Below are 144,179 nucleotides of genomic sequence, written 5' to 3' on the forward strand. Positions count from 1 at the left end.
TCTGCTTATTTCATTATTTCTCTTTTTAGTTTCTGTCTTGATGACCTTTCCATTTGTGAGAGTGGGGAGTTGACGTCTCCTATTTATTAATGTGTGGGGTTCATTGTGTGATTTTTAGCTTTAGTAATCTTTCTTTTATGAATATAAGTGCCCTTGCATTTGGGGCATACATGCTCAGAATTGAGATGTCCTCTTAGTGGATTTTTCCTGTGATGAGTATGAAGTATTCTTCCCATCTCTTTTGATTACTTTTGGTTGAAATTCTATATTTTTAAAAGATATTAGAATGACTACTCCAGTTTCCTTCTTGGGCCTATTTGCTTATAAAACATTTTTCCAGCCCTTTGCTCTGAGGTAATTCCTATATTTGTTGCTGAGGTGTGTTTCATGGATGCAGCAGAATGATGGATTCTGTTTTCATGTTCATTGTGTGTTTTTTTAAATTAGGGAATTGGGTCTATCGATGTTGAGAGATATTGACCAATGGTTACAATCATTATTAATCCTGTTGATAGTGGTGGTGGTACTGTGTGTGTGTGTGTGTGTGTGTGTGTGTGTGTGTGTTTACTGGTGTAGAGTTACTTATTTCCTGTGTTTTCTTGGGTGTACTTAACCTCCTTTGGTTAGAATTTTCCTTTTAGTACCCTCTGTAGGACTGGATTTGTGGGTAGATAATTTAAATTTGATTTTGTCATAGAATATCTTGGTTTCTCCATCTATGGTAATTAAAAGTTTTGCTGTGGATAGCAGTCTGGGCTGACATCTGCCCAGGCCCTTCTGGCTTTTAGAGTCTCTGTTGAGAAATCAAGTATAATTCTCATAGGTCTGCATTTATATGTTACTTAGCCTTTATTCCTTGCAGCTTTTGTATTTATTCTTTCATTGTTTTGTCAGTTTAGTGTTTTGATTATTATGTGGCAGGAGGATTTTCTTTTTGGCTAAATCTACTTGGTGTTTTTGTAGGTAAACCTTCTTGTGTGTTTATAGGCATGTATTTCTTCAGGTTAGGGAAATTTTCTCCTATGATTTTGTTTAAAATATTCTCTGAGTTTTAGAACTGGGAGTCTTCTCCTTCTTCTGTTCCTATCATTCTTAGGTTTGGTCTTTTCAGTGTCCCAGATTTCTTGGATGTTTTGTGTCAGGAACTTTGTAGATTTAGTATTTTCTTTGACTAATGTATCAATTTCTCCTATGGTATCTTCTATATCTGAGATTCTCTCGTCTGCCTCTAGTATTCTGTTGGTGATGCTTACATCTGTAGTTCCTATTCTCTTCCCTAGGTTTTCCATCTCCAGGATTCACTTAGTTTTTGTTTTCTTTATTGTATCTATTTCCATTTTCAGATCTGGAACAGTTTTATTCATTTCCTTCACCTGTTTGATTGTATTCTCCTGTATTTCTTTAAGGTGTTTATTTATTTCCTCTTTAAAGACCTCTATCATCTTTATAAGACTGGACTTAAGGTCATCTTCTTGTGCTTTGGCTGTGTTAGGATATCCAGGATATGTGGTAGGGTAGCTGGGCTCTGATGGTGCCCTGCCTCTTGTTGATTGTGTTCTTAAGCTGCCCTTTAGCCATCTGTTTGCCCCTGTTGTTAGCTGGATGTTTCTGATGCAGGCAGGACTGCCTGAAGAACCAGGGAGAATTGTGCACCTGACAGTGGAGCTCAGGGAATACCATGCTGTTCACTTCTGCTGGCTGTGCTCCAGGAGGACCTGAATGTTCCTGAGCCCCGCATGCCTCCCCAGGGAAGGCAGGCATAGGCAGGGGCCTGAGAATGGATCTCAGAGGAGAGCATTCAGCTCACCTTTGCTCCTATAAGGATTTTAAACAGCAAATTCAATGTGTTTAATATAGCATTGCTTAGGTATTTTTCTTATTTTTTCCAAATTTGGAAATTTTTGTTTTTTAAAGAATATATATAGTTTACCACACACATAATCAATATATTGGTTTAAAATTGTTCCTTTAAAATATTTTTATTAGATTTACACATTTTGTATGTTTTCCATGCATGTCTGTATGTGTACCATATGAATGCTTGCTGTCCTAAGAGGTTAGCAGAGGGCATCAGAGCCCCCGTAGCTGGAGTTAGGATGGTTGTAAACACCTTGTGGGGACTGGGAATCAACCCTGCAAGAGCAATTAGTGTTCTGAACCACTGAGCCATCTCTCCAACCTTAAAGCAGTTCTTAACATTTTTTTTATTTGATGTCTGTAAGATCTATAATAGCTCTTCTCTCACCTCTGATATTAGCAATTACTATATCTCACCCTTTGATCCTAAAATTCTACACTTTATTAATCTCTTCATTAATTAGACTTTTAGAGAACTTATTTTAAGCTTTACATCCTCCCTAAAATAAGCATCTTGATATAAATTTCCATTAAGATTGTTATATTTTTCTTTGCTTCATGTGTTATTTTAATGAGTCCTGATTGATTCCAAATATATGGGACTTTTCTATTACTGATTTCTAGTAGAATTTCATTTTGGTCCAAAACACATCCTCCTTAATTCAATCTTTATCCAAAGTTTACTGACACATATTTAATAATGTAGCATTAAGTCTTAATATGTGGACATTCTACTTGTCCTCAAAAAGATTGAATTTTCCAGTTATGAAAGTATCCAAAAAATATTATTAGGTTAATTTTATTAATGATATCTATAAAGGTTTACTTAGCTATGATCCTACTAGTTACTGAGAAACGTTAAAATCTTCATTATTCTGTATTTATTTTGGCTTGCTTTCTGATGGTATTCCTGCTTATATTTTGAGGTTTCCAGGTCGGTAACATGCAGTCCTTTATAATTGCTTGGTCTTCCTAGTGTATTTTCACTCATTGTCATCACAAAATATCTCTTCCCCTGCTAATGCTCCTTCTCTTCAGTTCAATATTGTTATATACTTACTCTACACTTTTTTACAAAAAGATTTGTTTACTTATTACACACAAGTACACCGTAGCTATCTTTAGACACACTAGAAGAGGGCATCAGATCTCATTACAGATGGTTGTGAGACACCATGTGGTTTCTGGGATTTGAACTCAGGACCTCTGGAAGAGCAGGCAGTGCTTTTAACCGCTGAGCCATCTCTCCAGCCCCTACTCTACACTCTTTGTGCTTTTGCTCTTCATGGTGAATCTTTTTCCACTTCCTGCTCTCAATTATTGGTACTTTTGAACTTATATTATGAAGATGTGATTCTTGTGGAGAGTGCGTCGCTAAGTCATGCTTTTTAATACTGACAATTTCCACCGTTTAATTGGGGTTTTTAGTTAATGTTCATTTAATATGATTATTTGTAAGGTTGGTTTGGTTATATGTTTTGCTATTTGTTTTGGCTCACCCGATTTCACTTTTTCTTTCTTTCTTGCCTTCTTTTAGATTTTTAAAAACTATTTTGTAAGTATGTTTAATTCTCTAGTGGCTGTGTAGCTATCTGGCCTTGCAGTATAATGACTGTGTTGTGATGGTGTGTGTGGTGTCTGTATATGTAGGCAAATGCGGGCATGAACACATGAGTTCAAAATCACGTGCCTTTCTCAACCTCTCTCCATCTTTTTCCCTGACAGAGTCTCTCATTGAACTAGGTTAGGTGCTCACAGATTGGTTTGACTGTCATTGAACTAGGTTAGGTGTTCACTGATTGGTTAGACTGACTGTCATGAACTAGGTTAGGTGCTCACTGATTGGTTAGACTGACTAAGTTTGCTCGGGAGAGTCTGATGCTATTACTCAAATGTTTTTCTTTAACAATTCATTTCTCTCTTTCTGGGAAGTCCAATTACATACTCTGTATTTTGTATTGCATATTACCATTTTCTGAGGATTTTTCATATTTATTTTCCCCTTTCCTTGAATGTAAATAATTCTCAATATACTTTTATATTATGTTTATGTGTTCTATAATCCAGTAAAATTTTCATTTTGACTAGAGTATTTTCATGTAAATTTTTGCTCTTTTTATTTACTGCAACTTATTTCCACATATTATATTTTCCAATATTTTTTTTGAAGAACTAGACCTATACTGACTAGAGTCTCTGTTGCTAAGTATTACCTGATGTTTGGTGCCCATCATTTTTGTTGTTGCTGTCCCATGAGTCCATTTTACCGTTTCTTTGCATGATTGACCATTTTCTTATTATAGACCTCAGAAATGGCTTAGTATAGAGAGTTTGGATCTGCCATATTGCTTAGCTTTATCATGGTTAAACACAATTCCTGAGGAGGTCCCCACCACCCAACATTTTCGAACAATAGTTGAAATCTCCGATGAGTTTGTTCACTTTCTTAGTTTTTCTGATGCTGCCTATTCCAAATGCAGACAGGAATATGAGTGTTTAAATGTGTAATTTAGAACTCTTTACCCGCTATGCTGTCCCTGCTTTTAGGACTCCTATCTCCCCAGCTGCTCTTCAGTCCTCAATACTGTACTCACGCATGGCAATCCACTGTGCGTGGGACATCATGCTGAGCTGCTAGTAGGTATCTATGGTCACAGAGTCAAGCCCAGAAGTCACACTGATGGAGCATTAGTCTTTCAAAAGCACGCTCCTCTCTAGGTTTTGCTTACTCACAATTTCTTTCTGGAGTCTTCAAATTGTCTGTTTTTATATTTTGAGATGTTACAATTGTTACCTGTAGAACCAATTAATTTATTCTACATATACCAGAAGCCAAATTTCCTAAGATTACTGTTGTGCCACTAGAATCACACCTCAATCCAAACATCTCTGTCAGTTAATAGTAAAAGCCTTCTCTTGCTACATTTGAATGCTAATTAGTCTGTGAGTTATAACTCATTATCATACATCAAAGATGTGAGTAGGAAGAGCTATATATCAGGAAAACAGAAATTACTCTGTGTAGTCTAAATATAAAGGGTATGGGTATGAAGACGTGATCACTGCCTCCACAGAGGAAAAACAGACATACAAAGCAACTAACAGAAAATCTACCACAAACCCCCAACCTGAAGCACCCTACCAGATGATTCTCAAAACCCATCTAGAAGATTCCAGGAGCCTTGCAACCATTCATATTCTGACTCCAGCTGATCAAAGAATGAGTCTTCTATCACAGATGGACTTAGGGGTTCCTTTTGTGGACAGACTACATAGCATCGGCACAAGGTAGCAAAACAGACCTCAGTAAGTAGGCATGGATTTTCCTCTTTAGAGGAGAATTGAGAGGAGGTTTGTGGTTATGCTGGATAGACAAGAGGTGATCCAGCACAAATGTCCCAAAGTAACTGAAGGGTAATGAAGAGAGGAAAGCTAGAGAACTTCAAGAAAGTTAGCCAAAAAAACTAAATGAAAAAGACTCAGGAACAATCACTTTCCATATTTGTTATTTTCATATGACTCTTGAAACTGAAGCATAACCTTGTGAGCAGGAGAAAAGCTGCCAAACCCAGTTTCTGTCCAAGCCGTAGCTCTTCCACAAGAACATCCATTCATTTTCAATGGGGTTTCCTCCTATCTATTTCACATTGAATAATTATTCATTAGTTTTGTTACAGAAATATTGATGTTATACCAGGGAGTGAGTCTTCACTGATGGTATATGATGTAGAGACCACACACTTATTGTTCCTTTCCCAAAAAACTCTGTGATAGTCTTCAGCCCATATATTCTTCCAGAATTTTCACACCTCATCAATTAGTGAGGTTTCTTTCCTTTCTTTCTTGAAGCTAAGAGTGACATTTAATGACTCCTTGATGAATAAAAACAGAATGACAGTATTTGACTTCCAAGACTGAGTTATGACAGGTCCTATAGATTCTGCCTATTTTCTTTCAAGCTGCTTGCCTTAGGAACCTAGCTATAAAGTTGTGAGGAATCTTGGACTTTATTAATGTCATGTGGAGATGTTCAAATCCACAGTCCCTGCTAAGGTCTCAACTCTCATCTAGCGTCAACCATCTGACACATCAGAGGATATAACTCATAACTCATATCATATAACTCAGGGAACACTCTCCTTGGTTTTCTAGTATCCCATATGTTGGCCCAGTGGAGTAAAGAGAGACCGGTTTGATCCAAGGATCTCTAACTTAACAAGAGAATGTTTGGGTTTTAAAGCCACTACTACATTTGGGGGGTAACCGTTATGTAGCCATAGTAACTAGAATACCATCATATTGCCTTGTTTAGATGTGAAAGTTCCAAATTCAAAACCCAACCAAGAACCAGGCAGTGGTGGCACACGCCTTTAATCCCAGCACTTGGGAGGCAGAGGCAGGCAGATTTCTGAGTTCCAGGCCAGCCTGGTCTACAGGATGAGTTCCAGGATAGCCTGGGCTATACAGAGAAACCCTGTCTCGAAAAAAAAACAAAAGCAAAACAAACAAAAAAAAAAAAAACTAAAACCCAACCAAGGTTTCAGATACGATATAGGTGCAATAATCTTGTAATACATGGTTTTGGTGAAATCAGAGATCCTTTGTGGATAAGAAGTCAGTCTGTTTGTCTGTGCAGACACTCTCAGGAACAGCATCTAAGATCTGTTAGGTCCTAAAGACATGGCTGCTAATGTTCCGCGAATGAAAAGACAAATATGTTTCTAAGCAGGTCATTATTTAGAAAGTTTTTAGAGGTGGTTGACTATACTTTTCCTCAACAAAATTTGCTGCCTAGAAATAATTTTGGATGCCTTGTTATAATTATTTTCAGTTTATGAGCTACAAAACTCATTAATTTTTCTCTCTTGCTCATATAAAAATGTGTCACAATTACATGTATTACCTATCAAACTGCACCCCAAATCATCCTTCACTGATTTCAAAACTCAGTGTATCTTTAAGGATGAAGATTTATTTTTCCATTACTGAGGATAACCAAATTAATTTAACAGAAGAAAATTTCAAAACAAGAGATTCCTGTGTTTTTAAACAATACAGTCTTCAAAAGCAATGGAATGCAATGGTTCAGACACCTTTAGCATCCATGGTAATATCTCTGAACAAGGAAAGTTCTTACCAAATTTGGAGTCTATGTTCTTATTCTACAGGACAAAAATATAAGTTTATTTTTTTCGCGGCCACACCTCATGTCACACATACATTTAACTATATGAAGAGAAAGAAAAGAGAGCTCGGCCAGGCGGTGGTGGCACACGCCTGTAATCCCAGCACTCTGGGAGGCAGAGGCAGGCGGATTTCTGAGTTCGAGGCCAGCCTGGTCTACAGAGTGAGTTCCCGGACAGCCAGGGCTACACAGAGAAACCCTGTCTCGAAAAAACAAAAACAAAAAAAACAAGAAAAGAGAGCTCCCCAATGTCATAAAGGCATGAGCAGATAATGCCTATTTATTTATTTATTTATTTATTTATTTATTTATTTATTTTAGTGTTCCTACTGGGAATAAGTATTTTCATTCTTCCCAGGGAACACTATAAAGAGGGGATGGATGAGGCACTAGCTTTATGCCTTCACTGCCCAACATTTGTTTGTTTGATCAGAATTTAATAGGTCCTCGCCACCTTGGCCTCCTCTAGCCTCATTTCATGTCAGCTCCATAACGCTGAGTTGCATATAGAAGAATCTCAGTATAACTCAAGCTCAGAGGAAATGTCAGTGTGGCAGCAGAGTCCTCGAACAAACATAAATCCTAACACAGTCGACAAATTCAAGTGGGGACAACTGACAGCCACGGCAAAACTTTCCTTCTCTTCCTATATATGTCTCAGAGCCCAGTGGGAGCTCTACTCCAGACCACTTCCTTTCTGCTCTCCATAATTGTCCTCATCTATGTCTCCTCTACACATCCACTGTGTGCACAAACACACATCGCAATGTTCTGCTTTCTACCTCAGTTCATAGAATCTAGTCTTCCTTGGCTTCCCTCGTGGGTGTTATCTTGACACTTCTTGATAACTAGCCTGGCCTGGGACCCATTCATGTATTTACTTCTTTAACTTGGTTCTATAATGGAATTCTCTCTGTCCCTATCTCCGTCTCCGTCTCCCTCCCCGCCCTCTCTCCTCTCTCTCTCTCTCTCTCTCTCTGCAAAGGGAGAAGAAGCTATGAGTCACAAGTATTGTCATACCAACATCCGCCATCTGGTTTTGGATTTGCTCAAGTGATAGTAGAATATAGGTAACCTCATTATAAATGTATACAGTTGGAACATTGAAGTATAAAAGACCCGGCTAAAGATTCAGATGAATAGGTCAGGGGATAGACATATATACTTATGTATGATTTCAGCTCTGCTGAGGTCTGGGTACATTTTAGTAATGATTTAAATGCATGAGTAGTCTGAGGCAGAGCTACCCCACTCCTGAGGCCACCCCAATTTTACCTGATATCTCAACATCACATTTTTTAGGTCAAGGTAGGAGTTTAGAGCCTTAGAAACTGCCAAGAGCCTGGCAGTCGGGCAGAGTCAAGTACCAAGTACGCTCTCATATCTTTCCATCTTGCCCCACCTCTGCACCTAGAGTGTGCTTATTAGGTTTTCTCTCTAGTTATCTGGTAGCCCTAGTAAGAGGCTTATCAATCAAGGTTAGTATCTTAAGAATGGAAATTCTTACGTATATACTGCATAGAGAAACACACACATACACACACACACACACACACACACAGAGAGAGAGAGAGAGAGAGAGAGAGACAGACAGACAGACAGACAGAAAGACAGACAGACACAGAGACAGACAGAGAGAGAGACAGAGAGAGACAAAGACAGAAGCAGAGAGAGACAGAAGCAGAGAAAGCACACAAATAAATGTGATAAAACATCAACTTTTTCTTAGGTATATGACAACAGCAGGATCAGACGAGGCAGTGTAGACCATGAAGGCATATAAGTAGCTGAAAATGTTTTATTGGTACAGCGCAGACAGAAACCACGTCAGCTTGTCCTTACAAAGCGTATCTGAGGCCAGACCCATGTAAAAACTTACTTGTCAGCAAACATACTAATAAGTTCAATTCCAAAGCAAAGTCCTTGTAAGAATGCCTGAAAATCGGGAGAGAATCTACACTGCCAAACTGAGAAAACAAGTAGATTAAACTTACAACAAAATGTCCACTAGCCAGGAGAACAAACAGGGCTGGGTAGGGCTTCAGAGGGGAGAGAAATGCTCTCTTTAAGCTGAATAACACCAGAGGCTGAGCTGAAGAGTGAGCATCAGAAGTGAGAAGCCGGAAGCACTTGTGGGCATCCACAATAGTGTCTGGGTTTTGTAGCTGTATATGGGATGGATCATTAGGTGAGGTAGTCTCTGGATTGTCTTCCCTGTCTCTGCTCCACACTTTGTCTCTGTATCTCCTTCTATGGGTATTTTGTTCCCCCTTCTGTGAAGGACCAGAGAGCACTTGCTGACCAGAGCCAGATATAGCTGTCACCTGGGAGGCTCTGCTAGTGCATGACAAATACAGAGAGGGACACTCTCAGCCAGCCATTGAACTGAGCACAGGGTCCCCAATGGGGGAGCCAGAGAAAGGACTCAAGGAGCTGAAGGGGTTTGCAGTGCCACAGGAGGAACAACAATATGAGCCACCCAGTACTTTCAGAGCTCCCAGGGACAAAACATCAACCAGATAGTACACATGGTGTTACCCATGGCTCCAGACGCATAGGCAGCAGAGGATGGCCTTGTTGGACATCAAAGGAAGGAGAGGCCCCTGGTCCTGGAAAGGCTCGATGCAGCAGTGTAGGGGAATGCCAGGACAGGGAAGCGGGAGGGGATTGACTGGGCAACAGGGGGAGGGGAGATGGCTTATGGGACTTTGAGGAGGGGAAGAAAGGGGAAATCATTTGAAATGTAAATAAAGAATATATCTAATAAAAAATAAGGGGGAAAAAAGGAAGTGAGAAACAGGGCCTAATTGTTCTTGAGTCCCAATTCTCAATCTGGATGGTCTTCATGAGGAAAACAAAAGGTGGCTCATCTCAATTCTCTGCAAAGATGGCCACTATGACGGAATCACTTTGGGTGCCTTCGTCATCAATTAAAATACCAATATGAAATATATTTCTACGTTACTTGCTCTAAAATTACAAATAGAAACTAAACAGGTAAAATTACAAGAGTTATATATCCATGCGGATGATTGCTTTTGGACCATCAAATAATGAAATCAGAAAAATCATGCCATATTTCCTATTTGTGTTGCTTCCCTGTTTTTAAAAACTAAATTAACCACACAAGATTTAGATCTCACCCAAGTGTTTCTGAGCAGATTCAACTGTAAGTAGTTCTGTGGATGAAAGAATCATCTCTGCTCTCTGAAGCAAGGATACCAAAGGATAGCTAGCTTCCCCAATGTGGACTGAGTGTTGAACTTATTCTGTGCCTACAGGAGCCTTTTCTAGAACTTTGGTCCATTTCTAATAGACTTTCTCGGGTGGTGATGGTACACACCTTTAATCCCAGCACTTGGGAGGCAGAGGCAAGTGGATCTCTGAGTCTGAGGCCAGCCTGGTCTACAGAGTAAGTTCCAGGATAGCCAGGGCTACACAGAAAAACCCTGTCTCACCAAAAAAAAAAAAAAAAAAAAAAAAAAAAAAAAAAATCTCTAATAGAATTTCTCTGGGTGTTCTAAAGTCCTTCCTGGAGAGCTTTCTCTAGTAAGGCACATCTTGGATATCTGATAGTTTTCCAGACACTCTGACCCATTTGTCACATTCAAATCTTGCCCCTTGTCTCTTACAGCCTGCTGCACTGGGGTACTGTGGAAGTGTGAGCCAATGGTAAGATCTGTGGGAGTGAAGGCAGAGCATCCCTAAGGACAGAGCAGGGAGTGGGAGAGGCTCTCAGATAAGGAAGGCAGTGGAAAAGAGCTCAAGTGGGAGCAGATGAGGTTGTCGTCCTTCACCACTGCTCTGAAGACCTCCAAAAATCCATTCACATCTTCCTCCCTTTCAATGGAGTGCTCTTTTTGCTTACATAAAATGCAGAGTCAATCAAACCACAAAGCCTAAGAGAAGAAATTAGCCTGTGCTTACCTGATCTCTTCTCCTTGGCAACCCCCCTGCTACTCCCTGTGCAGCTGCAATCACTGACCTGCATGAACCCAGCCATGAGCCCTGCAGGAACACCAGGCCTCCTGCATGCTGGGCTCTGCTACTGAGATACACCCCCCAGCCTTTTCCTCAGATTAGCTTGCTAAAGAACCTACTGCCCGGGGGCAGCTGTCCCTCCAGCTCAGTTCTGTCCTTTGGGACCCAAAACAAACCGCTTTGCACACAGATTAAGGGATTAAGTGAGTTAATAAATTACACTCTCCAAATTGCTAACATTTAAAAAATACTAACAAGCCCTTTATTGTTAGTCTCACAGAAACAAAACAAAATAGAACAATAACACAAAGATCACCACGCTTTGACAGTTCTCACACAGACACCATTAAAATGAGACTGGCGGGCAAAGGTAGGGAAGCAAGTGATAGACTTTAGCCTCCTCAGATAGCAGTGTGATGCCCTTCCCCAGCATTAAATTTACCAGTAAAAAGTGAAAGTCCAGTCAGCCCATCTCTTCATTGAGGGAAAGAGCAAAATGAAATCATATTGACAGGTTAGGACTCAGTTCTCTAGAGGACTGTTCACTCGCTCTTCATGTGAAAACTTAGTTGGCATTATTAACCAAAAGCTGAAAACTGAAGGCATGAGACATGAAAGGCTATTTGATTGTTTAGACCACCGGTACAACTACACATTCCCAAAAGTTTTTTTCCCCTAGATGAAATGAAGCTTCTAAAAGTTTCTTTGGAAAGGCAGTTGTGTCAAATGATGTTTTGCTGAGGCACACAGGTGAGAGGATGTTTTGCCGGAGCAGACACAGGATAGAATGCTTTCCCGAAGTAGACACAGGTGAAAGGATGTTTTTATCTAGCAAACACATGAAAGGACCCATGATGAAGGACCATAAATGACCCCACAGTGAGAGACAAGCACTGAGCATTGGTTTGATTTGCTTCACCTCACTATTCTTTGCTAACAACAGGCATGTATTGGTTCGCCTTACAGAGCGTTGTTGATCCCCACTAGTGGTGATGCCAGAGAGAAACTCATCAAAGAACTGCTCACAAGGGTCTGAATTGCTTGTGAGGTTCCTGTAGCAGCTTGCAGTTTCTTCAGGATTGAACTACAGCTGTTTTATGCCTGGTGTCTGCCTGCTGAAAGAACTGCTCTGTAGGTGCCAGTTCACATGTGGTGTCTGCCTGCCTAGAGGACTGGTGTGCAACTGCTGAGTCATCTTTGGTGTTTTCTATGGGACTGAATTGCTGAGAAAGAATATGGAACTCGCCCCCAAAGAACTATGGCTGAGCAGGTCCACTTCCCCTACATCCTAATAACTTTTCTCTTCTACTACCTCTGCTGGGTGGTGGGCTAGAGGAGAGGTTGCAAAAGTACGTTGCAAAAAGTTTATGCCTGTACCTAGAACTTTGTCTGATCCGTTTCTACTAGGTTCTAACATTGTGGCCTTTGGGGAGGAGTTTGTTATAGTCATTTCTCATGTACTTAACAGTCTTTCTGAAACTTTTATTCCAATTTGCTTCACTTAAAATTTGCCTCATTATGTTGTCAGACCCTCTTCCCCAGACCATCTCATAGATGGTTTTCATATTCCCTTTTGGGAATAGTTTAACCACACTTCTCACACGGCAACTGGGGTAGAGAATATCTGGTATAAATTGCAGAACACTGCGATGTGTGAAGACATTCTGTAGTGAATAAATTAAAGCAATAATTTCATATGTATCAAACTAACACTTTTTATATTTGTGGTTCCTGTAGTTTTCAGGCCTGGTTCTGAAGTCTCTGGTATGGGGAAATTAAATGGAAGAGATTAGTCTCAGACTGTATTTCAAAGGCTGGAGATCAGTTAGCCACTCCTAGGAAAAGTCCAAAGTAGAAGAACCTTCAGAAGCAAGCTTAACATGAAGGCCCTGCTAAAATTTAGGAAGAAGTTTGTATTCCAACAGATGAAAAAGACCGAGTTTAGCACCTCGTCAGATACAATCAGCTATGGTCTAGTATAGTAATTAAGGGGAAATGAAGGTACCAACTGGAAGAGGATGTTAGCACCTTCTCTATATGTGCAAATAGAATCTCTGAATCAGAAGGGACTGAGGAACCCAATATATACTTATAATATGAAGATATTCTAGCTGGTTTATGTCAATTTGACACAAGCTGGAGTTATCACAGAGAAAGGAGCTTCAGGTGAGGAAATGCCTCCATCAAATCCAGCTATAAGGTATTTTCTCAATTAGTGATCAAGGTGGGAAGGCCCCTTGTGGGTGGTGCCATCCCTGGGCTGGTAGTCTTGGGTTCTATAGGAAATCAAGCTGAGCAAGCCAGGGGAAGCAAGTTAGTAAGTAACATCCCTCCATGGCCCCTGCATCAGCTCCTGCTTCCTAACCAGCTTGAGTTCCAGTCCTGACTCCCTTTGGTGATGAACAGCAATGTGGAAGTGTAAAGCTGAATAAACCCTTTCCTCCTCAACTTGCTTTTGGTCATGGTATTTGTGCAGGAATAGAAACCCTAGTCGGGCGGTGGTGGCCAGCACTCTGGAAGGCAGAAGCAGGTGGATTTCTGAGTTCAAGGCCAGCCTGGTCTACAGAGTGAGCTCCAGGACAGCCAGGGCTATACAGAGAAACCCTGTCTCAAAAAATCCAAAACAACAACAACAACAACAACAAAAAGGAATAGAAACCCTGACTAAGACAGAAGGGAAACTCAAATTTAATTAAAATCTCTATGTTCAGAGGGAACAATTTCTGATCTCTATGACTGATGCAGAATGTGTGAATTACCATGAAATTGCTCTCTAGTGTAAACACACATACACATGCACACACACCACGTAAACACACACACCACACACATGCACACACGCACACATACATAGAGAAATAGGCCTGTTTAAGACAAAGTCTCTGGAGAACAGGCTAGTTTCAAATTTAGTTATCCTCCTGCCTCAATCTCATTTGTGTCGGGATTAAAAGTGTATATACACATGGCTTTTTTAATTAGTAAGATTTACGAATCAAGTTTTAAGTCTTTGTCATTTTTCAAAAATATATTTTTCTTCTTCTCGGTACTTATCACTGAACCTACAATTCCCCTTGATTTGTTTATTTATCTATCTCCTTCAGTCTATGGAAGCCTAAACTGTAAGCTCTTTGAGGATGGAAAGTTTAATTTTCTAATTTACTTTTGTATACTCAAGCTTTAGAACATTGTCCCAACCAAAGTAGGTGTGCTGGTTAGTTTTATGTCAATAGACACAAACTGAAATCATTTTGGGAGAAGGAACTTCAACTGAGAAAATATTGTCATCAAATCCCTGTGGCAATCCCGTGCCTATTATTGTTATTGCTGTTGCTGTTGTTGTTGCTATTACTGATTGATTGATTGACTGATGTAGAAGGTCCCAGCTCACTGTAGGCAGTACCACCCTGAGCTGATGGTTCAGGGTACTGTAAGAAAGTAGGCTAAGCCAAGAGTGTACAAATAATCTCTTGTGCACTGTGTAAAAGCAGCACCTGTCAATAAAAATCTGATGGCCAATAAGCCATGGCAGGATTAGAAGGTGGGGCATCCAGCAGGGAGAGAGAGGATCTCTGGGAAATAGTCAGGGGGGAGATTCTCCACTGAGATGCTGGGGGGGGGGGAGGAGTCAGACATGAAACTGAGGAGAGGTAGCCAGCCACTCGGCAGACATAGTGGTATGCATGGGTAATACAGGTTAAGAGCTAGTTAGAGAGTACACCTAAGCTAAGGCCATAAGCATGTGTAAATAAATGAGCCTCCGCGTCATTGTTCAACCAGGGTGGACCCAGAACCAGGGTGGACCCAGAAAAACCCAAGAGGTTATACAGGAAGAGCGACCAGTCAGCAGCAGGCTTCAGTGGCTTCTGAGCTGGTCCCAGCCTCCAGGTACCTGCCTAACTTCCTTCCATGACGAACTAGGATTAACCCTTTCCTACCCAAGTTGCTTTGGTCATGGTGTTTTATCACAGCAATAGAAACTATAACTAAAATAGTAGTGAATCGACAAATATTTTTAAAGGCACAAATTCACTTATTTGACACTTATTCCCCCATTATAAGACATCAAGCTTAAAGATGTAATGCACATTGTCTGCCAAAATAGCTAGAGAATAAAAACCCATGATTCATTACTACAGAAAGAAGTTCCTTAAACTCTCAAGGGTTAGCTTTGAGATGGCATGAATCCTTAAAATATAAACCAGGAAGCACATAAGTGGGACTATCTTATTAATAGTACTAAGGATGAGGTCTACAAGCCATTTTTAATCACTTCTCCTTTCATATAAACTTGTAACATCAGTTTGGATAGGGTACTAAGAGTCAAATGGAAGAGCAGACAGACACAAGCCAGCCAGTAGACTAACCTGCTGCATTTATTAAATTATGTATTCCTCACACCGATTCTATGCAGGAAGCACAATTATTGTCCCTAGATTTCAGGTTATGAAATTATGGAAGAAGAGCATGGATTATGACCAGTGCTCAACCATGGTCTTCTAGTTCTAAACCCACTCTTTGCTGTCCTGGAGCTGCAGCACGCTTAGCAGCCAACAGAGGGCAGTAGAGAGATGCCCACAAGGCCATCTCTTCAGGAAGACCCTTAAACTGCACTCACCCCCTGCTCTACCACTCCTGGGAGCCCGGTGGCCATCTTGGAAGGGTTCAAACATAAGTGCAGAATCTCCAACTTGGAGTGGAATTAGACATCATTTCTTCTCCTTTGTTCCTTGATTGTCTCCTTCTTATTAGTCAAAAAGTAATGAGCATTTTGTTTAGCTTTTTTTTTTTTTAATCTGCTATTGGTACCACTTCACTTACCCAGTTTTATTTTTAAATCATTTCAGACAAGGTCTCACTAATAAGACTTAGGGTCTCTGTGCTCCCCGTCCCAGCCACCATGCCTGGGTTTTTGTTGTTCTTTTGTTTTGTTTTTATCCCGCTTAGAAACTAAGTGCTATTTAGGAGTTGTCAATTTACATTTTTTTAATATTTGCAATATACAAAAATCTACATTAATTTTCCCTAGATGTAGTATTGCTAGGCTACTAGATCACATTGGATCCTTATCTGCCAATATTGTGCCACTGGGAAGCAATAAATAAATCTGAGTTTCAAATCCAGGTAGTCTGATATCAGAAACTACCCTTCAAACCACTGTGCAACGTTGCCTGGCCTCTAGCATGTAATTGCAATGCATTCACATCGACATTCATTACAGCCTGAACACCTTCTATGTGGTAGGACCCAGGGCTTTTGCTCTACAGCTAAACTGAGAACTGTAAACTGTAATTAATGGGGTAAATAAATTACTTCATCTCGTCTCCTCATATATGCTATAAACAAACACTAAACAATCTTCAATTTTTATTTTTACTAATTACTTTATTATGCAGAGTTCATCTCAAAGAAGTCTGTAGCATTGGTGTTGTATAAGTAATTGATTTTTACAGCAAAATCAGGGCCACAAACAGCAAAACATCCCACACACCTGTTGTACGCAGGTCACACGAGTCCTGTTGGGAATTCTGGGAAGGCCATCATTCCTTTGCCTTAAAAGTTTGTTTGTTCCAGAGACAACATACTTGAGAGGCTGGAAACGCAGATCACGGGACATCACCTTCCCATGCAATCCAACCAGAGACGTTGTAAAGGGGAGGTTACTGAGTTAAATGTGACCTAAATGTGATCCTTATAAAAGACAGCATTTGTCTTTTTTTTTTTTTTAAATCACAAACTGGACCCAGTGGGTTTTTAAAAAAAGTGGGCTAGGGGGTTGGGAGAGTGGTGGAGGATCCAGGAGGGGCTGAGGTAAATATGATCAAAATAAACTGTATGCATGCACAAAATTCTCAATTAGTGAAACGTATTTTAGAAGTTTGGCAGGCGGAAACTCACAATAAACATGCTGAAGATAGAGACAGAGAGATTCGGGTTCATACCACCATAATGCAAGGAAAACTAGCAGCTCCCAAAAGCTGGAAATTTCTCTGGAAACTCTTGATGGAGCTCACCCTGGTAGAAACCTTAATTTCAGCCTAGTTTAGATCAGTACCGAGTTAGATCACTAGCCTCTAGAAATGTGTAAGAAGAGGAGAGTTTTGAGATGTCAAGTTATAGTGATATGTTACAGGAGGTGAAGGAAACCAGTAAACTGAGAAATTTAAGTTTAAATGAAAAGATTATGCAATAGAAGATAATATCTTAATATGCCATAAGATTTAAAAACTCAATATCATTAAAGGTAAGACTGGTCAGAATAAGAATATAAGATATGTATTTGGTGAGACCATTTGTAATATAGGCATTCTGTCAGATTCCTATCCAAAGTATAGAAAACCCCTAGATGCTTGCATGACCAATAGGCATATGGAAGTGTGTTCAATATCACTAGCTTATTATTGGGGATTGTAAATGACCATCCCAACAAGACAATACACCTCTAGTTCCACACAACTGAAATAAAGAGTTCCAATAGTGCTAAGTGTTGACAGAGACACAGAATAACTAGAACTCTCACACCTTGTTAATGAAAGTGCAAGCTGAAAACACTACTTAGAAGAACTGCAATTTACTAAATCTTAAAACATATACCATGTAGTTCATCAACTGTACTCATACAAACGCTAAGGTATGTTTTTATGGACCAGAAGATGGAGCAGCATGAGCACTAGCCGTCAGTCGTAGAATGGGGTGTTTGTTTCTTTTTAAAGTGCTATAGTCCTCTAATGCTACTATGCACAACAAAGCAAAGAGCTACCTATGCCAGCCAAGAAGAGGAGTGAATCCCGGGGCACGTTAAGCAGAAGCAACAAGGTACAGAATGGTATGTAGTACACGATTCCACTAACATTTAGTTCATCCACAGGCACATCCAAGCTGTGGTGACAAAAGTTAGAACTGTAGTTTTCTGTGGAGGGTGAGTGTACTGGGGAGGTCACAGGGGAGTGCGTTGGGTACACGGACATTTGTATTAGTAAAATAAAACAAAGTGTATTTTACTAATACGATAAGTATAAGATTTGTATTCTTTACTGTATTTAATTTAGATCTGAAGAAAAAAATAGAAAACTTTAAAGAAATGGGACAATGACCGGCTACCCAACACTTGTTAAGAGTCTGGAAACTGGACTGTCATCCTCATATCACGGAGAAAAGCAATGATCATATGAGAACAAACATTAATGTACACTAAACTTGGAGAGTGATTAAGGGAATTACATCTTATACAAACACACTGAGAGCTCCTACTGGAACATAAACATAAGGTAACACTTTCAACTAAAATTCCAAAAAAAAAATCCCATTTCACTGATATCTTATACTTTCTTCATTATTTTAAATTACTCTCACTAAAAGTAAACTAGAATGTGAACCTATAGGAAGCTGAAGGATAAACTAAGAGATAAGGCCACTGTTTAGTTATCTATACTGTCTCTGAGCCTCAGGACGAGTGACTGTCATCACACTGAAAGCTAAGGTGACTACTGCTAAAGATTGATGATGTTGTTTGACCTCTTTGTTTGAGGGTCAATGGAATCATTGAAAGGTAACATGTTGTAGTCACAATTATACACAGCTGGCTCAAGTCTTGACGTTTCTCTAATGACAAGCTGTCCGATATGGTAGCTATGGAGCACCTGAAATCTAGGTAGCTTGAATGGATTTGTTCTCCATTCTGTAAAATACACCTCACACGCCAGTTTCAAAACTTTGTACAAAAGGAATATGAAACTCAAGAACATTCTGTTACATATCCAGATGACAATCATTTAATAGTTTCAGTTAAATAAATGTATTAATTAGATGAATTTAGCTTGATTGCTCTTTAATGTTAATACAAAAATCCATTTTATACACATGCCTCATGTTACATTTCCTTTGGGAAACAGGAGCTCTAAATAAAGATGGGAATTTTCATAATACTATTTATTTCTCTTACGACAGAGTTTCCAGAGAATTTTTAAGATTTATGTTACGGTTATTTAATGTTTTCTGGCCAAATTACCTGTCTTTGTCAAAGATTAAAACTTATGCTTCATCTTTATAACCAACCTGGTTTTGGAATGGTCATATAATAAGATGTTTGGCTTGCATGATGTCATGGAATATGTTGCCCAGACTTACCCCAAGCTCCAGAACATGTAAACCTGTGGTTCTGAAGTTTCTGGGAACATGTAAGTACTGAGCAGAGCTAGATCTAAAGAGTTTGCCAGGACATCTCAACCCAGACACTATATCCAAACAAACCAGCACTCCTGGACCTCAACAGCACTGTGCTGAAGCCCCAGCCTCTAATACGACTGGATATGGAGATGGGGTCCTTAATTGGCGATAATGAAGGTTAAAAGAAGTGAAGAAGGCGGGCTCTTGGCCATAAACTGTGTAGCTTTATAAGAGGACTTGGAGGTCGGGGTGCAGGGGAACCAGCTCAGCACATGAGAGCACTTGTTGCTCCTGCAGAGGACCCGAGTTTGATTCCCAGCACCCACAAGGAGGCTCTCAGCCATCTGTAGATCCAGTTCTGATCCAATGCCCTCTTCTGACCTCTGTGAGCACCAGGCACACACACGGTGCTCATACACACATTCGGGCAAAACACATAAACATAAGCAGACTAATAAAATAATAAATCTAAAGCATTTTTAAATAAAAGGGAGGACTGTATACCAATTGTGAATATTCAGCCAAAAGACAGCAGTTTACAAACAAGGAAAAGAACCCTCCCCAGGAAACAGACTGTATCAGACCTTGATCTTGAATTCCGACAGATACATACCCAGTCAAGGCAATCCCAGCTTGATATTACTTAATGCTAACCCTATATCTATACATTTGTTGGATAAAGCCACAGTGGTGTGTGCCAAGTGTAAAGTAAATAAAACTAGTTGATTTTCCCTAAAATGTAATCGCGAAGGCTGTTTCATATTCTTTGCACACCAATCTACTCATGGAACACCTTTGGAGAGTTCGGTCAAAGGGGCAAAGAAATGGTTGCTATTATTTTTAGATGATTCCTTAAAATATCCCCTTAACTATATAAAGGCTATTCCCCTTCGGTAGGTGGAATTCACATTCCTACTTGAACTTAAAGTGATAATTTGTTAATATCCTTCCTACACGCCTGTGTCTTTCCTGTTTGTCTATTCTAGGGATTTGCTTCTTGGGATGATACCTTCAATGATTTCATCATAGTTTAAGCCCAATAAAATCTTACTTTAAGCTCCAAGGCATGAATACTCTGTATTATTCAATCGCATAGTACTCAGCCTGTGACTACTGGAATAAAATTTGACAAGGGGTCACATGCGCGCGCGCGCGCGCGCGCGCGCGCACACACACACACACACACACACAGACACACACACACACACGGCCTCTGAATGGGGGGGCGTGTAGAATGTTTTCTTACTTTAGAAACATCCCAGACATCTTCAGGTTTTTAAAATTCTGCTTTTAAAGGGAGGTGGGGGGAGAAATAAGTGGGCTTATTGCCCACACCGCGATCATATTGAACCCTCATTGCCCTTTATAACTCTAAAGAGATCTAAGAACTTCACCAAATACAATTTTTATTTCTTCCATACACCTTTCTGGGAAAATGACCCAGCCTCTAACATAATCTCAAAGGAAGTAGGAAAACAAGATGACTCCTCTCTTCAAGGGATTTGCTTTACTGAGCTGAATGAAAGCTCTTGGTCTCGCTGAGGCCAGCCAGGTGAAAACCAGCTCTCCCACCGTTTGCTCCACGCCTGTGTTTATCCTGTTGTCTCCAATTGGCTTGATGCTCACCGGTTCTTTGGTTTTTATTTCCCAAGTATGTTTGCACTGGTTGCTTCTAGCATTCCCCTTTCCTTGGTAGTTACCCTGCTCTTAATGTCACGGTTATATCATATATTTCGAATGGCTATCTTATTTGAGTGGAACTAACCTCAGTCATTCATCAAGACAGCCCACCCCCAGCCCCTACCCCCTTTCCTCTCCATTACTTCGGAGCCACCTGACCTTACCAAGGTGCTGGAGCAGCAGGCCATCCCTTTGTACTTTGGTCTAGAAACCATAGATTTGGAGGCAGTACTTTTAAGCGTGTCAGATCATGTTCCCACACTACCATTCCCAGGTGAGGTAAAAATCTTTTCTATTCCCGCTTAAAACATGTAGTAAGAAATGGCGCCTACAGTAAAGGCACACTTGGCTCCCAGGGACAAATATTACATAAAACTCCCAATGGCCATTTGTGGACGTCAATTATTTTGGTATTTCTGCGTCAAGTGGCAGAGTCTATGCACCTGCTATGACCACTGTTTCCCTAAGAGCCTGCACCCCCTTGCACTCCTCACCCTTGTACTCCTCTCCCCAAAACACCATTCCAAGAACCCCTTTTGCATAATAACTTCCCCCTACAGCCCCCAGGATGGGGGTAAAGAATTGAAGTTCGCTCCATCCCATAGTCTTCTCAGCAGTACATTTTCCAATTTCTCCCCGTTTGCTGGCAGAGCGCGCGGATGGGTAAGTTCTTCACCCCCTGCTAAAAGTTGCCCAAAATCCGCGTCTGGCCCTGGCACCGCCCGGCTCTCACATAGAGCGGAGGGCTGGCCACCAAGGAGCCGCGATCCCTGGCTTATTTCTAAAGGCAGGCTCGCCTCCCGGAGAGGCGGAGGGAGGCCCCGCAGAGCGCGGCGTCCGCCCAGGGGCAGCTCCGCGGGCCCGGGCCACCACGGACGCTGAGCCGCGGCCTCCCGGCCACGCCGGGTCGCAGCACGGCCGAGTCCAGCAGTGGCGGCGGCCCCCGGGGGATGGCGGCGGCCGGGCTCCGCCAGCAGGTGGCCCCGGGGTCCCGGCGGCGCCGCCCCCTCCGCCGGCGCGGCCCCTCCTCCCGCGGGGGCGGTCAGCGCCCCGGCCGCCGCTCCGCACCCGCCACCGCCGCCCTCCCTCGGCTCGCCGCGTCCCCCGGGCCGCGTCCGCAGGCTGAGCCCAGGCGGGCCGCGGCGAGCACCCCGCAGCTCCGCGCCCCCGCCCGGCCCGGCTCCCAACGGAAAGTTGGGCTGCGGCGGGCTGCGTTCGGGAAAGAGCGAAGCAGCATGAGGGGGCACCGAGGGGTCGCCTAAGACACCGGGAAGGCGGCGCCGCGCGTGGGGACAACTTCGCCCCGGGCGCGCAGCCCCCGGCCGGGCTCGCGGTGGTTCCTCCCGTCCCTCGGCCTCCCCCGCCGATCGCGACGCGGACCTTGGTCCCGGCGGCTCCGCGGCGGTGACACGAGCCCGCCTCAGCCGCCGCCTCAGTCTCCTGCCGCGCCGCCACCTTGCCCGCACCATGGAGTTCTCGGAGAGGAAAAGAAGCAGGAAATCCCAGAGCTTCAAACTGGTGAGCCGAGGTAAGCTGCCGGCCCGGGGACGGCGGCGGGAAGCCGGCGCCGCGCTCCGCGCACTCGGCCCCGCGCGCCCCGGCCGCCCGCCGGCTCCACGCCGGGGGCGCGCCCGCCCGGACCCCCTCGTCCCCGCCCGAACCCGGGGACCCCCCGGGGGCCGCACACGCCCCGCCGCGGGGAAAGTTGTGCCTGAGGGGGACCCACCGGGCGTTATTGAAGGTAAACAAGTCGGAGGGCACGTCAGGAAATTAGCAAACAATGACACCGGGGAGCCGAGCTCGGGGTGCCGCCGCCACCGCCACCGCTGGGCTGGGGTGGCTGAGGGTTTGCTTGGCCGGCAGGCCGAGAATGGACTGGGATTTGTTTTTGTTTTCGTTTTGCTTCCCCTCAACGCAAAGACGAGAGGAGAAAAAGATGATCATTGTTCTTTTTAAGAAGAATCAGCTCATTAGGGAATCGAAGCTCAAGGCAGAAATTGTTGACATACAGCATCTTTTCCAGTTGAGTGATTTGGGTGGAAAGGTAGTTTTAAGACTAGCTCGTATACCAGTCAGACAAGTGTCATCACAAGAAAGAAAGAAAAAAAATCCACCTAGGTCCTGCCGACTAACAGGTGTACAGCACACTCTTTATGGGCGTTTATTTTGTCCGGGGAGGAGAAAGTTGAATAGTGTCTCCTCTGGGTTCTGTTTCTTGTTCGAGTCCATATTCCTGATTTGAGTCTTTAAAAAAATGATGCCAACTCAAGACAAGGAATACACCTGTCAAAATGTTGAGTATCACCTTAATAAACGAGAATGATACCTCCCCACCCCCCAGTGGTAATGGTGCAAGTCCTGATATGAGCCCACCCTCTTTAAATATCTTCGAATCAGCTTGGGTCAAAGCCAAAACAGAGAAGCTGACGGCTTTCCCTGGGTGGTTTTTATCTAGCATTAGCATCTGTGGAAAGAGCCACATGATTGTTCCAAGGGCCCCAGCAAAAGTCACGTGTAAACAGGTGACTATTGGAGGGTGATTGCAAGGGATGGAGTTTTTCGAACTCAGCTAAGCTGAAATGAGGATTTTATAAAGCTCACTTTTGGTTAGTCTGGAAATGGTTTAATTGTAGACATTTTTTGCGAATCTGCGAATCTGTGTTTCCCCTAATTTAGTTTTGTACTGTTTAACGATAGAGGCCTGAAATAGTGCAGTGCATGTATTCAAAATATTTGGCTACTCTTTCTTGGCATCCACCTCCCCAACAAAGGTGTTGACTCCAGTCATATTTTGGAAGTTTCTCCAAGTGTGATGGCCCTGTTGATACAATGTGCTTTGTTCAGGAATGGAGGCAGGTTTCTTAATTTGTGGCCCTGGGGGACTTGCTACTCTATCATAAGAGAGAAGGTAGTTTTGTCATATCGCCCTGTGACTGCTAAGCCAAACAACAAGCAAGCCCCCACCCAAACCTTGGACAGCTGTTGAGAAGGGACCTCTATTTTCATACCTGAGTGGTCCTGCTTTGTAAAGAGCTACATTACCAAAATGCTGTAGCTCCCACAGGAGATTGCAAAATGTTATATTTGAAAAATTGATTAACATAGCAAGTTTTTCCTTTCTCTTCTTTCTTTCTTTCTTTCTTTCTTTTTTTTTGTTTTTTTTTTTTTTGTTTGTTTGTTTTTTGTTTTTTCAAGACAGAGTTTATCTGTGTAGCCCTGGCTGTCCTGGAACTCACTCTGTAGACCAGGTTGGCCTCGAACTCAGAATCTTTCTTTCTTTTTTAATGGTGAGTGATTCTGCTGTGCAGGTGCTTTTCAATTTTTTTGGAAGATAAACTATTGCAACTTCAGTAAGGGCAGTAATTAAATGCAAAAGATTCACTTAGGTGAAAGGTAAAAGTCTTGCTTCTTTTCAAAGTATACTTTTTAAAAAAATAACACATCAATATCTTTTTTAAAAAAAAAATATGTGCTTTTAAGCTGAGATTTTCTGGGTAAACCGAGTAAAGAGGCAGTTCAGAAGCACACTATTGGTATGCTCACAAAAATGGGTTGTGGAAATAAATTTGGGAAACTCTTTGGTTTGGTAAGAATTTTCTTTTTCTTCCTCTCTTTCTTTCTTTTTCTTTTTCTTCTTCTTCTTCTTTTTTTTTAATATATATACTTGCTATAAAAAACTGTAGCCAAGCATATCTGTTTTGTATAGGCAAAGTAGTATTTCAAGTTCCTGTACTTCACAGTAAGCAAAGTTTTGGTGATTACTATTGACTACAATTTCTGTGAGAGTTCTTGAAAATATACTGTAAATTATATATATGGAGATGGGAGTTGCTAATTCCTATTTGTTGCAGTCATTAAAATCCTAATTTTTGGTTATTTTCTCATGCCAGATTATCACCACGAGGTGTACAAAATCTCAGAATTCAGCAGCGATGTTAATGGGGAGACCAAAGAGACACAACCCATTTTCTTAGGTAGGTTCTTATGTCAATTAATTTCTCAGCGAAACAGCACGGCGTGGCCATTTGCAATTTCAGGGGCATGATGGGGTGGGGGCAGATTGTGGAAGAACGGGAAATGTCTGCCATTGCTTAATGCATGACAGTCTTTTCAAGACCTTTTATTTTACAGATTGCCAATATATTCCTTATTAACATTGCTAAAAGTTGTAATTTCAGACATAAATGTTTATTAGTGTCTACACACAGTGCTAATTATCACTCAGTCACAGAGCCAGATGCTGACTGTGCATTTTCGCCACTCGGAGCTCACCCCATTTACATTGCATATTCGCTGGCATGCTTCGCTGGCAATAGTTTGTGTAATTGGGGTATTACATCTTTGACATCTGGATAACAGAAATTCAATTTCCAGGAAGCTGCTATTTGTTTGGTTTTGCTTCTGCCTTGGGTGGGATAGAGGATGGATGTGCTGTCTTATTAGAATGTCCTTTCACCTCTATGGCCTGGTTGCTAATCCTGCCATGACACAATTAAATTAAATCTATAGTCCAAACAGCAGAAGGAGAATAAAAGTGTGATTGTCTGCCTCGACACCTCTTGATAGTGCCTCTTAGTACTCGACGGCTTTGCACTTCCTGGCTGTGTCTTTCTCGCTAACATTTGTGGTCAGAGAGAAAAGATGACTTTGTCTTGCTCTTACCCTTGCTACCTTACCTACCTCAGAGACAGAGGGAGAAAAAGCAGCATCCTCTAAACCTTCTGACAAGTGCCCACAGGTATGTAGGTAGCCTAGAGTGTACTCTGTTTGCCTGTGTATGCATAGCTTAGGCATGAGGCTTGTACACGAAGCATCTTACGTATACAGTTTGTTATCTGTACATGACATCCAACTGTCCAGGATGCTTCCTCTAAAAGTGTTTATCAAGGTAAAGGGTATATGGTGACATTTAGCTTCAACTTTTCCATCCTGGACTCTGTACAACCTCAGATAGTAGGGTGTGGGCCAGGTACTACAGAACCAGGAAGGAGAGAGCCTGTGGGAAATCAGGGTAAGAGTGTTTGAGAGCCAGGATGAGAACTACCCAGTGCCGGAGGATATCTGTGCTCTGTGCTTGGATTGCCGCTTAGATCCAGATTGGTACTTTTGTTTTGTTTTGTTTTGTTTCAGATTAAAGCATTGTAACAACTGTATTTTTGCCCAAGATCTCTTTCACTGTTTTGGTTTAAGGAAGAAAGAGGGTCCAAAGCTTGCAAAGGGTCAGGCAGAACACACACTTAGAAGAGTGAAATAGACATGAGCCTCCTACCAGAATGATCCTCACAGGCACTCGGGTCAATAAGGCAGGGACAGTCCCAAGACCAGCACCACTCCCAGTACCTTCTGACTATTAGGAACACTGAACACCAAAATCAAGTGAGCTGCTATGGCCCACAAAGAGACCTGTCTCAGATTAGACTCCCTCCTGTACTCTAACCTGGGTGAGATGAGTTCTTTAAGTACCACTTGAAGCCATCTGAGAAAATAAATTTACTTTCTGGTAGAAAATTTACATTTCTCATGCAAGCGGAACATCTTGTCCTGGATTTAGTTCTTGTCCAGCGAAGGCCTCCTGGCAGCTCCTTCCTATTGTTGCTTGGGAAATTGTAGAGGTGTGAGTAACAAATTGTGAGGTTGAAAGAAAGGATGAAGATGAGGGAGATGCTAGTACTCAGAATTCAGTAAATGCAAACTCTTGGACAGGGCAAATGTTCTTACTACTATGTTTGAATTGAAGATATCATTAAGGGCCAGGCATTGAGTCCATCTTGACAATGGTTTGTATAAAAGCCTTTAACAAGCAGTTCAGAAGTTGAGGAAGTACCTGTTCTGGGGGAAGATCAGATCTGGTTCCCAAAGATCCTCTAGGCCAATTAAAAAGAAGTGCAGATGATTTGGAAACATAATTTCATAGAACAGGAAATAGTTTCAGATGACAACCTAAACTAAGAATTTTGCTGTTGACAGTTTGTTACTCTTCTTAAAACATAGATTTTTATATCAGGCTTATTTGATAAATTGCTGAGGCCTATTCATTCCTAGGGTATGGATGTAGAAGAGTTTGATGCTTAAATACTTGAGAGTTGTAAAAAGTACTAGCACATAGCTTCCATGACTTTACATAGGAAGCTCTGTATTCAGGTATGTGTGCCCTCTGCAACACTCTGCATCTAGAAGATTCAAGTACTTGTCTCAGGGGAATAGAGGGTACCCTAGAATTTAGCAGAACTTCCCGCATCAAATCTATTTCTTTGGAATATGTTTAGGCTGCTAATTAATGTAGTCTATTCAGAATGGTGAAGCAGCTGCCTGGAAGGATGACCCCTGTGAGTGCTTCAGGCATTGCTCACATGTTGTTGATTTGATGAAGGGTTAGAAGAGGTCACTTTACCCTGTGGACTTTGACTTTCTCAAGCCAGTTCTTCAAATCAGTAAAGATTTGAGAACTGTTTGGAGAGAGACACAATCAACTCAACAAGACTTTCTGTGAGGGAATGCTGGGAGCTGAGACCCTTTCTGGAATGTGAGTGCTGTCAGAAATGGATGGGACAGGGACCCTGCTCTGAGGACTAAAGTCCTTTGAGGGGGGTGGTGTGGATAAGACAGTTCTGGAAGAAAGGTGCAGTATGCAAGCAATCACCACAGAGGAAGTGTGAGCACGGCCTGCAAGGCCTCCATACAATGTTCTGATTTACTCTCTACAGCACAGCCTCACAAGCATTGTCACCCTCACTTTAGATAAGGCTTAGAGATGTTGAGGAAGATACCAAAGGTCACTTAACCTAAGTGGAATCGTAGGGCAAGTTCTGCATGATCTTTAAACACTCCACAGTGTGTGTTTTCTGCCTGAACAGTAATTAAACGGCTGTTGGAAAGGAACAGGGAACGTCTCAAGAGCTAGGTGCAAAGGTAGGGTGGGGAGCTAGACCTTGATCCACTGAGATTTGCATAGGCAGAAGATTCCTAGTGGGAAGGGAGGTACTGGCCAGCAACAGACTGATAAGCAGACAGGCTTGTCTACAATTAGATCGTAAGTGAGGGTTGCACTTTAGAGAGTATTCTTCTGCTATCTGGGAGTCCTTCTACAATCAGAGCAGTTGTTATTATTCTCAAAATAATGAGACCTGAAGCTCAGAGTGAAAGGATGTGCTGCCAGTAACAGAACCTAACTCCTGAGCTCTCCTCTACCCAGCCAAGCCAAGGATTATTGAGGCTTTAGCTAGAAGACAGACACGTTTTAATGAGGCAATGTGTTCTTTGTAATGGTGAGACAAATATTAAATGAAGTCCCTTTTTATACTTCAGCTTTTAGTTCAGCTTTAATTTTGTAGGATATAAATCTGAGGCATATTTCTTTGTCAGGAGTTCAAGTCTCATTAATTTATTCATTTAGCAAATATTTGTTGAACTCTCGTTGCAAGTGCGCCAACCGCTGGTGTGTGTTGGTCTTTCTCATATTTGGTTCAGTAGCACAGCTTTCAGCGAATGGAATACGAGGTTCGGCAGTGATGGCTGATTGGAGTCTAGATCTCTGTGTCTTGTAATCTCTTTCTTGATAAGGATACCCTTGCCAAGGGCACCAGAATTGCCCTCAAGAGAACACACAGAAGTCTTCACATGCCTCTTAAGCTAGGGACTTAGTCCTTGACCACAGTGCAGTGCTCCTCTTTGGAGAGCTGGGGTGGCTGCTCTTCAGCTAGGGATTAAACAGGCTGGTCCCCAGAAGTACTGGCCCGGGAAGGAAGGAAACCTTCCTTCCTGAGGTTTCATCATGTATCATGGCGAGAGTGGGTGCGACCTGAGGTCAAGTGAAATGGGAAAGGGCAGAGCCCTTGAATACCAGCATCTAGGGTCTAAACCGCACTCATTCCCCTTAGCAGAAACTTCGCTCACAGCACCACGCCCACTTAATGGACCTGCCCTTTCTGTGTCAGTGCTGCTTTTGCTTCATAGCCCAGGGAGGAGACACCAAGAATACAGCCAGCATAGGTAGCATTTCTCGAAAGTCAGGTGCAGCATAGCACTAAGAACTCTAAATGGTATGCCATTTATTGTCCTAATAAAAAAGCCCCATTGTTTCCATTCTGTAGGGGAGTTTGGGGGTTTACAGAGATGCTCAGAGATCCTGCCCTAGGCCACAGGCTATGCTTAATTCTGATGCACTCCCCTACAGGGCCCCTGCCATGAACTACTGATAAAAGGAGAGCAAAGCTGTCCCCAGAAGGGTAAAGGACACTGGAGAACCTCACAGCCCCCCCCCCCTTAGAGTCCTGTGAACCTCTAGCCAGCTAGAGGACTACAGTCATCGTTCAGTCATTGAACTCCATGGTTTCGAAGATTGCAGTCAGAACCAAATGTGTGATTATACTCAAACCCCAATTCCCCAAAGACTTCAGAAACGTTGAGGTCTGTTCGGCTTCCCTATTAGAAAGTCTCCTGGGTATACCACTCCTGGGTATATACCCAGAGGATTACCCAGCATGTAATAAGGATACATGCTCTATGTTCATAGCAGCCCTATTTATAATAGCCAGAAGCTGGAAAGAACCCAGATGTCCCTCATTGGAGGAATGGATACAGAAAATGTGGTATATATACACAATGGAGTACTATTCAGCCATTAGAAACAATGAATTCATGAAATTCTTAGGCAAATGGATGGAGCTGGAGAACATCATACTAAGTGAGGTAACCCAGTCTCAAAAGATCAATCATGGTATGTACTCACTAATAAGTGGATATTAGCCTGGAAAACTGGAATACCCAAAACATAACCCACACATCAAATGATGTACAAGAAGAATGGAGGAGTGGCCCCTGGTTCTGGAAAGACTCAGTGTAGCAGTATAAGGCAAAACCAGAACAGGGAAGTGGAAAGGGGTGGGTGGGAGAACAGGGGGAGGGAAGGGGGCTTATGTGACTTTCAGGGAGTGGGGGACCAGAAAAGGGGAAATCATTTGAAATGTAAATAAAAAATATATTGAATAAACAAAACAAAATGAAACAAAACAAAAAACAAACAAACAAAAACAAAGTCTCCTGGGCACATTAAATACATTTGTAGCTTCCGATGCAAACTTGGTCATTCTTAAGCAGCCTGTCTACTCAGAGGGCAGGGTGGGGGTGGGGGGTGTAGGGGGTGTGGGGGGGCATTGCAGCTAGCCTTGTCCCACCCTTTTCATTAGTCACATAGTTACTATCACTGCTATCCTAGGAAACAGACCTCAGTCTTCCTCCTGCTTTACACATGTGAGTCTTATCTCAGAGATAGAAGCAACTTGTATAAGGGCCACACAGTGCTTAGCAGCTGACCACACTTAAATTCAGGCATCTTGACTCCCTGCTCTGAGATCTTTTCGTCATGGTAGGACTGTCTCTGATCCTTTCCTCACACGCTGCTCATGTGAGCTGATCTAACTGAGTGACTTCTCTGCAGAGACTAGAGAATCAAGTGTGTCTCCCTTACCTGAGAATTCAGCGTCCATAATTGATCCATCCAATCCTACCAGCATCCCTGCTGCTTCCAAATGCCTGCTCCCCAGGAAGTGGTACTCCTCTAGATGAAGATGGGCAGCCCAGGTAGGAGGAAGCTTATAGTTCAGACCTGGAGAAGCTCAGGAACCTCTGAGAAAGAGAGGGTATTCATGGTCTTCTTAACTCACCACACTTCTAAGAAGGTGTTTCCATCTGTAGATGAGAGATGTAGATCTGTAGAAATGTTCACTTGCTCTGAGTTGTGGAACCAGTAACAAGAGCTGCATTTGAATGTGATCTGGCCAGAGTCTTTCTGCTTCTGCTTCATATAGAAAATGTGGCCCATCCTCCTATCTTCCTGCTCGGTGTCTCCCTAGCTTACCTTTCTATTCTTCTCTTCTATTTTATTTACACTGGAAAAAAAATGTTCTGTGCCAAAGTGGTCTCTTCTCGTAGGCCCCAGGAGATCCTTGCTTTCTTGTCTCTGCCCTCTTACTAAGGCTGCTTCTGTCATCTTCTCTCTCCTACCAGAGAGCTCTCCTACGCTGTCCCAGTTCCAGACTCCTCGCAAAATCCAGTCTGTTTTGACAATGTTCAAAGTTCAATTCCAGTATCACCCAGGCCACATTTAAAGTTTAATTCCAATATTGCCCAGGCCACAAACTTCTCAGTTTATAGCCCAGTAGAGAAAAAGTAGACTTAGGTTCAGAAAACTTGAGTTTGGTCTCAGATCAATAGTTAGTAACTTCGGGGGCTTCAGAGATAGCTCAGTGAAATGTACTGGCTGCTCTTGCAGAGGACCAAGGTTTGACTCCGCATGCCCACATGACACTCACCATCATTGATAACTCCAGTGCCGGGGAACTGACCCCTTGTTCTGTCTTCCATAGACCCTGTATGCGTGCATGTGGTATACAGATACACAGGTAGGCAAAACACCCACACAGTTTTTTAGCATTAAAAAATGATGACACCTTCAACAAAACTCTTGAGAAAATGTCTTTATCTCCTGTGATAGAGAAGCACTGCCTGCCAGACGCCTTCATCAGATTCCCCTTAAGCACAGACTCTAAGCAGCATCTTTTCAAACCGGGAAGCTCATACTCTTAATTTGTATTATTCGATCTCTCTATCTCCTTCCAAATTCAAAGGGTTTGTCTTCTGAGTGTTTTACTGCTGAAAACTAGCATCACTCCTTCCCAGTACTTAACATGCACCATCTCATTTTTTTTTTCCGTGCCTGGCCTTATCGTGGTCTAGGTAACAGTGCAGATGCTTCCCTGGACCTGTTTGAACAGTTGTCACATCAGACTGCTTGTTTATTTGCACCATGTCTCCCGACCTGTCCTGACGTAAATTATATCCTGAGGCTAGTGTGGCCTGGATTCCTCTTCAGATGCTCAGAAGCAGTTCGTAGAGTGTTCTGTTTATAATGGTACTGGCCCATTAAGTTTTTGGACACTGGTACATGAACATATCAGACTGCTGCATCAAACCAGAGACCCGTCTTAGAACGCAATACTCTGTTGAAACTTCAGCAGCAGCTGATAAACCCAACTTCAGTGTTTCATAGAACCTCTCTGAGGAAGTTCTCGTCATCTGCCATTGCTTACTCACTGTTCTGTTGCTGTGATAAAACGCCATGACCAAGGCAATGTATTTTATTTATTTTTTAACTTTTTAAAAATTTTCTATATTCTTTGTTTACATTCCGAATAATTTCCCCTTTCCCGGTTCCCCCCTTTCCATAAGTCCCGTAAGCCCTCTTCCCTCCACCGTTCCCCAATCAACCTTTCCCACCTCTCTGTCCTGGCAATCCCCTACAATGCTGCATCAAGCCTTTCCAGGACCAGGGCCCTCTCCTTCCTTCTTCTGACCAAGGCAATTTATAAAGGAAAGTATTAAATTGGGGGCTTGCTTACAGTTTCAGGGGGATCATCCATGGTCGTCATGGCGGGAAACATGGCAGCAAGCAAGCAGGCATGGTACTGGAGCAGCAAGCGAGAGCTTGCATCCTGATCCTCAGTCAAGAAGTCAGAAACGCGCAGAGTGCTTGGTTTACAGCTTCCAAAGCCCACTCCAGTGACACACCTCCTCCAAAAAGGCTGTACTTCTTAATCCTTCCTAAACAGTCCGCCACTCGGGAACCAAATGTTCAAATTATAAACCTATGGGCACCGTTATCATTGAAACCACTATACATGTTAAAGCTAAAAGTTGAGTTTTCTGATATTGGTTCGTGAGATACAATTTGAAATATTTTCTTTTATAAATCCAGAAAAGTTCAAAAAGGAGATAGATAAACTTACTTGTAAAAACTAGCAACATGTTGAAGATCAAAATTAAAAGGCCGCATGTTCTCCTAGCGTTGAGCCTTGCCGTGACAGTGGAACCTTCATAGAAGCAAACAGCCAGGGGCAACACTGACCCATTGAACAACAGGGTTTACTCTACCTCGTTCTCAGAGTCCACACAAAGCAGGGTGTTTTACTTAAGGAAAATGAAGCCATGCGTCATTCAGTTCCAGCAATGAACCTAGCAGCTATCATCATCTTCCTGGGGCAACAAGTCACACCTTCCCAGGGATGCCTTCCGAGGGACCAGAGGGACTGGCATCACCTGCACAACTCTTGAGCACCTGCACAGGGTCTTGAGAGTTATAATCTGTCTTGAGAAAGGTTGCCTTTCTCGGGAAGGCTCCGTGTTGTCCAACAACTGCTCCCTAAGTGAGAACTGTAGATATCATGTCTTACTTCTACATTGATTGTGATTAGGTCATGAAAACTTTGTTCTCAAAGGGCAGACTATGAGACATAGTGATACTTTCCCCTTCCTAGCTCTCCCCAACAGTATGCGTGTATATTATGGAAGTAAAGGTTTGTACAGTGTATTTTGCACTTCTAAGCTTAAAATAAGCCTAGTACACTGATACAAGAAACCATTGTGTGTGTGTGTGTGTGTGTGTGTGTGTGTGTTTGTGTTGCAGATTATTGGAGAGAAAGCAACCAAGAAAAGGATGCACCAGAAGCAGGGGAGTCAGTTTGGGCATGCCAGCAGCCCAAACATCATGCAGTGGTTGATCCAGGGAGCACTGTGAGCTTCCTCCCAGCATCATACAGACCTTGGAGCTTCCTGCCTGACAGACCCCATGATTTAATGCTTTCCACTTAAGGCCCACACTCCTTAGCATGATAAGGCCCCCAACATAGACTGTGTCTTTCCTGTTTATTTCTGTCTGACACTTCCCTCCTTAGCCCCAATGCCCAGCTGGTGTAGCTCTTTGGTGATGCCCAACTTTGCGCTCTTACAGTGGGCCTGCCTCCTCAAACTGCCGGCCACACACCTCACCACCTTCCTTCCTTCTTCACTGGTTCTATGTCATCCTGAAGCATCTTTTAGGTAGCCAGCATGCACCCCACCCTGCGTCTTCTCTGCAGCAGGGATTCATGAGATCCCTATTGAAGTAGAAATGTTAAAAAATTTAATTATGTTCCTCTCCTGCTACATTATAACTAAGGGCTAGCTCTGTCCAGCACTGCTGTTCTCGGAGGAAACATCAACAGCTGCTTGAGGAAGGAAGGAAGAATCTGATTTTAAACTTGGGTTTAAGTGAAACCATCCCATTTGAAACTTTGTTTCTCAACTTTTGTACCTCTTAAAATTTGTTACTCTACTGTAAATATACACATATTTAGTAACTAACTGGATTCTCATTTGAGAAGTAAAATATGTCAACTGTAACAATGAGATGTTTAGTTTTAATGTGTATGTTTCCTATTTCATTAAGTTGATAAGAGCTCCCCACCCCCAACCTGTCCCTCTGAAATAAGAAGCTGTCCTATCATCCTGTGTATTAACCATCTTCTACCTCCATGGCCTTAGACTCTCACACCACTTGTCAAGGTGCTTCTGAAATATTTCAGTGCATCCTGGGTATGTCCACTGCTGGTCTCAATCTAGAGTGACCTCTTCCACCTTCTATGTGGCCCTCCATTATTTATCATTCCAGGCTCGGAGACTTCTGTCTCTTTTATAAGGGCAAGACTTCTGAGTTTAAATGCAGTGCAGAACTTGGCATAGTACAGGTCCTTAATAACTATTTTTGAGTGGATGAGTGAGTACCATGTTGAAACATGCTAACTATAATTTCTTGTTACTTGTCAGCTAATCTGAGTGAGATACTACATTGAGAAGAGACAGTTTTCCTGCATAGGAATGTCCCATGTAGTAGTGCAGTGAGGTCTTCTTTCTCTCCTAACATGTTGGCAGCATAAATACACATAAATGTCAGTAGGTTATAACTATCAAACATGTTTCTCAACCATGGGACCTACAACATAGTCCTTAGCAAGCTGTGGTATGACATAGTCATTTGTGGGCAGTTTAGCTTTGAACAGAAAAGACTCCAGTTGTGCAGCTCCAGGCAAGTCTGTCATTGTGTGGCGATCAAGGAATATACTTACAAAGCTAGGATGCTGCCACACCACCATCTGCCCAAGTCTTGTCGCCCATCATTGCATATGTGGTTTCTTGGTGGAAACCTTGCCATGTGACACAACGCTGTCCCATCACCCTCAGCAGGCTGAGCACTTTCGCCTTGGTTGTTTGGTTGTTGTCTTAGCGTTCTTTGTCTGTCTCTCTCAGAGATGAGAGGCTCTGATGACCTGATTCAGCCTCAAGCAGGGGAGATGGAGGGCACATTCCACTCATGGTCAGGTTACTGTACCTCGTCTCTGCACAAAGGACAGCTTATTACATGTGTACTTGACAATGTATTTAAAATCATTGCAAAGTCGAGACAGATTTTTCTTTCCTATTCCAGACAATCACTATCCTTGTAAATAAGAATCCATAAAATTGTTCTCTGAGTATTACATTTTTTTTCCAAGCGTGTACAAATATACTATGTTATTTGAGTTCCAAAGGTTTTACAATGTTTTTTTACTTGGAAATCAAATTTTATATCTGAAAGGTTAATGGAGAAAACTAATTATGCTATCTGGTAACCAAATGTGTGATGAGACATTTGTCTCTGTAATTAACATCAAGGAACTTTTATAGTTGCATAAAATCGAGTGCTACATTGAGTATGCTGTGAGCATTTGTTTGGATGAGGTGTCCAAAACAGAGATGTTTATGGATGATATAAAGTTGAACTGAAATGGAATGCAGGTGTCTGCGCATCCCTCAGCATTTCTCATTGTTGAAGTGGAAGCCAGAAGATTAATAACTTTACTTTGTCATGCTGAAATAAGTGATCTGTTCTTGGAACAGTGGTGCGGTACATAAGTTACTCAGTAATTCCAAGAATTTATTCTGTTCCAGGAATAATATCCTTAACAATTTATTTTTACAGAAAAAGTTGATGCAACATAATAGACTATGGAGTTGCGTATGTGGTTAATGGAATTATATCTCAAACCTGACTTTGCGCCTACAGATAAACTGCACAGAGTCCCACAAAAACGCAAGGTTAAGATACAACTAGAAAGCACAAAGTCAGGGGAGGCAGAAGTTAAGGTTCTTCCATTAACACTAACTCATTCTCATCGCACATATATAATTTTTTCGATTACAGCAAGACTTTAATGAGCACCTTAATATGCACTGCATGAACCATGGCTGGGAGCTGCCGCCGTGGAAGTGTTAGCTTTCATTTCTCCACAAGTTCAGCGTCCTTCCTTTGAATGTCCCTCAGGAAGGGAGAGCCTGGTGCTGGAACACAGTGGAGGTGTGTGGCCCCCACATGACTCAGCTCCCCCTGGGTCACTCTGCCAGTTCTTCATTTGCCAAGTAGAGGGAACTATTTCTGACATCTTCCACCTTGGATGTGCCAGCGGGATGAAGCCGATACTTCCCTTGGTAAAAGCTTTCCTAAGACAAGACTGGACAACGGCACACAGTGGCCCTGTTTACTGTCCCCTGCTTGCTTGATGGGAAGGAGACGTTTCTTCAAAGATGCCACCATTGCCAGTTTACTTCCTATAGATCAATTCTTTAACGTTTTCCTTAACTGAATCTTCCCATCATGTCTCTTAATATAATTTATTTTGTATTCAGTTTGCAGCTGTCTATTGGACAGACACTAATGCCAGGCTAAAGAGATGTTAAATCCGCTAGCTTGAGATAAGGGAAGTAAGAATCGCTAGGGAACTTAGAATGCTGAGGCCTCTGGGGGATTCAGGAACATAGCCCTGTAGAAAGTGGCCCTTTCTTTCAATTCAGTGTTTTTATGGATCCCTGGCTGTGTGGATGAGGAGGTCTCTGTGTCCACGTCTGTTTCTTGGGTTCTCTTCCATCTGAATATTCATTTTGTCCTATTCTGACGTGTTTGTTTTGGTTTTGTCTTACTGTATTTATTTTATTGTTATCCCCTGGAAGACTGTTTGGTTTCTAATGAGGGACAGAAGTAGGGTGGATCTGAATGGGAAGGGTGGTGGGAGGAACCGGGAGGAGTAGAGGTAGGGGCAACGGTAATTGGGATAAATTGTGTGAGGGTAAAAAAAATATATATATATTTTCAGTAAAAGGAAAAAAGAAAAAAAGAGATAAAATGCCCTTTTAGCTGAGCACTAGACATGGAGCGTGAAGCTGTGGCTGGGCATTCACAGCGTTGGTGGCACACCTAGAGAGTGGGACAGGGAGGAGCTTTGGGGCGCGGGGACCACTGGGGACCGCTGGGGACTGCTGGAAGGCCTTCACTGCATTTAAAGCAGTGGGTCTGCTGGCTAGGCCTGACAGTCACTAACTAATTAGATCTATTGAATAGTTCTGAAGGGATGTCAGACATTACCTATGTGATTCTAATGTGCACCCAGATCTGATTGCCACTTCCATGGACATGGGGGTGGGGTGAGGGAAAGATGTCAGGAACCAAGACTCCAGAAATGAGCCTGGAGGCCATGGGGAGGCCAGAGAGCAGCACTGGGGAGCTGGGCCTTCGTCCTAAAGGTTCTGGCATTTGACAGCAGGACGGGGTATGATTAGATTCGCATGGTTTGAAAATCCCACTAAGGTCAGGGTGGGATGGACTGGAGAAGAATGACGTCACTGCTGAGGCTCTTGGGCAGAAGCCTCTCTGGTGCTGATGGGAGTGAAGTTGTAGTAGTGATGGGGAAGTCCTGGAGTAATGACGTATGATGTAATGATGAGAAACAGAATTTAATGATTTAGTATCAGGAGGAGGGGAGATAGGAGGAGAGAAGAAGGGACAGGAGGGGGAAGGGAAGAGACAGAGGAGAGGGGAGGGGAGAGGAAGACACAGAGGAGAGGAGAGAGGAAGGGGAGGAGAGGGGAGAGGAAGAGACAGAAGAGGGGAGAGGAAAGGAGAAGGGAGGAGATGAGAGGAGGGGAGAAGAAGGGGAGGGGAGGAGAGGAGAAGGGAGGGGAGAGGAGAGGGGAGGAGTGGAAGGGGAAGGGACAGGAGGAGGGAGAGGGAAAGAAAGGGGAGGATAGTTGAGAGGAGTGGAGGGGGAGAGAAAGGGGAGGGGAGAGGGCAAAGGAGAAGAGGGGAGAGGAGAGGAGGGGGAGAGGGGAGGGAGGAGGGAGGAAAGGGAAGAAGAGGGGAAGAAGAGTTCCCAGGTGTCTGACATGTCAGCTAAGCAGGTGCCATTAACTAAGGCTTGGAGATAGGTACAGTCACAGCAAAATAAAGCTGTGTTGTAGAAATTTTTAGTCCCAAAGAGAGAAGTTGGAGGGGGAAGGAGACGACACCGTGGGTTAGGAGTCAAGAGAGCACGGCCCTGAGGCTGGCCACCTGGAGTTAAGAGCAGCCCAGCATATATAGCATAGAAAGTGATACCTCGGGGTTATTGATAGGAAAGTAGATTCTAATAACGCAGAAGTAGGTTGTGAGATGTCTTAGAGACGCTAACAGACAATTGAGTATGTGGCTCTGGGGTCCTGAGGTGAAGTCTGCACTGGAGTTCCATATACAGATAGACGATCCGAGGAACCAAGTGAGAATCAGTAACTCCAGAAAGAATGTGGAAGGCAGGAAGACACCTCAACAGGCATCCTGAAAGACCAAGACATTAAAGGCAATGCTTTGCAGACCAGTGATTTTTGACATTGAAATGGGTTGTGATGCCAGCTTAGTGGATTATCACCAGCACTGAGAACCGTAACAGCAGCAGCAGCAGCAGCAGTAAGAATGAATGAATGAATGAATAGAGATATCATAGTGCACACATCCAAGCCTAATGAACTAATGAAACTTGGAAAGCTGTCATCACATTTGTGTGCAGAGTATCCGTGTTCTGGGTTGTCATGGAAATGTGTTTCTTACTTGAACTTACTTCAGGAAGTTTGGAAGCTACCCGTTTAAGCTCCCACTGCTTAACTCTAGAGATTTCCCACTAGTCTTGCTCCTGGAAGGCTGCCACCCTCCAGGTAACTTTGGCTGCAAGGTTACCTGACTCTTTGTGTGATCTTTCAAGAAAAAGGACTGCGGACGAGACTGGTTTCATCATCATCAATGTCATTTATATTGAAAACAAAACCATGTCATGGCACGTGCATTTCACTTGCAATGTTTAAAGTTTTTTTTAATTACTGAAGAAATGTACTACAGTGAGCACTCGGTTGTGTTCACATTGAACTGATAGACGACACAGATATGGAAATTAGAATCTTGGGAAGCTTTGCACTTGTGTGTTAGAGCTCCGTCAGAAGATTTCTATACAGTAGATTAGAGGATCAGCCTTTCAAATTATATTGAAAAAGCTGTGTCTTTCCAAACAGTAAGTTATGAATATTTCATCTCTCACTGAACGAAGGCAAGGATTTTATTTACATTACTGTTGGAACTCAGAAGGGTCTTGTTTTTGCTGTTGTTTCTCTGTGTGTTTGCTGTTGCTTTTGGTTTGGTTTGTTGAGTTTGCATCGCTGTTTTCTTTCCTTCCTTCCTTTCTCCCCCCCACCCCCACCCCCGTTAGTTTGCTTTACCCTCACAGTGCTGGGATTTGGAGACAGCTCCTATCTACGCAATCTTGTTATTTTTGCCCTGTGTGGATTGTCAGCTTTTTGCTGTATATCTCATAGAATCATAACATAAATACATTCATATTCTTCTACTCTGAATAAAACATTTGTTTTTCATAAAACGAACAGAATTTATATGAATCGAGTTTCTAATTTAAAAGGAAATTTATGAGCCTTGTCCTTTGTTTGACTGGATTATTAGCACAGCTAAGTCAGAACCCATAAAGACAGTCCTGTAAAGACTCCATGCTACCACCACGTATGGAGGCAGCTACGTGAGTAAGGTGCTCGTCAGCACCCAGACTGGAGGAGCCCCTCGGCCTTCACTGTCTGCTTGAGTGGGCTGGCAGACGGTGAAGCACATGCACCTAGAACCCAGCTCCATGCAGTTGAGTTCTAGCCTGTGCTGCAGCTTCTCCTGAGGACAGTGCATTCACCAGCATCAGGACAGTGCATGCACCAGCATTAGGACAGTGCATTCACCAGCATCAGGACAGTGCATGCACCAGCATTAGGACAGTGCATACACCAGCATTAGGACAGCGCATGCACCAGCATTAGGACAGTGCATGCACCAGCATTAGGACAGTGCATACACCAGCATTAGGACAGTGCATGCACCAGCATTAGGACAGTGCATTCACCAGCATCAGGACAGCGCATGCACCAGCATTAGGACAGCACATGCACCAGCATTAGGACAGTGCATGCACCAGCATTAGGACAGTGCATGCACCAGCATTACAGGTTCTCAGCTAACTCTCAGGCTAAGCAGGGGTGTACGATGCATATAACTCAAGATAGCCATGAACGGCGTTCAACACGCCTGTAGATGATTGTATATTGTAATGCCAAAAGGTTGGACACTCATGATAGAACACTTTCTGGAAAGCCTAGGATAATGGGTCTCAACGTTCCTAATGCTGTGAGCCTTTAATACAGTTCCTAATGTTGTGGTGTCCCCCCAACTATACTCTTATTCCATAGCTGTAGTTATGCTTCTGTTGTGAATTTATGCTGTGAATATGCTTCTGTATGAATAAGGAAATATTGTCCCCAATATTTCCTTAAGGAAATGATGCTACAATGACTAACCTTGTACTGTGTCACAGACGGTTGTGGAACTGTTTCTGTAGGATTAATTCTGACAAGGGGGCTTGCCAAATTTCATTCCAAAATGGTATTTTGTTTTACCAAATTGTATACCTTCCAGAAATATATGACAGTGCATGTCTCCCTGCTCGGAAAGTACTCTTATGAGTCTGTGATATTTGTTTGCCAAATTAAAGGATAGTGAGTTCACCTTAATTTTCATTACATTAATCATCAGTGGCATAAGGAATGTAAAATATTTATCAAATCCTTTATTCCTGTTGCGAATTATTCTTGTGTCCTTGTCTAGTTTTTAGTTTATCAGAGCCCTCAAACATGCAACAACATATTTACAGTCTGGATGGCCTTATCTTAGTATCTAGCTCACCGATTCAGTAGTCTGTGGTCACTGTTTTGCCTCTTTGCTGTTCAGTGGCATTCAGACTATGCTGTGTGGAGCCCTTGGAGCTCTTGAATGTCCTCCAAGGCCTTACAGGAAGCTGGGACCTGGCAAGGCCTCTTCAGCAGAGCTTGCTGATCCTTATCTATTGGGGCTTCACTGAAGACTACAGTTTTAAAAGGGCGTTCACATAGAAAACTGCTTTTTCTTATCAACTGTTTCTTCTCAGACCATATTTTTCTGAGTTAGAAGGCCCAGTCTTGCATGTCCTTGGTAAGCACACTTCCTCCCCCCACTCCCACCCTCACCCCACCCCTACCTTCCCACCTCCGCCAAGGGATGCCCATTGGAAACCTTGATACTATTTGCATGTTAATCTGAGTCTGGAATGAGGTGCTAATCTCAAGTCCTCTCACAGTGGAGTCTACTTCAAATTCCTTTTCTTCCAGTTCATTGCGGAGGGTTGTGGTGAGGAAAACTACCACAGACATGAGGAACTTGCCTCCCTTCTGCCCTTTCCTCATGGCTAGCATTTGACAGTCTTCACTAAGATGTGGTTCCACACCAGCCTATACAGGTGTCTGAGAGGACATATCTGAGACCATTAGTGTAATCCTGGCCAGCATACCACTTCTCACCAATAAGCTCAGCTTTCTTTGTATTTACTTTAGCATGCCATTAACCTGAAAAATGCAAGGAGTCTTGAGCATATGTGTAGAAAGGACTCTCCTGGTATTGGGCAACCCTCACCACTGTCTGCTTCCAGAACATTTTCCTCATCACCAGCAGAAAAGCATTCTCATTGTTACCTCTGTAGAGGCTTCTGCGCTCCGGTGCCTCTGTTTCCAGTTCCACTTAGGAAAAGCCAACCCTGTTGTCCACCCTCCAGTCTGGAAGCTATTTCTTCAATCTGCCTCTTTTCCCTGTTGATAAGGAACAGTGTCCTACTCAGTCACCAGTTCGGTAATCTGCAGCCTCTTTCCTGCTCAGTGGCATTGGGACAATGCCGTGTGGGCCCTGGGAGCTCCACCTATGGTATAGTTCGAGATGATTAAGTCACTCAGTAATTACATATTTCTTAAGTGAAACAACCCAACTCTTTTAACCTTCTCTTTGCTTCTTTTAATCATTCTTGTGGGGTTTTTCATTATCTCGAGTTTTTCCATGGCCTTTTAAAAACAAAGCTGGACATGACAGTAATACAAACCTGACCAACAATGTAATTGTACCCAGCTTCCTGTGATGAAGACCCACTAAGGTAAGTGGGTGGTAGGTTGCACACTGGGACCAGGAGAGTGAGGAATGGAATTGTTAATGGCCTTGGGCACTTGGAATTCAGGAGTCTCACTCACCTTCTAGGTTAGAAACAAATGTCGTCACACTGCCATTAATGTTCAAATGTGAGATTTGAACTGTTTCTGTACTATTGTACAGTAAGAGAAGATCTCCTATGTCTGTGTAAGGTGTTATACAATCTTTGGAATTGTTCGTGGTCCTCAGAAGTCCAGAGAGGACAGCCAGCTAAAGAACTAGTACTGACGTTTTGCCTCCATGGTCAGCTTTGCCTGGCTAAACTTCCAAGGGCCTACCTATTTTCTGGCTTTATCAGGACAAGGTTCTTGGGGCTATGTCATAGCTCAGTGATAGTGTGGATGCTATGGTTGTAGCTTCAGGCCCAGCGTCGCAAATAAGTAAGCAAGGTCGGTGTACTCTCACATCTATGTAACCTTCTTTCTGTAATTCTCTGGCTGCTGTTACTGTCCATTCAGGTCCACAAGCTAGAAACCTCGGTGTTATCTGTCATTGATTTTTCTTTGACATCCCTCCCAGGAGTTAATCATCAAGCCCTTTGGACTAAAGTTCTTTAATGTCGTTGTCTTTTCTCTTCCTTCCCACGCCTAGTTGTGTCAGAAACTCATCCCTATGTAATCTTTAGCGATACTCACCCGGCTTTCCCTCCATACAGGACTCTCTCCATCATTTTCCCAAATTGTTTTTCTAGGGGGCTTATCTGAGCATCTCTTATCGTCCTATTAGAAGATAGTGAATTTACGTTACCTAGTACTTAACGAGGTAACTATTAAGATAATTATTAAGTTAACTATTGTCTCCAGAGGAACCGTCTTGCTCAGCCTGGCATGTGAGGCCACTGGTGAGGTGAGGGCCTCACTGACATGTTTTTGGAATATGAACTTCCTGCCGTACCAAGCTGTACTCTAGAACATGGTGGCATGTCTCTTTGGATATCTTCCTGAGGCTAGAAGCGGCAGCGGTGGGAGCCAGCAGAAAGCCAGGTTCACACTCCCCACCCAATGAGGAGAGAAAGAATAACTTTGATCCAGGAGCTACAGAAAGAGCAGCATCTTCAAGGGAGAGCCATGTTCTAGCTTCAGGGAGGAAACTCAAAATGCCTCTGCACATAGTCAGGCGATTTGGTGACTGGAGTCCTAGGATGCAGAAGAGAAGCGGTCATGGGGCCTTGGGAGAATTGGGGACACTTTTCAAAGCAACAGATCAGTACACAAAGATTTGGGTAGAGATATTAGGAAATTTGGAGGGGACTGTTTTTTCAGTTTGTGTCTGGTGATTATTGCATCTCTGAGACCCTGATAAGTATCTGCTGAGTAATTTATTTGATTAATTTTTCACATTGTCCTATTAATATTGTACATGCTTACTGCCTTTTTGTTGGCATCTCTTTTCAGTGGGCCTCTTTCTCTTTTATAAGCCTGTTCCTAAAGTTTCTTTTCTTTAAAGATACATTTTGTTTTATTTTATATATGTGTACTCTATCTGCATGTGCACCTGCGTGCCAGAAGAGGGCATCAGATCCTATTACAGATGGTTGTGAGCCACCACGTGGCTGCTGAGAATCAAACTCAGGACCTCTAGAAGGGAAGGCAGTCTCCTAACCACTGAGCCATCTCTCCAGCCCCCTCTTCCAGTTTCTAAAGCAAGGCCTAGGGAACAGTTAGTGTGAGCACTTGGCAATCTATCTGTAGGGCACATGCATGGTGACTTCGCTAGAGGACAGACACATGAAGATGGCGTATTATCTTTTCCTTGTGGCCCCCCAGACTGAATGCCCTGGCCAGATTAAGAGCAATTCTGTGGGGGGCTGGTGTGCTGTCACTTGTGACTTCTTCATGTGACAGAAAGTGACATGATAGTGTCGGCATCGAATGAAGGGTAAATAGAGTTCTGCCTGCAGTCTTTTCTGGGTCCTGTCTCCTTCAGTTACTCGCCACCTTACTTTGTCCAGTCTCCGACCGAAGCAGAACAGACTTACTCAGCTGTATGGCTCACGATGATAGTGAGTGGGTCAGTTATTATCGGTGGTCACTCAGGTAGTAAGTGGCTCGAGGGACCCTCCTGGCTGCCTCTCCTCCCAGCTCCAGCGCTGGGGTTACAGGGGCGCACTGGGTGCTCAGCTTCTCCATGGGTGCTGGTGATCTGAACTCGGGTCCTCATGCACACACAGCAAGCACTTCGCTCACTGAGCGTCTCTGGAGCTCTACTTATTCCAGTCAAGAAAGGAATTTAATTATGGTTGTTTTGCCAATAAGACAGCTACATTCAAGCAGAATATGATTCCTTCTGTCTGCCTTTCCCAAGTAGATCAGTCTCTTGGAGTCGAGTGTGAGTGAAGATATATGCAGGTCTGGAAAGACATCAGGAATTCACAGGTTTCCATATAGAATCTTATTTCTCTAAATAGTACCTCACTCCTGGATACCTGCGCACAGAATAGCGCCTCACTCCCAAGACATTTCATGGATACCTGGGCACAGAACAGACACCGATGCATTAGACCCAGGAAGATGAGAAGAAGTCAACAAGTGTTTTCAGGGTTTTTTTTAGAATTATTTATTTTATTTATATGATTAAACTGTCATAGTCTTCAGACACACCAGAAGAGGGCATCGGATCCCATTACAGATGGTTGTGAGCCACCGTGTGGTTGCTGGGAACTGAACTCATGAACTCTGGAAGAACAGCCAGTGCTCTTAACCACTGAGCTGTCTCTCCAGCTCAGTCAACACATACCTTAATCTCAATTGAAAGAACCAAAGCCCTTGGAATCCACTATGGTAGATTAGGCCCCTAATCTATCTGAATAGATTATCTGAATAATGTGTGGCTGCCCTCAGAGGCGTTAGGAGTTTAATTAACTAGCACTTTGGAAATTGACTAGCCTGAACCCTTTCTGGACTGCTTCTGCATGCCGCTTAGGTTATCTTAGGTTACTGTAGTGCAGTTCTGAGGCAAACTTTTATAATTCAAGAAACTAAAATAGTTTGTCTAATAGCCAGTGTCAAGTCAGTGCAGTTGGGAATGAATCCAGATCTTGGGAAAATCATCCTAATCTAGCTGTTCCACCAACTACTCCCTGCGTTTGGGCATGTCTGTCTGCCCCTGTTCTGTAGACTGACTTAGCTTCTTTGTAGTCCTTCAGCAGTCACCAGGTCTCTTTCTGACCTTCTGCCCCATCTGTCCTGAATGTGCAAGCAAAGCGCTTTCCCTCTGTCTGCTGCCTGTCCAGGAGTCCCGGGGTCCTTTACCCCGGGAGCACCGGCAAAGACAGTGGCCTCAGCTTCTCCCCACTTTTCTGGATTCAGTGAGAATCCAAGCACCTGTTCCTGAAGACTAGGTCATCCATGAAGGAGTCCAACCTGCTGCTTCTGAGAAAAACTCCCCAGCCAGTTCTTTTCTGACCTTCCTTCCTCCAGTCCCTCTACTGGTTTCAGAAGAGAGTTCTGCAATCATATGCAGTTTCCTATTTTCTGTTCTTTAAGAGGACCTGCCATCAGCCCTCCCTGAGCCAGCTCCCTTCGAGGGCCCCCTGCGTTCTTCCTGCTGTCCCCTCGGGGCCTCCTGCTCAGTTCTGCCCTTTCCTTAGATGTTTTGACCTTTGTGGGCACCGCTTGCCTCCAGGTTCTTCCTGGGCATGGACCACCTCCTTCTGTCTTTACTTCTGCCTGCTCAGCATACTGGGAATCAACACCACTAAACACTGGAAAAAAACAGACAAAGAACCCTCCACTTGGATTTTCGTCTCAATCCTCTCAGGCCCAAGCTCTAGAACTTTGAAACTAAACCATGACAAAGCATTACTGCCCTTAGAATGTCCCAGAATCCTCACACCTTTTCTTTTCTTTCTTTCTTTTTCTCTTCTAATGGTAGCACTCTATCATAGAATCCTATCTTCCAAACACAGGTGAACTTTGGTCAGGAAGCATCTTTCTTCCTGTTATAGATAAGGTCAGTGCAGGAGGTGCCCTGGCACTGGGTCAAGAGCCTGTTAGCCTGGCTGTGGGCAGCTCTTTCCAGGGAGCTACAGGCGAAGATCAGGGTCAGGAGCAGGAGCACAAAAAGGAGATGCTTCCTCTTGCTGAGCTCCTAGTGTTGACTGGCTGGGGGGGGAGGGGGGGGAGCCATGCCCCACTACACATGCCAGGAGGTTACTTCCAGAATTCCCCGGAACTCTTCCAGACACACCCTGCTCTATAGAGAACATTTTGTTGACTACGATATTTAAGTCATTCTTGGACATTCATTCTCATAAAAGATGGAATGTGATTTACTGTTTCTGGATTATAACTTTGCTGGCGTTTAAAATAGAAAAAAAATTCTACCAGTTAAGGTATTTCTCTTCTCATTGATGTGTTAAAACACCATATAAACTTAGGCGTGTGTTTCTGCCTGCATTCTATTCCACATGAGAGGAAGAATTAATATTTTTATTACCATTTTTAAAATTGAAGGTGTTGTTCAGCAGTGGGGCACATGCTTAGCATGAATTGGTCCCCAGACTCCACCCTTCAAAGCGTGAAGTTGCTTAGTTCAAAATAGCTTATAAGATTTCCTTATACAATAGTTGGTAAGAAAATACATTAATAAACTGAATATCTAACTAGATACTACAGTACATAGGTTTTCATGCAGCTACCAGATTCTGCATGAAAATTCTGGCTCATACGATGCTAAGTGCACTAAAATATCATTATATATTTATTTGTGATGCTAGATTTTTTTCTAATAGTCTCTTCTTTTTTTTTTTTTTTTTTTTTTTCTCTCCTTGTACTGGCTGGTTTTCTGTGCCAACTTGACACAGGCTGGAGTTATCACAGAGAAAGGAGCTTTAGTTGGGGAAGTGCCTCCATGAGATCCAGCTGTGGGGCATTTTCTCAATTAGTGATCAAGTGGGGAGGGCCCCTTGTGGGTGGTTCCACCTTTGGGCTGGTGCTCTTGGGTTCTATAAGAGAGCAGGCTGAGCAAGCCAGGGGAAGCAAGCCAGTAAGAAACATCCCTCCATGGCCTCTGCATCAGCTCCTGCTTCCTGACCTGCTTGAGTTCCAGTCCTGACTTCCTTTAGTGATGAACTGCAATGTGGAAGTGTAAGCTCAATAAACCCTTTCCTCCCCAACTTGCTTCTTGGTCATGATGCTTGTGCAGGAATAGAAACCCTGACTAAGACACTCCTCACATTTTAAATTTTAAGCATTTGTTAGGATGACTTCATGGCTATGTACATACTACGAAGTAAGATTTTCAGTGTTTCAGTTAGAGGAAAGCACACTTCCTCTCTAAGATGGTGTTGTTACCATAGAGTTTAAGGTAATGTTAACACATAGCCAGTACGAGCCGGCCCCGAGCTCAACCCCCAGTATTACGAGAGAGAAGACAGGGTGTTTGTGATAGCCACAATAGCTGTGCAAATGTATAGTTATCTTTAGTAGTATTTATTAAATGTAAGTACAGCATAGAGATACCTTAGCTTTTGTTTTGTTTTGTTTGGGATGGGAACGGGTGGTGGCAGGGGTGGGGGGCTAGGGGGTGGGGGGCTCATGTAACTTTGTCCAGCCTGGAACTGGCTATGTAGACCAGGATGGTCTTCAGCTCACAGAGATCTGCCTCCCTCTGAGTGCTGGGATTCAAGGCATCCACCACCACGCCCAGCTGAATAGCCTTAGTTTAAAAAAAAATTAATTAATTAATTAATTAAAGCATGCCCCGAGGGGAAAAGAATCTTAATAAAGAAGTTGAAGTTTTAAAAACAAATGAACCAATGAGCAAAAACCAGATCTGGAGACTGGCTGCACAGTAAGGTAAATAAGTGTTACTGAACTGTAAGTGGAAGTAGTTAATGATGGTGAATTTTAAAACATACCCATTTTTTATCTTCAGATAAGAATCAACAGCTTCTCTCTCTCCTTCCTTCCCCCTCCCCCATCTCCCTCTCCACAGGTTCCCAGACAGCCTCTTCCCTTCTTTCTCTCCTTTCTCTTTCTTTCTCTGCCTCTACTTCCTTCCCCAAACCCCCTTCTCATGTCCCCCAAGAAACTTCATTTTATACTAGAAAAAAGAAAAGAAAAAGAAGTCCAGCGTAAGTGACATGAAGTTTAGAGACAGTGGTGACCTTTGCCCAAAGGACAGAGTTGGCCCAGCAGGGACGGTACAATGGATTTGGATTTGGTCCTCCACGGAGGGTGTGTGTGTGTGTGTGTGTGTGTGTGTGTGGTTTCCAGAGGAGGACAGAGTGGAGAGGCTGCCCTCCTCTTCTGTGTATGCAGCCAGTGTCTACAGTGAGCAGGGATCCTTGAAGCAGCCTCACTAGGACACTGGCCACCGAAGGCCTCCCTCCTGCCCTGCAGTCCTGAGAGTCCCTGCCTTAAAGAGCTCCACTTCCAAGCATCTCTGCCTTGGCCTCTGCTCTGTGAGGCTGGCAACTGAGGGGGCAGAGTCGTTGGCACTTACCTGCATACCAGCCCCTGCAGCTATGCGGGCTGTGACTCTGCCCTGCTGGTCCCAGTGGACCTTTGGTCTTCTGTCACCACTTTTTTTTCTTACAAACTCTCACTCATCAAATACATCCAAAGAGGAAACTGAAAGTTGGTTTCGGATCTATCTTAGTTAGGGTTTTACTGCTGTGAACAGACACCATGGCCAAGGCAACCCTTGTAAGGACAAGATTTAATTGGGGCTGGCTTACAGGTTTGGAGGTTCAGTCCATTATCATCAAGGCAGGAGCATGGCAGCATCCAGGCAGGCATGGTGCAGGAGGAACTGAGAGTTCCACATCTTCATCTGAAGGCTGCTAGGAGAAGACTGGCTTCCAGGCAGCTAGGAAGAGGCTGTTAAAGCCCATGCCCACAATGACACACCTACTCCAACAAGGCCACGCCTCCTAATAGTGCCACTTCCTAGGCCGAGCCATCAGATGATGATCCTGCACTAAAGAGAGTTTTTTCTCTGGGAAAACCTGGCCAGGAAGTTACCTAGCCGAGAGGATCTTTAGGGCATAGCCAGCCTTCCTCCCTTTAAGCTTCGTGAATGATCTCAGAGTGCAGAGTCAGTATCCCTTCCCATTTCCACAGGGCTGTGCTCTCTGGAGGTTATGGCGGGGACTCCTTGTGTTTTGTTGTCTTTTGCTAAGTGACAGCGCTAACTTTGACCCTGTTTCCATTAGGAGACGAAAGCATGGAAATTAAAAAGCAGATCACGGGCATGAGAAGGCTGCTGAATGACAGCGCCGGAAGGATCTATCAGCGGGTCGGCAAGGAAGGGGAGAAACTGAAAGAAGAGCCGCTCGATGTGGACGTCGCCCGGCCCCAGCGGTTGAACTCCTCCGCCGACGCCCCGCAGGGCCTCCACCCTCCATCGCGTGGGGCGTGGACTGAACTACCAACCCCAAGCGGGCAGTTCTCAGGGCAGTCTGGTCCACGTTCTAGAACCTTCCAGAGTCAGCCCCACGCCTCTGCGAGTTCCAATGGTACGATTGCCCTACAGTATTTAGAATATCCTGGTGTGTTTGTTTCATTCCTAAATACTGAGTTCATCCTTGGAGAGCCATCTGTGACCCCCTCCGTTGGTCACCGTCCTTGCTGGGTTCTTTGTCATTTCTTGTGCGGGCCTGAGGATAGAGCACAGGACCTCACACATGCTAGGCCACTGCTCTGCTGCTCAGTGCCAGCTCCTGCCCTGTGTTATTTTAAAAAGGCAAAAGAGGAGGATGAAAAGAGAAAGTCGTAATTGTATAAAAACTCGGGCACAGAGAGTGAGGAAGGTTTTTTTAAAAAAAAAAACCAAAAAAAACGAAGCAGGTTTCTAGTAGAGTTTTAATGAAATCAGAATTCTCACCCAGCAACACACCGCTGATGCTGTCACCAGAGACCCGATGGACGGACATTCGTGCAGAAGCAGCGCCCTTTAGCACTAATAGAAGCTTTCCGGCCGGCCGTGCCGGTGTGCCGGTGCCGGTGCCGCTCTTCCTTATCCCGCTTCACTTCTTCATCAGAGTCCTAGTCAGTGATGCGTCACACCTTCAGCTTCTGTGCAGCTCGCCCGCCCTCCTGCTCCAGGGCCGAACTGCTGGAACTCAGGCTGCGAAGTTCACCTTTAAAGCCGCAGTGCTCAACCTGTGGGGCGTGACCCCTCGGGAGTCAGCTGACCCTTCCACAAGATATCTACAAAACACAGATATTTACCATAGGATTCATAGCTAGCAAAATTATAGTTATGAACTAGCAATGGAAGTAATTTAATGGCCCACAAGATGAGGAACTGTACTGAAGTTGTCACAGTATTAGGAAGGTTGAGAGCCACTGGTTTAAAGTAAAATTTCTGTAAAATCGCTGACTGTTAAGTTGGGGGAGGGGTTCCAATAATTTTCTCAAAGCTTAGGGGAAAGAATTGATGCTTTCCTTGATAATATTAATTTTCCATCCAGTAACACTGGATGTTTGGTTTATAAATTATGCATGGATTACAGCTCTGTAGTTCTCATAAAGAACAAAGGAAAAATAAGGCACTTCCGATTCCCTGAAAAGTTAAGAATTTTATTCCTTGCATTTTCATTTTATGAGAGCCATTGGTAAAAAGAAAATGTTTTGATTTTTCTTTCTTATATACCATTCCCAGTAACCAGTTCAGGGGACTGAAAAGCCATCCTGAGACATGAGGAGAGACAGTAAGGGCCTTAGCGACGTATGGTGTCTGCTCGTCCTCCCAGGATTGCATAGGCCAGTACCAAGTTCGCACGCTGGCAGGCGTCCAGGCCAGAGGGACGTTGCTCTTTAAAGGCTCCGCCATAAAGATAAAAAGTCAGTTCTCTTTAAAATTGGAAAATGATTTATAATGAGCTAAGAAGGGCTAGTTTTGTCCTCTAAAAAAATCATAAAGTTAGTGATTAGATTAGCGCCTAGGGGTGATCTGCAAAACCCTCTTAACTCTACTCCAGTAAGAGAAAAGAGTATATAATGTGTGTGTGTGTGTGTATATGTGTGTGTGTGTGTGTGTAATTCTATAATTTGGGGATAACATATTCTACTCACCAATATACAAGAGTGATGGATTTATCTTAGAAACTGATACTGATATTAAAAGTTACAAAAATAATCCCTCCAAATCAGTGTCAAAAAAATAGATCTTTTCTGATTATTGCTTGCATCATTTCAGTTCAGTAGTTACAGTGTCTGTCACATGGCACAGAGGCCTGAGTTCAAATCTGAAGAGCCCACATAAAATCCAGGGGCAGCTTTTGTAACCCTGCACTAGCAGCGTGAATCAGACAAGCATGTCGGTCTGTCAGTCGGTCTAACCAGATCAGTAGGCTCCAAGTTCACCAAGGAAGACAACTGACACCGACCTTGGCCTTCCACACTCCCGTGCACACCCATGTGATCATATAAAAACACCATGCACATACAGACACACAAAATGTACTGTACAGTTGATCCTTGAGTAGTGTATGCTGGAATTATATTTTGTATAGATTTGCAACAGTTTGGGCAAACCCTCAGATGGGCATCACAGCCTAGAAACGGTGAAGAAATGTATGGAAGCTAGACATGTCCTCAATGTGTACAATATGTCTATAATCAGTTATTTTTATCATTTATCATTTACTACCAAAATTCATACACTTGTTATTTTAAAAATCAAGATTTATTAGAACTTAGGCTATACACTTAGGCTATATAGACTGTGCATGACATCATTAAGAGACATTTAAACAAATATAAATTTTTTAGCTGCCCCCCTGTTACCACTGTGGGGAGTTAGAAATCAAAGTGGGATCTTTGACCTCACTTGGGGCTGTCCCCTGTCCACCTCCCACAGTCCCTCATGGGTCGCGTGGATATAGCTGTGACTTCCCTGTGTTACTTTGGGGTGGTTGGTAACTCTAAGGCTTGGTCACTTTGCTTCCATTGGAGTATTCATGCTTACGCTTCTCCAGAAGTTACCTTTCATTCTTCTGTGGCTTTACTGTGGTAAATGTCGGTGTCTGTGAATGAGTATCATAGGAGTTAGGTTGGATCTACCTGCCAGGAACTTAAGAAGCAGCTGCCCTTTAGACGGCCTCGGTGCATGGTAGCCAGCCTGGGGCTGGAGAGGTCCCGCTGCCGAAGCCTTTTGCCAAATGTCCTGCTCTAGTTCACGAACAATGGGGACAATGAGGACATACTTGTTCATATATAGGAGAGAGCAGCTTTGTTAAGGGAACATATGTTAAACTCAGACCATGACACGGAGACTAGTGAGGGGCTCAGAAGAAGCAGGGTGGAGAAAAGAGCAATAGTTCGTCCTTCATGAAGAAGAGCAACTGCAGACACCTGTTGGCCAGTCCCACCCTGCTTCTCCTCCTCCCCACCCCAGCCAGGGATTTCTAGAAGTTTCTGCATATCCACAGCTCTTCATTGCTACTAGCTTCTGTCAAGCTATCTTAAGGTTTACTATGAACTCCTGTATCCTCCAGACCAGCAGTGGTTCTGCAAGGACACTACAGACCTGGACTCTGCGTTTTTGCTTTTGCCTTCTGAGAAGGTAGCATGAATGTTTCCTTGTGACTTGTCAGAGCCTCACAGTAGACAGGCCTGCCTTGCCGGTGCACTATGTGCCCGAGTTCACACAGACCCCGTGACACAGTACAGTATGCACCTTGCAAACAGAAACCTGGATAATTAGATAAAGTCAGACACCCCACATTTAGGTTATGAAAATTACTGGGTACGTTTTCTTCTGACACAGTTTGAGGATAATTGTACATACTTCAAAATCCCGTCAAGATATATTTTTTTTCCTTTTCTTTGTAATTAATTTTTGCATGCCTTGGGAGTATATCATTCTTTTCTTTCCTGCCTAGGAGAACTTCCAGGGGTGAATTCAATAGTTGGATCCAACTGCTGTACTTGCAACTGCCAGTCAACCTTGCAGGCCATTCTCCAAGAACTCAAGACCATGAGGAAATTAATGCAGTTTCAAGCAGGTACAAAGATCAGCCCTCTACACACATCCTCTGCTGGTGATGTGTAGCTGACATCTTTGCTTGTGTGCATTGTCCTTTTGTCCCACACTCCTCCCACCTTGCTGTCTGTCTCGCTGTGCCTTTTCAAGTATCCATTTTCTCTATTCTTTCAACAACCTGTGATTTTTGTCTTACTTCATTTTATTTTATTTTTTTTTAGCAAATCAAACAAATTTTGTTATTGCCTCTAATACCGCTGTTGGCACATACGCGTGAACTCAGCTCACTACATCTCCTGATCTCCTGGTACTTGACAAATGCTAGTTAATTAAATTTTGGAATATCTTATGTGAAAGAGCCCTTCAGGAAATACAGGCTTCCCCGCTGAAGATGCTCAAGGACGCAAGCAAATGAGAAGCCGTGAGCCCCAGGCTCTGCCTGCGACTTGCCGCTTGCACTAGGACAGAGATGGCTAGACCCAGCTCCTGCCTGCTCTGTCCGCTTCCTTCACTTGACTCTTTGTTCTCTTTGTCATTGGATAAGGGGAACAGCCGAGTAGGGCGTGTGTGGTGGGGACTGAACCCCCAGTTTCTCACCTTCTAGCTGGATGACTTCTAGGCTTTTTGTATTAATGTCTGATTTGCAGGGTTGTGTTTTTTTTTTTTTTTTTTTTTTTTTAATGTGATGGAGATAGCAGCAGTGAATGAGGCCTGTAAGGCAGACTTACTAACACCTCTGTTCCTTTAAGGGCCCCAAAGCCCTTGGTAGAAGTTTGGAAGTCACGGACTTTGTCTAGTAGCTCATTTTTTTTCTTTCTTTTCTTTTCTTTTTTTCTTGGCTTGGTTTTTTGGATTTTTGTTTTTTTTCAAGACAGGGTTTCTCTGTGTAACCCTGGCTGTCCTGGAAGACCAGGCTGGCCTCAAACTCAGAAATCCACCTGCCTCTGCCTCCCAAGTGCTGGGATTACAGGCGTGCACCACCACCACCCTGCCTAGTAACTCATTTTCTAATCGTCACAATGAGCAAGGAACCTGGAATTTTTATTTTGTTACATATGCAAAAATAACAAGACCCTTTGGACAGCAGGAACTGCTTGGCCGTGTTGGTGTGAAAGCGCAGGACAGCAGCCCAGTCCTGTGGTGATGGGCCTGCTGACCCTTCACATTGTAGAGTTCAAAATCATCTCTAAGAAAGTATGCTCGGCGCCAGCCTCCCAGAAAGAGCCTCACATTCGGTGATGTGGTTCTGATATAAAAAGCTTAGTACTTATACATATCAGTCACCCACAATCACATTTTTAAAGAAAACAAAAGGATTTATTTATATAATAAGTCCAAGCTGAGGACTGAACTTGGTCTTATCCCAACACAGAAGTGAGCATTTGGTCGATTAGCCGGTGAGCTCTTGACTGGCCTTGTCTCACTACGATAATCAGTGCTCTTGCTAACCTGGCAGAGGCGGGATCTCCTGCACACGGGCCCCAGAAAGAAAGGCTACCTTATTCCGACAGGTGCTGCTCATGGAGGGAGAATTTCTTAGTACTTAAGAAAATATGCATATGAAATGGTAATGATTTATTTTGTTACTTAAGCTCCTTACTACTGAAATGGCAAACTACGGATTGCACCCGTGTAGATCCTTGACTGGAGCCTTTTTAGAATCTATTAAGTAAATGCTACCTTGTCACCGTGTTTTCTCTTCTGAACCTTTGCAGATTAGCGAGGCAAATGATTCCGGAGCTATGAGGAATAAAAGAAGGATAAACTGAATAAATGACTCTGTTTTAATTTTCTTAAACTTAAAAAAAAAAAAAATCATGTTGTGTGGGCAGATTTACTTAAGGGTCACCGCCCATGAGATTTAGGATTTAAATTCTGTTTGGAAAGCTTTACCTTGATTTTACAGGCGGACTTAGACCAAGCAGCGAGAGCCGAGTGCGGGAAAGCGGGGCTCTTTCAAGACTTGCAGGAGAAGCAAGACTTGATAGCCCTCTGTCTGGACACCCAAAGCACTGCAAAGAGTGAGCTTAGAAAGGGCCTGGGCCTGGGGATTGCAGCTTAACTGCTCCTGATCGTGGTTGCTAGAGTCCATTTGGCCTTGGGGACAAGGCAGGCTGTCCTGGAACCAAAATGCATCTGGCTGTATACTGGACTCTCTGGAGAAACCTTGTAACAGCATTGGTGCCCTGGCCCTACCCCTGATGTTCTGACCCACTGAGTCCAAGGCAGATTATTACAGATTGGGGTCATTTTCAAAATGCCACACTGATTCTAAAGTGTAGCTGAGATCTAGAACCAGTATCCCCAGTCACCACGTGCATAGTCAAAAAGGCCACTATCCAAGTAGTTGCTTCCAGAACTTAGACACTGCCTTCTAGTGCAGAGGTAAAAACATATTTGAATCAATATGAATATTCTCAACTTTCAGACTCGTAGGAAATCAGAGGAAGCAGTCCATGTTCATGTGCATTTAAGGACTTAATCTTCATGTGGCCTGTGTTTATAGGTTCCTTTCTGTTTAGGAAAAAGGTCAGACATTTCTAGCGCTCTTATTCAGGAAGCCATGTTGATAGATGAGGAGTTGGTACAGATGGGAGCCACATTCTCCTCTGTCCCGTTCCGAGTGGTTGACAAGCACTCCTCCTTGGAGCACGCCTGTGAAAGGCAAACTCGGATTCTTTAAGTACATGTTCAGCGTGAGCACCTGCTCACTGTCCTGTCTATAGATTTACAGATTCACTTGACTCGCCCAGAACTGTCCTTCCCACTTCTCATTATGGAAAACTGAGGCCTAGAGAAGCAGGCTGGATGCCGGGGAATGCAGTGTGCAGAGAGATTTGATATGCAGAGAACACTTGATGAGGAAGAATGAGGCTTTTCCACGTGCTCACCCGCCCAGCCCTGTCCTAGATAGGATCTTTCCAAACTGTTTCTTTCAAGCAGCCTTGCCCACATGATCATCATCCTGGTCCTTAGGCTGTAACTGATGAGCTGAACATCCCAGCTTTTGCTAGGATGGGCTTACCAGACAGCATAAGCATCTATACCTAGATTTAAGTTCTGGAGTTCTCATTCGAACCTGCCACGTGATCATGAAGCCTTTCCTTCCATTGAAGCCAGGATGCTGTACTGATCCGATGATCCAGTACGTTCAGAGCTGTTTCTCCTGGTGACACTCTACTGGTAGGACTTTAAAGTGCTGAGTGAGATATATGTACCTGTTCTTCATCCCGAGGGAGCCTCACCTCAGAGTCAATTTGTATATTGCAGAGACAGGCCGGGGTAGGTTTTCCTCAGACACAAGTACCTGTACCATATTTGTGTTTATTGTCCACAGTTGGAACTCAAAACAGACAACAACCCCCAATTTCCCTTATGTGCTCCCAGCGAACCGCCGTCTCACGCAAGAGAAATAAAAAGAAAAAAGTGCTCCCGAAGGCTGTGGAATCTATGACGACTGTGAAACCAAAGCCCTGTCCCCTGGAAATTGAGAAGAAGCCAGCAGCTGAGGCCACAAGGCCACCTGGTCTCCAAGCTGCAGAGCGCACTTCCACCGAGGAGAACCAAGTCTTGGGATTTGGCATTGTTCTGGAGTCGCCGGCCTCAGATGTAAGTTGATATGTTCTGGCTGCCAGCCTGGGCGATAGAAGTTTCAGGAACCTTGTAGTATTTAGACACTTTCCACTTAACTAGTTCTGCTCCAAACAAGTAGAAAGGTATGCATGTGGGAAAGAGGAGGAGACTAGTAAGAACCTGAAAAATGTGTACCTTCCTTGTTCAAAGACATTCCGCTTCTTATCTCTGAAAGAAGAAGGGGGTGTTGCAAATACTCTGCTCACTAATTTGCCTACGATTTTTAATTTCCAAGCAGCAGTTTTCAATTTCCTCAATGTAGAAAACTAAGAGAACATAATTAAGTCCTTTGTAGATGGGCATCAGCGAACAGAAGCAGACAGATAAGGTCATACCTTTGTGGAAACACAAACTAAGAATGAGAAAGGAGCAGCGGTGCTAATTCTGTTTTATAGATGCAAGCCACACTGGTAATTAGGCGGCGATGCCGTGCCATTTACCCCATGTAATGATAGGTTAACGCTCTGCAAAGGTTTGCTATTTTAATATCACCGCTAGAACGTTGTTACAGTCTGGGACGGTAGATTGCATCTGAGATATCCATCTGACGTGCTGTTTTATATTCATGGGCCCATAAACGAATTTCTATCATAATGTGCTGAATTTGCAGCTGCATACTCTATTTACAATATTTTTATCTAGAGTGCATTTACGTTGTGAACCCCAACTTGTTGTCAGAGTTCTTAAAATAAACCAGAAAAAGTGATGCATTGTTACCAGATTGCATAGGATGAGGCTCCTGCTGAGAACTCCCACAGACTCCCATAGGATTGGAGTTTCACCGTGCCTCCTAAACTTTAAATAAGAAACAAATTGCTGATTTCCTTAAGTAGTCACTTTTGGGTTAGAGGAAGACAGTTAGTTTGCTAGCGTATATCTACATATATCCACGTTTAGGCCTTTAATGGAAAAAAAATCATTTCACTATGTTTTCAATCTAGAAAATTCTTTGCACTTTCTTCTAATCCTTAGTAATATAAGAGGCATTTGTTTTTATCATCCATATGTGCTAAGGCATTAAACTCTTCTAAACTAATATTTAATGTACAAAGGCCTTTGGTAATGAGGTTTGGTATGGGACGAGCTCTCTTGTTTGATTTTATTGTGTCATTACAACAGCTAAGGCCTGGTTCAAATCCTAGGTAAATAATATATTTGAAAACAGGTAAATTATTTTATAATAATTTATAATTATTATAAAGTACAGTTAGGCTATTTTTGACAGACTATCACATTTTCTTTAAATTTCTTAAAATTCTTTTCTGATAGGCATTGCTATATTAGAAACAGTAGTTGAGACTGTAGATCATCTGCTGTGTAGGTATGTCTAGTGCCATTAATAACTGAACTTTCCCCTTTTATTGTTAAGTTTCAACTGTATTTTAGCAATACATTGGAGGTCTGGTAAAGACCCTGTGTATATTTACAAAATAGAATAGAATAGAATTTTTATTAGTTTTACCAACACCAGTATTTATGTAATACATACAAACCGTTTACATTTTATTCATGTCTGGTTCTGGTACTTCATACCAAAAAAATGATCTTTAAACTACCGTAAAGAAATGAAATGGCAGGAAAGCTGTGAGCATGTCATCTTTAAAGTACCATCCTACAGCACCATTTAATTCATGTCTTTAGTACGTGAGGGAGCTGAGAAGCTCACCGAGAGAACATAACACTGAGTTCCAGTCCACACTGCAAAACTGCTTTCGATGGACGGCACTCACTGATGCCCGTCAGGCTGGCCCGGGCAGTTCCTGGGCCGAGGAGCAGGCTTGATTCCAGAAAAATGGGCTCTCTGTGCGCAAGCCTCCAGTTTGGGCCCCTTCCTAATCTTTTAGTATTTCCTAACTATGGGGCTATAAAATGTTTAATGGACGTCTAGAGGGAATAATTCTTCTAATTTTTAAAGCAATTATCCTATAAAACAAGTTGGAGAAAGCACCAGGAGATAGGAGTTTCACATTAGAGAATGGCCTCTGAAAAGTCTTCAGTGTTCAGAGGCCTTCAGTCGTAGTGTTGGACAGTTTATCCGTTGTTTCTCAAATAGCTGAGTGGCTTCGGGGAAAAGCAGGGTGCTTCCGGGAGAGACAACCATGATACTGCACGTGAGGTACGGGCCATCTGTATCTGAGGGCACAGAGCCGCCCATGAAGGTTTCGTGTAGAGGAACCGCCTTCCCGTGTGAGGGCGGTGCCTGGAGTCCATTGTGAATGACAGATGAGAAGGGAGAATCCAGAGCTGTGCTCAGCTGTGGGCCATGACCCCTTTGAGAGTTGGCTGTGCTTTTCACAGGAGTCGCATGTCAGATATCCTGCCTATCAAATAGTCAGTCACATGGTGATTCGTAACAGTAGCAAAATTACAGTTATGAAGTAGCAACAAAAATAAGTTTATGTTTGGGAATCACCACAGCAATCAGGAGCTGTATCATAGGGTCACAGTCTTAGGAGGGTTAAGAACCTCTAGACTAGAGTTTAGGCAAAAAGAAAAAAGATCCTATGGTTCCCAGGCAAGAGTGGTAACCCTGAAAGTGAAGGGTTTGCTCTGGGGAAGGAGGTGGGGCTGGCTCATTCCAGCGGCTTTCCGCCAGGGAAGATGTCCTGTTCTAGATACGAAGGAAAAGTGACTTCAGTATCCTCAATCTTTGTTCCTAGACCCAGTCGGCAGAGGAGACAGAGTAGTGTCAAACATCACACCTCTGCTAACTGCTATTCTAAATTAAAACCAAACAAACAACAAACCCATGAATTACCCTTAAAGATTCACAGTGTGTTAAGTTACCCTTTTACACTAACTTGTCATGTCACACAAATGTGATTGTGTGCATTCACAGCACAAACCCAAATGTACCAGCCCATGTGGTTCTGGAGATCACTGTACTGAGTGACAATTATGCCTCCTTCAACACAGGAATGCACAAACCAGGCCCACTCAGATAACAACACGCTGAATGATTGGTCATACATGGGGAAATTCTACTGCAGTGCTTTACATATGAAAGGTCCTTTATAAGTGTCATTTAATCTACAAATGGCAACATATCTACTCCTGCATGAAGCGCCTTGTACAAAATTATCTTTAAACTATTGAGTCTAGATTTGGCTGCAGCTATAGCCCGTTCCTCGGTGTATTTGCCATTTGTTTGTCCTGTCTCTCCTCTGCCCGCACACTGTCAGGGCTCTAATCTAATCTGAGCAATTACTTCTCCTTTCTGGAAACTTCTGTGGGTTTTTTTTTTCCTGAATTACTTCCATAATTTTGTCTACCCCGGCTGCTCAAGAGCAGGGTCTTATATTATAAAAGTTATAATACTCATGTGACATCCAGAATAAAGCAACTCATCTCATTTAATTCTTATTGTTGTCCTCTTTTTAAAGAGAGTCTGCACAAGTTGGCAGGGTCCAATGAGGTGGAACTAATTCTCCACTCCGAGCCTGGCGTCTGCCCTTGGTCACTGCGGCAAAGACCCTGGGTGCCCATTCACATACATGTGCTTTGTTTTTTTAAGCTTTTATTGTTTTATATGTATAGGTATTTTGTCTTCATGTATGTGTGTGCCATGTGTATGTCTGGTGCCCATGGTGCCCAGAAGATATTGTTGGACTCCTTGGAGTCACAGACAGGTGTGGACTACCTGTGGATGCTGTGAGTTGAACCCCAGTCTTCTAGAAAAGCATCCAGTGCTCATCTTTACCACAGAGTCACCGCTCCAGCCCTCAAGCACACTTCTTGGTCATGATAAGCACTCAGTAACTCTTCATGACTGATCATTACTTGAAAGGGAACCAGATGGTTAGACTGTGACTCTTTGACTCTGTTCGCTAGGCACTGTCTTAGGGGAATAGCAAGTGGTTAAAAGGGCAGGCCACTAGTCCAGGATCTCAGCCGTGTGACCCTGAGCAAGCGAACCCTCCCTCACTCAGCCTCCTCCCTATACATGGGAATAATAATGTTTTCCTCACAGAGATGGCCTCCTGGAAAAATTAAGGAAGCCTTCTATGGAAAGCACTTAGAACAGTGCCTGACACATTTTAAGCACTCGATAAATATTGGTTCTTTCTTTTTTTTTTTTTTAGCCTTACCATTTCTACCTAAGTACCTTCAGAGGAACAAATGTAAATATGGTTAAGTAAATTTAGCTGTCTGTATGAACGATCAGATGCACATGAACAAATTGCCCTTTTGAGGAGGAAATAGCTAAGGGGTGTGGGGGTTCGCATTTGGAGCATGATTATTTGACCCTTTTAAAGTGAACACTTAAATAGAATTCACACCTAAATTTACACAGGGGCAAAAAGCAGAAACCCAAAGCCAATTCTGAAATGCAAATATGTGATTTAATTCTTTTTTCACAAATTCACAACACAATGCTCTATGAGACAAAACAGCTGCTCTCTTCTTACTCTCACGGCTGTTCGATGCTGGGGCTGTTGGTGGCTGTTTCTTAGAACAGGTATTATACCCGAACCGTTGTTAGTTTTATGTTTATCAGTGGTTGACTTCTGTTTTTTTATTTTGTTTGCTTTGTTTTGCTTTATTGAACCACTCAGATAAGCTTTAAAGACCTCTTTCATAATTTTTAATCATAGAAAATGTTTTTATTTGATGGAGTTATTATAAATACTCTCCAGTAATTCCAGATGGCAAAAGTTCTACGTTAACAGAAGACAAATGATGAATATTCATCAGTTTAAGATAATTTTGTTAATCCTGATTCTGTATGCTTCTTAAATAATTTTAAATGCACTGGTGCCTTCAACAAAAATAGCTTCTTAATTCAGAGTGCTTTCCTGATAACATCTTATCTCAATAGATAAAATGTTCTGCTAGGATCAATTGAGGTAAACCATGGAGACCGTGTTCCCTTTGCTCATTGGCATTAAGGCATATGTGCCTGAGAGTGTCAGCTTCTATGGTAGGCTGCCCGGGTCCAGATCCTTGCCTGCTTATGTTAGTTGGGTGATCTTTTAACAAGTTACTCAACCTTCCTGGTCCTTGGTTCTGCATATGAAACGTTGGAATAATGATGGTAGCCACCTCATGGAATGAGAAAATTGATGTATTCTGAGTTTCTCTGGAGCCTAGGATATAATAAGCAACAAACAAATATCAATTATATCACTGTTTTGCAGGGTGCTCTAAAGAGAACGTAGTAGTCTTTGCTCTTTAAGGAATGCATGGGAGGAGTTTGCAGATAGTACTTGTAGTGCCATAGGATGCAAGCCCCAGAACAGACCATCAGAATGTCTCCAGAGAACTGGGAAGAATGGGACTTCTCTACCTGGAAGGTCAGAGACACAAGTCTCACCATGGGCATCTTCTCAGAGGAGCAATTTCCGTGGAGTTAGGGGAGCAGAAGCTGGACTGCGGTGTTAAAATCTTACGTATTGTCCATTTAGCTCAATCGTCTTTAACATAAATCAGGCCTTAATGTTCAGAACCATGATTTATTGCCTGGGAAGGAAAAGGCTAACCACGTCTCCGAAAGGCTAGACTCTCTCATTATGCAAATGCATGAAGAAACTTTTAAGAGAGAAAATTGTACTATCTTTTCTAAAATCTTAATTCTCCCAAATTTTATCAAAGAAACATTAAAGAAGTAGAACTTTAATGATTTTTTTATCCTAGTCAATATTAAATATATGCTGTGATCATTATGCTTGCTTTTTCATAGAAATTTTGTTAAGCACTTTCAATATCAGTCTTGATAGGGTGCAGCCAGCGGCGTCTGTTCTGTTAACACTGGGGATTCTCAGTTGAGCTACATCCGTAGGCCACGCCTGTGTTGAGCTGACTAACAGTAACAGACAGCGGCTCAGCCAGCCAGAGTCAGAGTACACCAAACCCCAGTCTCTGCTGATCTGGCCAAGTGCCATGAGGTACCATTTAAAAAATGGTGACAGTAAATCTACTGGGAGCAGATTTGATTTGTAGGATACAATGTTAACTGTTCTTATGAAAAAGATAATATTTGTGAGCAAAACAAAATCTATTACAGGTTTTGTGTGTTTAAAACTTTTTTCTTTTGGGCGGTGGTAGCACACACCTTTAGTCCCAGCACTTGGGAGGCAGAGGCAGGTGGATCTCTCTCTGAGGCCAGTTTGAAGCCAGCCTGGTCTACAGATCGAGTTCCAGGACAGCCAAGGCTACACACACACAAAAACTTGTCCCCAAATCCTAATAATAATAATAGTAATCATAATAATTGATAACTAAAATCATTTTTCTCTCATAAGCTGAAACTCATTTTTCTAGAAATAGATCAAATACACTGCTAAATAAATAGATCAAAGGCTTATTATACATTGTAGCATTGCAAACAGGCAATCTAAGAGTATCTTTTAAGTATCATTATCAGTCCTGTGTTACATTTTGCAGGGGCAGAAACCCATCTCCCTCAGCAGAACCCACTCGTTCATCTAGAGTTTTCTTTACGGCTCCATCCTGAGCCGTTCTGAGACTTGACCAGCTGGCCCAACTCCCTGGTCCTCACCTCACATCACCATAGGCAGACAGCCTTGTGCATGTGCCTGTGAATGTGGGTCTTGCACAACGCAGAGCTGGGAAAATCATCAGTTGAAAATCTGGGGATGATGCCCAATAAAAAGCATCTATGCACTTCTTTCCTCTATGACTGTATATGTAGCTTGTTAAATGTCTTGCTGTAATTTTGTACTATTACTATCATATATAAAATAGACTGTATCAGATGTATTCCCTGAGTGACTCATTTATGTGATCTCTTTAAATGCTTTATGATATGTTCATAGGAACTTGTAGGTGGTAGGGGACAGGGAGATGTCTTTTCATTTATCTTGTTGTAAAATCTATTACCTAATCTACTTCTAAGTGAAAGGGATACCACACCAGAAATACAAAGAAACAGCCGAGTCAGTTTAGCTGTCCTTGGTCCAGGGACATTTTCAGGAGCCGTTAGGACTCAGCAGTTTTTGCTCCCAGAACATCACCATATAAGATGAAATGCTTTAGGCGTTCCCAGTGCTGGTACGTGATACTCAGTGACCAGGGTACCTAGAGTGAGCGGGATACTGCACAGTGGGAATTCATAGTGAACCCTAAAAATAATGACTGTAAACATTGTAAGTTGTACCCTTAATTTGGATGTCATCATTTAAACATCTTTCAGCAACAGTAGATGCTGCAAATTAGTTTATTATCTGTCTTGGCTTGAGCATCAAATAACAAATCTGTCAAGGAAAGCCTAGAGTATTTTTTACATTGCTTATTTAGAAAAGTGTTTGTTTTTATAACTGTTATCAGTAAGCAGATCTCATTTAAGCCTCAGCCAATAAACAAAAAAAAGATAATGATTCTACAACTAGAGAAAGTGTTTTAACCTGATTTTAAATATACATACAGAGTTGTGGTTCATTATACGGCAATAATGTACTATGATTATGCTTATAAATTAGAATAGATGGCAAGATTTCATAGTGAAAACAAGATAAACAAGAAAATTAGTATCTTTTTTTCCCCATGTTTTAGAGCATAAAGTTAGCCCTCCCCCCCACCACCCCCTTTCTTTTTATTAAAAGGAACTGGTGCTTTCTGGCACCTTTAACCATGCCTTAGTGCTCTGTTGTTACCTGCTAAGAAGTCTGAACAGGAGTCAGGGAAGAAGATTGGGAGGGGTTGTGACTCAGCCACCTTGCAATTATGTTGCTGTCTGTTACTAATCAGTCTGTGTACTACTCTGTACGGTGCTTGCCAGTGGGCAAGTGAAAAGATCAGCTTAAAATAACAGCATTTGCAGACAGAGCTAAAGCAACAGCTTCGGCCACCCATGGCCCCTCTACGGTTACTCGCCATATGCTTACAGTACCATAAGAGGTCTTGGCACCACAGTAGCCTCCAGGTGTCTACTCTAGGCCACCAATCCTAGCCGCACCACAAATAATTTCTCTGCAGCCTCCTGACCCTTCTCTTCAAGGCCCTGTTAAAGTACCATCCCATTCTTTTCTCTTCCCTTTCCCTGCCTGTCTTTTCTCAATCCCTCCCCTCCATATCCCTGGCAGTCAGTCCTGCCTGATGTTAGCACTAACAGCCCTTGCTCAGAACCTCTTGGGGGTGTTCCTCCTACCATGCGGTGTGTGTGGTGATGCTTATGTCCATTGTAGCTGCAGAGCCAGTCTTGAATCCCTCTTCACAGAAGGCACTTGGTACTGAATCAGGTGCTCACGTCCTCCTGGAGCCTACAAACCATCATTCTAAGACGCTGGTATGTGCCTGGCCACAGCACGAGCCTGGCAGACCGCGTCCTCTGTAGAGGAAAAGGGAAACTCGGACCTCGTCACTGAGTTTCTACGAAGCATTTTGTTTATTCTGGTACATAGCTGCTGGATACTGACTGGATTCTTGGCATGCTAGATAGAAAAGCTATGCATCTATGCATCCCAGCTAGATAATGCAATGCAGAAAGTGCTGTAAACATGTTTCATAGAAAGTACTGTGCAGACATTGAGAAGGGAGTAGCTATTTCTGCCTGGTGTTCTATTCAGGTTGGTGTTTCTGAAGCTAGGGTGCCAGTCCTCCAGGGAAAAGTTTCAGAGTCTCAAAAGTCAGATGTCTTGAGTTTTGTTTTTTGTTTTGTTTTGTTTTGTTTTGTTTTGTTTTGTTTTGTTTTGTTTTCTCCAAGACAGTGTTTCTTTGTGTAGTCCTTGCTGTCCTGGAACTCACTCTGTAGACCAGGCTGGCCTCAACTCAGAAATCCGCCTGCCTCTGCCTCCCAAGTGCTGTGATTACAGGCATGCACCACCACCGCCCAGCCAGATGTCTGAGTTTTAAGCACCCAAAGTTACAGGAAAAAAAAGTGCAATTGTTTCCCTGTCTTCTCTTATGACTTAAGAATTCCTTCACGACCCTAGGTGGTCAAATAGTGTAGGATACACTTGGCAGAGGGTTTAATGGATTCTACCTGATACAGGAACTCCTATCTAAATCTGAGATAGTTCATTTAGAATCAAAATTCACAGGATGTACAAAATATAAAACCTTATGTCAGATTATGATGGTAAAATTCTCTCCATTTTCATAATTCTACATCGGCTTCCTTAACAAGTATACCCTGAGTGCTTGCTGTGTGCCCAGCCCTTTTGTGGGGATCAGGTATTCACCTCCAGCTCCTGACAAGCTCGTCCAGACCTTTGACCAGCAAGATGCAAGAGTCAGGGGGAAACCCGATGGCACTGTGCTTCCAGTGATGTTTACCAGGCATTCAGAAGAATCCTAGTGTGTGCGTCTTTCTGGATAATCCAGTCCAAATTCCATTTTCAAGGGGCAAGGCCGAGTCATCTTCCTACTGTCTGAACGACATAGGCTGTGTTCTGAATGCACTTCACTCTATAGTGTGCTGGGCACACAGTAGGACAAACAAAAAAGAGTGAGTTCTGTTGACCAGGAGAGACTCTGACCCCAAGTCCTCACAGCTAAGGGGCTGCTTTTCAGAGCTGCACATATGACATCTGGGGACGATCCGTGACTGACAGCGTGTACAACTTGTGTAAGGAGTACACTCCTTTCACTGTGACTAAGCCCACCCCACCCCCACTTCTACTCATTCGCATTATCACTGTTTGTAGGTTTTCATTGGGGTAAACCATTTCATAGCTGACAGAAGGAGCAGGGGACATGCGGGGGTAGTCCTACATTTGTCACCTTAGATGAAAGAAATTATTTGACATTTGAATTATTTTGAAGTCACTTTTTGGTACAAGATTTTTAGGCCTTAGTTTCATCGTGTACAAAATCAGGGTGTTGCATATAGGTAACTCATGGCCTCTTACCTATAGGATTGTATCACTGTGTAATTATTCAGCCTTCTCTGAAAGATTTGCATGACTAGAAACATGTAAGACTTACTGTTGGAATTATAGCATTCCCTTTTATGAATTATAAGTGGTCATTGGTTTTATAAATTGCAAAATCTGGCACATAGAGCTAAGACTATATAATTTATCAGATGTGAACATTTTAGTAGCTACTGATTTTTCTTTGCACTCCCCCTCCCCCCAGAAAGTAAATCCTTCACATCTTGCTTTTGATAAAATATTTCTCTTTTTATTTTTTTGGTAGCCAGAAGTGCAACTTGCTGAAGGCTTCGATGTGTTTATGCCCAAATCTCAGCTGGACTCTATACTGTCAAACTACACTCGCTCAGGAAGCCTTCTCTTTAGAAAACTGGTGTGTGCGTTTTTTGACGACAAGACTTTGGCTAACTCCTTACCCAACGGGAAGAGGAAAAGAGGGCTCAATGACAACAGGAAAGGACTAGACCAAAACATTGTGGGTGCCATAAAAGGTTGGTCTGCGTCATTTCATTTTAAGGTTTCTTTGTTGAGTTTTGCCTTCATTGCATCAAGGTACAGGTAAAAAAAAAAAGTCTAGGCTAACTAGATGCTCATTTAATTTGCTGTTAGCAACCTTCCCAGGGGTATGACTCTTATGTGTAAGTTATGTAAGTCCCCATCTCAGATACTCTCGGATACTATTCAATGTGATAGTAATTGCTGAACTCACGGCTTCAGAAACAGTTTTATCTGCTGCAAAATCAAAAATACTTAGCAAAAGGAAAATGGTGCTTGTGTGTGTATGTGTGTGTGTGTGTGTGTGTTCATTCCAAGAACTTCATCAAAATAATGATCTTTGCAAAATATAACCTTAAAGTTTTAAGTGTAAATAAGAATAAAACTGTAGTGTAAGTTTTACAGATTAGTACATTTCTTGGGAAGTTTAGAAACTGTGCCATCAGAACATTGCATCGGAAGATCTTTTAAATGTATGTGAAGCCATTTATTGCCTCTCCCCACATAGTCCCAGCCAGCACAGTCCCTTTTGTGATGTGATGTGCAGTTCTGCTTGTCACTTGGAGGTACAGTTTTGGTCCTTCCCCTTGATCTCATTTGAACCCGAGTCCATTCTACCATGGTTTGGCAGGCATATGGCAATGTGTCTTCATCCCAAGCCGCTTCCTTGTATCTTACAGCTAGCTCTTCCCTGTTCGATATCTGTGTTCAGGACTGTGGTGACGTTAGGAAAAGAAGTATTTAAATGTTATTATCAAAATGAATATACTCTAAGTCTCATTAAACACAACTGCCATGAAAATGAGTTGGGGCTCGCCTGAACCTCCACTCTGCATGTCCTTCCCTGGCTCGGTCCCTGCCTCACTGTGACTGTCCCTGAAGCTCACCCAGGGCTCACCCTTCCCTGGCTCGGTCCCTGCCTCGCTGTGACTGTCCCTGAAGCTCACCCAGGGCTCACCCTTCCCTGGTTCGGTCCCTGCCTCACTGTGACTGTCCCTGAAGCTCACCCAGGGCTTACCCTTCCCTGGCTCGGTCCCTGCCTCGCTGTGACTGTCCCTGAAGCTCACCCAGGGCTCACCCTTCCCTGGCTCGGTCCCTGCCTCATTGTGACTGTCCCTGAAGCTCACCCAGGGCTCACCCTTCCCTGGCTCGGTCCCTGCCTCGCTGTGACTGTCCCTGAAGCTCACCCAGGGCTCACCCTTCCCTGGCTCGGTCCCTGCCTCGCTGTGACTGTCCCTGAAGCTCACCCAGGGCTCACCCTTCCCTGGCTCGGTCCCTGCCTCGCTGTGACTGTCCCTGAAGCTCACCCAGGGCTCACCCTTCCCTGGCTCGGTCCCTGCCTCGCTGTGACTGTCCCCGAAGCTCACCCAGGGCTCACCCTTCCCTGGCTCGGTCCCTGCCTCGCTGTGACTGTCCCCGAAGCTCACCCAGGGCTCACCCTTCCCTGGCTCGGTCCCTGCCTCGCTGTGACTGTCCCTGAAGCTCACCCAGGGCTCACCCTTCCCTGGCTCGGTCCCTGCCTCGCTGTGACTGTCCCTGAAGCTCACCCAGGGCTCACCCTTCCCTGGTTCGGTCCCTGCCTCACTGTGACTGTCCCTGAAGCTCACCCAGGACTCACCCTTCCCTGGTTCGGTCCCTGCCTCACTGTGACTGTCCCTGAAGCTCACCCAGGGCTTACCCTTCCCTGGCTCGGTCCCTGCCTCACTGTGACTGTCCCTGAAGCTCACCCAGGGCTCACCCTTCCCTGGCTCGGTTCCTGCCTCACTGTGACTGTCCCTGAAGCTCACCCAGGGCTCACCCTTCCCTGGCTCGGTTCCTGCCTCACCGTGACTGTCCCTGAAGCTCACCCAGGGCTCACCCTTCCCTGGCTCGGTCCCTGCCTCGCTGTGACTGTCCCTGAAGCTCACCCAGGGCTCACCCTGCTTCCTCCCGCTGGCCTTTATCTTGCAGACTGAGTAAATGAATTCAATAATGCTTAAAGGATACTTGGAAATTCACAATTAACTTTACAAAATAATTCAATTTCTAAATGGAGTTAGCAAGTACCAGACACCCTTTGCTCATGGCCAGAAGGACATCACCTTCATTAACAAGACATTTCTCATAGTCCGTCAGAATTTTTTTTTTCACTTAGATTGACAGTTGAGTTCTATTAAACAAGAAGTACCACAGAGATACCACAGCCTTTGCCATTTATGAAAAGGATGATTCAGTCTGCAGTGACACTAAAAACAAGATTATAGAATTTGAAAACCAGTCAATAATGTAACTAGGACTCCCTGAAGAGCAGAGGGAGCTGTTTCCATCTCCACAGACTGGGCCTTCTCAGACAAGGCGGTCCCAGATGCTGATGCAGTTCTGCAACACACACAGGCATTGGCTTGATTTTCTTTCTTTTCCAGAGCAGTCTATTAACGTCATCAAGGCACTTTGAAATTGGGAAACTATAAATGATCACATTTCATCTGTGTGGCGTTAGAAGAGCTTCTATGATAGATGGTAATGAAATACATCACTACAAGTAGACTGGTACATCAGACAAGGGCTTGAAAATCTATCACAAATACCAAGAGACTGGACGTCAGACAAGAGTTTAAAAATATACTACACAAATGTTAAAGCAACATATACCTTCCTTTTTCCCAAGCTTTTAATAAAGATGGCAACAAGGTCCCTATTCCTAATAGGAACTAAAGCAAGTTAATCTGGTGGAAGAACTCAGCATGTCCAGTCTGCCACAACCTTATTTAAAACTCTGTTCTAGTTTTATTCTGTTGCTGTAACAAAAACACACTTTTAATTATATACATATTCTGGTTTCTAATTACAAAAATAATTCATCCTGATAAAAACCTAATTCATAAAGCTGAAAGGGTTCTTACCCACTTCAGAGAGTACGCTGTACCTTCCTGCCACCTTGAGTCAACTATGAAAGCAGCATCTGCCGCCATGTAAGACATTTTATTTATTTATTTCTTATAAGCTCCTTGAAAACATGCTTTGTCTGAAATGTTCTTATGACCTGGGCCACTTGTAGAAAGTCAGGAGACGCCACTACCAGACGTGTTGCTCGACCGATGACCTCTGAGGGCAGGTGGGAGCTTCCCTCGTGCCCTGAGACAGGGCCCCTGAGAGGACTCCATTGTCATCATGTCCGTGTGTCTCCCTCATCATGTTGTGTCGGATCAGAAGAGAAGACTAGACAGTCCTGTCACGCGTGGACAGTTACAAGCTAGCACGTATTCTTCGAGCCCTCGCAGCTCAGCTCAGTCCCAGATCCTTTTCTCTCTCCGAGAGGAATAGTTCGACGCTTCCAGACCTCACTGGCTGGGGTATTATTCCGTCTTCTTTCTGTGGATACCTGCCCTCTTACTGCCTGCTGCTAGCTTATATGCGGCTCTGAACTCTCACGGGCTAAAGGGAACCATTTCTTTCCTCCACACACTTTGCTTCTGTGAAAATGTGTTAAGTGAACGAGTAGGCAGAGCTTTTTTGGCTTTCATCCTGACGGGGCTCTTACTTCACTGACACTGAAACTATTTGGGTTTGACGCCAAATAGTTTCATACTTCTCATAACCAGTTTGGAATGACAGATGTCAAAAAACACTTGTAAATGTCTAATAAATGTATTCGATAAATTGCCTGTGAAAGTTAAAAGGTGGAAACCAAAATTTAATATAAATCTCTTGAGACCACACCTCCTAATACATCTTTCTTTACCATAGTTTTCTCTCAATGGTTTTGGCATACATTTTACAAATGAATTTTGAAAGCAGGTGTTATTGAAGGTCCTATAGAATAACCATTTCTAGTTTTTCTTAATATCAGTACAGGTAAGAGGGACCCTAACTCAGGTCTTTTGCATCTGAATTATCTGGAGAAGTAGTGAAATTACCTCTTCCTACATCCCAACCCCAAGGCTGTCTGGATTGTTGTTGCCATGGCTTCGTATTTGAGAAAAATTGTGTGTGCATGTGCGTGTGTGTGCCCACGTTAGTGTGCATTCTTCCCTACTCTGTCTCATGAGGTAGTGAACCTACTGTGTATTATTTTGAGAAGTCCTATAAGCTAGGGACAGAAAAATGGTTAACTTTATAAATTATCACATGTAAAAAATAGCAACGAAGGAACAAAAGGGATTAGATTCATTAAATCTACTTTTTTACCACTGGCAAACGATAGTTTGTGAAAGGCCTGTAAGTGGGAGCAAAGACGCCACGCGGATGGCAGGGATTGGTTCTGCACGTTGAGCCATCCTGTGTCTCTGCAATGAAACCAACTTAATTGTAGCAGCTGATCATTTTTTTGTGTGCTCTTAGATTCAGTTTGCAAGTGTTTTTAAAAGTTAGATTTATTTATTTTATGACTGTGAGGGTTCTGCCAGCATATGTGTATATGTGCCCCATGTGTGCAGTGCTTATGAGAGGCAGGAGAGGGCACTGGGTCCCCAGCAGAGTTCCAGTAAGAGTGGGTAGTGCTCTTAGCCAACGTGCTTTCTCCAGCTCCAGTTTGCAAACATCTTATTGATACGTTTTTCATCTATATTTATCATTGAGATTGGCTTATAGTTCTGTTTTGTATTGTGTCTCTATCTTGTTTCACTGTTGGTATTATGCAGCCTTTATTAAATAAAGATCAGACTAGGAGACTGATTATGCAAGGTGATATTTATTGTCTTGAAGAAGCGAGCTTTGACTGTCAATCACTTTTTAAAAATACAGCAGAGAAAAAAGTTTATTAGGGGATAATTAACAGAGCTTTGTGTGTGATAATTCTTTCCATGACAATATCTCAAAAGCAAAACATAAACCTCTTTGCAGAGATGATAGTTTTCACATAATTTTATGCATTAGTGGTGACTTATACTTAATGATGACCCATTAAAAGATTAATGGGTCCGTGTGAACTAAGGCATTGCTAATGAAAGGACCCTTGATTGGAAAAACTCGCCTGAGGCTTGGGAATATGGCCCCATGGTGGAGCACTTGCTTAGCATATGTGAAGCCCTGAGTTTGATCCCCAGATTGGTAAGAACAAAACAAATGAAGATTTAAAGACCCTCACCTTAATATTTTGAGCAGCAGGAAACAACTTATCTCTTTAGCTAGAGATTTGGAAGCAGTGCTGGGCAGGGCTTAGATTGGATTCATAACTGACTCTGTAGGCAAAACCTAACGTGGAGATGAGTACTGCATTTCCTCACAGCCCAGCATGCTGCCCCTGCGAAGGCTGCCCTGGGCCCACCATTGCTTTTTCACTGGACCATGCACTTTGATTTAAGAGTTACCTATATGCGATGCTGACTGCCTGGAAGCCCTTCAAAAATAGTTGCAACAAAGCATAACCATAGTTGTGATTTTTAATTTGGCTTTATAGTAATTAAATAAGAAAGGGCTGGAGTTTTGAATTTCCTTGCATTCAGCTGATAGCACTGATGTCTGTCAAATGAAAGAGATGGTTGCTGGCTCTCACTCTACCTCCTTCAGCACAGTTGGCCACTCATGAGAGATCAGCATTGTCTGTCTGGAGAGCCTTAAGGGCTCAGAACTATGGGAGGGACAGCTTGTATACAGTAGTATTCCAAACAGTCCAAAGTTGAATGCCCGATATCGTTAATTTACATGCCCTACAGAAAGGATCATCAAAAGCTCTCACTTTATTTCATGACTCTAGGCACTTGACGTCAATATCCATTGTTTGACCTCTATTTCCTACAGTTACTGCAAATAATTCACTTTATGGTGAATTGATTTAAAAAAAAAAAAAAGAAGCAGTAGCTGTTTGAAATATAGGTTAAATATAATCCTCTAGCTAAAGATATTTTAAAAGCTTATTATTTACTATTATTATTTGACCTCAAGGATCTGAATTTATATAAAGTGGACTTTGTATCTGGTTTATTCTTATCTTTTTGATGATAATTTTCCTGTGTTCCCAGAACTCCATGATGCATTGGCTACAATTCGCATATCCCTATGGTGATGATTTTATTTCTTTGTACAAAGGACAGAGGCTATAAGATATTTGAGTAAATTTACTTAGCTTAAACTTCCCCAAAGTGGTAGCCTTAGAACAGCCTCTCTGATTCCAAAGTCATTTTCTAGAATGTGGTTTTTAAAGAAATGTTTGAAATTAAATGTTTCTCTCTTAAAATTTAGCATTTTGGATTCTTAGTAAAATCTGCTTGGAAGTTGGCTCTGCTGGTGGTCTGAGACCAGTTATTATTGATGCAACACATATTCAAAGTGAATGTCTAGTTAGACATACCTCGGCTTCCGTTTATTTCCTGGATTCAAGGATAGGTCTTTTCCTGAAGATACTGAAAACTACTTCTATGATATTGGGGAAGAAAATCGAAGACTGCCCCCTTCTCTAGTAAAAGAAACACTTCTAATCCTTTTCTTATTCATAGAACTGAATTTAACAAAAGCTGGGAAGCAAATATTACATAGAGCTTATCTCCCCCAAGCTTTATGTAAATTAAATTGGTGAGTAGACACTGGGCATCAAGAGGCAGTTAGCAAATGCTGTGCCTCAAGAATCCTTTTGGAAGATGATCAGCTGCTAATTTATATGATCACATTTTTTATATATAAAACTGCTTTTAAAAAGATCACTACTGTATAGCAGCCACAATATTACAAGTAGAATAAATACTACATGACAAGAAGCTTGGCTCTTATCTGGATTATTGAAATGTTTTGTTGTGTGCTCTTGGTTGGGTTGATTTTATTTCTGTGAGTTGATATTAGGCTTTAAACCAGGCCTTCATGGCTTCACGCAGTCTAGGCAGCCTTCAGCCCTCACCTCGGTTTTGTTTTATTTTCCTACCTTTCTTAGAAGCTCAGTGACAAATGGATCATACTGAATCTCAGCAGTGCTCTGTCTGCAACCCTGAGCTTTCCGCTCCTTGCTGAGTGGTTCTCATATTTTGCATCAACATCATCTAGGGGATTGGGTCTAGATTCTGGGCATAGGTGCGGGACAGTCTTCAGATCTTGGCCTTTGAGCAGGTAACACTGATGCTGGCTGCTTTCAGCATCCCCAACTCCCTTGGAGAAGCTACACCTGTGCTCAGGGTCCTGAGAGTCACTTCAGATGTCAGCAGCACACAGCCGTCCGTCTGCCTGTGAGACTCAGTTCAGCAGTGCCCAGTTTCTGAAGGCAGTTTTCTTTCTCGTCTAGAGGAAATGATAACACAGCATTATCTCAGCACAGTCCTTTTTCTCCCTTCTTTGAACTCAAGGATTCGCTTTTTTTATTGTGTCGTTTCACCTTGTTTGAGAAAGGGTTTCACTGTATAGCCCTGACTGGCCTGGAATTACTATGTAGACCAAGCTGGCCTCCAGTTTACAGAGATATGGATGCCTCTGTTTGCCTAGTGTTGGAATTAAAGGCCTGTGCCCACCACCTGGTTTAAAGAGAGTTTTTGTTTAATCCTGTGTTGTATTCTACAAGGTTCCTGTTTTCAGCATCCTTGAAGTGACTCTGTAGGACTAGACAACATCATCTTCATCTAATTCACTCATATCACCAAAAAGAAAGAAAAGCATTTCCAGGTCCAGACTTAGGAATCAGTAAACACAGTATTCCTCCAGCAGTATTCCTCCTGTCTTAACCTCACAGTCTCCATCCTTGGCAGTCTCTTGACCTGGGTTCCCTCGACTCCATGGGAAGCACTTGTTCTGCCAGCTTCTTTACCACGCAGTGGTGGGTTCTATCCATGCTCACACAGCTTCTCATAAACCTATAATCTTAGACATCATTAACATGCATGAGAATGCCTTTAAAACATAAGCATGTGGGTTACATAGATAGGAGTAAAATCCTAGCCCCTGCCCATAAGGAACATTCTACTTGCTAGAGCTACAGATGTGTTAGCAATAACCAATAGCATAGACTCCATACTCCAAGCCAGAATAAAGCACATGCTACATGCCCATTGCCTAAAGGGGGGGAAGCACAAAGGAAATAAATCTCACTAGAAGAAGAGTTCACCAAATAAACTACTTCAGTTTATTTCCTGGATTCAAGGATAGGTCTTTTCCTGCTTCGAAAGTCGACCTTGAATGATGAGCAGTCTGTCAAATGCAAAGGGATTGGGCAAAGTTAGCTATGGATTGTTTAGTAAAGCTTAAATTTGCTAACATGAAATGAAAGCCTTTGCCCACACAACTATTAACACTAATTGTTAATAGTTGGTGGACCTTGAGTTGTCAGCAACCTGTGCTGTAAATAATTTAACTGCAGAAATATAATACCAATGAAATGGACTCAGACATTTACCCACAGAAGTTTTCATTAAATGGGCCTTTTTAAATTGCTTCTTAATGTTACACAGGTGCCATCTCGTACCTAGGAAGTAAGCATCCTTGAGATTGGGGCCACGGTGAGTTTGAATGTGGGCCCTGCTTCATATCTGCTCTTCCCAAAGCTCAAAAGAAGACTCCAATCTTCTTAAGAACTGTTGGTCCATCTGCTTCCTACATAGGAAGCAATGGGAGACGTGGACAAACTCATAAGTTGGTATCTTTTCCTGATTTCTCTTCAGCCTTTCACATACGGGTAGAGACCATTTTTGGATTAATTTCCAAAATCTCAATTGTAATTCCCAGTTGCTGAATTCTTACCAAGCGTGCATTTTAACACTAGTGTTAGAGTCAGAGACAGCCTCCTGTAGAGAAAAGCTTCTGTCACAGAAACGGGGCCTTTGAGGTATGGCTGCATTGCATAGTGTGATAGACACCGTTGCTTTGGTTGACATTGCCTGTCTGTATATTTATTATGAAAATTTTCCAGCAGATGAGAGCAGGGTGTTAAAGTCATTTATCTTCGTAGGATTGCCATGTGGGTTAGCCGTGACCCCAAACAATACACAGCAATGTGTTTCCCACACGGCAAACCTTCGTTCTTTTCAGATTCCTGAGTTATCGGCATATCAGAGCTATTCGCTGAATTGTATGGCAGAATTGTATAGTAAGTCCCAAATCATTCCATCACATTCCTGGTAGCCTTTTCTGGGACCTACAGTTGATGCCAGTAACATTTTCAGTTCAGTTCCATAAGCCAGTGTTGACTGGGTCATACAACATATGTATCAAAAACATGAAAGACTCAAGACAATTGGTATTTGCTAGTATCTCTGCCCTACACGTCTGAATACAGATCACGGAAGATTTGTCATCTTTATAGTTTCACAGACTAATGATACATCCACAGAAACACTAAAGGTGGATGTAAGCTCTGAATGAAAAAACAAAAGTCTTTTTAAATCCATAATCATTTAAAAGGAAACCAAAAACTGTCATTGGCTTTGGCAGCTGCTCTGAAACATACCTTTGTGTAAGAGAACGCATGGCTGTATGTATCCATCTTGCTGAGAGCCCCAGAGGAGAGAGGGCTGCTGCCTTGTGTAATGGCTCTGGCTTCTTCCTGCCGTTCCCTACAGCTTTCTGCAGTGTTCTTCTTGCTTGCTACTCTGCCTTAGCTCTTGGTCTTTCTCAGCTCACCGTAGTTCTCAGAAACCTTTGTCTACTCAGACTTAGCCGCTTCTTATCTACCCCGGTCCTTTGATCAGAGCAAATCCAGTATTTAAGGGCACACTCCCCTGTAATTTTGTAGCCCAGTGTTCCATAGTCAAAGTAGCTTAGTGGGGTACAACTAAATAGGAGCATATCCTAATTAGACCTGTGGGCACAAGCTACAAGCAAATGGTCCAGCTGGTAGCCCAGCATAAGCCACACAGGGTGTTGTGACTTAATCGTAGTGTTTAGGGCCTGCCTTAACCTCAGACACAGCCGTCCTCTTGAAGGTAGCCCGAGTCTTCTAGCCCGAGCACCTGTGTTAGCCATGCTGTCGTTAGCAACAGCACTGACAAGTGTACTCCTCAGGGTCAAAAACCGGAACACGCTGAGTGCCTTCGTTTCTTTTCGACCCATCCCGCTTCCTGGTCCAGTCCTGCCCACTCTTTTTTCCCAACTTCTTGGACTCATTTTTTTAGTTTCTCTGGCCCCATTAATCTGTACATCACTTTGTTCTCAAAAGTTTCCCCGAAAGTCTCAGCATCTCCCCTAGATCTTGCTTACACTGCCCCCTGTACAGGCCAGGTAACACTTGTAAAAACCAAATGTTGTGATGTCATTTCCCATGTTTAGCTGCTGTGTATTGATTAGATCAATTCCAGCCCCGTCTCCACGTTCTTCCAGGCTGCCCACAGCTTGCTTTCTCTCCTTGTAGATGTATTTCCAGTGCTTCCTGCTGGGGGAGCCAGCTGAGCTTGGGCACCATTCCCCAGACACTACACATTCTTGAGTTTTAGCTTTAGATTTTACAGTCTCTCCAAGGCTTTCTCTTTCCATTCTTTCTGGATAGATCCAAGTCATTTTTTCTGGACAGGCCCAAGTTATTATCATATCAACTATGAGATTTTCTTGAGATGCCCAACTCTAATGGCTGCACTTCACCAAACCCCGGCAATACTTGTTGCCTCTCTGTGTTGTAGCAGTAAGTCTTAACCATTTGCTTTGTTATTAATGGTTCGTATGGAAGGCAGCCCGAATTGAAGCAGTTTAGGAATAAAAACTGTGCTGTTACAATCTCATTGGCCAAACAGACAAATCAGGATCGGTGGTCACCCTTTGAATGTTTGAGCATGTTGTCTTCCCATTAAGACTATAAGTTCCTATGGGCAGAGGGTACATTTTCTAGTACTTTTTAAATTCTTTGATACATGAACATATGCCACTCATATAACAAATAACCAATAGACCAAGGAAAGAAGGAAAGAACCAAACGGTTTATCTTCACACAAAAAGGTAGTTTCTTAAACATGTGCTGGAGGGATGACTCAGTGGCTAAAGCCTTTGACCTGTAAGAATGAGGACTGGAATTTGGACATGCTGTACAGTGTATAACTGTAGCCCCATCCCTGAGAGAGACTAGTAAATCCCAGGGTCTCAATGCCTAGTCAGTTGAGTCAAACAGCAAGTTTCAGATATAGAAAAAAAAAAAAAAACCCTGAGCTATGAGTAACATGTACCCTAGACACACATACACAATCTGAACACAACTGCACATTGCATATGTATAGAGAGGTTGGTATGGAAGCACATAGCTTCCCCAGACCCAGCTGGAAAGGGCGGCTGAAATTCTGGAATCTAGAATGTAAGTGTGAAGAGTAAAGTAACAGCAGCAGATGAAATGATGTATCTCAACCAAGGATGGATAAATCTTGTTGATGAAACATCAAGGTAATCCAATTACGAAACCAAATCCGTATCCAGCAAAGGCTCTGAAAACGCATTATTGTCTGAAAGAGAAAACCAAGCCCTACCGTACATGAGAGAGTATGAGCTCATCCTCTTGGAAAGGTAAAATACGGTACATTTACTGTAGGGTCTGGCTTCGAGTTAGGCTTTATTACTTCCTGTCTTTTCTATCTCAAGACTTCTTGTATATCACTGTACCTACTCGCTTACCACTCATCGTCCTAGCAAATCAGTGGCTCAGAGACAGGATATGAAAGGAAAAAGTGTGGGCACTTGATTGTAAGCCTCAAAATATGAACCCAAAAGTTTCCTGAAACTGAACTCAATTAGAAAAAAAGCGAAATAATAAAAAGAAGCCTGCCTATAAGACCTGGTGCCTTTGCCCTAAGACCCACTGTTCAGAGACAGGGTGTAGATGTGCTGTGAGCCCCCGGTCTATCCTGGGGGTGGGACCTTCTCAATGGTTTGTTCTTCCAGCGCTGTCACCTCTGCAGTTAGGAATTTTTTTTATGTGTATGTTTTGTTGGCACATATGTATTATTGCATCATGTGTGTGCCTGGTGCTCATGGAGATCAGAAGAGGTCATCGGATCCACTAGACTCCACAGACAATTATGAGCTGCTGTGTAGGTGATGGTAGGTGAAGAGGAGCTACGGCACATCCTCTGCAAGAACAGCAAAAGCTCTTAACCGCAGACCGTCCTCCAGCCCAGCCTTGCATTTGGATGACTGCAAAGACCAAGTGGTACTCTGATTTCTCACTGAGTCATACTTACACTGGCGTTGGCAGGTGCTTTCTCCAGACTGGCTAGCTGTGGCATGAGCTCTGTAGACCATGGGCTAGCTTCCTAAGTTCATTTACCCAGAATCCCTAGCTTTAAAAACCGAGAAAAACTCATTACATTCCCAATCAAACATTTGTCTCAAGACCAGACAAGCAAAGGTGAGTTCCATGGCGCTGTACTTGGGCAGAAAGGCATGGTACGATACAGCCCACTGTATGCCGCTTGCCTGTGCTTTTGAAGACTCTCAATCTTTAAGTTTCATTTGCTATGTAACTTGCTGGCCTATAGAGTGAATGGGAATGACTCATACTAAAGGTTTCCAAGGTGATTTTCAAGTAGCATTCCTATAAATCTGTCATTTTCAAACATTTTTCTTTGCTGAAAAATGGATTAAACAGTAACTTACCATTACATCAAAGCTTGTCATTAGTCCAGATATTAACACAGCACAGAGATCATTCCCCTGAACTCTACCAGATGCGTTAAACAAGGGTATGCTGTAGCACAGCTGCCCCACGGAAAGTGGTGATCATATCTCCCAATCTCTGTGTTATAAATGAGCTCTGCTGTGGGCTTTCCTCGCTGGATATAAATTTAAATTAGCTTTGTTTAATTTGAGAACACACTGCAGGCTCTCCTCAGCCCTTCCTTCCTGACCGAGATGCCACTGTAGCAAAACAGAGCGAAGGCAGGCAGAAGGGGCATCCGTGCTCCTCCAGGCCCTTCCTGGCTCAGATCTCTGAGAATCACTGTGATTAAACAAAATTGTCTAAACTTCACATTTCCCACAGGGTTGGAGATAATGAAGGAAGCACTGCAAGCGTTCAGGCTTGCTCCTGAGCGAGCACCGTTCAAGCTTTGGAAACATTACCCTTTGTATGATAGAGTGCCTTGACTGGTCTTCAAAGTCTCCAAGTCAGTAGTAGTTCTAGGGCTCAGAAGTTTTGGTTTAATTCTCAGTAGTAAACCTACAGAATTATCTAAATATAGCTGGGAATCAATGTCATATATGTCTAAGGCCCTTTTCATAATGGCCCCCAACTTAAATAATAGTCCCATTCAGTAGCAGTTAGCTGACTGGTAGGTAGGCGGTGTTCGTACTTGCCTGCTGACCTGTAGCTTGGACTGCCTGGCTGCTTCCCCCAGCACCTCCCGTATCTAATGCAGAGAACATTCTTTTATCATTAAGTTCACAACTGCTTAAACTACTAAGTCTCCTTAAAACCTTGATTTTAGGGTGCATTAGTGTGTGAACTGTACTAAATTATTGCTACTAATTCAAATCTGAAATGAGCTTCTGGACGCTGCACATTTTGAGACCTGTAGCATTTAGTGAAGAAATCCTTCCTTGGGGCTGGGGAGGTGGCTTAGTGGCTTAGCACTTAGAGCACTTGTGGTTCCAGTGCGAGGACTTTGAGCTTTGATCCCAGCACCCACGTAAAAAGCAGAGTGTGGCTACATGTGCCTGTAACCCTAGCACAATGGCAGGCAGAGACAAGGATCAACTCCTTTATTTAAATAATGGGTACGGACCTGGAGAGATGGCTCAGTGGTTAAGAGCATTGTCTGCCCTTCTAGAGGTCCTGAGTTCAATCCCCAGTAACATGGTGGCTCACAGCCATCTATAGTGTGATCTGATGCCCTCTTCTTGCAAGCATGTGTTCATAAAGAGGACAGGACACCTGATGTCTGCCCCTCACCTCAGTACACGTGCACACTTGAGTCCATACACCAAACACATGCAGGTGCATATACAAACACATAAATAAAAATTAATACAAAGGAACCCTCCCTTTACTTCTTTCAGGATAAGAATGTACCAGAGACAAAAGTTTTCCATATGAAAGTGTTCTTTCATGAACAGTATGTTCATGTTTGCCTCCTGTGTGTCAACGGTGGACGAGAGGCATGGGTTCTATCTGCCCTTGCTAACTAAGTTCCAAGCCTAGATAAACAAGGACATTGTTATTGGGGGAAGAGGGCGCCCTCTGTCAGAGGAGCTCTAGGAGGCCTTCTCTGAGAATGTTGGAGCTGTGAGGGGCGAGACAGACACTGTGTATCTGCTAGTATTTATTTTAGAGAAAAGAGGGTTTCTCCTATGTCCCTCTTAAAGCTAGCTCCTGGTGCTTCTTCAGACCAGCATCTATAAGGAGTTTGGCTGAGGTCTGGTCAAATTAACTTTTAGTGATAAAATCCTAGGAGAAAATTTGACTGTCTCATGGGCTGCTTGAGGTATGATTTGTCCCCGTTCGCACAGTATTGAGTCCAAGAAGTGGAATAGTCTCCATCTTGAACATAGTAAAGATATTTGCCAAAGTTTGTTCTCCTTTCTGCCTTACCCCTTAGGTTTGGAACTGATGTTATATTTACTGCAGATGCTCTCTTTACTTCTTAAAATCAGAAGGCTCCTGTCTCTCTGCTTCTCTTTCTTTACCATCTCAAAATAACTTGATGTTCGCGAGTATCTTTTCTATCGCTGTTTTTACTTTCACTGAGTAGCTGTGAGTCCACACACAGCGTTTACTGTTGTTCTATATACTTAACAAACGGATGTAAACAGACCCCGATAGATGCTCACCACTAGGCTTTCCTTCCCCAAGTCCTGTGTTTTAAAGATAGGAGTCCAGCGTGTTACTCTGGGTTGCTCACTTTTAACTTACAGCCACGGCGCAATAAAGCCTTTCCTTTCTACAGACTTTCTGTGAGACAGTAAGATTGAGTCTCCCTCTCGCACACCCAACATCAAAGGTCATCTTTTGTCCCCTGGAATTTATATCTGAGTTTTCCTAAAGGGTTCACCGGTAAGAGCTAACGGGACGGTGGCGTGAGCCCCACCAGCATTATCAAGTGGCTCTCACAAGCAGTGTACAATCCTCCTCCTCCTCCTTATTATTACCAGTATCAAGTGTTGCCAGACTTGGGTTTTCACCGAAGCATGCTGACGGTTGCGTGGCCGAGCCCCTGACTAGAAATGAGTTGAGCTGCTGCTGCTGCTGCTGCTTTCTCTTGTGTGAGTTTCTGTGTTTCATGTTTCTCTCAGGTCATGGTCCTCTCACCATCTTATCTAGGTCCTTTGTAAGTCACATGTGTTGCACAACCACCACTCACCTCCTGGCTTGTGAAAGTACTACACAGGCTGCCTTCTGTCGTGTCACACTTGGGAGGTGACGGCAGTCAGGTCCCTTTTCCTTAACGCTCCCTGTTTCCTAATGTCCATTTTTGGAAAACCCCTTCTGCTTATACATCTAGTGGTATTATCTTATCCTCCCCCTGCCCCCCCCCCAAAAAAAACCTTTTAGCTATGTCTGTGTGTGCGTTCACTTGTATCTCAGTGCTTGCCTAGCACATAGAAAGGCCTAGGATTGATCCCCAGTGCCAGACAAAACTGCATGTAGAGGTCCATGCCTGGAACCCCAGCGCTCTGCAGGAGGCAGAAGAGGAGAGTGAGTTCATGGTCCTCCTTGGCCACAGGGTCAAGATGGACCTCCACTTGATTGGAGGCCATCTTAGCAGATATGAGTGTCTCTTTGCACAGGAGTGAATATGAGCTTTCTTCTGTCTCTCTTCTGAGAATCTCTAGATTTCATCATGACAGTCAAACAGTGGTGCAGTTAGCTCTTTCTTTTGGATGAAGGATGGCTTTTCCTCAGAGCAACTGCAAGGTCTTCCAGGATCTTCTAGGTTCAGCTGCCGGGAGGCTGCTCGCAGCCCAGGGCTTTTCGTAGACATTCTGTCCACTCCGGTTGCTTTCGAGATGTCTCGGCCGTTGATGTTCTTTAGCTTCGTTATATCAGGTCTAGGTGTACATCTGTGTTTATTGTTAATTTGGTAGTCATGCAGAGCTTATGATTTAATGTAGAAATCTTAATTTATTTTTCCTTTCTTGTCTGGTTTCTCTCCCTCTGAAACATCTGTTTGTTGGACCTTTTCAGGTGTTTTGTATCTTACATTGTATCTTTTTTTATGTTTTGTGTCTTACTTTGATTTTGGGTGTTACAATGTATTTGTCTATTATTTCCCTGTCTTGATGACTTTAATTCTTTGATTAACTTATCCTTTGAAATTGAATTTTTACTTTTCTTTTTATTTTGTATATTTTATTATTTTATGTGGGGTGGGGTACAGGCTGAGCATCATGGACTTTGTGGCAGTCAGAGGACAATCTGTAAAGTTGGTGCTCTGCATGTGGCGTAGAGAGCAAACGCAGGTCATTGTGTGGCAGGCCCCTTAACCAGCAAAACCAGCCGGTCCATCTTGCTGGCCCCACTGATTTTATTAGTTTGTAATTTCAACTACTTTATCTTTTAATTTCTCTAAATTATATTTGATTCTTCTGTAAGTTGTCCTCTAACCTGCACACAGAAGTCAGGGATTCTCCTCCCACCAGATGGATCCCAAGAATCTAACCCAGGTTAGAAAGCTTGGCAGGAAGCAACTTCACTATGTGAGCTGCTCTTTGGCCATGGCTTACTAGTTTCTTGATGAATGAAATCCCTCCTTTGACATCTTAAGCAAACATCCTTGCTTTTCCTCGTCTTAAGAAAGTGGGAGTCTGACTCTGCTTTCTTGAGTCTGGCTTGAAATTGTTTCCTGCATGCTTCACGTTTGAGAATAATTTATATGAGGTGGGTGTATTAGTTTGGGTTCTCTAGAGTCACAGAACATATGGGCAGTCTCTATATAGTTAGGGAATTTGTTGATGGCTTACAGTCTATAGTCCAACTCCCCAACAATGGGCAGCAGCAGCTGTGGATGGAAGTCCAAGGATCTAGCAGTTGCTCAGTCCCACGAGGCAAGCAGGCAAGGAAGAGTGAGTCTTTCTTCTTCCAATGTCCTTATATAGATCTCCAGCAGAGTACGTAGCCCAGATTAAAGGCAGTAGGTCTCCAGCAGAGGGTGTGACCCAGATTAAAGGCTGTAGGTTAGCTGGGCAGTGGTGGCACATGCCTGTAATCCCAGCACTCTAGGAGGCAGAGGCAGGCAGATTTCTGAGTTTGAGGCCAGCCTGGTCTACAGAGTGAGTTCCAGGACAGCCAGGGAAACCCTGTCTCGACAAAAAAAAAAAAAAAAAAGGCTGTAGGTCTCCAGCAGAGGGTGTGGCCCAGATTAAAGGTGTATGCCTCCATGCTTTTAATCCCAGGTGATCTTGAACTCGGAGATCTCCTTGTCTTAATCTTCTGGAATTCGTAGCCACTATGCTTCAAGATCTTCATACCAAGATCCAGGTCAGAAACTTCTATCTCTGAGCCTCCAAATTAGGATCATAGGTGAGCCTTCCAATTCTAGATTATAGTTCATTCCAGATATAGTCAAGTTGACAACCAGGAATAGCCACTACAGTGGGCTTCTCCTCCTCTCTTCCTCGTTTTCCCCTCCCCCTTTTCTGTGACACTGTCAAAGTCCCTCTTCTCTCCCTTTTGTCTGAACCCAGGGACACCAACAGCAAGGTTTATGCTCGTCTATAATTTCAGGATAAACTCACACCCCAGACCTGTTTGGTCGATCACTACTGTCTCCAGAGCTTCACGCAGAGGCTTGGGTTCTTTCTGTCTCAGTCTCTAGGCCCTCATTTCCCCCTCCCTCGTCAGGGTGAAGCCTGCGCTTCCGTGATTATTGAGACTGCAGCTACCTGGTAAAGCTTCAAGGTGTACCTTCACTCCTGCACATTACCTTCCCTGTATTCAAAATATCCTTCCTCCCTCCCTTCCTAGCTTTTTGGAACATTTGCTTTATTCTTTGACAATTTCATACATGTAAATTATGTATCTGATCATGTCCAGCCCAAATCCCTTCTGCCACCTTTATTCCACACACCCCACCACCACATGCTGCCTGCATGCTTATGGATGGAGGGAAATCCGCTGGCTAAACCTAGTCTGCTCTGGCTGCCCTCCACTGCCAATAGCTCCTCATCGAGGAGTAGGGCCGCAGGAGCCTTCTCCCATGACGGAGTGTGTTCTGGTTAGACCTTACACAGGTAGCCAGAGCGGCTCTGCGTCCATCTGGAATAGTCATGTCCAAAGGACAGCATTTCACAGCACCACCCCTGCGCTAGCTCTTACAGCCTTTCTCCTTGCCCATGATGCTCCGTGAGCCTCCTGGAGTTTGATATCAATGTCCCACTTGGGGCTGAGCACTCAACCGTCTCTGATTTTTGGCACTTCGATCGGTCGCTCTTCTCTGCAGTGGCCGCCTTAAGGTTCAGCCTAGCCATCACTTTCATTGTAACTGCTCGCTGTGCCGGGGAGGCAGAACCCGGTCTGCCCGCCCCCCTCTGCTGTAGTGTGGGGTTTCGGCCTCACCACACATCTCCACACACCTCAGCTTCCATGTGTAGCTTTTCCTCATTCACTCGGCTGGTCTCCATGGTCAGTGGAGTAGCGTCCACAGGCAGGAGATCTGCTAGATGCATCCAGTTCTCTCTCCCCAGAGGTCACCACACTTCTCTTGTGTGTGCTTGAAAATAGTATCAACATTCTCACCTCTGACATGGAGATAATTACTCCATCGTCACGTTGCTTCTGTCGAGGGTCTGACCGTCTTTCTCTTACAACACCTATATACTCATCTACAAAATCAAAGATTAAAAACCCAGTGATTTCTATGGAAAACAATCCTTTCTGGCTGTGCGGTCTCAAGTCAGTTATTTAACTTGCACATACTTGGACCTTGTCATCTGTAATTAAGATCACAATACTCACCCTACTGGTTATTGTGAAGATTAAATGAGCTATATAAACTGCTTAGCACATGGAAAGCCTGAAATAAGATCCTTAAGAGAGCAGAGGAGGCTGTGGGACGGTGAGAGTGTCTTTAGTTCCAACACTGGGGCTTCACTCTGCTTTTGAACACCCCTGGCTACAAGGGGGTCCCCAGTCGGGACTCTACTACAAATACTGCTGTCCCTAGCCCCTCACGGCTTAAGGAACTTGCTATCTAATGGAGACCCACTTTTCACACCTTCTTTATACAAACCTTAGGTCCCGTTTGGCAGCATGAGTTCTAACGGAGTCATTGTAGCTGAAAGCATACTATCACTGCTGGCCAGAATTCCTAAACCACAGAACGACTGAATCTCTACATAGCTCCCACTCCTCGGTGTGTGCATGGCACAGTGATGTCCTTTAGAAATCCACGTCCCACTCTGTTTTTCCAGTTCAGAAAAACCCAAATAAGCAGTCCCTTAAATTTGGTTTTGAGGACCGGGGCCAGTCTACTCTGCTTGGATTGTCGGGTACCCTCCCCAGCACCAGGCTCACTGATAATTATATTAAAAGCCGCATTCCAGGGAAGGATCTGCTCAGCCACCACAAGCCTATTCATTATTTATAAACAATTAAAGGGCATGGTTCAAATGAACGCAAGCATCTGGGAAAGTCATTATTCATGTACAAATCTACTCAAGCATTTGTCATCTCCCTGGTGACTTAACATACTCTCTGTGCCGTGGGACCTCAGATTATATTAAGCAAAGTAGATGCTTAAACTCTTTTATTTAGTTTAATCGTTGGTCTCACTCCACTTGTTCAGATTATTTGGACTCGTTTAAAATTAGCCCTCCTGTCTCCTTGATGCATTAAAATAGGAAGGAGGGAAATTTCTTTTTAGAACCTACTGCATTCTGAGGATGAATGCAAATTATCCTACTATGATTCTTAATGACCCACTATTAACGTAGTAGGAACCCCAGTGCATTAATGCAATGCTACTTTTCACATCATTACTCCTAATGGAAGTGTTACCGGGATAATAGCTTGACCTTTAGCTATAGATTCTGATAGCAAAATATGTCCTGCTTACCCCATACCTCTATTCACATAGCGTATCCACTGCTTTCTCACCAGCACTGTGACAATCTTTTGGCCTTGTTCTGAGGTCTCATCTGCGATTGTAATGGAGAGAATAGGATTTCATCTTCAATAGGTAAATTCTAGTTAAAAGTCCCTTTGAAGTTTGGATGTAATCCATGAGCCAGAATGTCAATAATGGGTCTAGTGGAAGTATTTGTTTATGAAGGCTTTTTTTTTTTTTTTAAGAAGCCTGTGCTGTGCCTTCAAAGGTCTTAGTCATGGGCCCAGGGGACGGTGATTTTTCTAACATTTTTCTGTTGAAAGCAGGAAAGTTTTAAATGAAAGAAGAAGAACGTGAGCAGGAAGTGTTGCCTTTTTAAGTGAATGTTGAGTAAGAGAGCTCAAGGTGACTGTAGCTCTCGGAACTGCGGCCCTCGTGGAACGGGAGAGAACTTTCCACAGCCTTCGCTTTGGTTCTTCTGAACGGCCTGCTGGTTCACGGGAGCCGCTGGGCATCGGCACAGCTCAGGGCTACTTTATTCTCTTGGAATCACAATTTGCTAGTGTGTGATACTTTGGGCACAATCATTTTGCAGTCTTAAGAAAGGGGGTTGCTATGGAAATTAATTGTGTACATAGCATCCTACGTGGAAGGATGTCTGCCTACCCCGTCCTTTCTGCAGTATGCTTTTCGCTTAAATGAGTCGAACGCGGAATACAAATGCATTGTTTTTAAAATGTTACTTATTAAATCAGAACCTCAAGCACCTTTTGACAGTTCTTCAATTAGTAAATGTTACTGTGGGCATTTGATTATGGTAAAGCCTTTTCTCCTTAAACATCCAGAGACTTTCTACTCATCCAGAGAGGCCATTTTCCAATTAATCCTCATATTTTTGGAACTCCGCTTCTTTGCTAACAAGACTGGAAACTCTGTCAATTTTCTCACCTGTTTCTTGAGCCTCTTCACTATGTGGGGTGCTTTGGGGAAGACAAAGAAATGAGCCTGGCAGGGAAGTTGAAGAGCACCTCTGTGCCCCAGGATATGGTGTGTTTCCTGTGCTGTTCAATCTCATTTGCCCTGCATACCCTCCGGGGCTTACCCGGTTCCCATAACCTTAGGCCCGGTCCTGCTTCCTAACCATCCCTCTGCCCATGACTCACCTGAGCCCGACAGACCTTTCCCTTTAGGCTCTGCACATCTCCCTCCAACCACATGTCATCCTTCATGTGTCTGTCACTCCTCTGTGCACACAAAAGCCATCTGATCCCTGGCCACATGGTGTCAGGACCTCAGTAGTCACTGCCTTTCCACGTCTGCTTGGTGGCGCCCACGCAGCCAGCGCAGCTCAGCATCCTTCCACAGGGCTCTTCCTCCTTTGCTGCTTACACTCCAGCATCCCACCGGGCGATTCTAGATGTTCCCTGCTGCCACCTAACGCTCACCTGCGACACACCGATATTTCCATTTACTGCTCCGTGTAGCAGCATCTCAGAGTCTGTCTGTAAGCCCCTCTCTGCTCTCATTTTCCTGACATCTTCACGGGCTTTAAATCTCCACTCTGCTGCTGAGCTGGTTTAGCTAATGCTGACACCAGTCCATCCCTTCCAAAGGGATAGACCATAGACTGCTGCACCCACCCAGTACCATCCCCACCACCCCTGGTACACTGCTTCTCTCTAAGCCCTCAGTCTGCTGCTTGCCCATTGTCAACAGTGCCAGCCTTCCCACACTCCGGTCTCCATGGTCCGGTCTCCATGGCGCCTTGCTGCTGAGCTCACAGAGCCCCTGGAGCCTGGAGCCTCCGGCCCAGAGCCACTTCTCCTCATCCTATGACTTCCTCCTCCCTTTCCTCCTCCCTCCCCTCTGAGCCCAAGTGTGTCTAGAGGGATGTTGGTGGCTCTTCCGTCAATGGCTCTCAACAGACCTTTGCTAAGCCTCTCTACTAATACTCCGGAGCCAGATGTCCCCCTGGAGCAGACTTTCTGCTGAACCCCTGGCTTTGCAGTCATCCTGGTCTCTTAGTGGGCTGCTCTGCCTCCGTGTTTCTTTCTGGTGCTCTCCACAACCTACGCTGTCAGGTGCCCTTCAGTCTGTGTGTTCTCTCTTCTTAACAGTTTGTTTATTGTTTTAACTACCACTTCCACAACAGGCTCTTCATGATTGCTGAGTTTAGCATCCACAGATTTAACCAAGCAGGGCTTAAAAGTGGTCAAAGGAAAAAAAACTAAAACAGAAAACCTTTGATGCAGGCACCATAGTTTTATGGTAAAGTACACGTTTTAAATGTGAAGGCTTCTGGTTGTGCACACTTTTAGTCCCATCACTTGGGAAGCAAAGGTAGGTTCAAGGCCAGCCTGGTCTACAGAGCAAGTTTCAGGACAGTTGGGACTACACAGAGAAACACTGTCTCGAAACAACAACAATAAAACTAAGCATGTAGAGTTTTCCCTTGTGATTATCTTGTAACTATATGATGATATGCAGAGGTGATGTATCAGCTATATGATTATCTTCCAGAATCTTGGAACTGGTCCCCACAGACCCAGACCTAGCAGTGTCGTTAGTCCAGCTTCTTTGGCTGTCCCTGTCTACCCTTCTGCTGGCTGCATTACATGGGCGCTGCACAAACAGCCTACCTCACTTCTGTGCCTTTACCTTATATGCCTTCCCTTCGTCCTTTACCTCACACCCCCGACCACAGAATGCTTGACTCGCCTGCCCTAGGTGCTTGACTAACTAGGACAGGTATTAACTTCCAAAAGGGATTCCCGCCTCCCCTCTGGCCTGCAGAGCCATCCTCTCCATACCTGGGGTCTTTTCCTTCACAACTGAACTACTTGCATCTGAGTCTACCCATACAACTTCTTTCCTCTATTTCCCTAGGACCACGATCTTAAGAATAATATTGCTGATCAGGAGTATACCCATTTTATGGATCTCATTATGTTTTATTCTTATTTCCCAATAAAAAATCCCCAGTCCTATGCTGCTAGTATAGTAATACGTACCACAATTTTGCTACTCTCAAACACAGCCTTTTTGACGTTGTTTTTCTATCTTAGGATATGTATACAGAGTGTGCTTTGCAGTTCTTTGATTTGCATATTAGTTTTCCCTAGTATTTTGTACTTCAAATACACTATTGATCTACAGGACTATGGAACTCACTCTTTTAAACGAGCGCACTCTTTAAAGATATCGAACATTCTGCTGCATATATAATGTGGCCAGGTTCCGAAGCTCTTTTAAGATGTTTGCTTTTCATTGAATGGGAATTTCAATTTTTGTATAGTTAAATCTGTCAATATTTCCCTTTGTCATTTATTTTTGAACGAGACCTTTTAACACATTGAAATTACCAATTTTAAATACCATGAAGGCACTGCGACAAGGCTGCTTACTGACCCACGGGGAGCGAGGTAAAAAGGCAGGGTGAGAGTGCTCAGGAACAGAAATGTCAACTGCACACCTCGCATGTGGTCACACACTGTGTGGCTTTCCTGGGGTCACTGTCCTGCCTCTCTTTTATCCTGCCTTGGGACTCTCCATGGCTTAATAGGTCAGGTCTTTCCTCACATCTAATGCAGCGTGCAGGGTGTTGATTCCTGCCTGGACCGAGAATGACAGCAGTATTAGTTAAGTACTGAGTCCGTAGGGATCATCGTGAGAACATCTCCATGCAATGTTGCACTTGATTTTAAATTAACGCAGAGAGAGTCATTTAAACACATATTCTCAACACTGTCATGAATGGACCTGACTGAGCTGTATGAAACATATTCTCTTCCCATCAGACACAAAAGAAGAGCAGTTTCCACGCAAGCTGCTTAGTGTTTCTAACCAGTTGCATGTTGAAGCGTAAGCTATCGTGCATAGCCAGGGCTCAACTGCTTGCCATATTTACCAAAAAACAAAACAAAACAAAATAAAAAACCATAGTGCTGCTATGGTGGATTGCCTTAGGTAGGGTTTTTATTACTATGAAGAGACACCAAGGCCATGACAACTCTTCTAAAAGACAACACTTAATTGGGACTGGCTTACAGTTTTGGATGTTCAGTCCGTTACCACTGCAGGAAGCATGGCAGCATCCAGGCCGGCACAGGGCTGGAGACAAAGCTGAGAGCTCTACATCTTCATCTGTAGGCAGCAGAAACTGACACGAGGCATAGCTTGAACATAGGAGACCTCAAACTTCACCCCGACTGTAACACACTTTCTCCAACAAGACCATCCCTACTTCCAACAAGGCCACACCTCCTGATAGTGCCACTCCCTATGGGCCAAGCATTCAAATGTATGAGTCTATGAGGGCCATTCCTATTTAAACCAGCACCCGGATGTACCCTATGGATCTGACATCCTTAGAAATTCACTTAGGGGCTGAAGAACTAGCTTGTTGTGGAATGCATGCTTGGCGTGTGTGTGTGTGTGTGTGTGTGTGTGTGTGTGTGTGTGTGTTCAGGTTAAATTCCCAGCCCCAGAAAGAAACGACAAAAGTCATAGACTTGTTTTCTCCTTGGGACTGTCTTCCTGTTTTGTTCTGCACCCCTTTGTTGTGAAAGTGTTTAGTAGCATTTCGTGTTTTCTTTCAGTCTTTACAGAAAATTACTGTACTGCAAATCATGTGGATAAACTTCCTGGCCCAAGAGACTGGGTACAAATTCTACAGGATCAGATTAAACTGGCCAGAAGAAGGTTGAAGAGAGGCTCAGGTATGAATAAGCTCTAGAAGAAGTCATTGCAATGGTGCCTTATTGAACCTTTGAGCAGCACAGTGCTTTCTCGCTGGGGTATCATGGTATCTTTTGTCTCTGGAAGGAGATGCTCTGTGTAATATGCTGTATTGGCCCTAGTGAATTTTTAAAGTTGTCTTAAGACTGAATAGTAAAAATGATGTAGGCCATTTGCTTTTAATAGCATAAGCGAAAAGATTACTAATGTCATCTGTGGCCTAATGTGCTTCATGTATAGAATCGAGTCTTCCGTGGTTGGCTTTTATCTGACTATTGATTTTTGGTTGTTTATATCTATGTGAGTTTTTAAAAGGACTAATTCCTCAAAGTTCAAAAATGAAAAAAGAAGAAGAGAAAAAAAAAAAAAAAACAGTGGGAAGGTACACACCTTCCACGCCAGCATGGGAGACAGAAGCGGAAGGATCTCCGTGAGTTTGAGGCCAGCCTGGTCTACACAGTGATTTATAGGACATGTTTCAGAAAGAGAAGAGAAGAGAAGAGAAGAGAAGAGAAGAGAAGAGAAGAGAAGAGAAGAAAAGAAAAATTCATCCTGTCAGAAACACTGCATCAAGTTGGAAGGAATTTAAGGTGTGTGTGTGTGTGTGTGTGTGTGTGTGTGTGTGTGTGTGTGTGTGTGTGTGTGTGTGTTTAAAACTTGAGCATTGGCAGTTTGGCAGCTATTGTCATAGACAAAGTGAAAATCAGTTGGATTGTGACAATCTAGATTTGGTCATTGAGTCTCAAGCCTCTTGAATCTGACAGTACATCACCTTACCATCTAGAAATCTCCTTGGGATTGATTTTTCTCCCACGTCTGAAACCATCCAGGAATAGTTATCTCTACTAGATCACAAATCTCTTAAGTTTTATTTATAAATTTCATGTACATTAGTATACATGTTATCAAAAACAGTATGGTGATTCCTCAAAAAAACAATAAAAATAAGGCCTCAGGGGACAGCTCAGCTGGTAGCATGCTTACCTTGCAAACACTAGAAGTTCCCAGAACACAAGTAAGAATATAAATAAGTAAACGATAAATAAGGCACATGCCCTTGTAATCTCAGCATTGGAGTCGTAGGGCGGACTGGCCAGCCACCTAAGTCTGCTTGATGAATTCCAGGCTCGTTAGTGACAGCACCTGAATAACACAGTACCTGAGATTGTACTCTGGCCCCACACAGCACACAAACACACACACACACATACACACATACAACCTACTAAACTCATTTCTGGTATATCACCAAACAAACCCAGTATGTTAAAGAGACATCTTCATTCCTGCATTCATTGAAGCATTTTTCCTAACAGCTTCTGAAACATATAATCACCGTAAGTATCCACTTTACTAGATCAAGTAATAATGGAAATGTGCTGTCCATACATAAATGACTGCTTTTGAACCTTTAAAAGGAAGGCATTCTCTTGTTTGCATCAACATGGGAGAGCCTTATGCTAAATATGACAGACCAGCACAGAAATACAAGTGCTAGGGAACCTCACTGAGGAAGCTGACAAGGTAGAAGAAGCTAGAAGCAGAGCGTAGAGCGCAGAGTGTAGTCAGTCACCAGGAGCCTGGGGTCTGGGAAATGCTAGACAAAGGAGCAACATTTCACTTAGACAGAGAGTAAGAGTGACCATGGGCCATGACTAATAATGTTACTATACTCAAAATTGAGTTCACATCACATATTTTGGCAAAGTAGATGATACATAGATTATTTGTACATTTAGCCATTCCGCATGTGTGAAATACCACGCTGTAGATCATAAATATTTTTTTTAATTAAAAGAGGACTTATTAAGTTTGCTTTCTGTTGGTCAGAGTAGTCTGCCACTGGAGAGGCTCAGAACCCAATAGCTGCCCAGTGGAGCTAGAGGCCCCAGCAGTCCTGTCTAAATGCAGGCCTGAGATTCCTGGAGAACATAGACTCAGCCCACACCGGAATCTGAACGAGGCTGCTTCTGATGTCAGCAAAGCAGTCAGCACCAGCAGCACAAAGCAGAGGAATTTCAACAGGGAGACAAAGGCCAGAAGAGGAAAGGACTTAGTCCTGAGATTTTATCTGGATCACTAGAAAGTGGATCTTTCCCCACAAAGAAAGACTCCTACAGGATACTTGATCTAACCAGTGCCTTGAGGTTCTTCCAAAGCGCAACTTGCTGGGTCACAATGACAATTAAAGCTAACACCACATTCATGTTCTAGCGTCTGCCCCCCTGCAGAAAGGAACTACCTTGGCACATGAACTTACTTACTTCTTTTTATTATTATTGAATTTATGCATGATTTTTATTAGCCAAATGAAAATAAAACCTAGGTTGTCTTGACAGCAGGCTTTGGGGTTGGTGCAAATGCAGTTCAGAAAGAACCAAGCTACTTCTCACGTAAGATGTCATGGAGGTGTGTGAGGGTTCTGCTGCTAAATGCACCTCTGAGTGCTTGATGCTGCAGGAGCAGAACATCTCAGGCTGATTCACTTCCATGAACAGGACTTTATTGCCTCAGTTCAGGAAGCTGGAAACCCAAGATTGGGGGCATTTCTTGCTGCATCAGCCCATGCAGAAAGACAGAGACAGAGAAAGCGGGAATGAGACAGAGGAAAGCTGTGTGTGTGTGTGTGTGTGTGTGTGTGTGTGTGTGTGTGTATGTGCATGTGTTTGCATGTGTGTTCATGTGTCTATATGTGTGTATATGTGTGTGTACATGCATGTGTGTGCATGTGTACGTGTATATGTGTATGTATGGGTGTGTGTGTGTGTGTGTGTATGTGTGCACACGCGCATGTTCGCGTGCTCACGAGTGAAGTCACCCTTCCTTGGTGACAACATAACCCACTCTGAAAGGCAGGACGAGGTTGTGGCCTGATCACCTCTCACCAGGCTTCTCCTGCCAGCCCTGCTGCCCTGGGGACTGAGCTCAGATGCAGCGTCTTTGAGGGGCACACTCAGACCACAGCCATCTCTAACAGGTGCTTGTCAGCTGAAGCGTTCCTAGTGCAGCCCTGGCCTCTGGCCTCAGGCTCTGCAGCCAAACTGGCCGCTCTCTCCACTTTTTCCAAGCACTGCAGAGCCTCCCTTGTCCTGAAGCCTTCCGTTGAGACCCCAGCACATTCGCTTCTGCCGCCTGTAGAGTCCCCTTCCCATTTCCTGAGAGCAGGGCCTGCTTCTGTGCCATGTCTGTGTCCCAGATGACATAGTGTGAGGCAGGACTGACATGTTTGAATAAATCAATAATGCATCAGCAATTCCAGAAAGAACACGGTGCCACACAGCACCCTGGTTTTCTAGCCAAAATGTGAACTCTGAAGAACAGTGCTGTTTTCTCTGTTAAGGCTCAAAGGTTTATTCCACCCCCTGGGGACCCATGGGTGGCAGTGTCCCTGAACTCTGACCTGAGGACCCCCTACTGCCACTCTGTGGCCACCATTTTAGATTCCCCCAATTCTACTCCACCCGCACTGCCTCCCCTTCTCCTCTCCAGCTGCTATAAGTCCTTCCCAGTCTCCTCCTCCTCACGGCCGTGCCCCAGAGAGTCAGAGCCTGTGCATCCTGTAGCCTCACGTCATCCGTGTGGGCAACTGGGAAATATCCAAGACTGACCTACTAACCTGGCTCTTCACTTGAGGACTTCAGGGCCTCTGCTTCTGCCCCATGTAACATCACAAAACATCCCTCCCCTGTGTGACTTTACAGCCCCTCCCACTCCTGGAAGGGGTTAAGATGGGAATGACCTGTAAGCGGCCCATTAGGTTCACCCAGGACTGAATCCCTGACTGAGCAGTGATGTGTTAATTCAGTTTTAGGAGCAAAGCAGATTCCAAGCCTTAGGCCTGAGCAGCAGCTCGGCCAGGAAGCATGGCCTTTGTGGTCCCTAGCTTCTGCTTTGAATGGCTCGACTGTCCAGCACATGAGGACTTCTGTCCATGTCCCCTACCTGTTCATTTGAAGGGGGACATTGTTGGCTGGAAATACAGAGACGCCAGACGTTCAGATTTGAGAGAAATTTAAAGTGGGTCATGATAAAAAGACATAAATGTAGTATCAGCAAGACAAAGGAGCAGTGACCCACAAGGCAGCCTCCTTCCTGTTTCTCCTCTCACAAGGGGCTCCTGGACCTGCACAGATGCCGAACTACCTCAGGCTGGCCAGCAACTACCTGTGCATGAGTCTGCTCCCGAGACAGGTCAGAACAGATGGGAAGTGTACGTCAGCTCCCTGAGAGACTGAGGAAAGGGACTGTCTGGACTCAAAGACTATCGATGCCACTAATTGTAATGCTACAGCAGGGGCCTGGAACAGATGGGGGCGGGGTGGGGGAGGGGAGGGCTTCCATACTCTGCCTCTCTGGAGGAAAGTCCTATGGGGCCTGAAAATTTTAAGTTTTAAGAAAACCTTTAAAGGTAGGAGTCACAGAAAGTCAGGAGACGTTAGAGAAGGATATTCCTCTATGGGGAAAAAAATAAATAAATAAAAGACACAAGTCTTGCTGAGCCACAAGATGAAAATAAGTTTAAATTTCTTCTGATGTCTTCACCATGCTAGCTGAGTGGATTTCTCATCCCTGCGACCTAGTACGTGCCAAAGGCAACTCAAAGGAGGTTTTTATTCGGTTCATGGTTTGAAGAGATGTAGTTTGTCCCAATGAGGAAGGAAGGTGACTGACAGGGCGTGTGATTAGGACTCCTCATCTTCTGACTTCTCTGCAAAAGAGAAAGCAGAGGCTCAGGCTGGAACCATGAAACCAGCCAGGCCCAGGCTGGGACCCGTAAGCCAGCTCCCAGTTACCTACTTCTAGCAGCTAGGCCTCCTAAAGGTTCTACAGCCTCCCAAAACAGTACGACCAGCAAGGAGCCAAGGATTCAGACACAGGAGCCCAGCCCAGGGCAGGGACTGCACCCTTGATCCTCTTGTCGGGTGCTGAGACCAGGGTCTCTCTCCCCTTCCCCTTTCCACTCCAGCACAGACATCTGCACACAGAAGGTATGTCCCTCTGTGTTCCCCATCCTTACCCTAAACTGGCCAGTGACCGTTTCTTACACATCACAGCATCTCTGCTCCTGATTTTCATCTCAAACATTGCTACACAGCACTTGGCCATTTCTCCAGAAAGAGACCCAAACTGTAGCATGGGCCCTAGGGCCTCCTCTCCGGTAACACCCCTTCACTCATTCACTCAGAAGATTGACTTGAGAGATCAGGCATCAGGATATGACTTGAGACATCTGAACTTTGATTGGCAGTCTGTACGAATGCCCTAACTGAATATTTTTGATGTGTGGGTGGTGATCTTGACCACGGGGAAGGAAGCTGACTCTTGAGATAGAATCACTCCTGACATGCGGGCCAAACCAGATCAAAAGATGGCACCCCAGCCTTAGCAAACAGAGTTTGTATCTGTGTGTGAGACACTGGTACACTTCCTCCTTGGCAGCACAGGGTGCAACTCCAGCAAAGAGGTGGTGAGAACCACTTGTCCTTTCTGGAGGAGCAGGGTCTGTAGTGTGCTGGCTCTTGGATTTTTCATCCTGATTATTTTCCATCAAAATGGTAATACAAACAGTGTGTTAAGATATTCCACAACTTCCACAGCCTTATTTATCACACTCTGCTCAGTTCCTAGAATGGGGAGCAGACTCTGACTGGACAGAGCTAATCAACTCTTGCTCAGGAAGTGTGCACGGACTGTCAGGACAGCAGTGCCCCACAAGATTGGAAAAGTCTTTATGCAAATCTAAACAACTTCATTTGGGGATCTCATCACATGTAATAATTTTTTTCTATAACTAGAATTCCACTCCTGGTGTGGATTTTTATCACTTTTATTAGATTACTTCCTCAGAGCTGAAATCACAATTTATTGTTTGCGTTAGATCCAGGAGTAAAGCTGTCACTGCTACTAAATTTTTATTGGACTTGCTCAGTCTTTTCCAAATTTTACAACTTGGTCATTGCCAGAGAAGAGCAGCTGTGAGCTTGTTGTTACAGACAGGTGTTTTAATTAAGTGACACACCAGTGTTCCTCATCCCCGACACTTGCCTCCGCACAGGCAGCCAGTATATACTAATGCATATAGAACCGTTTACATATATTTAAGTCATATATGTTCTGACAAAAGCATATGACCATATAGGTCTGCATATAAGAAGCATGGGTAGGAGCCAGACAGATGGCTCAGCAATTAAAACCACTAGCTGCTCCTCCAGAGGACCTGGGTTCAATTCCCAGTACCCACATATGGCTCACAACAGGTTATAACTGCCGTTCCAAGAGATGTAATGCCCTCTTCCTAACTGGCCCCAGGCAGATGTGGTGGTATATGTGTGGACCCCCAGTACTAGGATACTGCTAGAGACAGGCTGATCCTACTGTTCTCTGACTGGCCAGTCTAGCTAAAATTGCAAGCTACAGGTTCAGTGAGAGAACTTCTCGCCAAATAATTTAATTATGTGGAGAATGATAGTGGAAGACAGCTGAGCACAGCCTGGGTCTTCCGTGTGTGCCTACACATGGGAGCATGCAAAGGCATGCGTGCACAGGCACACACATACAGAGTCCGACTAGAATGCCTAATGCCTTTTATCTGGAGGATTTTAGTATGTCCTACATCTTTTCTGAAATCACCTTACCCAGCTCAATCCTGCCATTTCTCTTTTGGCCATTTTAGTAAATATTACATCATTTTTGGTGGTCTCTACTTTATTGCAACCCAAATTGGCCTTGGCTGTTCTCTCTCTTCTGTTTTCTTGCTTTGGTGACTCACATGGGCTAGCAGAGACTGATAGCAGGTCTACCCACCTAAGGAGAAGACATTAGAGGCTAAACTAGAGGTAGAAAGCTTGAACACTTCTGGCTGTGTCTCTCCCTGGTGGGGTTTACATCTCCAGCAGTCTGTAGTGTTGCTTTTACTTTTCCACCGTCCTATGAAGCAATGGGCTGGCCTCAAGGTCCAAGAGAGCCATCGGCAGGAAGTTTGGGATATGGGCAGAGTATAGAGGATGCTACCAGAATTATCTCAGCAGCCATATGCAAATGTTTCCACCATCTCTAGCGAGTTGGGGAGACTCAGTCCCTTGAGTTACCAGGGGTATGAGCCCCTTCTCTTTGCATTTAGTAGAAAGCATGTGCATGCGTGTGCGAGTGTATGCGAGAGAGAGAGAGAGAGAGAGAGAGAGAGAGAGAGAGAGAGAGAGAGAGAGAGAGTCCAAAGATGGGCCGCCCTTTGCAAAGCCTCTAAGGAGACCGAAACCCATATCAGAAGAACAAGGCTTATATTTTAAATCACAAAAAGGATCTTTTGAAGAAACAGGCATTCTCTCTCCACGGCTTCCTTCATGACTAAATGGATCCAGGGCTGACAGCTCCAGAGCCAGGCATCTCCAAAGAAAAGTTCCTTCTGAGAATTCCCACCGTGAGCGGCCCTCGGGATGTACAGTTATCTGCTGTCAGTGTGTGGTTAAACAGTCCATCCTGCTGCTGGCTGTGGGCTTGGGCTTATGAAAATCAGGGGAAATGAGCGGAAATCGCCCCTGATTGACAAAATAAGGTCGGAAGATTTCCCAGGTTCTAAGTCCAGGAAGGTTGACTCCCTGCCGTGACCATCCAAATGAAATTGTGCTTAAATAATGAAGCTCGAACCTGTGAGATGTGAACCAAGAGAACGGAGCCGGGAGAAGAGGGACGGAGCCACTGTGTGCGCCGGAGTCGTTTTAATTGTGTTCCTGTATTCTGCAGAAGGAATGTGCTGCTACAACTAATGAGATTTGTGTTTTATGTTTGTAACCAGCAGAGGTAGCTGACTGTGATGAAAGACTGGACGGCATCTCTCTACCCCCAACAGGTAAAACACATTTACATTTCATCACCCGCTGCAAGGGAACATTTGCATTGAAAATGCTTTGACCATTAGGGATGCAGGTGCTTGAGCAAGATGCTCTGTAATAGACCCAGGCGCTCACAGTCAGTTTCTTGTGGGGCTAGGTTCAGATCTGTTTTCACACTGAATATGAAAAGCATCATTTTCTCACACCCTTTTTTATATTCATAAAAATCTCAGAAATGCAAATTCTAAGGAGTTAGTACCTCAGAGGCTGCCTCACCCGCCTTTAGACGGTAAAAGGCATTTTTGACATAAAATGACATTTAGCTTTAAACCAGGAGTGTCAACTTCGTGTGACCAAATTCAGGCCCATTTGTTTTGTCTTGTCTCACCAGAGGCCTTTGAGAGGCAGGCATCAGTAGTCTTCACGTAGTAATTTCTGTGTTTTTTAAGTGTGATTGAATTAGTCCAGCCAGTGTGAGTGGCACACTCCTGGTATTTGAACCAGATCAGCAAATGCCGCTAAGTACTGAAGCATTCGCTACACAACTGTGTTCAGCTGTGGGCTTCCGACTCACCGCAAGACTTTATGTGATGCCTCTGATCCTGGCCAAGACTCTATGTGATGCTTCTTGCCTGTGTATGAGTTCACACCCAAGAGTAGACCAGTGAGCTTTGTGCCAGACAATTGCTGCCCTCACTTATTCCCCCACTTCATCTCAGGACTCCCATTTGGCTCTCCGAAGATTGTCGGAAGAGTCCATCTGTAAAATCCAGACAATCCAAAAAGACCTTAAACCATAAAAGCTCAAGTCAGTGTTAGTAGCAGGGTTTCTTTGTTTGTTTTTTCCCTCTAGATCTGGGGCTGTAAGACTTGAATTAAATTTAGAAAAATGTGAGTGGAGTGGAGTATGTTTGTAGAAACTCTCGGTAGAGTCCCTGCTGGTCACATGGTCTTGTGACCCCAAGACAATGGGGCCTTGAGGCCCAGAAACATTAACACGTATCTTGGAGTTTACTAAAGCAAAGCTCGTAGGTGAACTTAGAGCTGCCAGAAGCCCCTGCATGTAAATCGTAGACCACAGCTGCTTTCTCTACCTCAAGTGGCCAAGCAACACGTCAATGGACAGATGAGTGAAGAGGGTCACACGGTGCACAAAACCTGCCTACATTTAGTTCTTATGTTCTATAGTGGTTCTATAAAAGGGATCGCTCCTTGTTTTTCTGTGTTTCCATACTCACAAGTCAGGAGGGTGAATGTGGACCTCTAGTGCTCCTTACCATTCTCTGAGCATCACGACAACTCACTGATAATACTCTGATCGCCTTTGACCCATTCCAAGCAGATGCAGGAAATACTAATCATAATAACAAAATTGTAGTTCAGGGGCCTTGGGGAGGAATGTCACACTTTTGTACTTGTCCCCTGGGCATCTGTAGCAGCTGTCCTCTGTATCAGATGATGCGATGGGCTTTTATTAGTTGAAGACTGTGCATCTTGCAATTATACCTTTGCATTTAACTGTATAAAGGTGGTGGCAGGGGGGTTTCATGGGGAAAAAAACAGCCCAGGGACGCTAGAGGAGTGTCACAGGAATGGCAAACCTCCACGGAATTGGAAAATGATGGGACCTTGGGAGCCTTGTATTTCAAGGGGGTTGGGGAGCCTGAGGCCCAGAAACATTAAATGACTTCCAAGGTGTCGCCGCTGGTGATAGCCTGGCTGGGCACCGTCCCCTTGACTCCCAGCCCTTATAGCACAGAGCTTTCTTATACTTAAGCCAGAGCCAGCCTTCTCTACGTGTTTCTTAAAGATCCCGGGAAACTTGGACGGGATTCCATTAGGATTCCATTTCAGCGACTCAGCCTTCGTCTGTATGTTTGACACAGTCTACCCAAAGCCCACGTCAGTTTAATCTCGCTGCTTCTATTCCTTTCTTAAATTCTTCCCCGGGAATGTGAAGTGATTAGAAAAAGACTATTGCTAGATAGAGATACAAACCACTGAAAAGCACTGTGTGTGTTTTTAAAGTATTTGTCCTTTTGGAAATGTAGAGGAGAGGTCACAGATAGGGTCTCAGATTTTAAGTGTCATATTAGATAACCTTGATAGCAAGCTTCATTGCCTTCCAAAGTAAGACCCCAAATCTGGCACGCGTCTTAGAATCCAGCATTGCTGGCTTCGGAACACCCCTCCGTATGCCCTGGCTGGGATTACTTTATCTTTTTGTTCTTTGAAATTTTGTGTCGGGACAGAGGAGGGGCGAACCTTGTGTTGCTGTGAGCCGTAGTGGTCGGGGTAGAGTTACGCTCAGGTGGTCACATGCTATGTGTTCCCAGCTACTACAGTTGAGTCTCAGAAAGGGTCGTATATAGCCCAGGTTGGCCTCTGGCTTTGAGTTCCCAGTCCTCTTGTCGCACCCCCACCCCCGGATGCTGGGACAGTAGGCAAAGACTTCTGAACGGGTTGACCCACTCAGAGAGCCTTTGAGCAGGGTCAGCCCAGGAAAGCTGCAGCACACAGACTCCTGCCCTCGGACTAGGGTGAGACACAGAAGCAGCCACCTACACACTGTAGCGCAGACGTGGAGAGATTCGGGATTTTTTTTTTTAAATTGACATTTAAAAGAAAATGTATGAAGTCAGTCAAAGTAAGTCCTATCCAATTTGAAGGTGGGGGCCTGTGGATTTGAATAGGGTAATTCTTGTCTGGACTCACAAGTTCATATTCTCAGGTGCCATTCATTTTGACCTTTGTTTCAGAAAGCCCAAGTAAGACAGTTTACTTACTATGACCAATTAGAGACAACTGTTACTGATGTCCCCTACACAGAAACCAAATACATACTACTTGGTTTATTTATCTAACAGAGATCAAATAAATGACATCTGTCTCCTGAGTTGCTCGGTTTTCACCTAAGACACATTTTTTTTTCCTACTCTATCTGCACGTGCATGACTAGCTACTTAATAGTGTTTTCAGGGGTAAGTCATATTTAGCTATTTTCTATTGTTGAACAGTACACCACTAATGGTAATATATATTCATAGGCTTTCTTGTTTTGAAAAGATCCATCATAAATTCCTAATTCTTGAAATTACTCACTTAGGATAATTGAAGTTAATGCTTAGTGGCTTGCCGGCTGTAACTTACCCGCACCGGGCATGCGGCCCGCATGCGCATGCGCCCGGGCACGGGCATGCGCCCCGCCCTCCCACCCTGCAGCAGACTTACCTGCTCCCCACCGGACCCCGGCCATGTGATAAAATGTGCATCTCTGCTGCAGAGGAGCAGCCCCCTCACTGTCTTGTCTCTGTTTAGGTCACACATTTGTCACCAGGAGGGAGACCCCAGAGGACCCGGAAGCAGGTCCCATGGCCTAGGCTTATACTCTGGAACACTCCTCGTTTCCTTCGAGGTCCATGTAGCAGTTGCAGATCCTGCAGTGTGGGTGTTCTGTGGTGGCTCGTCCTGTCCGAATAATTTCTTTGTAACACGTGGTATCACAACTCCAGTTTGGCATAATTTTTTTTAAAGAACCATGCTTACAGTTGTTACCCTGTAAGCATGCAGCGCGTGTGACCCACCGTAAGGAAGCCATCCCCTTCCTGTCTCTGTCCGTTCACAGACTCGGTGTGAAGACACAGTCTTTCTAAACATATTTATTTTATTGTGACTTGCTTAGCTGCATGCAGAGAGGAAGCCTTCTCTCCCAGGACTGACAGAGGTTACAATGCAGCGCCAACCAGCACCTCTTCAGCTTAGAGAAGGAAACAGTTGTTCTGAGAGGCAGGAGAACTCCTACCTGGCCAGGGACGTCGTTTTTTGATGTCAGTCCTTAGTAACCTGGAACAGACATTTGCAACTGGAGAAGTACAAATGATATACGAATTCTTAGGAAATAAAATCTTTCACATAATTTATGATGATGTAATGACAAAAAAAAATAATAACTCAAAGTAACCAGCCATCTGCTTGGGAGCCGTCAGACATTTAAATATGGTTTTAACTGAGCAGCCTTGACTGTGACCGTTTTCCTGTTCATTCTGTAGTCTGTCTGGTCCTTCACACACTTGCCTTCTATTTTATGTAAGACTAAATATGAGGGGGAAAATGGGTTTACTTTTAAAAAATCTTTGCTGTGGGGGTATTTGTTTTACAGACATATTTGCCTCCACATGTGTTTTGCTAATAAAATAGTGCATTGAAAATACCACCTTAGAAAACCTTGCATTTACACCTTATTTATCACATAAAGCAAATTGTCTGAATCTTGGACACTTGACACAAAAGCCAAAAATAGCCGTAAAAGAAAAAAAATGTGACTCTCATCCACCAAACCCCAGGGATTAAAAACCTGCCAGGACAAAGCTTGGCCTTTTCCCTACTGCTCTCGCAGGGATGGGCCGACAGTTAGTGTGCTTCAAGGACAGAGTCCCGCCCTGTGCTTTGCTGGTGAGAGAGCTGAGAAGTGGGTAAGGTTGCCTGGGACGGGCTTACCCTCCGTGGCCGGCTAGCCATAGAACCTGGACGTCCTTAGGACCCTGCGCCCCAGTGCACTGCGCCCCATCACACAGAACGCGGGACACTAAAGATAGGGCCAGAGCAGTATTCCACGGAGACCATAGTGAAGGTGATAGGCGATATCCCCGGAATGTGACAAATGCCCTTCTAGGTGTTGCTCTTGCAGGCAGTCAGACTCTGGAGAGTAGACACCGACATTCTCAGATGCACTTTTATTTCTCTCCATTTGGAAACCATGGGGACCGCTTGGCAATCCCTCCCATCCGTCAGCTCCGGTTCCCCGCTGGCCCTGGCCCCTTTGTTTTATCCAACGGTCTGATGAGCTGCAGACAGACCAGGACTCTCATTCACTCTGCAGCAGATCCTGAATAAACATTGTCTTCTGCCTCCTAGAATGAAATGCTCCTCCAGGGGACTGGAGAAGCTGAATTAGTACCCTTCCCTCTACTAAATGGTGGTGGATTTGTTTTTAGTTCAGGGAGACTCACAACTGGAGGCCCGTTGGGTGTGCACTTATAAACCTTCAGAAAACACTTTCTTCCAAGCCTGGGTGACAACTTGGAGTTTTCAGTACTTGAGGAGGGTAGGGATTGTTTGACTCACAGATAAGTGCAATGGGTTCACAGGTTGGGAAGGCAGATCAAAACTGTAACAGTAAGAGCATATTTTGTAAGTTTACATTGTATCTGTGTTGACTTACCGTGACCACTGTTCTGCTTTGTCTAGAACCCTTTTTATAGGCTTTCTTAGCAAAAAAAAGTCTGTATCTATGAATGATATGTCTCAATCTTCTGTACATATGTTTTATTAATATGTAAATATTCAGATTTTTTAAAATTATGTTCTTTTAAAAGAATTCAATGCAAAGCTAGTTGTGAAAATGGTGTGTAACACTCTGTTGTGATTTCAACTCCCAAGACGCCCTTTATGTCCATTCTGGAAAAATACAATAAATTACTTTAATTGAATGCACACGAGTCTTGCTTGTTACGCAGTCTTATATGTTTATGAAGTCAATGCCATCCATTAATTAAAAGCTATGTATGAATATTCTGATGATTTCTTTCTCAGGGTTTATGCCTGAGTGGGAAACTATGTTTACAAATAAAGCTAGCAGATTTCTAACAGAGAGCCTGGTAGACATTACAGTCCCAGCTCTGTCTGGCAAGTCGGATCAATGGCTACAGCGAGCCCCACAGAAAGCACTTGGGCATTAAGCGCTGAGATGCTCGAAGCCTAATTTTAAATGAATTAGGTGGCTTTATAATCTTCACTTAAAAGGTTAAGCCCCGCTTCTATGGAAACAACACACCCGAAGGCCACATCAATCCTTCCCAATGAAAAGTGGCAGCTAAAGTGCAGGCGCTGCTGTTCTCTTCTTCACCACCACAGGGCGCTGCTTGGCGCCCTCTTGTGCCCTAGGGCATCCTCATCCCCATCTCAGAGCATGTGACATTCTGGAGCCTAGAATCTGGCTCCATTGGGGATTTACTTCAGGATCTGTTCCAAAATGAGAGATCTGAGCTGTTTAGAACTTGGGTGATGAGCTCCTGGTGGCGAGGGGGTAGCAAGCGGCTGCTTAAGAAATGCAAATCAAAACAACCCTGAGATTTCACCTTACACCAGTCAGAATGGCTAAGATTAAAAATTCAGGAGACAGCAGGTGTTGGAGAGGATGTGGAGAAAGAGGAACACTCCTCCACTGCTGGTGGGGTTGCAAATTGGTACAACCGCTCTGGAAATCAGTCTGGTGGTTCCTCCAAAAACTGGGCACCTCACTTCCAGAAGATCCTGCTATACCACTCCTGGGCATATACCCAGAGGATTCCCCACCATGTAATAAGGATACATGCTCTACTATGTTCATAGCAGCCCTATTTATAATTGCCAGATGCTGGAAAGAACCCAGGTATCCCTCAACAGAAGAGTGGATGCAAAAAATGTGGTATATCTACACAATGGAGTACTATTCAGCCATTAGAAACAATGAATTCATGAAATTCTTAGGCAAATGGATGGAGCTAGAAAACATCATACTAAGTGAGGTAACCCAGACTCAAAAGGTGACTCATGGTATGCACTCACTAATAAGTGGATATTAACCTAGAAACCTGGATTACCCAAAACATAATCTACACATCAAATGAGGTACAAGAAGAAAGGAGGAGTGGCCCCTTGTTCTGGAAAGACTCAGTGAAGAAGTATAGGGCAAAACCAGAACGGAAGTGGGAAGGGGTGGGTGGGAGGACAGGGGGAGAGAAGGGGGCTTATGGGACTTTCGGGGAGTGGGGGGCTAGAAAAGGGGAAATCATTTCAAATGTAAATAAAAAATATATCAAATAAAAAAAAGACAAAAAAAAATTCAGCGGGACGGGATGGGGGAGGGGAGGGAGCACCAGGATGAGCTGTTTGCAAAAGAAAATCTACAGTCAGCTTAAATCTTCACACTTTTTTTTTTCTTTGAAGCTGCGAGTTTGCCAAAGCTATCCCTTCCTACCCTACACCAGCTCCTTTCAGGGGTATCCTTGAAAATGTTTGTTGAGGGATCCCTGTGAGGCTTACCGCCCAAGGGGATGCACTTGCTCCCTTATGCTGGCAAGGACTGGCATCCTAGCAGAAGGGCTCTGACCGCTTGTCCAATAGGATGTGAGCAAGGAAGGGCCCAGAGAAGGAGGCTCCTCTGCCTTCCACACCCCAGCCTTATCAAGTGATTGGCATGGTGCCCTTATTTCCAAGCTCCACCCAAGTTCAGCTCCACCACCCACCCACCACAGCTAGGCCAAGCCCTGCGATGGCTTCCGACTACCAGGTTGGGGTACAAGGGAGAGAACGTGGCAAGAGCCAAACTGGAGAGGCACCTGGCACCAAACTACACCAGGTTCCTTCCCTTCTAAGACCGGAGGGCATCCGGTCAGCCATTGGAACAGTATAAATAAAAGGTTCTGGTTACTATCTTACGTTGATCCATTCGAATGAAGTAAGGGTCAGTCTGTTGTGGGGAGGACTATGGAGATGTATGACCTGAAAAAACAGGGTGCCCCAGCACCCCATGCCTCAGAAGGCGACACCCATATCACTCGCGAGAAATGGTCTCGAAGCAATAGCAAGAAGATTTTTATTCCACAGGCTCTGAGTCCACAGTCGTACATAGTACATCGTGCAGGGGTAGAGGACTGTGGGACCCCGTGCAACTGAAGTCAGGAGTATTTAAAGGGGAAAAAAATCACAAGGCAAGGGGTGGAGCACAAAAATCACAAACAAGGCAAGGGGTGGAGGACAAATCATGCCCTGAATGGGAAAGTACAGAATGAGGAAGTCAGGCAATAGTTTATGCCGTAAGGAAGGTTAGAGATTATCTGGAGCAAATGTCCTTGGGGCACTGTATAGTTAGACTTTGGGCCAGTCATCAGATGTGTCAAGAATGTGGTGAGCTAGTTCCTGGGAGAGGGTGGGCTATCTTTCTCAAGCTGAAAGCAGAAAAACAAGTTACTCTGTGATGGGCTAGTTGTTTAGGGGTCTAAAAACATTGAGTTGGGGTCTCTCAGAGAGAGAAAGGGAACACAGGGCAAACCCAGCCATGTACAAGCTCAAGAGGAGAAACCAAAATCCAGGGACCAACTGAGTTGGAGGATGCTGAGAGGGTGCTAGTTGGGGTGCTGAGATACAGACCAGGGTCCAGAGGATAGTAGGTGAGTCTGGCCTAGCTGAGATCACAACAGAAAGAAGAGAAGAGGAGGAAGAAGAGGGAGAAGGAAGAGGAGAAGGAGGAAGGGGAGGAGGAAGAGGAGGAGAAAGAGGAGGAAAAGGAAGAGAGGAGAAGGAAGAAGAGGAAGAGGAGGAGCAATAGGAGGAGAAGGAGATGAAGAAGGAGCAGAAGAAGAACAAGAAGAAGAAGAGGAGGAGGAGGAAGAGGAGGAAGAGGAGGAAGAGGAAGAAGTATTTCTTGGGAGAGGGAACAAAAGCTTGTAAGAGCCAGAGGTTGAAGAGGACTGGAACCAAGCTGTCTTTGACATGACAGGACTAGCACATGCATGGCCTCACAGAAGCTGTGGTTGTCTGCTACAAGACCTGTACCAAATCAAGCCAGTCAACACTCCAGCCTGAACTCGGGAGGGGAAAATCACAAACCTCACTTATAACTGAGGAGCTGTTGATTGGCAGCTGATGGTTAGGGAAGGGAGAGTCTGTTTTCTTTAAAGGTGTGGCCCCTGGTGTGTCTACAAAGTTCTAGCGGATAGTCTCACTTCCTGGAGTATACAGGAAGCACAAATGAACTCAGTGGGGGAGAGGGGAGACACAAGGGAGTTGGGAGCTGGTGGGAAGGTGGGGGTGACTCTGTGAGGGGAGGGGAGTATAGTCAAAAGACGCTATGAAATTCTCAAAAGAAAATTAGTAAATATATTTTAAGATGCCCCTCGTTACCCCTCGTTACCAAATGGGACAGAAAGCAGAGCCCTGTGGGAAACAGCTGCATTCAAGGCTGGTTTGCACTCTTAAACAACTTTACCAGAGAGAAGGGAACTTAAGCTTGCAAGCTTTGTCCCACATGAGAAGCAATTATAATCAATGGCACCGGTCATTTCTCTCAGTTCATCTCTCAGCTAATTAATCATCAAAGTGTTCCTGACTGTCGACTCGCAAGTAGCCACCACACTCCAGCTGGTGAGATTTTTACCCTGGTTGCTTACTGTGTTCTGGAATCATTTGCATGTACTTGATTGTTAATGTTCTACTGGAATCTAGGCCTCAAGGTCAGAGCACTTATTGTAAGACCTTTAAGAATGTTGGCTCTCGGGCTGGAGAGATGGCTCAGAGGTTAAGAGCACTGGCTCCTCTTCCAGAGGTCCTGAGTTCAATTCCCAGCAACTCCATGGTGTGGTTCACAACCACCTATAATCATCTGGTGCCTTCTTCTGGTCTGATGTCTACATAATAAATAAATAAATAAATAAATAAATAAATAAATCTTCAAAAGAAGAAAAAAATGGAAGATTTAAAAGAAAGAAATGAAGAAAGTTGGCCCTCTGAAACATTTTTAGTCAACTTTCCCAGTAAGAATGAATTGGCTAAAAACCTTACAAGGAACCTAGTCATCCTACCCACAGCAAATCGTGATCTTCTGATGTGGTGGTTTGAATATGCTTGGCCCATGGGAAGTGGCACTATTGGAAGGTAAGGCCTTGTTAGAGGAAACGTGTCACTGTGGGAGTGGGCTTTTAGGTTCCGATGCTCAGGCTTCACCTAGTGCAGAAGAGACCCTCCTACTGGCTGCCTGCAAAAGTGAGTTTCCTGGCTACCTTCAGATCAAGATGTAGAACTCTCAGCTCCTTCTCCAGCACCAAGTCTGTCTGCAGGCTGTTATGCTCTGACATGATGATAATAGATTGAACCTCTGAAACTCTAAGTCAGTCCCAATTACATACTTGCCTTTATAAGAATTGCTTTGCTTATGGTGTCTCTTCATAGCAATAAAACCCTAACTAAGACACCTGTGTTACTCGTTTTCCCCTTGCCTTGACAAATATTTGAGATAAATCAACCTAGAGAAGGAAGACTTTATTTTGGCTCATCGTTTCAGACACTCAACAGATTCCACATTGCTATGGCTTAAAGGATCATGGAGGAGACTTATAGCAGGTGTAGCTGCTTACTTCAGAGAAGCCATGAAGCAGGAAAATTAAGAGAGAAAAGGGGACCTTTAGGAGGTATGTCCTCATTGGCCTTCTTCTTCCATAGGCATATCTATCTCTGACTGGACCAATCATCTATAAATTCATCAATGGAGGCACGATCACACCTGAAAACTCCCCTGGGGTCCTAGCCTACAAGACATAAGCCTCTGGGAGATATTCTAGATCCAGACCCTCCCACCCAGGACAACCCATTATGAAAGTAATTCCTCTCTCATCAACCCAAGAGCTGAACCTTTGATCAGAGAACCAAGAAGAATCAGGCAGCTGTCAACATTATGCTGTGTTGGCCTCCGAGTGAGGGAAGGCCAGGCAGGCAGCTCAATGAATGGACCATGGACAAATCAGAGCCCTAACGCTATACTGTCTAACCTTTTTCATCCTATAGTTTAGATCACGTGGGCTGCCCTGTCACCCATCTTAGGCTTCCATCAGCATTGGCAAATTTATGACAATTGGTGGCCAAAGAGACACTGGCAATGTGTGGGAACAGGGGCAAAGTGGGAGGGTGAGAGGCAACGGAGTCATGTGACAAATCCTAGAAATCAGACTCCAGAGACCAGCATCATGGTGCAGATCTGAGTTTATTTTACAGCACACAAGCTTATAAACAGTGCTTAAACCAATCCCAAGTCTGTAAATCCTCAGCCAATCATGCCTTGCCACATCATCACCATGCCCCGATGAAAACCCTGCCTGGTGAGGTTATTCAGAGGGGGTTGGGGGAAGGCATCATCATCTGTTAGGACTTCCATGAAGACCGGAAGCTGAAGACCGGAAGCTGAAGACCGGAAACAGCCACTGCCTTGGCCTCGGTTCCTTTTTTGCTATCTCACTGGTGCTCTGGGAGCCGGCTTAGATCTAATGCCAAGTTCAGCAGATCAGGGCTCTTGGAGGAGTCTCAGGAGCTGGAGGCACCTCGCTCTCCAGCCTTCTTTTTCCTTCACAGGATTGATTTCCACATCCTCCGCAACCATGTTCAATGAGGATTTCATAACTCAGAATTTCAACCAATGCTCTGTGTGTATGCACATAGATCAGCTCCTGTATTTTATAGCTCAAAATGCATGAAATTGGGCATTCCCCCCCAAAAGCAATATAACAGATTATGTATTACATCCATGCAAATGTACATATGTTTAGTGCTTATTTTGTTATTAGTGAAAATGAACATACAAAGGAGCGGTAAAAGGCCAAGGAATGTTCTAGAAACAGAATTCAGACAGTACAATACCCAGTACACCTTACATGTATATAACTGATATCCCAAATTGAATTGATATTAAAAGGCCTTTTTGACTGTTTTACTCAATATCGTTTAGATACATTTATTAAGAAGTTAGGCATTTTAAACCATAAAATGTGGGGCTAGAGAGACGGTTCTGTGGTTAAGTGCACCTGGCTACTCATCTAAATGATCCAGCTCAACTCCTAGCACCCACATGGCAGCTCAAAATATCTGGAAATCCAGTTCCAGGGCATCTAATGACCTGGCCTGCTCAGATACCAGGCATACAAGTGGTACAGAGGTACATGCAGGCAAGCACCCATGCAGACAAATAAAATTAAATTAGATTTTAAAACCTAAATTTGAGACTAACATGTTCCTTTTAAACACTCTTCCAAAAAAGCAGCTGGTGCCGGCGCGTTGAACATTCTCTGACCATTCTCCTCCTCCCTGTTACGTGAACTCTCCCACTCAAGGTTGAGACGAACTCGAAACAGGTGGAGGGCCCTTGGTGTGACTATGAAGTGAAAATCAATTTTACAGGGGAAATGGAGCATCCTAAATTGTTACAACTAAGTGACTGGTGTCAATTGCATATTTTGTTAGAAAAACTGCTTTCCTCTATATTCTAGCAGGGGAGGGAAAGAGGCTGTCATAATAGAGGGCACTCACCCGGTGCCGCACCAAATTAACTCTCATCCCAAGGCGATGTATTTCTAACCACCTGATAAGGAAAATCAGAAGTAACTCAATTAATGAGTGCTGTGCTGGCCCCACCCCATTCTGGTTAGGAACATGGTCTTCGGCAGCATCCTGGTGGGATGCTCTTCCCCTCACATAACCGCATCCACTGTGTCCTCTCTTGCCCTTCACCAATGCCCCTTGTAAAATGGACCAGAAAGTGTGAATGTATGGGTCTCCTTAAGATACCTGTTTGTAGTTGAGGTATGTGTGCGCTGTGCAGGTTTGTTTTCCTGCCCCATAAATGTCAGGGTTTCTGAGTTGTTCCTCTGCCTTCCTCCAGTAGAGCTGGCTGGCCAGTCTTGGGTGTGACCATACTATAACTTAGGCTAACTCCATCAAGAGCACGCGCGCACACTCACTCACACACACACACACACACACACACACACACACACCATGATGGTGCCGCACACTCACTCACACACACACACACACACACACGCGCGCACACACACACACACACACACACGCACACACGCACACACATACCATGATGGTGCCGCTATAGTTATATATCTCTTATGATAATAGAATTTTAGAAAATGAAATCTAAAAGCTTTGGGAGCAGAAAGCAGAGGATGGAAGTAGACAAATTTAGTCTGGTAGACTACTGGCGTATGCAGGCGAAGAACCAAATGAATTTTACAATGTGAGAGACTTCAGCTACATTTAGTTAAATTTTTTTTGTTTTTTGTTTTGTTTTGTGTTTTGTGTTTTGTGTTTGTTTGTTTTGTAAAATGACAGAAATGGAAACTTTGATTGCCATTAAATAAACAGACTTTGGCTTGGGAAGATAACTCTGTCATTGCAATGCTTCTATGAAAGCAAGAAGACCTGGGTTTTACCTCCAGTACCCATGTTTAACTGCAAATAGATTAAAATTGATTTTTAAAACTGAGAATAGTAATGTGTGTTTGTAATCCTTGCACTGGGGAGACAGATACAGAATGGGGATGCTCCCTGGGGAATTCTAGCCAGCCAGCATCACCTACGTGACAAGCCCCAGGCTAATGAAAATCCCTGCCTCAGACAGGGTGGGCAGCATCTGAGGAAAACATCTCTGCCTTCAACATGCACATATGAACATATACAGAGGTAGGAAGGGAGGGAGGGGGGAGAGGAGGGAGACAGATATAAGACAAACCCTACTCTATATAAATACACAGTAAAGGAGGCATAACATTTAGGGTGCTATGACAAGGCCACCACGCCCTGAAGAATGTAGATTTCCTCTAACTAGATGGATGACTAGTAGTCAGCCCCTTTCTCATCCCTGGGGGTCATCCAGAAACACGATTCAGTCCATTCTGTTGTTCTGTCACCCTGTTAGGATACCCACTTGTGTATCCTCAAAGCTGGCTCGCATGCTTGTGCACTGAAGCCTTAGAGAAGAGGGAAAGGTTAGCAAAGAGGAGATTATTTCCTTGTGAAAATGTCCCTCTAGGGCTTGAGTGTACACTTGTGCCTAGTCTCCTGGGCTGGAACTTATTTAAGAGGCTATACTGAGCAGCAAGGAAGGCTGGATCACGGGGGCTCAAACTGGGTGGCTCTGTGATTAGAAAATCTGGTTTACGTACTACAAGAAGAAGAAGAGTAGATGCCTGGAACAATATTATTTGTGCCATGACGCCATTTTAATTGGTGGAAGAGGATAGTGTTTAGGGTAACTTGGAGATGCCATTGGTTAAAAGTAAGGCTAAACGTGTACAAAGATCAACTCAGAATATGAGTTAAACAATAAAGCTCTTTGAAGAAAAAATAGATGTCTGCTTTAGGGTCAAGTAACAGTTGCTTATTGATACCAAAATCACAAATGACAAAAGAAAAGTTGGACATCATAGGAGTGAAAAGGTTTTGTGCCGTGGAGTGTATCAAGGACCTGGAAGGAAACTCACAGAATGGGGTGGGGAGGGGCTCAGTGGATGAAAACACTTGCTGTTCAGGTGTGAGGGACGGTGTCCCCCCAAAGCCGTCTGAAAGCTAGGCATATATGGTGGTCACCAGCAACCTCAGCCATTGGGAGGTCCCCACTGTAGAGTCCTGGGGCAAGCTGGTTGGTGAAAGGGACCAAACTGGCAAGCTTCAGGCTCTACAAGAGTCCTTCCTGCTACAGCATATAACATGGAGGACAACTGAAGCAGGCACTTGATGTCAGTTTATCTCCTCCTCATACATGGGCACAGGCACACATGAGTACACACAACACACGCATGTAAACACATATAAACAAATGCATCTACATCACACCTATGCAGATATGAGTACACACAGTACACAAGTAAACACACATAAACACACCCATGTACATCATACACATGCAGACATAAAAGAAAAAAGAAAAACCTTACAGGATGGGGAAAATCTTTGCAAATTATGTCATAGAAAAGCCTTGTATTCTGGCTATGTAAAGCACTTTTGCAACTCAAAAATAAAAAGGAAAAAACATCTAATTTAAAGTGGGCAAGATATTTCAACAGTTTTCTCCAGGAAAATGCACAGTGGGCGAGACGGCTAATATGTAAGTGAAGAACTGCTCACCATCATAGGTCATCAGAGAAATGGAAGTCGAAATCACAATGAGATCCCTCTTCACAATGATTGGGCTGTTTATAATCAGCCAAAAAATTAACAAGCATTAGTAAGAATGGAGAAATTGGAGCCCCCCTCAGACACTGCTGTTGGGTATGTGGTACAGGCTTTGAAGAATCATTTTGAAGTTTCTAAAAAACTGAGACAGTAACCATATAACCTGACCATGTTAGGTATCAGTACAAGAGACTAAATACACGACCACACCGAGGCCTGCGCCCAGATGTGTGTGGTACTTGCTGGCTAGTTTTATGACAACTTAACACAAGTTAGATCAGGCTGAAGGCAAGCCTGTAGAGAACTTCCTTAATTAGTGATTGATGGGAGAGGGCCCAGCCCATTATGGATGGTGCCATCCCTGGGCTGGTGACCCTGGGTTCTATAAAAAAGCAGGCTGAGACAGCCATGAGGAGCAAGCCAGTAAGCAGCACCCCTCCATGGCCTCTGCACCAGCTCCTGCCTCCAGGTTTCTGCCCTGCGTGAGCTCCTGTCCTGGCTTCCTGTGATGGTGACCAGTGATGTGGAAGAATAAACCCTCCCCTCGCCAAGTTTCTTTGGTGGTGGCGTTTCATCACAGCAATAGAAACCCTGTCTAAGACCTTCATAAGAACTGAGAGCTGGCAATAATGGAAGAACCTGTTCACTGATGAGCATGAATCCAAGTGTGTATCCCTTCCTTTGAATATTGATTTTAGGATGGAAGGCAATGAAGTGTTGCTACATGCTAACACAGATAGAAAACCTTGAAGAAGAGCTGGAGAGATGGCTCAGCGCTTAAGAGCACTGACTGCTCTTCCAGAGGTCCTGAGTTCAATTCCCAGCAACCACATGGTGGCTCACAACCATCTGTAATAGGATCTGACTCCCTCTGCTGGGGTGTCTGAAGACAGCTACACTGTACTCATATACATAAAATAAATGAATAAATCTTTAAAAAAAAAAAAAAGAAAAGAAAAGAAAACCTTGAAGAAATGGTGTTACATTTAAACAACCAGGCACATAAACAGCACGCTGTGTGACAGCAATAGCATAAAGCCACCAAACAGACAGGTCCAGAGAGGCGCACGGGTCTGTGGGAGCCTAGACTGAAAGGAGAACAACTCTGGAAGTGGCTGCTGACGGGGCAGGGTTTCTCACTGGAAGATGAAAATGCCCGAGATTAAATTATTTTAATTTCACTGTAAATATCTTCTAAGACACTAAGTTGAAACTGTAAATGTCTAAAGCTCATGATATGTTAATTCTATCTTGATAAGGTTGTTGGAAATATAATCATAATAAACTTAGACCTTCCTTCCACTGCGGCAGTTTATTCTAAATGTTTCAAGAACTTAAGTAAACAAAATCATAAAAATAAGTTTACAATATTAAAAATATTTCCATAAGCCATGGGCAGGGGAGGAAATTTGAAAACATGACATAATAGAAATTACCAAGTAAAAATTAATTCATATTATTCAATAATATAAGTTTTAAATTCATGTACCAAAAACTTTACTAAATTAAATAGTGACAAAATGAGAAAAAAAATTGCAAGATAAATGTTTGTACTGAATACATACACACACACACACACACACACACACACACATATATATATATATATATATATATATATGTATGTATATATGTTCAACTCATAATCAATGGATAAGCAACAACAAAATGATACCACTAGCCAGACAGACTGATACACACCTGTAATTCTAGTACATGGGAAGTTGAGGCAGGGGGGGTAACTTTTGATACCAATCTAAGCAACATAATAAAAACCATATATCAGAAATAAAATAAAAATCTTTTTTTAAAGATTTATTTATTATTATATGTAAGTACACTGTCTTCAGACACACCAGAAGAGGGCATCAGATCTCACTGTGGATGGTTGTGAGTCACCAGTGGTTGCTGGGATTTGAACTCAGGACCTTTGGAAGAGCAGTAGGTGCTTTTAACAGCTGAGCCATCTCTCCAGCCCCCCTCTTTTTTTTAAGATTTATTTATTCATTTATTATATGTAAATACACTGTAGCTGTCTTCAGACACACTAGAAGAGGGCATCAGATCTCATTATGGATGGTTGCAAGCCACCATGTGGTTGCTGGGAATTGAACTCGGGACCTCTGGAAGAGCACCCAGTGCTCTTAACCACTGAGCCGTCTCTCCAGCCCTCTCCTGGCTTCTTATCTACACAATTCTGCACTGACCTAATAAGTGTCACATGTCAGGATTTGGAAAAGCATACTTGGAAATGTCTTATTTAGCCTATTTGCCAACTTGATACAGCCTAGATTCATCTGAGAAGAAGAGCCTGTTGAGGAATTATCTAGATCAGATGGGCCTTTGAGCATGTCTGCTGGGGGTTGTCTTGGTGGGGCAGTCCACTGTGGATAACAGCATCTCTAGCAGGCTGTACTGGACTGCGTGAAAAAGCTAGCTAAGTCTGAGCTAGTAAGGAAGCCACTAGCAAGAAGCATCTTCCATGGGTCCTGCTGTATACTTCTGTGGCTGTGAGTTCTCTGGCCAGAGATAAGGCTCTGTAAAATAGCAAACTGTCCTGCCTTCACGTTCCTGCCTTGAGTTTCTGCCCTACCTCCCCTCAAAGGTGGATGGTGGCCTGGAAGCACAAGATGGAATAAATCCTTTCCAACCCACATTGCTTTTGATCAGAGTGTTCTTCCACAGGCACTCAGAAAGTAAACAATAGTGACTCTCGTGCCCAACATGTGGTACCAACTCCGCATGTCCTGGCTGATGTGTTATGACACGTGTAATCCACCCAACAGTCTGCGCATTATGTCCTGGATGAAGTGTTATGACACGCGTAACCTACGCAGCAGTCTGCGCATGCTCTATTCCTATAGCTTAAGTCAGCTGATTCTCAAAGCCACCTGGGGATCTAGATGCTGTGCTACCCCACTTCACAGATGAGAGGACTTGTGTCAGCTCACTTGACTGGAGTCCTTTAAACTCAACCCTTGTGCTGACGGTTTCTAGTTTTACTGCCTGTTTTGCTCTTTAGTGGAGCCTAATTGGTAGGAAGGAGGAGGAAGAGGAGGAGGAGGAGGAAGAGAAAGAGGAGGAGGAGGAGGAGGAGGAGGAGGAGGAGGAGGAGGAGGAGGAGGAGGAGGAATCCAGAATAACGTCAGTGGGGGTTTTCTTGTATGATTCTTTTTCACAGAGCTTATTTTACGTCACAGCATTAAGCCAGGCACAGGTGCAGGTATTTACGGAGTGTTTCCCATGAACCAGGCATTGTCCAGAGTGTGTTGCAGACAGCAACTTCACCTCTAACAGGAGCCTGGTGGGACTCTTCCTGCCATCTTCATTTTACAGGTAAGGAGACTGGATTAAAGAATGCTTGAGTGATTTTTTTCAGAGCCATGGAGCTAATGACCAGAACCTAAAACCCAGGTGGTGTGGTCTATGCCCCCAGGGTGTGCTTTCTAAGGAAGTGTTGCTAAATGCTTGGCCTTGCTTTGTGTGTCATTTCAACTGCTCAGATAAAACATCCCGAACGTGCTGCCAGAAAGGCTGGCAAGTAACTTCTGGTGTCTTTGTTGTGTGTGTCCAAGAGAAAATGGCAGAGTCACTGAACAGGGGAGCTGAGTACCGTGATGACTAAAGTTTAAACACTGGCTCTAACATCGGCTCCTTTCCTTGACCATTCATCTACCCTAAGAACTGGGCGGCAGAGGGGAGAATTAGGTGGCAGTCAAACTATCCCCCAACTGCTGAAAGCCACCAAATCACTGGGAGAGCCCTCCTCAGTAGAGAGTCATTCACTGAAGTGGCAGGACTGGAGGATCAGAAAAGAAATGAGGGCATTCGGCAGAGATCCTCCACGTGTGGCTTCTGGAACTGTCACATCAGCATGGTCTGGAAACATGCTCGGAATGCAAAGCCACTAGGCCAGACCCATTGTTGTACAACATCTGATGATAGGCCGTGTGGCCTAGGGAGCCCTCCTGTGATCCTGGTGCATTTTAAAGTTAGGGTCTTGGAAAAACAGCCTTCGGCAGAGCCATGAGCAGATTGGGGCCTGCTAAGACCCACAATAGCACTGTGGGGATTCTTTCCTCTGATGAATCAGAGCAGATTTAAAGTTGTCCTCTCCATTCTGGGTGGGAAAATGTGTGTAGATCACAGAAGCACCTGAAAATGTCAGCCCCTCAGGGAAACCCTTGGATGTAAAGTAATCATTGAGGACAGAGAAAATATTCAAACCTTAGCTCCCATGTGGCGGCTGAGATTGAGGCCAACAGAGACAAGAGATAGAGACACAACGAGAACTTGAAACAGAAATCTATCACTCCTTCAATTTGAGAGATGGGCTTCTTGGGCTGGAGAGATGGCTCAGTGGTTAAGAGCACTGACTGTTCTTCCGAAGGTCCTGAGTTCAGATCCCAGCATCCACATGGTGGCTCACAACCATCTGTAATGGGATCTGATGCCCTCGTCTGGTGTCTGAAGACAGCTACAGTGTACTCATATATAATAAATAAATAAATCTTTTAAAACAGAGAGAGAGAGAGAGAGAGAGAGAGAGAGAGAGAGAGGCTTCTCGGCCTCCTTCCCAAGTTAGCACCACCTCCCTTCCTCTCTTTCTCTCTCCCCATCTCTACCTCGCCTACTCCCTCCCTGCTCCTCCTTTGGCTCTGTTCTCCTCAAATGTTTGCTTTAGTGAACCCCAGAACCAACTCACCTTGCCCTGACAATCTCTCTGCCTTGCAGAATGTCCCCAAGTCTTGCAGACATTTCTACCCAGGTGGTCAGGCATAGCACCTAGAGAAACATCAGCAAGAGCATTCCCAGGAGACATTACTCCACCTGACCAGTATCTATTGTGTTGCTACAGAGCCTTCAACTTGGAAAGACCTTCTCACGGCGTTCACTGCATTTCAGGGCTTAGTGAGGAGATAGAGGGTCAACTTGCAAGAAGCTTGGACTGAGTGTATCCTAAGATGTATGGGAAGCATCATTTTCCAAACTTGCTTTACTACAAAACGCTTGTTCTAGGACTAACACCCCAGACTGTTAGAACATTCCCGTCTATGGATCCACTCCTGCTGTAAGCATCAGCATGGCCTGCCATACCACGTGACATCCTATCACAGGACTTCTGAAGCCAAGTCACTATGGTCCTTGTGAGTCCAGAATAATTTACAAAAGCAGGATTGCTGGCAATCATGATGCTATTGAAAGGTTCTACGGAAGAGGACCCAAGCTGGGTCTGGAAGAAGAAAAGGGAGGGGGGCTGTCCCCCATAAACTAGCTGGTAAGAAAGGTCAGGCACACATGGATCTCAGAAGCTTGCTGTTGCAATCAGCATCCATTTGGCAAAAGTAGGAAGTACCTATAAAGTTACAGGTGACCAAGCCTCAATCCATGTGGTTAGAAGACTGTGAGAAATGGCACAGAGAATTCTGAAATTCAGCCAGCCTGGCAGAGTACACCTGTAATGCCAGCATATGGTCAAGTGCTCTACCACTGAGCTACATCCCCTGGGGTTGTCATCCTAGGGCATGGGAAGATGAAGCAGAAAGATCACAAGTTGAAGGTTAGCCTGGGCTATATAACAAGACATTATTATTTTCTTTTTTCTTTTCTTTTTTATTTTTATTTTATTTTATTTATTTATTTATTTATTTATTTGGGTTTTTCGAGACAGGGTTTCTCTGTATTGTCCTGGCTGTCCTGGAACTCACTCAGTAGACCAGGCTGGCCTCGAACTCAGAAATCTACCTGCCTCTGCCTCCCAGAGTGCTGGGATTATAGGCGTGCACCACCACTGCCCAGCTATTATTTTCTTTAATCATCTGAAATTTATTCTTCTTGGTAGATAGTGTCAACACCATCTTATAGACTTTGGATAGAGGTTATGGGACAAACACCGTCTTAGAGGCTTGGAATAGACGTTATGAGACAAAAGAGTTCTGTGATCTCCTAAGCCTTTGAGATCTTCAGTGGAGCATTTCACAGATCATCTGACCCGCAGACCCTCCTGAACCATGCATCTCCAAGAAGGGAAATTGGATGCAGTAGTTTATAAACTCATTTCACTACGGGATTCAGTTTTCCAGAACTAGTGTTCCAGGAAATGTAGTTGTTAGAAAATTCCCATCAGTTGCCTTGTTCCTGTTGTGAACCAGTGCGGCCTACAGAGAATAGCCGTTTGGGTCTCACCACAGAAATTCTGAGGTTCAACGACTAGCTCTGGTGAGTCCAGGAGATGAGTGCACGGGAAGGACTGGTTCCCCTTCATAAGCCTAACACCTATGAGGCCGATGTAATGGGAAGGAAGGGACAGGAGGAAGGTAAAGGAATAAAAGATGAGACTGAGAAGATATGGAAGCCCTGAGGGGAGAGTAAGTCACTGATGGGTGCTACTGAAGGAAAAGGGAGCGATGAGGAGATAGGGTTGTACTACCCAGGATCCAAGGGCTTGAGGGGAACATGAAGGCAAGATGAGTTTAGGGAATGAGAAGACATGGAGGCACCGGGAGGGAAATAGAAAAAGGAGGAGATATGGAGGTTCTGAGTTAGGTGTGCAGCCCCAGAGGCAGAGATAAATAGAGAGGTCTAGGAAAGCCTCTGGGGTGGAGTCTAAGTAGATATGATATCACTTAGAAGGATGTAGAGGTTGGTCTGCTACTGCTATGCATTCAAATGCTAAATACTGGCCCCCAAGATCTGATTGCCCCCCAACAAGGAGATTCTCAGGGACAAGGAGATCCTCACATACACCAAGGGATGCTATATAACCTTGCTTCCCAAGTTAACTGGTCAGGAACACACTAAAGCCTATGATTGGGCAGTACAGAGAGAGAGATGGGTTTTCAGTTTCCTGGCTGGGGGTTGCAGGGGAGCGACCAGTGGAAGAGGAGGCTCTCGTGACTGGAGATGGACCATGAGCATTAGCCAAGAGGAACAGCAAGTAACAGGGACACATTAGAAACCTGCCCAATCTAGGCTTATGGCTTGTAAATAAAATACCTGGAATGTGTGTCTTTTATACAGGCTACCTAGAATTAATAATTCCATTTACAGAAGGAGAGAGAGAGGGAGAGGGAGAGGGAGAGAGAGGGAGAGGGAGAGGGAGAGAGAGAGAGAGAGACCACTAAGGGACAGAGCAGAGATTGGAGCACCCCTCACTTTAATTGTTAAGAGAAATATAAAGCACCCCTGGAGTGGGTCTTGCCTTGGATGGCCTCTGAGATGCTTTCATCTTCAGTATTTTTTATGAGGTTAATGGGGGGGGGGGAAGGATTTGAGGGGGTGGTGCTGGGGCTGTACCCAAGGCTTCATACATGCTGGACAAGTGCTCTACCACTGAGCCATGACTCAGCCAAAGAAAATGGTATTTCCTCATCTCATAGCTAAGGACATTAAGGAGACATAGGCTGGGTCTTGTTTTGAGAGCCTGCCCAATGGCTGATCTCTGGTTTTCCTCTTAGAGCTTACTCAAGGGACACAGCATGCCACCTCTCACCAGAGATATGGAACATCCCGTCTCCCTGCTATCCCAAAGGCCAGCAGAGCTCCCGGGCAGCCTTTACTCAGGGCCTGGCATCCCTGGGGTTCTTCCTGAGCAGCCTCCTTTCCAGATGATTTTCGTGTTGTGAGCTATGTTCCATCTTCCTCGGTATTGTTCTTCTATCTAAGGTCACCAGAGTAGATCACCACAATTCCTAGAAACCTGGACTTGAGTCAGACAGCCTCGATGTGGACATAAACCCCCATGTCGGCATGAAATGTGTAAAATGTGGAGTTCTAATCTTTGGAGAGAACAGAAGTGGGAACCTCCTCCTCTTCCTCCTCCTTCTCTTCCTCTTCCTCCTCTTCTTCCTCCTCTTCATCCTTTCCCACTCTTCCTCCTTTCCCCCTCCTCTTCCTCCTTTGCCCCTCTTCCTCTTCTTCCTTTCCCCCTCCTGCTCTTCCTCTTCTCTCTCTCTCTCTCTCTCTCTCTCTCTCTCTCTCTCTCCAAGATCACTTATACCTAAAAATCACAGCACATAAGAGCCTATGTCAGAAGCTCAGAGGCCCCATTGTTCTTAAACAACCCCTGTCTTTGTCTGTTTACCACAGATGGGGTGGTTTGAACAGTGTTTACTTCTTACAGTCCCAGAGTGGAACTCCATGATCAGACAGCAACAGTGTGAGTGGAGGAAGGAGCTCCTTCCTTCTTTTCCAGACGTCCATTTCCTAGTCCTAGCCTTGCACAGCAGTGATCAGAAAAAGACTAGCAAGTCCCGTCTATCCTTTTTTAAAAAGAAGAAAAACTTTTTTAAAAGATTTATTTATTTATTATATATGAGTACACTGTAGCTGTCTTCAGACACTCCAGAAGAAGGTGTCAGATCTCGTTACGGATGATTGTGAGCCACCATGTGGTTGCTGGGATTTGAACTCAGGACCTTCAGAAGAGCAATCAGTGCTCTTAACGGCTAAGTCATCTCTCCAGTCCCCTAAAAAAAAAATTTTGAGTTTCCCACCCCAAGCCTACACTCATCTCCCCATCCCTTCGTATCCACTGTCTATCCTTGTAATCTTTCCCCAACAGAAAATAAAAAACAATAATAAAAAATAAACAAAACAAAGTATTAAAAAAAAAAACCTTCTCATTGTGGAAGCTGTAGTGTGCCCCAGTGTGCCCCACAGTTTTCCCTTTTGTGCACACATCTCCACTTGGAAACGTTTATTGCAGTGAGTTATTGGTGTGGTTCGAGGCCCCTGGCCTCTGCTACTATAATGCTGAATCGTCATGGGGCTGCTCTCAGATACCCTGTTGTTGCCCTGTGTCATGGAGATCCTGCAGTGTGGGATGTGTAGGACTGGCTCCTTCACAGGTTCCAACCGTTCGTGGATTGGGTAGATGTTGGGGTGGGCCAACTCAAAGCCCTGAATCTGGGCCCGGTTGGTAGATGAGGTTAGCCCTCCAACTCTCCCGACTAGCTCACCCAATGCTGCAGCCCGCAAGGGAAAGTGTCACCACCGCCAGAGCAAGCTCTCCAGCACTGCCCCAGCTGGCTCACCCAAGGGGAAGGGTCAGTTCTACTCTCTCACACTCACAGGACCGACTCACCAGCATCCACAACTCCGGAGCCAGCTCTATTGTGTTGCCTGGTCCAGATGCAGGGCCAGCTCTGGGAGTGCTGCAGCTAGCAAGGGATAGATGTCCCACTCTCATGACCCCAGGGCCAGCCCTCCCGACTGAGACTGCATGAGGTGGCAGGAGGAGGGGAACCTATCCCTCCTCCCACACACACTGCCTCTTGACAGGAAAGTGGTGGGGGCCAACTCTCCTGTGCTCACACCCTCTGGGCGGGTTCCCTGGGGCCCCTCCTGTTGGGAACCAGAGAGCTTGGCTCAACACCCCCAGCTGAGCTTTTGGCACAGGTTTCTTGAGAGCAAAACATCCTGTGGCTTAGCTTGATTCCTGCCTTCCTGCCCGGTGTGGTACGGACTTCCCAGGTGCCTGACCTATGACTATAATTGTTTTCTCCTGTTCCTTCCCTGGCCTCTAGTATATATATTGCTGGTCTCTCAGTAAAGCTTTGGCATTCTCCTTGCAGAATGAGCCGTGTCTGTGTTTTTGTCAATCCCCCAGGCCTACACCCCATACTCGGTACCGTGGCAACGCTGTCACCCTCCCAACCAGGGCCAGAAGCACCTGATCTCCCAAGTGGTTTCTTGAGAAGAGCACTAATCCCATCAAAGGAGTCACCTTCTGAAACCCTGCTAGCAGCCTATTATCATCTGGTGTTGATAGTCAATATATGAACAGGGAAGGGGACATGGACAAGGATGTCCCACAGCACCACCATCCTCACGAATTCCTTCCTCTCAGGAAGTGCTCAGTGGTCCAGCCTCCACTTTCTCAGCTGTGTTCGCAATGTAGATAAAATAGTAATTGCGAGCCGGGCAGTGGTGGTGCACGCCTTTAATCCCAGCACTCGGGAGGCAGAGGCAGGTGGATTTCTGAGTTCGAGGCCAGCCTAGTCTACAGAGTGAGTTCCAGGACAGCCAGAGCTACACAGAGAAAGCCTATCTTGAAAAAAAAAAATACTAATTGTGATGCTGACAATTATCATTGTTGAATTTGGAAAGAATTGGGCGCAGGTAATTTGTTTCAGATGGGTTGGGCTGCTGATCTTGGAATTCGTACAACATGGAGTCTTACGGGGAAGACAGCTAAAGTTAAAACCTGCAAGGTTCCTGATCTGTCCCTCCCCTCCCCCCAGACCACCCTGCCTGGAACATGTGGAGCGCTCTTGTTCAGGCGGTCTGACCTTTTTGTCTTCTGCCAATTGAATTTACCAATGAAAACGGAAACAAGCAAAGATCCTTTTGAAACAATGTTGGTATCAAAACTGACATTTGATAGACTCAACTCTGGGGAGGGGCTCATCCACAGAACTCCTTATATACATCCTGAGTCTGGGACCCATGTCAGATATGAAGGAAATAAAGATCAGGGGATAGCTTGGCAAGTGTTATAGAACTGCCCCAAGACTGAAATGGATTTTTTTTTCCTTTTAATATCATCATCATCATCATCATTGGGGGAGGTTGCGTGGGTGTGATGCATGGGTACCTGCCATAGTGTGTGTGTGTGTGTGTGTGTGTTTAGATCAGAGGAGAACCTTGTGGAGGTTTGAATTTGTGTTACCAGCTTTATACTACAAGCACCTTTACCCGCTGAGCCAACTTGCCAGCCCAAAGCTCAAACTCCTAACCATCCACTCCAACATGGAAAACCCAGGCCCTCCTTTCTGCCACACCCTCCTTTCTGCCACGGCCCTGGAGATCAGTTTCTGTGAAGCTCAGCGACGGCCTCAGCACAGTTCACCACTGACAGAGAGGAGTAGAAATCTTAAGATGTTTTTTTCACAAATGAGACAGGTGCAATTTATCATGTTGTAATGCTAACAAATTTTGTGCGTGCAAAACTCATAGTGTGTGTGTAAATAAATTAACTCAGCAGCGTAAAACTTGATTCCGTGCTTTTTAAAAAATGAACATACCTGTTTCTTTGAGTTGTGATATTTATTTTCTTTCCTGGATTTCTTTTTTTTTTTTTTTAAATTGGCTCACATTTGCCAGTGGAAACCAGTTCTGATTCAGATTATCCTGAGAAAGACCATTCAACTAAAGCTGAAGTCAGATGTTCTTTCAATTTTGTTTAGAGATAAGTTCCCTCCCCGCCCCCCAAATAGTCTTTGTTTCCCAGAGAAAACATGGGGCGCATTATTTTTCTTCTTGTCCTTGTTCTTTGTTCTTGCTGCTGTAAACACAGTGCCAATTAGGCTCTAGAACACACCTGCTTCTGTGATGTCAAAGGACAGCCGGGCACTTCTGCAGGTAGCTGGTCAGTTCTAGTTCCTGTGGAGGTGCCGCGGGAGAATGAGAATCTAAAACGTGAGAATCTAAAAACGTGGGAATGGTGTGTGAGTTCTGAATCAAGCATGTGACGCTCAGAGAGAATCGACCGTGTACTTTCTCAGCACTACATCCACACAGCGCCATCTTGAAGAAGGGGCGGCACCCAGGCTTCTTGATTTGAAACATTGTTCCATGGTTGTTGCTGTTCGCCAGCCTTGTCTGTCCTAAGGATTAATTTGTTTGCCTTTGTGAAGCGTCCTGGCTACAGCCGCCACTCAAGGCTTGGAACACTCTGGGAGATAAATGGAAGTTATTTTTATCATCTGTGTGTTGTAAGAAAGCTTTCACCTGCAAAGATTGCAAGCGTGCCTTAAATTCCAGTCATCGGTACTTGGAAAGCCAACGCAGCTCCAGGGTGAACTTTTGCTTGTGTTGTGGGGGAGGGGGGCATGAAGAGGGGGTTGGGGAGGGAGGTTATGGTGTATGTATATAAGCATGTTTATGATGTGTTTGTGAGTGCAGGTCACACTGTTGCCTATGTGATGTCATGGGTTTCAGAGGTCCTGATACCAACATACTTCCCTAATTATTATAAAGAGGAGGAAGAAAACAGGAGGAAGAAGCCGATAGAGAAAGGGGAATGAGGGGGGGGTCATGTCTTTTAAGCTGCTTCCTGCTGTCTATGGGCATCGTCATTTTGGGGTGCAGCTGACATTCCCCATCGGGGTCCACTTGGTAAAAGTTCTCATCAGTTTCCTCTGTGGACAGTGGCTCTTCTGTGCACAGCAGCTGGTAATCCCGTAACAGGAACTGATCAATAGTTTGGTTAGAAATTTTTTGTAGTTGTCATTGAAGGAATGTAGAAATGAGATTAATGTCGCAGGGAGTGAATAATAACACCAGGAGGATGACTAGAAAAGGTGTTATAAAAGAGAGTTTCCACTTCCATGTATGGTTTTCTAAAATCTCAGAACTGGAGGTCTCAGGTTCCCTGACATTCTTTATGTCTGACTGTAGTTCCCGGATTTTATTTCTCACTATCCCAGATAGGTTGACTTAGAAACAGCATTCTTCTTGGAGGAACAGGCAAAGACCACCTTCTTTAGCTGTCAGGACATCTAGGCCCCATTGGTTCTGAAGCACCAAAGCTGCCAAAGAATCCATCTGTTTCTGGGTAGGAAGCACAGTTTCAGTCATTTCTTGAAGACTGCTTTGAAACTGGGGAGTGAATGTATCATATTGGATCATGGAAGTTGTCATCCCTGAAACTCCAGTACCAACACCTATGGCTATTCCCACAGCGGACAAGAGTGGCACGACCTGAACTGCCCTCTTATGTTGGGCAGCTATCATATCTCAGCTGGGATTGGCAGGGGCTCATTTTCCTGGAAAAGGAGTACCAATGGGCAAACTCCTGACCAGCTGGTGGGTAGGCAATGAGATACCTGGACTGCAAGTCATTGTGGCAGATATGATATATCAAGGGTTATGGTTCTATTTCAGTCTAGGGAACTTAGCGTTCCTACAGAACGTGTCCCAGAGGTCTTAAAACAGTTTGCCACGGCAAAGAGAGGGACAGAGGTAAGGCATGGAGTCATGGCAACATCGGAGTCAGGGCAACTGACAAAAGGTGAGGTAAGGTTACTTGGCAGCATCACCAGAGAGGCTGTAAGTGACAATTGTGAGTTAATTTCAGGGGGTACGCATAACCAGCAATCTTCAAAGTGACCAGGCCTGGTGACATTAAGGAGTCGGTATGCCAAGGTCAAGCAAGGTCTGAAGCAAAAGATGAAATGACAAGTTAGTGTCATTTATGAAGTGGGATGTCAAGGAGGCAAGAACCTCGGAGGAGTATTTGATTACTTCTCCTACTTTTCTAATATCTAGAGGTTGGGCAATTGAGACTTATTTTCTCTGGATATGGATAGTACTTACTGGGGACCCAGGGTGATTTTTACAGTAAAGCTTACCAACAACTCCTGTCGCCTACCTAGAATCCCATGGGTCTTGTATGTAGAAGAAGAGTGTTTTTCGGTGTTGATAGAAGAAATGATTGGTCTGTGATCCCAGCATATGTATCTGACAAGACCAATATGGGCAGCCCCCATATTTGCCTGGCCATTTTCTACAATAATCTTATGTCTAGTCAAAGAGAAAGCAAGTATAAAGATCATACTACTTAGATGGGATAACAGATACAGGGATGATAGCAATTTGGATCGGTTCCTGGCATCTGGCTATGGAGCAGTTTCCCGACCCTATTTGGAAAGACTGTTTGTTTTCTGTGGGGGTTTCTTGAACCTCGAATCTCCAGATGTAAGGCATGCACTCAGTGGAAACAACAAGGGGAAGACGAGAAACCCAGGTCTAATCCAATGAGGTCAAGCTCGGCTGCTGGGGTAGAGCTTCATGGGGACAAGGTGGGTGGTCTCTATGTCCTCCGGAGCTTAACAGAGCACAGTCCTGTCAGGGTTGACATGTATGAAGAAGAGTCATTTTTAAGTGGAGGGATGAGAGGTTTGAGGCGAGCAGCTGGAACCAATGAGAGAGTCCCTCGAGTTTAGCAGCTGTAGGGGTCACGAGAATTACCTTAAAATGGCAAAGCAATGGGGTGAGTAGGTGGTCTGGGAGGGGAGAGCATTCAGGTGAAAGACCAGGAGTTAGGACCAGGCGTCCGTACATGAGTTCAAAGGAGAGGTCGCTTGGGGAGAGCTCGTAGCCTGAAAAGAGCCAGAGGTAGGAGTTTTACCCAGTCAAGGTGAAGTTCCTGTGACAGCTTAGCAAGGATGGTTTTTAAAGAGCGATTGGTTCTTTCTCCCTTACCTGAAGATTGAGAGTGTAGGGAATGTGAAAATGCCAGGGGATGTCTAGGGCCTTAGATAGAATTTGAGAAATCTGGGAAGTAAATTCAGGGCCATTGTCTGACTGGAGGGAGGCTGGGACACCAAACGGGTGGGGAGGGGGGATGATCTCTTGGAGGAGTGGGTGTGGGGATGATCTCTTGTGGGAGATCAGAGACTGAGCCCTTTCCTTAGTTGTGGGAAATGCCTCCACCCACACCGAGAATGTATCCACCAAGACCAGGAGGTACTTGGCACATAACAGTGGGCATGTGGATAAAGTCAAGTTGCCAGTCAGTTCTAGGAAGGGAACCTCTAGCCTGACGGGTAGGAAAAGGGGTGCTGAGAAGGGTGTCGACCTTGAGTTGCAATCTGACATCTGACAGATTTTGCAAGAAGCAGTGACAGATTTTAAGAAACTTAAGTCCTTAGGAGTAGGCTGTAGGCGGGTCTTTTTTTTTTTTTTTTTTTTGGATTTGGTTTTTTTTTGAGACAGGGTTTCTCTGTATAGCCCTGGCTGTCCTGGAACTCACTCTGTAGACCAGGCTGGCCTTGAACTCAGAAATGCCTGCCTCTGCCTCCCAGAGTGCTGGGATTATAGGTGTGTACCACCACTCCTCGGCTTGGTGGGTCTTAACAAAATAAGACAACACTCACTGTTAGAATGAAAGAGTTGGTGAAGATAGGACAGAATTTGGGGAGTGTCAGGGGGTGAAGGTAGAGATGTGGGTTGCAGTGGGATGTCCTGGGGAGGGTGAGATGAGTCTAGACCCCCAAGGGCCGCAACTCTAGCTGCCTCATTGGCTCTGTTGTTTCCCTTAGATACGATAGAGTCATCCATCTAGTGGGATCTGCAGTGGACAATCCCAATCGCTGTGAGGAGATGGGAGGCCTTTAGCGTGGCTATAATTTGGTTTGTATTAGTTACTGATACTTCTTTTGTGGTAAGTAACCCACGCTCCTTCCAGATAATGGCGTGGGACAGGAGGATATGGAAAGCATATTTGGAATCTGTGTAGATGTTGAGGGATTGGCCCTGTGCCGGTTGAAAGGCACAGGTGAGGGCTATTAGTTCAGCATGTTGATCAGTGGTGTGAGCAGGAAGGGCCTGCTCCTCCACCACCTCGGTGTCTGACACTGGCATAGCCAGCTTTTCTGGCCCCTTCATACAGAAAGGAGCTTCCATCTGTGTACCGGGTATAGATGGCCTGAGGCAGTGTGCCCTCCTGTATGTGTGAAGGATGAGGTAATATTTCCTCCAAAGTACAGGAATGAGATAAGGACGGAGTGGTCAGTATTAGGTTTGAGGAAGAAGATTGGAAATATTAAGAGATGGGCATGGCCCGGGCAGTGGTGGCACACGCCTTTAATCCCAGCACTTGGGAAGGAGAAGCAGGTGGATTTCTGAGTTCGAGGCCAGTCTAGTCTACAGAGAGAGTTCCAAGACAGCCAGGGCTACACAGAGAAACCCTGTCTCGAAAAACCAAAAGGAGAGAGAGAGAGAGAGAAAGAGAGAGAGAGAGAGAAAGAGAAAGAGATGGGCATGATTGGAAGGTGAGTGTAGAGTCTTCTATTAGTGATACCTGAAAAGAAAGAACTCGGGAGGGAGGTAGACTCTACAAGCCTTTGTAAGTTAGGAGCTGTGACAGGTTATGAGAAGAGAGGACAGTTGTAGGCGACCCCAAGGTTAATTTTCTTGACTCTGGAATAAGGAGTTCAGTGGCTGCTAAGGTATGAATACAAGGCACCCACCCCTGGATGGTTAGTTTTTTGGTTTGGTTTGGTTTGGTTTGGTTTGGTTTTTTGACAAGTATGCTACAGGTACAAAAGGTCCCAGTCGGTGGCCTAAGACTTCAAGGGCAAACCCCTCCTTTTCAGTTACATAGAGTAAAAGGATGAGCCAGGTCAGGGAGATGTAAGGCTGGGGCCTTGAGGAGAGCCTGTTGGAGCCTCTGAAAGGGCTTGGTAACAGGTTTGAGAAGAGGTTCGTGGGTGGGGCCTAAGACTGCTTCATATAAGGGGTAAGAAAGAAAGGAAAGTAAGGAACCCAGGAATGTAAAAAGCTAGCCTTTCCTAAGAATGATAAAATCTCTTCCTTTGTAGAAGGAAGTTAGAAACTGAATCAGATTCTTTCTATCCAAGGTAATAGCCTCATGGGTTAGGGTAATTGTTAGTCCCAAATAGGTGACCTGAGGAGTGGACAGTTGGACTTTAGAAGGTGAGCCCCTGTAGCCTTGACTGGTAAGGAAATTTAGAAGAGCAGAGGTGTCAGCTTGGCTAATCTCTAGAGAGGGGCTACAAGGACACCATCTATGTAAGGTACAATCTTAGATTCAGGGAGAGATAAAGAGAGTAAGTCAGAAGCCAGGGCCTGGCCAATAGGCGTGAGCTTGCCCCGGAATCCCTGAGGTAGAACAGTCCAGGTGAGTTGGCTAGGATAGCGGGTGTCAGGATCTGTGCAGGTAACGGCGAATAGCCATCCGGAAGCTGCCAGTACTCCCCAGCGCCCCTCCTCCTCTGCCCCCTGCATCCTCCCTGCTTCCTCTGTTCCTGAGCTTTGAGGGTGAGAGTGGGGCCTTGATATAGATGTCCCGTTTAGAATTGAGTTCCCGCCATCACTTATTCTCGGCACTTACACCAGTTAGGAGGCTGTGCGTTAACCACTTCCTACCGTAAAAAGCAGCGTCTATTAACAACAGTGAGAGCCAAGGAAATATATGGGTGCAAACACATCTAGAAGGCAATTTGACAACATGACCATTTCTCAACGCAATGATAGTAGGTTCCTCCTCAGGCCTCTCGCCTTTACAGTGATGGTCCTGACCAGGTTTCCAGTACCAGGCATGAATTCCTAAGGCCTATGGAGCAGGTCTTAAATCCAATCAGAAAGTAGTTGGTTACCCCCTTAACACCCATGCCATTATTGTACCAACAGGCATATCTTGCTTGGTGAATCAATACTGTAGCAGGCTCCAGTGCTAGGTAAGACCACGGATGCTTTTCCTTGCCAAGAGTCCGCATAACCCCCTCCATCACTTATAAAAGCTAATCAGGATATGGTGTTCTGTTGTTAGCACTGTGAGCGGATGGCTGACACAGCTCTGCTTCTAAACCACAGGCAAGGCTAGGGCAGCGGCTCCTCAGCGGATGAGGCCTCTACTAGCACCCCTTTCTTCCCTCATATCTTTGTCAAATTAACCTGAATTTCTGATAGGACAAAGCCAAGTCTTAGAACACAGGCTGCCTACACATGGTGCCTCTCCTACACATGGTGCCTCGCCCACACATATCCCAGAGCAGAGCAGAACAGAGCTCCTGTCTTCTGTGGCCTTATTTTTACTCACACCAGTCACCCCGACAGGTTTTTATGTCAGGAAAAAGGATGGAGGGGCTGGGGGTTTCCAGTCCTTCCCTCTAATATCCTTGTCCCACCAAGATTCCCTTGAAAATCATTCCTATTCTGTCCTTAGCAACCTCAAGACAACAATAGCGCAGGAGAGTAGAGACAGGACTGGACTACGGCAAGATTAACATACAATGGGAGCCAGTTGGCCGAGAAAGCCCAGGCCTCACACAACAAACTGCCAATCCAAGAAAAGCCCACGCTTAACAACTAGAGGCACAGGCTCCCTTTATCTCCCCCCCCCCTTTTGTTTTGTTTTGTTTTGTTTTGTTTTATTTTATAATCGAGATTACAGGGTGCCCCTAGGGATGCTTTGAGTGGATGGGATTACAGTTTGATAAGATAAAACCGGGAGCCTCAAGGCTCAATGGAGTTTCGGATGAGATTTCTAGAAAAGCGCTGGTGTACAGCTGTGGAGAGAGAAAGGCCTGAAGTAAAGGTCCATTGTGTTGGGATCCTTGATTCCCAGACAGTGAGAAACTCACTCTCTTTCCTCGTCCTCTTCTTTTCCGATGTCCTTCTATCCTGCCTCACAACGCTTGTGAATCCCTCTAATTCCTGGGTTGAAAACCCCAAAGGTTAATGTTGTTAGGGGGCGGCGCCTCTGGGAGGGCCTCGGTCTTAAGAGTGGAGCCCCTTGGAAGTGGGCTTGGTGTCCATTAAAACGCGACCTCCCACTAATGAGGGCACACCTGAAAGGTGCCATCGAGGAAATCTTCCCACAACCCAAATCTGCTTTGATATTGACTCCCAGCTGTGAACAGTAAATGCCTTTCGTTGTTAAGGCGGTTCGTGCGTGCGTGTGTGGCGTTCTTCATAGCACCTGGAAAGGCAGAGCTGCGGAGCTGCCAGCTCCGGTTTAGAGGGTCTGGAGAATGTTCCTGCGGGGATTCAATTGCTGTGAGTACATTCAGATAACGCGAGTGGCTGGATAGGTCAGGAGTCAAAAAGGCTGGAGGGGCAGCATGCGCTAATGCTGGAGCAGCAGAGGAGAGTCAGCCTCGATGCAACGCCTCCTTGGGCCCTAAGGACAGGAAGGAGGAAGTGCCTGCCATTCAAGGAGAGGGAGCCCCAGGAGGCGGGAGAGGCAAGGAGCTGGGATGCGGGCACATGAAATTGCGTTCTGGAGGGACCAGGACAAGCAAGCACTGGCTCAAGCCGTGATTGCCTCTTCTCGTCTGGAACTCACTCTTCTAATGGGACCCTAAGTCCCCTCTGTTGCTTATCCTTTGGCTGCTTTACCATCAACAGGATGTCCTGGAGGAGGAAGGAAAAGAGGGTGATAGTCTTTTGATCCATTTCCTAAGCCAGGGCCTGAGCACTGGGGTGTGGGTCAGGGAGATGCGCAGTAGCCCGAGGAGTTCGGAGATCTCCGCCTAGGGGAAGATGGGACTCACAGCAAAAGAATTTCAGGATGAGTAACAGTTGGGGTTTCTTAAGAACAGTATTTTGCTCATCCTCAAGGGCACGAGAGCAGGAAAGCTACCTGGTTCCTCACCTAGGCAATATGGGAGAACTGGGCAGGGGACATGAGAGCAGCTGAGCTGGCCCCGCCCCTGCCGGGCACGTGGCAGTGTGGGCACAAGGAGAGATCCCACGCATAGCCCTTGCTGCCTGGTGGGAAAGCTGACCCCACTTCTCACCCACCGCAGCACTCGGGAGAGTGGCCCCACACCTCACCTGGACAGGGAGAAGTAGAACTGGCCCTGGTGGTGTAGGCATGGGCGAGCCGGCCCCGCCCCTAGCCAGAGCAGTGCTGAAGGGCTGGCCCTGGTGGCTCAGGCACAGGAGACCAGGCTGGCTGAAGAAGCCAGATCCAGGGCTTTAAGTTGTCCCACCCCCAACATCAATTCCATTATGAACTGCAGGACCTCCATGACACAGGGCAACAACAGGATATCGGAGAGGAATCCTGGTGAGGATCCAGCATTGATACTGTATCAGAAGCCAGAGGCTGCACTGCGAACCAGACCAAACGACTCAGTGAAAAGAACACTTGCAAGCCAAGCCGTTTGGACAAAACGATGCACAGTGGGACAGACATACTGCAGCTGCCACAGCAAGATGGTTTTTCTCTTTTTGTTGTTTTTGTTTTTGTTTTCTTTTGTGGGGAGGTTGCAAGGGCAGAGGGCAGGAACAGAGGGACAGGGAGATAGAGTGGGATTAGGGTACATGATGTGACATTCACTAAGAGCCAGTAGAAAGGTTTTTTGAAAAGAGTATTTTGTTGTTTTGTGGGGTTATCATATAGAGGTTAGTATGGGCACTAATAGGAAAGTGCATGGGGAAAGAATATACTCTGAAGGCAGACGTGGGCTTCTTAAAGGAGAATGCTGCTTTGGGGTCTTGGGGGTGACCAAGTGCACAATCCTGATGGCCTCAAGTCACATCTCAAAGGCTTATTAAGAAATTTCTTTCCTTTTTTTCTCTGCCCCCCCTTTTTTTTCAATAAATGAGATTGCTGAGCAGCTACAGAGGTGCCTCTGACTTATATTAGAATCTAATGAGATAAATCCAGGGTCACAAGGTTTATACAACTGAGTTAAGAAACATCTTCTACTGTAAATGGGGTTTCTGGTGAGATACCCACTAAATCACAGGTTAGTGCTGGGAAGGAAGAAGGAAGGGCCATATCTGCAGGGCATAGACACTCGGGTCTTAACACAATTGCTATTTTAACATTCCTATACGAGATCTCTCTATAAAAGGGATATTATCAGGGCTGGAGAGATGGCCGAGTGGTTAAGAGCACTGACTGCTCTTCTGAAGGTCCTGAGTTCAAATCCCAGCAACCACATGGTGGCTCACAACCACATGTAATGAGATCTGATGCCCTCTTCTGGAGTGTCTGAAGTCAGCTACAGTGTACTTACATATAATAAATAAATATATCTTAAAAGGGGGATGGGGGATATTATCTCTAGTGGAGCAACCTTCACATCAAATGTGAATTATGAGAATTTCTTTTTCTTTTTTTAAGATTTACTTATTTATTATATGTAAATACACTGTAGCTATCTTCAGACACTCCAGAAGAGGGCGCCAGATCTCCTTATGGATCGTTGTGAGCCACCACGTGGTTGCTGGGATTTAAACTCAGTACCTTCAGAAGAGCAGTCAGTACTCTTTTTGTTTGTTTGTTTTTGTTTTGTTTTTTAAAGATGTATTTATTATATGTAAGTACACTGTAGCTGTTTTCAGACACACCAGAAGAGGGCATCAGATCTCATTATGGATGGTTGTGAGCCACCATGTGGTCACTGGGATTTGAACTCAGGACCTTCGGAAGAGCAGTCAGTGCTCTTAACCACTGAGCCATCTCTCTAGCCCAAGCAGTCAGTACTCTTAACCACTGAGCCATCTTGCCAGACCTGTGAGGATTTCTTGACTCTGAGCTGTCAAGAAGCGTCAGCCAGACTCTAGGTGAAAAGGGTCATCTGCTTCTCACACCTCCTTACAGTTGTCTGTCTTTCTGCAGTGGCTCACAGGACACTATAGACAGTATGATATTCACAGGCAGGAAGGCCAAGTGGAAAGCAGCCGTCTGAAGAAGTTATGGGTCAAAAAGGCCCAGCTCTTTGTGGGGTGACTGGGACAGAGGGATAGCTGCGACTTCAATAGCAAGGCCAGCATCTTGTCAGGAGGTCCTCTCCATAGCCCAGCCTGATCCTTGACCTATGTCTCTGAACAGTTGGGAACTAAAACGCTGAAGTTCCAGGCTTTGATGTTTATGAATCTCCAAGACACCTGGATGCCTCTCTAAACCATCACAAGTAAGTCTTGGGGTTGGGGACACCGCTCGGTGAGAAAAGTGCTTGCCTCGCAAACATGGGGACCTAAATCTGATGTCTAGAACCCTCACACATAAAAGGCCTGGCACAGTAGAACAAGCTTGGAGTACCAATGTTGGGAGATGGAGAGAAAGCGAGCCCTGGGCTCCTGGCCAATCAATACACCCCAGTCAGTCCCAGGACAGCCAGACAGCCAGTCTCAAAAATCAAGGTGGATGGTACCTGAAGAATGAGAATCAAGGTTATCCTCTGGCCTCCACACCCAAGTGCACTTGTACACACATTCATTCTCTCTCTCTCTCTCTCTCTCTCTCACTCTCTCTCTCTCACTCTCTCTCTCTCTCACACACACACACACACACAAAGTCATGTGCAGTCAGTCTTTTTCAAATTTGTATTGAAGGGATATTTTCCTTGATGTAAATTTACATTTTCAACTGTGCAGAAATGATACTACTTATTTTCAACCCGAAAGAGACAACTGTTCTAAGAACAGAAGCCCCTAAGAACAGACCTTAGTACCAAGCCCCTGCTGAAGCATCAAGGTTCCTGTGTTCCACAGCAAAGAACTGGGCCAGGGACACAGAATTAGAAACAGGAATAGAGACGGTTTATTAAGAAAAGAAAATCACTCTTTAGGAGGTGAAAGGTCTAGAGAGCTGAGAGAGAGGAAAAAAAAGTGTTAGGTTATGAGTCACGTGACCCTTAGAAATCCATCACACAATGAAATTCCAGAAACTTCCAAAATCCTATATACAGTCACTACTAGGGCACTAGATCACAACTCTTCTTTGATAAGCACATACACACACACAGACACACACACACACACATGCATATGCATACACACGTAAGCTCAGTCTCTCAGGTGTTCCTTATTCTATCACTGAGCTTATTTCTTCTCTATTCTAAATGAACTGACTCTGCTTCCTTCTGGTTCATTCTGAAATTCTTTGCAGGTGAAATTAGGAATCTAAGCCATGCATTGTGGCACATGCCTTTCATGCTAACCCATGGGGCAAAAGCAGGATCTCTGAATTCAAAGCCAGCCTGGTCTACATAGTGAGTTCTAAGCCAGCCAGAGTGACATAGAATTTGAGGGACTGTCTCAGGCTGTTGGTGGCAATGTGGAACTGTCTCCATTGCCATAACCAACTGTCCCAACCATTCAGTCTGGGATCTAAGTGTACTTCTGGCTTCCCAGAATCATGGCAATCGTGCACTAGAATCATGAAGTAGCAGGTGACTGGGTGACAGAGTGTGCTTTATACACTCTCTCCTGTGAGGCTTAAAACCCCAAGAGCTGAGTGTAGCTCTATCCTTAACAGAGGACATGAAGCTATTTATCTTAAAAAGTAAGAGCACCGTGCAATGGATGGTTGTTGATGAAGAGCCTCACACCCCATCAAAGTGCGCAGAGCAAGTGTCTGTGGAGACACAGCCTTAAGTGGAACTCCTTTATTGCACCTTCTTTACCCAAGACTGGAGTGGAGGGGAGCCTATCATGGAAGAGGGGAGCAAAGACTGTAAGAGCCAGAGGTCAGGGAATACCCGAAGAGAACAGTGTCTTCCAGACATGACTAGACATGGCAGCTTTGACGTCTGTCCAAGACCTGTGCAGGATCAAGCCAGTCAACAGGGATGGCATTGGACACACAATTTCCCACCCCTAGCTGAGGAGTTGTTGACAGTTGGTGACTGCTAGGGGAGAGTGTCAGGTTTCCTTAGGGGTGTGGTCCCTGGGAGGTTGTGGTTCAGCATTTCACTTTGTTGCTGGGGTGTCAGGACACTGCTGGGGAAGCCAAACACAGAGGTGCTAGGCTATGTTCCAGTCTCCTGGATGAGGTGCTGACACACTGCACTGTAAAATAGGGGGCCCAGCCCGTGTTCCTCTGGATGAGAAACAGCATGGACTGGGGCAGAGGTTCTCAAACTTCTGGGCACCCAGGCACTGCTGGAAACCCCTGAAGAGTTGGGAGCCAGGGGCTCCTCCTTCCTGGGGAGGAATCCCGCTTAGCTTAGGGTGAGAGCCAAGCGTGAGGAGGGGCCTTCTGTGGGAAACTTAGGCTTGGTTACACACACACACACACACACACACACACACACACACACACACACACGTGCGCGCACAGAGTTCTCCTTGAGGAAGGAGACTGTCCTTGCTAGTCTAAAGCGTTTATGCATGGGAGAAGGGATACATACAACTTCATCAGGGTGGATCACAGTTTAATGCCTTTTGCAGGAAAGGATGCCCAGGAAGGGAAGCTTATTGGCCAAAGCCCCAGGGCCCATCTAGATGCCTCATTAGCATGGAGAACTCTGAGTTCTATGTGACCAGTTATCATGGTCCTCTTCTTAGTGGGGTGTCATGCTTTCGTGCTCCAGGACAGGAATCTGGTCAGAAGCAGATTCAAACGCCTACTGTTCTCAATTATGAGAACGGTATGTCGGGGATGGTTCCTTATCTGCTCTACCTTACCAGGTTTTCTGTCCACTTGCCACACAGTAGGTTGACCATGCTCCAGTGCATGTGTATATGGGCAGTACTAATGGGACCGAGTGAGTTATTTGAAAAGAGAGAGAATAAATACAATTAAAGGGGCATTGGGGAGGGGGTCTGAAAGGAGCTAGAGGGGGACAGTGGGCATAAATAGGATTGAAATACATTCTATGCATGGATAAAATTCTCAAAGAATAAATGTAAAATATTATATGTAAAAAGGGGGGAGACATGAATGTGTAGTGGGGAGAGATGTTAGCTACATACCACAATCCAGGTCCAACGCAGAGCCTGTAAGAAATAGGTTCAGCTTAGTCTATGTAATACCAAAGTCCTCTCCTCTATCTGGATTTTTATCTTCTCCCTGGCTACCTATCCATCCCTCTCTGCAACACCTGCCCTTACCTCGCCCTGTTATTGTCTGGACATCAGGAAGCCTCGGGAACATAGAGACATAAAACCTAGTGTGTAGCTCTTCTGTGGTACCCAGTATAGGAAGAGGGTCCAGCCTGGAAAATGACTTCTCCTAAGAAGCACAGAGGTCTGTCTCCCTGCCACCTAGAGAGCAGGTTAGAGGCAAGGAGGTGCAGACGGGTAGTAGATCTACCGACTAGGAAGCTGTGTGGACATTGGCTTTGTTTGGGTTGGACGGGGTTGACCAGCGTATTCGCTTAGGTGTGGACTCACTCCAAGTGATGCTTATCGTGTTATATTGAGCAGCTCCACCCCATGCAAAGCACAGACCCTGCACCAAACTACCAGTAAGACCCCCTGGGCAAACAGCCATTTTTCCTTTGGTAGTCTCTTCGACAATCACCTTGACATTGACCCAAAAGACACAGCCCTGCGATTCTGGAGCTCCTGGTCTGTTTTCAGGCTGCTGAGCCACGTGGCCAGACTCTGTTGCTACTTTGTTTCCAACCTGATCACCTGGTAAAAGAAATCTCAACTCAATCAGTAACAATACAAGCTATAAGCCTAGACTGGGCAGATCTCCCACTACAAGACTCTATTCCCATCTATATTCCCATATAACTTGCAGTTTCTCCAGGCCATGAGCTTCTCTGAGGAGGAGTGGAATTAGCATCAAAATACAAGCCCAAGGCTATCCACAAGACTTTTAAATTTTATGTGCTCAAGACTGTTAATCTCCTTAATTGAAACTGATTGGTCTCTTGGGATCCAGGCTCCCACGGCCCTGAGCTCCAGCAGGTGAACCATATTGGCTTATTTCTTTTAAAGACCAATTGATTCAACATGGCGCCTAACCTCTCCTTGAATATCAACCCCTTTCCCAACTAGGAACCAACTTGGAAAAGGCACAGACACTACAAAACAGTTTGGGAGCAACAAAAGCACCTGATAAAAATAGAGAATATTCTTATCTCCTTGTGACTTAGTGCTGTACAAAAGACAAGTCTAAACACCATTACCAAGAAAAGATGCAATCAAACTGGGGAGAGGGGAGGGAACAGAGCAATGGTGGGGGGCTGGGGGGCAGGGAAAGAGTGTGCCTTCCAAAGCCTTCAGATAAACAGGCTGGCCCAAGCATATCTAAGAACCAGGTGGGGGAAAAGGATTAAAAAGGGACGAAAAGTGAAAGCCCAGCTCAAGTTAAAAGAAAACCAAACATAAGAGAATTGTTTGAACGGACAGATTGGTATTTGCCCACAATGTCGCTGAAGTGGCTGCCTGTGGAATACAAACCGGTTTGGCAGGTTTGTATCCTATCTTCTAGCAAATTCTTGCTTGCCAGACTTATCCTATATCCTGGAAGGCCCCCTTGAAAAGCTTTCCTGTGTCAGGCCGCTGGGTCATTGTACCAGTGGGGACTGGGCTTGAAATGGCTGCCCGGGGAGTAGTCAGGTTACCTGTCAGCTTCCAAGCCCCAGGCTGTATTCCTGCTAACTGCACATCGTGTTATCAGGACACAAGAAACACACACACACACACACTCGGCATCCCTGAGGTGAGTTACCACAGCACTGACAAATTGAATAATCACTGATAGCAAACCCATCCTGATGGCTGAAGATCAAGTCTGGAAATCCAGATTTGTATTTACTCGTGTGTGTGCACACAAATGTACAAATGTGCCTGTGTGTGTGTGTCTGTGTGTGTGTATGTGTGCATAGCCTTGCACACATGATCATGCATGTGTATGTAAGTCACAGGACAGTTTGAAGGAGCCAGTTCTCTTTCTTTTCCACCTTGTTGATCAGGGGATTGAACCCGGGCCGTTGAGCATGGCAGCGGGCATACTTACTGGCTGAGCCATCTCGCTAGCCTTGGCGTTTTAAGAGTAGAGAGAACCAGCTTGTTTGCTGTTGGGAAGCTCAATTGTCAAAGCGATTCAGGGAAAGACAGTGATCAGTTTCCATGTTCCATCCACGGAGAAAGCACAATGTTTCTCCTTCCATGTATTCAGCCAATGGGACCTATGCATTAAGCTGACTCACTCAAGGAAACACACACAATGTTAAGATGTTTAGTGAGAAGAGCTTCACAAAAAGCAGAGATCAGGAAAAGGTAGAGACAGGAGGATCCCTGGTGTTCACTGGCCAGCTAGCCCAGCCTAAGCTGAAAGCCTTAGATACCAGTGCGAGGCCCTATCCCAAAAGAACACAGGAGAGGACTCCCGGGGAAGAACACCCAAAGTTGACCTCCGACCAACACATGAATGCACACATATACACGTGCACACACACAAGAAATGTGCAGAGAAGTGAGACTTGGGGACTAGAGAGAGAGCTTTGCAGTAAAGAGTACTTACTGTACTTAGTACTGTACTTAGGAGTAAAGAGTACTCCTACAGAGGCCAGTTTGGTTCTCACAGGCACCTGCATACTTGTATGTGTATACAGACACAACACACACACACACACACAGAGACACACACATAGACACACACACACACAAATAAATCCTTTTAAAAGAAGTGGGGGTGAGGGGGCTGGAGAGATGGTTCAGTGGTTAAGAGCACTGACTGCTCTTCCAAAGGTCCTGAGTTCGAACCCCAGCAACCACATGGTGGCTCACAACCATACATAATGAGATCTGGCTCCCTCTCCTGGAGTGTCTGAAGACAGCTACAGAGTATTTACATATAATAAATGAATAAATCTTTAAAAGAAAAAGAAGTCAGGCTTCTGCTTGCAGGAAGCAATAAGTTGAAATGAGTGACTGGACAGAAGGGCATGGTCCGGCTGCTAGAGACTGCAGTTGTGGGAAGGTGACTAGGAAACTATGGTGGCTATAAGTTGCTGATTAACATTTGCTCTATAAGCCTGTCTTCGTGTCAGGATCAGAATCTGCCCCGGGTGCCTTCTGATCAAACCCTGATAAGGCCCGAGTCCTGGAGACAGTGTGGCCTGCAGTTCCTGACAGAGTAGAGGCTCGGAGCCTGGTGGACGCTGCCCCGGGGAAATGTGTGAAGTTCTGCTCTCCAGCCTCACACTACAGGTGACTGTCAGTTTGCTCAGAGGACCAAACCTGCTTCAGGAGACTGAGGTGTGATGTTGCAGCTCAGACCAGAGCAGTCCTCTTCCTCCAGGGTTTGAACTGACCTGCTTCATATATGGACGAGAGCAAAACCAAGTGAGCAATTGTTCTATTCCTATCTATACCAACGTGCATGAAGGCAGGTACGATAAAAGAGAAACTGGCAGCTTCGCATGCAATAGTAAAGCGCTCTACCACTAGGCTTCAGCCCAGGTCAAAAATTTCAGGTACCCTGAACAAGTTCTCAGAGGGTACGCATGATCGAGTGACCACTGTCAAAATGCCTCGCGCTAGGCAGGTGGGTTTTCCAACTTCAGTTGCTACCATGAAATAGCTAAAGCTGAGAACTTACAGAGACAAGTTTGTCTAACTCACGGCTTTGGAATCTAAAGGTCCAGGATCACCCCGCCCATCTGCTTAGCTCTGGTGAGAGCCTCTGGTTACATCACAATGTGGATTCACAATGGGGGCTCATGTAAGAGAAGGGAATCGAGAGGTAAGCAGGATGCCAGAGAGATTTCAAAACCCAGTTTGTTCTTTAGGGAACAATCACTCTGGCAGGAACCTATCCCAGAATCCAACATTCATCCCTTCGAAGAGCAATACAGCCCTGTGATGCCCTGCTCCCTGGCCTTCATCTCTGACAGGTTCTATCACGACTGAATTTTACCACACGAAGCACCAGGCCTCACCATATGAACCCTTGGTGGGGGGTGGGGGGTGGGGGAGCAGGACGGGGAACATACCCAAATCATAACAGATGACCTTACACCTAAGATGTGCCATTATACTGTCACTCATGGCTGTAGCCAGCACAAGTACCAGACGAGCCACAGAGCTATTAAGACAGCAGAGAATGGAGGAAGGCAAGATAGCATTGTGGGTAAAAGTCTCCATCACCACGCCTGACAACCCAAGTTCAATCCCCAGAACCCACATGGGGCAAGGAGAGAATGGACCATCGCAAGTTGCTCTCTGACCTCTTCTCATTTGTTCTGGGGTCCACGCTCCCCTCCATTAAAGAAACAACCAACAGATTAGCTAATCAGATGACAGCAGCTTTCAGCATCCAGAATTTACCCACATGGGTGTGTTCCCGACTTTCTGTGCCCCGCCCCAGCCAGCTCCCAGCTCTCTAACTTAAGTTCTACATTGATGCCTCCCTCTCTGTTTGAAATAGTTATTTCTGCTTTTTAAAACCACTCTCTGCCGGGTGGTGGTGGCACACGCCTTTAATCCTAGCACTTTGGGAGGCAGAGGCAGGCAGATTTCTGAGTTTGAGGCCAGCCTGGTCTACAGAGTGAGTTCCAGGACAGCCGGAGCTACACAGAGAATCCCTGCCTCGAAAAAACAAACCAAAACAAAACAAAACAAACCACTTTCTGAAAAGCTGTCTCAACATTGTCCCTCCATATATCCACATAGATATGAACATATGCACAGAGAGGTGCCTTGCTTTTGTCTTTCTTGCTGAGTTCTTCAGTTGACCTTTCTGCTTTTATTGTATTTATTTACACATGTTTGTGTGTGTGTTTGCTGTTTATGTATTGGTGGTGTTTCTTTCTGTCAGACTTCCCAACATTGGCAGTCCCCAGTGTGGGCCCCTCCCCCTCTTTTTTGATAGCCAATCCACTAAACTTGAAAGAACTGACCAGGCTCAATCCTCTCCTCTGGGGACATCTCTACCTCCAAGTATTACTGAGCATTTTGCTGTATTAGGTCATCAGTGGGGAAGTGGGGGGTGGGGGGATCTGCCACAGCAGGACTCTGACCCTGTGGATGGGAGCTATACATAACTAATGAACAGGAAAATTGATATCAGGACAGCCTGATCAGTCTTAACATGTCTCCAACCAATCATTTCCAAATCTCCTGATTTTCATTTCCCCGTACATCATCCTTCCTTCCTAAATGGGGACCCCAGATCCTCATGAGCCACCAGCATTTTTGGCGTCTGCACATTCTCTTCTTCCTTCCCTCCCTTATTCTCTAGCTGTTCGCAGTCTCAATATCAGGCTTGGAAACAAACTGTGAAGGCAACAGTGTCGTAGATAACCAGCAACCAGAGAGAAAGAATGGAGGGTGGACTGTAGCTTGTTCTGCAAATACCATGTGGATTGAATAGCAGATGCTTGTTTCAAATATGGATAATAATGCTCAAGATGGTTGTCCACTTGTCCAAAGCCACATGGATGGAAAGAGACAGATCAAGTCCTTCTGATTTTACAGCTCCTGCCAAAAACCAGCTAGTGAATGAATGAATGAATGAATGAATGAATGAATGAATGAATGAATAGATAAAGGCACTGGGTTTTAAATTCTAATAAAATGTCAGCGCTAAAGTGGTTCAGCAGTTCTTCAGAAGTCAGCTCTCCTGACCCTTGCATGCACTCAGAATCTAGTCATGCCAACAAGGATGAGCTCACGTTGGCGGGAGCATGTTACAGAGTCTTCTTGCATCGTGACAGACCAGAAAACAAACGGTGGCTAGAACAGGAGACAGGTACATCAGTTAAAGCTCACCTCCAATGGCCTCCTCCTGCCAGCCCCACCCCACCC

General features: G+C 44.5%; 1 protein-coding gene across 2 annotated transcripts; it reads left to right on the plus strand.

Annotated features, from left to right (window-relative positions):
* The first annotated feature begins 21,962 nt into the window (after nt 1-21,962).
* On the plus strand, nt 21,963-104,920 carry Bend7 (BEN domain containing 7). 2 transcript variants are annotated; one of them, XM_052157088.1, is made up of 9 exons: nt 21,963-22,394; nt 24,757-24,840; nt 49,285-49,587; nt 52,960-53,082; nt 56,398-56,669; nt 66,792-67,017; nt 91,464-91,583; nt 99,398-99,448; nt 102,750-104,920. In XM_052157088.1, exons 1-9 carry the CDS (start codon nt 22,334-22,336, stop codon nt 102,809-102,811), a joined length of 1,302 nt encoding a protein of 433 aa, XP_052013048.1. In that variant the 5' UTR covers nt 21,963-22,333; the 3' UTR covers nt 102,812-104,920. The 2 variants fall into 2 exon arrangements, with proteins under 2 accessions (XP_052013048.1, XP_052013047.1); XM_052157087.1 differs by having other exon boundaries at nt 21,964-22,394; nt 99,395-99,448.
* Nucleotides 104,921-144,179: the final 39,259 nt, after the last annotated feature.

Source organism: Apodemus sylvaticus, chromosome 14, assembly GCF_947179515.1.
Source record: "Apodemus sylvaticus chromosome 14, mApoSyl1.1, whole genome shotgun sequence".
NCBI classification, from domain to species: domain Eukaryota; kingdom Metazoa; phylum Chordata; class Mammalia; order Rodentia; family Muridae; genus Apodemus; species Apodemus sylvaticus.

Coding starts and splice junctions, on each gene's coding strand:
- Bend7 (XM_052157087.1), top strand. CDS start 22,334: ATGGAGTTCTCGGAGAGGAAAAGAAGCAGGAAATCCCAGAGCTTCAAA. Junction 49,588..52,959: donor CGCCTCTGCGAGTTCCAATG/GTACGATTGCCC, acceptor TTTCCTGCCTAG/GAGAACTTCCAGGGGTGAAT. Junction 99,449..102,749: donor CATCTCTCTACCCCCAACAG/GTAAAACACATT, acceptor GTCTCTGTTTAG/GTCACACATTTGTCACCAGG.